This window comes from Cupressus sempervirens, chromosome 2 (assembly GCF_028749045.1).
Source record: "Cupressus sempervirens isolate cs-2001-9-10 chromosome 2, ASM2874904v1, whole genome shotgun sequence".
Taxonomy (NCBI): Eukaryota; Viridiplantae; Streptophyta; class Pinopsida; order Cupressales; family Cupressaceae; genus Cupressus; species Cupressus sempervirens.
The window spans coordinates 775,446,472-775,590,650 of NC_143119.1; the positions used below are offsets into that span (position 1 = coordinate 775,446,472).

General features: G+C 35.2%; 2 protein-coding genes across 4 annotated transcripts; both read left to right on the forward strand.

The window, feature by feature from the left end:
* Window positions 1-590: 590 nt before the first annotated feature.
* LOC149575773 (uncharacterized) lies at window positions 591-38,505 on the forward strand. 2 transcript variants are annotated; one of them, XM_089815561.1, is made up of 5 exons: window positions 591-937; window positions 21,102-21,230; window positions 33,631-35,949; window positions 36,650-37,093; window positions 37,257-38,505. In XM_089815561.1, exons 1-5 carry the CDS (start codon window positions 722-724, stop codon window positions 37,821-37,823), a joined length of 3,675 nt encoding a protein of 1,224 aa, XP_089671687.1. In that variant the 5' UTR covers window positions 591-721; the 3' UTR covers window positions 37,824-38,505. The 2 variants fall into 2 exon arrangements, with proteins under 2 accessions (XP_089671687.1, XP_089671688.1); XM_089815562.1 differs by having other exon boundaries at window positions 708-937; window positions 21,102-21,250.
* A 6,293-nt stretch (window positions 38,506-44,798) lies between these two features.
* LOC149575774 (Cox19 family protein (CHCH motif)) lies at window positions 44,799-73,795 on the forward strand. Of its 2 annotated transcripts, none has more exons than XM_089815563.1 (3): window positions 44,799-45,089; window positions 46,346-46,422; window positions 72,458-72,613. In XM_089815563.1, the coding sequence occupies exons 1-3, from the start codon at window positions 44,978-44,980 to the stop codon at window positions 72,515-72,517; spliced, it is 249 nt and encodes an 82-aa protein (XP_089671689.1). In that variant the 5' UTR covers window positions 44,799-44,977; the 3' UTR covers window positions 72,518-72,613. The 2 variants fall into 2 exon arrangements, with proteins under 2 accessions (XP_089671689.1, XP_089671690.1); XM_089815564.1 differs by lacking the exon at window positions 72,458-72,613 and adding an exon at window positions 73,427-73,795 and having other exon boundaries at window positions 44,805-45,089.
* The last annotated feature ends 70,384 nt before the right edge of the window (window positions 73,796-144,179 follow it).

Here is a 144,179-nt window from a genome sequence, read left to right on the forward strand (position 1 = left end):
GGGAAGTCACGGTGCTTCACCCCTGTGAGCATCACCTAGATCCAATGAGTGCTAAGTGTTCCATTTATTCTCATGAGAGATGGATTCATGTTGAATCACTACTCATGAAATATGGGTCATCGAGTTTGACTCAAAATCACACAGTTAAATCCTGATATTCATATCACAATTTGACTAACTGTGGAAATTATCTCCTACTTATCAATTGATGAGCTTAAGGGGCTTTCTAATGAATGGTTCATAAGGCACAACACTTGGTGAAGGTTTTGCAAATGGGGTTGCAAGCTTTGGGTTTAACTAAGGAGGAAACTCCGTAGTTAAGCGCGCTCAGGCTGGAGTAGTACTGGGATGGGTGACCTTCCGGGAAGTCCCGGTGCTTCACCCCTGTGAGCATCACCTAGATACAATAAGTGCTAAGTGTTCCATTTATTCTCATGAGAGATGGATTCATGTTGAATCACTACTCATGAAATATGGGTCATCGAGTTTGACTCAAAATCACACAGTTAAATCTTGATATTCATATCACAATTTGACTAGCTGTGGAAATTATCTCCTACTTATCAATCTTGATTTGGCTAAATCGAAAATTGTGGAAAACTCAGATTTCCACAATTCCACAAACCAAACGGAGGTGGAGGAATAAACAGTGGACCCGCGCGTGGACACTATTTCAAACCCTGAGGGGCAAGGGCTTCGGGCTTTAGGGTTTTACGGAGAGATGGAGGCAAGTACAGGACACGAATATCATGTGAGAATTATCAAAGCCGAAGCGGATGGAGTAGCCCCATCGCTACTGGTCTCTGCGCCCAAGAATGGCCCCCAATACCTGTTTAATGTGCCCGAAGGCTTTTCCAGGCTCGTCCTCGAGCACAAGATCAGGCCTTCCGCACGTCTGGCTTCCGTCTTCCTCACTTCTCTTCGTCCTCACTGCGCTGTATGTTTTTCTCTTTCCCATGCTTACTGTCTTCTACCAAGTTTCAACATTTGTACATTTGACCGAATACAAATCTCCATTGTCTGGCATTCATAGTTTATTGGTTAATTCAATTGGAAAGGTGGTATTTTTGTATCAAATTTCCACTGGGCGTACACCTAAGATTAGTAGGTTGGCTAGTTCAAGTTTATTCGAAGAACATTCCTTAACACTACCATTTTGCTGGTCCAATTCAACTTTCAAGTTTTTAAGGAGATAAGTGTGGCTCTGTAAGTTGGGGCATGCTTCACCTAGATTTGGATATCTTTGTTTTACCCAACTCGATTTCTTTGCAAATATCTAGAACATGTTATATGTCTCCCAAGCTCTATCTTCAGTGTGAAATTTTTGATGACTTGTTCCCCGTGGTCATCTAATTTCGATGAGCAGAAACTCTACAAAAACGATAATATTTTTTTTCTTACTAGAATGGAACGCAAAATCTGTGACCAACATATTCATCGGTTCTCATTTATACTGGTCTCACTAACAGCTGATTTTGGGAGCTTCTGCATGTGCCATGAATTCGGCGATGGTGATTTATTTGAAGCCAACGATTGAAATAAAAACAGGGTTTTGCCCTCCTAGAAAGGGGGCTGCTCCCTTACACAATGTTGAATATGGCGAACTCAATATACGAAAAGAAAATCGTAGATAAAAAAAATCTAAAGCCTCCACAATCCATAAGTAGACATGTTAACCCAAAAAATTGTGCACGGGTATTGAAATGCTCTTTTCTAAAATAAAAAGAACTTTTAAAAAAATCGATAGGAAAAGTTTTATATATATAAAAATTGAAATTATTTAGTAAACAAGATAAACACAAATATTTATTGTTATTAACATCCAATTCAAATATATACAATTTTGTTTCTATCTTTATATATTAGATAATAATTATAAAGTACTTAAAGATAATATTACAAGTCTCTTCAATGTGCAAATGTGGAAAAAATGTTCATAATACCATATCGGCTGCCATACCCTAAGATCTAAGGTTATGGGATTTTGGTTTAAAATTATAATGTTGCTAATTTTCAGAGATGACATAGGGACAACTACGAAAATAGTATTGGAATTTTAAATTTAATAATAAAAGTACCGCAAAGTATGTGAAAAGAGGTGTAATTTGCAATTAAAATCAAGTTTTTGACTAAACTCTCTTTGTAGTTTTTGTCCTCTTGCTCGCAAAAGTAAATTGTAAAAATGCTAACTGCAAATAAACTAAGGAGTTCAAGGGGATATTGGGGATGACTGACTTCCTATGAAGCTTTTTAGAGACAATGGACACCCACAAAAGGTAGCAAAATTTGGGATGTGTTATTGGGGGCAGGCACATTCTTTGTACTGTCCTAGATCACCTGTTTTATATTAGTTGATTTACATACAATAATCAGCACAAAACCATTGATTATACAATTTTGTTAGGGTTTTTAATAGACCTCTAGGTCCCACTTTCATTTGAAGATGTTCCTATTGTGAAATTTCAAAATGTAATACACAAAGCTATGTTCCCCCAAGTTTTCGGTACGGGGACGGCAGGGGACGGCGGGACGGGTTTCCAGGACGGCAAATTTTTTTGGCGATTTTGGAGACGAGGGGGACGGGGACGGCTATATATATAGGAAAATTTTAAAATATAGTATATACATTGAAATTTGTAAATATACATGTCATTCATATGAAACTAAGCACAAAGCATGTCATTTAAACATTATAGAACCATAACATACAACATTTGAATGCCATCTATGAAATAATATCCGATTTTAGTGTTTTACTATTTAGTATTTTAGTATCCAATTCTCAAAATGCATATCAATACAATATCAAAGAACACTGAACAATGAACATTAAGTTATTAACGATTTTCAATATCATAAGACTCATAATGATAAGCATGATAAATCATAAATCTGAAAATCAAAATCAAAATATGCCCAAAGCTATAGGCTGCCATAAAGTAATAAGTATCATATAATCAATGTATCATAATCATGTTCATGTTCAACATAAAAAGCAAAACATAGAAAATGAAGCAGACTGCTGCTCCTATTCTGCCTCCACTAATCCATGGCATCAAAATCAGAATCCTCCTCACTGTCATCCTCCACAGGAAGCGTAGTCTCATCTAATGGAACCCCAACCAGTCTTGGTGCTATGTCATCCTCATCTATCTGGGCCACATCCTCAGGCTCAACATCCCATCGCAAAGCTGGTGTCTGCCTATACTCTGGAGTTTGGCGATCGACAAGTTGAAGAGCATGATGCACTATCACTAGCTTCTCTGCTCTTTTAGAGGTAAGTCTATTCCTTTTGATAGAGTGGATATATGAATATGTGGACCAGTTCCTCTCTGCAGCTGAAGAACTAGCAACCTGTGAAAGGAGGCGACCGGCAAGTATCTTTAACTCAGGTGTATCTCTCCCATGCCAAGTCCACCATCCAATAGGATCCCTCTGTGCCAAAACAACTCTATCCAACCTTGCTTGTGGCTTACCCAAGTTTGGGCCACGAAGGTTGGTGAAGTCAAGGAACTGTGCACGAAGAGTAGAGGCATCTTGAGTTGAATACATCTTATCAATAGTTTTTGTGAAGCCATCCAAAACCTCAGGATCATCACATGGGAGGCCCCTTCCACCCAACTGTGCATACCATTTGGGATTTAGAGCAAATGCTGCCATATGAAGCGGGGTATTCATTATGTTCCACCTCTGCGTCACAATAGGCCTAATATGCTCCTCATAAAAGCCCAATGTGGGATCCTTTGCCGCAACAATTCTCTTCATCTTACCCAACATGCTGTCAATAGTCTCATAGATCTCTCCTAAACTAGGAGCATCAGTATCAGCATATCTAATGACTTCAACAATGGGTGCTATGACAGAGCAAATGTATCTGCAAGATCAAAATGCCAACAAAAAAAAAAATCAGAATTAGAATTTTAAGAATTTTAAGATTATTAGTAGGAAAATCAGCAAGCAAAAGACTAATAGTAAATTTAAAAACCAACAACTTACTTCATTGTGGACCACCAACTCTCATCAAGGATCCTTTGCCTCACTGCTTTTCCTTCAGTGGACTTAGAATGAGACCATCGTCCCCACTCTAGATTCACCACCGTCAATTGAAGGGCCTCATACACCTCAATCATCCTCTCCATCAAGATGAAATATGTGCAATACCTATAGCAACAATTAAAAATTAAAAATTTAAACTTAAACATTAATGATTAAAATTTAAAACAAAAAGCATCACATGTAAGTAAACTTATAAATAATTTTTTCAAATAACTTAAAGTTAAAACAAATTAAAAGTAAACTATAGTTATAATTGACATACCTTGTCTTGGCTGGTTTGAGGAACTCCTTCTTAGAGAAGGACCTGAATAGAGCAAGTAAAGTGTGGTGGTTGCAAATAAACATTTGCACTTCTCTAGCTTCTAACACCGCTTGCTTCACCTATTCAATCTTCCCTATGTCCTTCAATGCATTGTTCAAAGAATGAACACATCAAGGGGTCCAAAATATGTGCCTATAAGCACCATCTATCATCAAACCTGCTGGTTTGCACATAGGTGCAGAATCTGTGATAACCTGTACAACATTAGAGGGCCCAATCTCCTCTATGGCATCTCGCAAAATGGTGAACTGAAAATCTGCATCCTTCTTCTTTCCTGAACAATCTATGGCTCTCAAAAAATAAGAGCCAGTAGGGGATGTGACACTGATATTGATGAGTGGTCGATGTCTAACATTGGTCCACCCATCCATCACAATAGAGCAGCCTGTCCTAACCCAAGTGCGTCTCATATCCTCAAATAATAAAGCAACCTTTGAGTACTCTTCATCTAGGATAGTGGTTCGTAGCTTATGCTCACCGGGGGGCACAAATGAGGAATTCATGCTCATAATATCTTTCACCATTTGTTTATAATAAGTGGAACGGGCTGCATTATATGGGATACCATTAGCAACAAAGAATCTACCAATGGATGCCTCACACTTCTTCTTTGTCTGTGCATTAAACATACTTTCCACCGAGCCCTTCTCACTATTACTTATCTTTCTCTTCCCTCTAGACCCACTAGGGCTGCCGCTAGTACCAATGGCGGATGAAATATGCCTAGATGATTGTGAGGGAATGGATGGTGATGTCACTGTCAAATTTTGCCCCTCCATTTCAGCCTCTAAGTGCAATCTTTGACATTCTAATTTTTGTTCATCGGTTAGGTTAGGACAAGCTTTGACTCCTTGGCATGTAACACTTAAAAAATGTGACTTCACTCTTGTATAGTTGCCTCTAAAATCATCAAGACAAACATGACAATCCCACACCTTAGTCCCTCCCGAATTCTTTTTATCTTTTGGCCTAGGTGTGACATATTGGAGAAGAGGTTTTTTCCTATTGAAAGGACCTTTTGCAAAATTCTTCATAATGTCAGAAGGGCATTTAAACAAATCAGCTTTAGGATTGGGTTTTTGCCTAGTGTCACTACTAACAACATCGACCTCTACATTTTCTTCTTCACTACTACTACTTGTACTCCTACTGCTGCTCATTGTGTTTAAATATGCAATTGAATAGATATATGAGCTGAAACAATGAAAAAAAAAAAAAATCAGACTTTGCAAGCTACAAATTTATTAAAAAAATGATAGATGAAAGCACAAAGAGTTTTATACTTACTTGGTGGACAAAATAGAAGATCAAACCCTTGGTCAAGCTCTTGGAAGCAAAACTATTACCTCCTCTACTTGCAAAATGAAAACTTTAGCCGGCTGCAACATAAAATGAAAACCAAAGAATGGTTAAAACAATTTAAATGTGTTGAGTTATATACATTTTAGGGTTTTTGGAGGAGTGGGGCCCACTAGCCGACCAAAAAAGACACAACAAATGTTTTTTTAATTTTTATTTTTAATGTTTTGAGCTTGCAAAAAAGGGGGACGGCCGGTCGTACCCGGTACGGTCGGGGGACGGCTAGACGTCCCCTTTTCGTACCGGGGACGGCTGGTCGTCCCCCTTTTGTCCCCCCCACGTCCCCAAGTTTCGGGGACGTCCCCTGCAAAAAAAGGGAACTTGGGGACGGCTGGGGGACGTCCCATATCCGTCCCCCCGTCCCCGTCCCCGAAACGGGGGGTTTTAGGCTGGGTACGCGTCCCCGGGGAACATAGACACAAAGATAACAATGGCAATTATTCTGACCATAGAAATCTTCTTATAGACATAAAAAAGGCTTTTTTCCTCACAAATTTCATGATTATGATGCATATTAGAATTGGATAAAGATTTGAGCTTAGACACAAGGTATTTAAATTTTTAGTAAAGAATTTGATGCAACCAAAGAAAAAAGAATATTTAGAATTAAAATGCCTAGATTTCATCGAAAGGGTTAGAGCATAAAACAATCAAATCCCTCGGGACCCAATCCCATACAAATCAACAAAAGTTTTCTTTCTATTGTAAAAAGGTTGGTTACAATTGAAACAAATTTAAAACAGAGACTTTGCTTATTATGCAGGGAATCATGTGAGCCGAGACAAAAATGTTGGAGCAAAGAAGAATTGACATCAAAAAGAGAGTTGAGGAGATCCAATGAAGAATTAGAAAATAAGGCGGGTTATGGGAAAGTAAGCATGTTAGAGCCACAATTTGAAGTAATTGTTTTAACATTTATGATTGTTTGGTTCGAGTTTGTTGACATTGTTAGATCAACAGCTAATGCAAAGGAATTTGGAAATGCTCACATTGACTTGAATAATAAATAATGAATTTGGAAGATGACTTTTCAGAATTAGGCTAGGATGAATGGTCTAAACAAGAGATTGATTTTTAAATACGACAACAACATTAATTTCCAAGATTTCCACTAGGTTGCAGACAATCCAATTTTTGGGATGGATGCAAAGAGGTTTGTCTACTCGGGTAACCTACTTTTTGAAATGGGCACAATGACAACTCTTGATTCAAGTCTTGCAAACTCTGATAATATCAAAGTAGTGCAATAGAATTTGAATAATGAAATGTTTTTGCATTAAGTACACATGAGGAAGTGAGAAGTTGTAGAGATAGAGCATAGAGTACAGTTGGGTGTGACATTGGAAACTTTGTGGGGTAATATGGATTTTAAGCAAAATTGTTTGAAGAAAGAAAAAGTTATTAAGAAACCACGTGAGCAAGACTTACTAATGGATAGGTAATCAACAAGGTAAACTAAATAAACTACATTTATTGAAAGATCCAAATTATTTCCTAGATTGATTTGAGATCCCAATACTTCTTTAACGATTCAACCAAGTAGAGATTTTTTGTAGCATCCTAGTTGTGATTGCTCAAGTGCAAGTAATCTTGGCAAGGGTAGACTCTAATGTTCCTCTTTTTAAAAAGTAAATCAAGTTGAAGCCCAAAATGGCTGTAGCTGGTTTTGGACATTTTATAGTGAGGAAGAGGATTAAAATTATATTAAAGATGGCCTCACATGAAGTGAAAATATAAAATGAAGTCTTTTACTATGAAAGTTTATTCTAAATAACTCCTCTTAAATATCAATCAAAGGGTTATGACATTTTTGTTAAGATAGGTCAAGCAATTAGAAGAGAGGAATGATTAAGCATTCGATTTTTTGATTTCCACCTTTTAAATTTTTTTTTATTGGGTCGATGAGCTTCAAGATTTTTGATGCCATAAATGTGGGACCTCATCTTGGGCATGGACACATAACATCAACAACATGAACAAAAATAGTTGAGATTTGTGAGTACAAGAGCAACTAGGGCATAAAGCCCGTGAGCACACTAACCTAACAAGAGAATAGGGCATAGTTTGCAAAACAAAGTACTTGGCATGAACACTAACAAGAAATCAAGGTTCAAACCTACGAGCACATTGGATTATTAAATGGTATAAAGCTTGCGACCATAGTGTAGCAAAGATTTGAACCTAGGTGGCAACAACAACAGTGCTACCATAGATTGCATACTCAGAATTAGAGTGTAGCCGGCAAGCCCAAATATTTTGAACTTAGCAAAAACTTCTTAAAAACCTAGCAATGTGAGTACTTAAATTTTTTTTTTGATAGGTTACCTTTAATATTTTATTAAATAGAAGTAAAGATTTACAATTTTTAGGCTATTCACGCTTGGCAAAGAATTGAACATCTTGACACTAAGCCACTACAACTATTCCCCCACACCCCATATGCATTTGACAAAATGGGCACGAGTACCCAAAACAAAAAGCAACACCCTTACATTCAATGTTATCTCCTACAACAAAAAGACGACACAGTATAACCAAAACACAAACGTTGACCCCTATTCACTTGAATCACTTAGTTGCATCTTCTTTGGTGAAATTTGGGATGCCATGACCAACCCCCATCCCCTGCACCTTGCCCTTGCTTTCAAGTCCCCGAGGGTGCTTCGAGCCTGCTATGGTAGCACTATCCTTTGCCTCCACTGTCAAGTCAATCCACATACCCGCCATTGCTCCTTCCCTTGTGGTTGCCCATGCAATTTGGTGTTTCAGAGATTCCTCTAGCATCCTCATGCTCTTGCGTGGAGTCGACTTCATAAAGTCCCTTTGAACACCCTCTTTGAACCACATTGTTTCCTCCAGGAGCGAAGTCGCCTTCCTCCACCCACGCGCCGCTTTCAGAGCATGACCATGTGTTGGACTTGATTGTCACCCCCCCAATCAAACGCTAGGGGCCTTGACCCATGTCCAAGCCGACTCCCAAAACAACTTTGTCGATGATGTGGCCAATCCCCAATAGCCATTACGGGTCCATGCAAATAGCCACAACCCATCGTACTTCCTCCTTGGATTCACCCACCATTAAGGCTAATGCCACAAAAAGAGATGCGATATCTAGATTTGACCTACACCACCAAAATGTGTCGAGTTACTCCAGACGAAAAATCTCAAAGACACCAATCAAGAATTTCTTATCCTCAAACAAGAAGATGTTCTTCAACCTTCTCATTGAAATCCTCCCTTCATACAATTGCGTTTGGTTGTCCGATTCCAAAGCAAAATTAGCTTCCATCTTTAAAATGTTAACAAAGCCCTCTTCTGTCTTACACAAATCCAGTGCCCCTTTATCTCTCTTTTGAAATCTCTGGAAGCACAAACTGCGAAGGACCGATTTATGATTCCAAAACCACTGCCACGTGCAAAGAGGAAAATCTTAATAATTGCTCATTCAACTCGAGCCTGATTAGTCATCATTAAAAAGGTGGTCACTCATGGGTGGGAAAAAAAATACCACTTCCAAATTCCTAAATCATCAACTTAAAAAGGATGCCTAAGGTCTTCAAATTTTTTATATTGGCTCTCCAAAGAGCCATCCACGCCCAAATTTACCAACTTATCTACCAAGTTGTTGGCCTCCCGATAGGTATTGGAGATTTTGAAATCGTCAAATTTTTGTAGTAGCCTCTTGATTTGGCTTATGTGCTTTTCAAGATACCATGACTCTATTCTTCCTTGCTTGATTCCATTGACTATGATCTCGGAGCCTCATTCCAAATGCACTCTTTTAATACCAAGCTTAGTTCCTAAGGCGAGAGCCTCTTTGGCTGCTTCACATTCTGCCACATTATTGGTGCCATTCCTTAGACGTTTTGCCGCGAAGGCTAAGATGTTTCCCTCATGGTCCTGTGCTATGCACCCACAACTCGATGGCCCAGGGTTTCCTCTTGCTGCCCCATCAAAATTAATCTTTATCCACCCCTCCTCTGGCGGTATCCAATAGCACTCTTCTCTTTTATGAGAAGGATCAACCCTTGAAAGCCTATTAATGGGCCAAAAATACTTAAATTTCTTATCAAAATACATTTTTTATCAAAAAATGTAAATTTTTAGAAATGAGTCTAAAAACCATGAGGAAGTATCTCCTGTTAAATTTGATTGTTCAATGCACATGAATTACAAAATGGCATGATCATATGAAGTTGGATAGTGGACCTGGATTCAATAGCTAGCAACTAGCTAATAACTACAATGAATTTAAGATGATTGTATTTGAAAATCATCTTTATAAATTTTATGTATGGGCAACTTAGCTATTACGAGTGGAGAGAACAATATCACGTAAACGTACCTCTTCCAATTTCCACACATTGGCCTTGATTCTCCTCCTTGTGATCATTCTGCCAAGGACTTCAGCCAACAAGATGAAAAGGAATGGTGAAATTAGGTTTCCCTGACAAATTCCCCTTGAAGTGGTGAAGAAGCCTTGCAGACTTTCGTTGACCTTGATTCTCCTCCTTCTGATCATTCTGCCAAGTACTTACAGCCAACAAGATGAAAAGGAATGGTGAAATTAGGTTTCCCTAACAAATACCCCTTGAAGTGGTGAAGAAGCCTTGCAGACTTTCGATGTCTAGGATATCTACATGATATTCCAAAATCAGTCCTTCGATCCATTCAACCCAAGAATCTTCAAACCCAAACTTCTTCAACACCTTAATAAGAAACCCTCTATCTGCCTTGTCATAAGCTTTTCGAATATCCAGTTTCACAAATATTTTCCTCATCTAACTAGATCTGATGGAATGGATTGCCTCATGTGGTATTATGATATCATCTGCATTGATCTATTGGGTGTGAACCCACTTTGTTCTAGGGACATTAATTTATCCAAGACCTTTTTCAATTTGTTAGCTACAACTTTCTTGATGATTTAATAACTTGTGTTAGAAAAGGAAATAGGGTAGCATTCCTTAAAGGATTCAACTTTCCCTTTCTTGGGGATCAAACCAACAAGGGAGTTCTTAAAGTCTTACATCACTAAACCTTTGGATCCTGACTCCTTAACCACTTCCAATAGGTTATCTTTGAATACACCTTAAACTTCTGGTAGGAAAATGCTTGAAATCCGTTTGGGCTTGGTGCTTTGTTACCATCAAGACCAAAAACAACCTCCTTAAATTCCTTCTATTTGATTGGTTCTTGCAACATTCTACTATTACCACTGATGGTAGTGGCAGGATCACATACAAAACCTCCTCTTGAACCGCCTCTTGGGCCTTGTCATTTGCAAGCCATAAATTAGAAAAGTTATTAACAACCTCTCTGTTTGATGATCGCCATATCAATTTGTTAATATTCTCTTTGTCATCTTGATGGAAGAGATTCGGTTGAGGGATCTTTTGGCCTTTATTGAAATGTGAAAAAAACCTAGTATTTCAATCTTGTGCTTTTAGCCTTAGTTATTGATTCTCTGCTAAAATGGTCGAATGCTGGTTCTGATGCGTCCGGATGCTTGGGTGCGTTAGGATGCACAAAGATTGAAAGGTTCAATCTCCTTAACTTCCCTTTGAGGTATGAGACTATAAGTTCAACTCTAACCCCTGAAATATGCAATAATTGAGCCCTTTTCCAATTGCTTCACATTTCACATACAATGAGAAAACCTCTATTTCATAAATCATAAACAAATTCCTTCCATACCTGTAATTTGCGTCAAACAAAGACCACTCCATTATGAATTGTTGTAGGAGTCTCCAAAGGCTTTGGGGGAGGTGGAGTTAAGTCCATCGACCACCATTCCTTCTTCTCCAAAGGCTTAAAAGTGCTCTTCAACCCATTTAATTTTTTGTAGCACCATTGATTTCTTTTGTCTACCCTTCTTTAGTTGTTTCCCTTATTGAAATCCTTCAAAAAAAGGACCACCACACCTTTTTAGAGGCTCCCAAGCCCAACGAGGTGGTCGCCATGGGAGTCTTCAACCTCTCCTTCCTATGTCTTACCCAACAAAATGATCACGACGTCCGCCTCCATCGTCCCTTGCAGTAATCCTAACCACTTCATCGTCTTCCTTATATTTGCAATTATGCATTTTACTTTGTTATCTAATTATTTTATCAATAATATTTATAAACCGTCACCCGAATTATATATTACTGACTTATAACTCATGGGACCTAAAATAAGTGTCATCATTTATGTTTCTTTGATTGCAGGCTATTCGAGGGATAAAATTGTAAACAAATGTTCATGAAATAAATTATAATGCTAAAGTATTATTTATTATTTGCTTTCTAATCTTTAATCATCTAGTTTTTACTAGGTTCCCTAAATCTCCATATTTCTTTACAAGATGGATGATGGTAAAAAGATGGACAATTTATGGATACATAGGACACAGGGTCCAAATCAAGGAGATGTCAAATGTAGCCATTGCCCTAAGGAAATGAATGGGGGCAAAAGTTGATTGAAATATCACCTTGCAAAGATTTGAAGTAATGATATAACATTGCGTGATGATTGATCGTGTGTGGGAGGCTTTGGCAAGCCTTGAATCATTCGCACAAAAGAAGGCAACAAAAATGAGGACATCAAAGGTTATGAAAACCTCTATTGGGGATTTTAGTTGTACAGGGTCATGAACAGGTACAAGGGCTTTTTCTATTGGGCCACAAGTACGAGGATTGGGAAATGTGGGTTGGCATATATCAAACTTTTGGGTTCCATGTAACTCTCTTGGTGCTCAACCCGAATCGCAAGGCACTATATGGAACAAAGAGATGCATGCAAGGACAAAGATGGCAATTGTAAGATTTTGGTACTACAACTATATTCCCTTCAATGCTTTATGTAGTCCATATTGGGATCAATTGGTCATTGCAATAATTGTGTTTGGTAAGGGGTTTAAGCTCCCAACTTCCTATGATGTGAGTGGACTTTTGTTAAAGGATGAGGTCCAAATTATTCATCAACTTGTGGTCGTGGTGCTAGCTGACATAATGATGGGTTGGTGGAGGTGTATCCTCAATCCTGACTGTTATTGAGCGGACACTCTAACACCAGGATGCTCGGGTGGCAAGACCAAAATGGTACATGTGCCTTATCTTAAGAGTGAGGGCCATTCTTAGTAGAGAATGAGAAGATTAAAATGGGTCCAAATGTCGAGGCTTGCGCAATCCAAACCAGCTCCTATAACCTTGATGAGATGTTATCTAAAACCCTGATGATGGCTAAATATTTCTTTTCAGTTGAATGTTCCCAGCATTTACTTATGCAATTATATTCCTGTTTATATGAAATGGCAGTAGTATTTTGTTATCTATTTTTGAACTTGAACTGAAGGAAAACAAGATCGTAAACCATGATCCTTTCTGATGTTGAGTAAACGACAAGATCATTTTGTGCTCCAGTATGGAATAAACAAACTTGCATAATTGAAACTATCAATGCTTAGATGTAATTTTTTTTCCTTGAAACAATTACACTGATGAGATGGGCATGAAAGCCTAGGTCACACAAATGGAAAAGATAAACTTCCAAATATTTACAGATGAATGATGAGCTAATCGATAAGAATCTTATGAGAAATTGTTTCAGATGCTTATGATCTTGATTATATGTATGATGATCTTGCACAGTATATCATGTTTTTACCCTTTGACACATTGCTATACATGTATAATACACATGTGATGTTGACTTTACATACCGAGCTGTTGTATATTGTTTTGGAGATAAAGTGTATATTCTATCATGAGATGATTATTCGAATGAAATGTTATTATGATTAAGATGGGCATGAAGGCCGAGGTTACATAAATGGAAAACATGGATCTATTAACCTTTTTCAGGCGACCTGTAAATTTACAAGGATGATCTACTCATTAATGAGTGCCATATACCAGATGGTATGTATAAGTGACTTAAATTATGATCTAGAACTTGCTAGTTGAAGAATTCCAATTTTGAATACTTATCTTACTCTCAGTTATTGAACCCTGAAATTCTCTTAAATGAAGATATCAATACGGGAATCAAACTAATGTTATGGTGAGTGTCTACATGAGTATGACAAGAATATGAAAGAGAATATCCTACAACATGATCAACTCAACTGATGTTGAGATGACCACAAGTACGGTAAAGTGAACTTAGGTGAGTATGTATTTAATTTTATGATATCATGCAAGTATCTTTCTGGAAACATTGAAGTAAAAATGGACCTTGAGTTTTGATCATGATTTAGATTTTGATTCAATTTTGAAAAGAAGTGATATCACGATGCTATATATACATCTTGTATTTGAAATATTCTTTTAGTGTCTAAAATTGCAGAGATCACCAAGGATGATGAAACACAAAGGGGAATGGTACGTTATATTTCAAATTTTAAATACTCCTTTTGCTTGTTACAATTTCAAGTTTATCGAGGACGATGAAACACAAGGGGAATGCTATGTTACATCCCAATTTTTGACCTAATTTAAAATATAGCCATTGTGGTTCACATGAAGTCATTTGACAGATAAATTTGTTATAATCTCGCAAAATGGTAAGATGGTTAGTCGTTATAATTATTTATCACGAATTCATGGAATTGAATAGGTGGTTAGCCGTTTTGATTATTTATGATTAAATAACTTGTTATGGTAATATGATTTAACTGTGGAGAATTTCCTTGTAGGAAGCACGTCGAAGGGGTGGAAGCATTGTCAAAAAAGAATTAGGCACAGGAGCATCACCATCACTGAGCAAATGGGTTGAGAACCTAGCGACTTGAACATCAGGATACAATCGATGAAACCACATGAGCTATTAAATAAATAATTTAAAACATAAAATAATGTAATTAAAATAATTTAATATAATACGTACCTCAAAATATGTTAAATGATCTTTCACCTTATTATTATAATAGATATGCACACATAGATATAAAAATGAAGTGACACCATCATATTATTTTGTTATAATAAAATGATGCCGCCTCACCAATATATTTACAAGTACGTATATAAATATAAATCATCATAATTTTTGAATTATAACCTTCCAACTCTTTTTCCATCTTTTATTCTTTTCTTGTTTGAAAATCGATTGAACACTTTGTGTTTTTTATTTGACAAATATTCTTTAAGTTACGGAAGCTAAGGAGTCACGTCTTTTCCTTTTTAATAGTCACGAGTGAGAAATGGAGATATCTCTTTTATTTTTTCAGACCCCCAACTTCTATTTCCCAAGTATCTGTGTTTGACATTATTTCCAAACACTCGACTTCTATGATACAAGCATATGACTTCCATCTATCCCATAGAATGCCTAAGTTACAATCTGATATATCTCTTTTCAGCTTAGCGTTGTCAATCTCCTTTCTTATTGAATACTATATACCTTTCCGGCTGAGAAACGTGACTGAAAATCACCTTGTGGGTTTCGCTTGAGGATCGTTCAAGAAGAGAATTGAATCATTATTCTTTGACAGGGCTCCAAACCTTTACAGAAATATATCAGGTTATGTGGTCCATCAACCTCAAGCAATTTATGGATTTATTTATCAGCTACTCTTGTAAATCAAAGTTCTTAGCAGTAGGCAGTGGTAATATATCCATCATGTTTAAGAACCATTAATTGACTCACTTAAAGAGTTGTTATCCATAGTAATAAAGTATCCATGACACAGAGTCGTATTTCTTATGCCTTTGATAATCAGAACCAAATGTTATTTGCTGCAAGATTTAAAGAACATGCTCTTCTGAATCATAGAATGTGATAAGCTGGAAGTACATAATCAATCATGTTCCATGCATAGCTGTATACTTCTTATCATTTCCTACTGGTTTCCAATTTCCTTAACAGCTAAACTGTAGTTATAATCATCAGATAGAACCTCTTTAGAAAGAGTTATTGAAGATGCAATAAAATCATGATTTAATTATACAATTTGGAAATAAGAGTCAATGATATTTCTGCTAGTTTTAAAGAACATATTCTTTCAAGTCACAGTTTGTGATAAGCTGGAAACATATAATAATCTTTTACCAGTTAAGGATCAATAGAAAGAGCGGGTTGCTCTGAGATTCAAACACCTGAGACTCACCCGACTGTATAGCCAAGGAAAATGGTGAAGAGGTGAGAAAGGAATTTGCAATATCAAGAAACAGAATTAGTTATGACATACAATGCTTATCATTCTTAAAAAGAAACATTTAATAGCTCATGCATGATCGTGTTTATTGTATTCTCTTGCTGTCAAGACAAGTGGTGTGATTAGATATCAGGATGCCTAGTGGATGACAAGATGTACCATGTCTATTCCGGGTAGGGAGGGCCTTTTTCGTTAGAGATTGTGTGGGGATAAGTTGTGGTCCGAGGTTGGGTGGTTAAGCCTTTGACAATGTTTCACCTCTCTAGAAGTTGTCGGATGTGCAATAGACAAAGATAAGCTATGCATTCAAACCTTTGTTGAAAGCAATTCTTATCGTCAATATAATTGGCAACCAGTTAGATCAGTTGATCTTCTAACTGAATATGGAATACATCTATAGGATTGTTAATTTAGTTTTTCATATATAAGAATAATGATTATGAGCATATCTTCTAATTTTATGTTAATGCCACAGTTTAGCAAATCTGAAGGAAAGGAATGATACAGTGGTATCCGAAGCCCTAAATGATACAGTGGTATTTGGAACCCTAAATGATACAGTGGTATTTGATGCCCTAAATGATCCAATAGTAATTGATGCTCTAAATGATACAGTGGTATCTGAAGTCCTAAGTGATACGGTGGTATTTGATGCCCTAAATGATTGAATGGTAATCAATGCCCTAATTGATACAGTGGCATGTGATGCCCTAATTGATATAGTGTTATTTAATGGTAATCATCATTTGATTTTGATATAGCAGTATTGGATGGTAGTAGTCATTTGATAATGTTATAGTCTAAGTTGTTGGATTCGTTCCCTTTTGCTCGGATTCGGGTTCGGGTCTGCATGGGTCTGGATTCGCCCACGGGTCTGCTGTGGGTCCGAGCTGGGTCCTTAGTTTGGATTGTGGGCTCGCTCGGGTCCTTGTTGGAGCGAACCTAGACAAACCCACAACGAACCCAAGAGGACCTAGGGCTAAAACAACTTTAAAGAGTGTGTTTTTTTGTTTTTTTTCTTATGTACCTCTAAAAGGAACTTAATAAAAGATATTTCACTCATCTAATCTCTTATGTTGAGGAGGAGGAGGATGATATAGCAGCATATTGGACTAGTGGAACTAGTTTGGGTTCTAATGATGAGGATCTAGATATAGTTGCAGTTGAGGATGAAGCCATTGATCCCTCATTTTATGATGATCCATTTGACCCTTGAAGGGCATTTGATACGATGATTATTGATAAATTACTAAATATTTGTCATCTATCATGATGTTTCAAACTTTATTATTTGATGAACTAGTCTATGTTTTGCAATTTAGTAATTCAATGTATAATTTTCTTTACGATCATGAAGATCGATTAATGAGCGAGTATTTAATGTTTATCGTTGACATTTGGCATTGATCAATGATCAAGCAACAATTATTCATATTGTGAAATGACTTTGTTTGGCAACTATGCATGTTTCTCTTATATATATATATATATATAGACACTCACGAACCCACCCACGAACCCAAATGGGAAATTTTTTTTTTGCCTGAACCCATGAACTTGAACCTCAAACTTGAATCCGTCCACGAACCCGAATCAGCAACTTAGGTTATAGTGGTATTTGTGAACTAACCTAGGTGGTTGCAGAAGTATCCCTAGATTGATTTCGATCTCGAATTCCATGGTGTGTAGATTTTAATTTCCTTAGTAAATTTATTGATGGTGTTTTTTTTCTAGATATTAGTTATGAGTTTTCCGTTTAAGTAATTGTAATTGTTAAATCTCATTCACATGAACATAACTGATATAATTGTCTTCCTATGAAAATGAAGTAATAACTGTATTTCTTTGAATATGCATGTTGTTAATTAAGACCCGCTAAAACTGGATGTTACATATCATTTATGTTGTAATGTGATTCTATGTATACCAGGCTATTGTTGTATTTCATTGATCTCTGGTTTTATGCAATCCTGTGCAATCCATGTATGGCATATTAACACTTCCATATTTGGCATGTAAACACTTCCATATCTGGCATATAGATACTTCCATTTCTGACTTGTAAGCACTTACATATTTGACATATAATTTATAAACACCTTCATATTTGACGGATAAACACTTCCACACTTTCGACATAACAACGCAGTTTATGATTTCTACTTCTAGTTTTCATTGATACCGAAACTTGATATGTATTCAGAATTGTAGTGTCATGGAGAATGACATTGATATGTATTGAAGTCATTGTTATTCAGATGCTGCACTTGGTTTTAGTATGATTATATGTTAATCTGCTAAATTTTAATTGCTATGTTTTAAACTCAATACTTCGATTAATATATGATAAAATTTAGATATCTCAAATCAGTACATGTTCTGCAAATTTGGTGTATATGTGTGTGTTTTAAGAATATATTAAAAAATTATACAGTTTCAAATATTTGATAAAAGTGCCGATTTATTGACAATTCCAAGTTTTTCAATTTTTTTGGGCAGGCCAAGTTATTGCCGAGTCTGAGTTTTTCAGCCTTGGTTGAAGCAATATTCTTTTGAAGCAGGTGGTTCCATGGAATAAAAAAATGTGAAAAACTTTAGATTCTGGAATATACGTAGTTGATCTGCAATAAGCATTGGATAATCCAGTACATAAGTTATCAAAACAGATGCTATACTAATTTAATGGGAAATGAATACAAAAGTTTCAATTCCATATTTTGTTCTATGGGAAAACAGTTCCTGAAATGTAGACTAGAGTTGAGAAGAGCAAATGACAATATAATGAAGAATGCAGGTATGAGTTAAAAGTATGCAAATAGCGATTGAAATGAAGATTAACAATACTACGACCTAGAGAAACTCTAATTTTGGGAAACTTCAAAAGAGTGGACTGCATTTTCTCAGGTCACTATCTCACGAGCTGTTACAATGGTTCCTCACCTACAAATGGATCTTCTAGGAAGTTTTTTGCATGAGTAGCAATGTCTCATGCCATGCGAATTCAATACTCTCACATTTTCCAAAGTCTGCAAAGAAATTCCCTCAGTCTCATAGTTCGAACCAGCATAGGCCTTTACCATGATCTTACTATGAATCACTAAGGGGTTAAGCTATTTACTAGTTTTAACAGGAGCATTTACAAGAAAAACCAAAGAGGAAGTCAAAGCATTCTTGTAAGATAAAAGTAATCCTATGGCACATTTTAGACCCTAAAAATTTGACATGTTTTGTGCATATTATCTTCTGTGATTTGTTGAGCAAAAGTTGAACTTGTTTTGCATGCCTTGTTTTAATGAGGTAAGGTCAATCACTTTTGAGCTAGTGATATGAGGTGACTCCAATCAGAACTTCTCTTTTTAGCATTTTTTGTCAGGTCTAATCCCACTGAGCAGTTTGGCCCTTGATTTGAAATTCCCCAGTTTTTCTTCAACAATTAGTTTTTGAAAAATAATTTATGTGTGAATTTGCAAACGAGTCCTAAAAATTGTTTAGCATAAGGGAATAGCATTGACAAGAACATTAAGTGGTCATGTTTGTTGAGTTAATAAACTGAACTGGTCAAATTATGGGTTAAGAATGAACCGTGAAAACTAAAAATTATTTATATGTTATGTTGTCCACTATTTCCAACCCAAGTTTAAAATTCGAAAGATAACAACAGAAAATGTATGGCTCATTAATTAGTAGCAGGAGTGAGAAAGCAAAGGAAGAATGGTCTTGTGGTGGTTTCCTTATTATAATATTTTTAAATAATCCAGATGTTTGTTCTTTCCAATCAGTTACCAAACTTTACTATCTAGTGTCACTCTCATTTGAATGCCATCATGCATTTAAAGACTGCCAGCAGTTTTAGTGGGGTGAATAAATTTTTGAATGCCTGTACAGTAGCCATTTCTGGTCCAAACACCAAATTTTATTCAATGTCTATTATAGCCAGTGCATTAAATCTCCCAATCAATTAGACAATCATGTATTGCAGGAAGTGGTAGTTCCTTGCTCTTGTATTTGCTTGAAAACTTTCTGGGCAATGGTTTAAGTTGTTTGGATTAATGAGGAAATAGTAAAGGTTTTAGAATTAGCTAGAATGTCAAGTCCTCCAACAAAATTCTCAGTTTGGAATCCAAATGCCCTTGTAAACTGCTTAACCTAAAGCTACATAGGTTAAACATAAAAAACAAAGAAGCACAATGTGCCAAAAACATTGTAAGTGATTGTGAATTGCATTGCAGGTCAATTTTTTGCAGCTTAAAATTGCAGTTTTTTCAATAAAGAAGGTGAAACATGCTTTTGTCAATTTTCAGTTTAAAAATTGCAAATTAATCATCCAGATAGTGATAAGTTGCGAGTTTGACTGATTTTTGGCAAGTTTGTCCAATTTTTTAAATCTTTGCCAGCTGTACAATTTCTTCCTTCTCGAACTTAATAACACTAATCCTAATATAATTTTTCCATATTAATATTATTTTTTTGATAAAATCTTCATCTCATGGTTTGATGACTTCCCAAGAATGATTTTTGCCACTGCACCTAAAACAAGGAAGAAAACAGAAAGTATATCTCACAATTCATCTCATTCACTGTTGGGTGGTTTCCCTAGAAACTTACAGATAAAACTTCCTGCATATATTTCATGGAGATGTCCATTGATGTATTTTTAACATACATGTCCCAATTATACTGTTCTGTTTATTTTAATGCTGATTATGCTTGTAACATTAATATCATGATAATGTTTCATTGTCATTTTAATTTTTTCATGCTTTATGCATGGATGCTATCCATCTGTACCATACACAGCTTACAAAAAACCCGTCTTTATAGAATTTGAACCCTATCCTAATTGTTTCTTTTTTCTGCTAATATTGATATCATGGATATACAATCTGTTGCATATAGTGGGAGAATAAGAACTTGATTTATATATTTCTCGGGGTAGGCACATATTAATCTTTTGGTGGCCACTCTGTTATGCAATTTCTAGAATCACTTATTGTTGATTATGACAATTCCAGTTTATTAGTTTTATCATGTTAATCTTAATTTCACTAACTATACATTATGTACTATCACTATTTTTTCACAAATCGTAGAAAGGTGTAGCATACATTTGTTTTTTGGAAATTGGGTGCTCACCGCTTATTAAATGCTTAATAAACAAGTTTGGACTTGTTTATGGAAGTTATCTGGAATAATATTTTAAAATTGCATCTAATTTCAATCATGTAGGGTGGACTTGGTGGATTACTCTTGAGGCTTGCAGGTGATGGCCATGGCCAGTTGCAGTTGATTGGGCCAGATTGCACATCAGCATATCTTCATTCACTTCGACATATTATATATTGGCGACATCCTAAGGTTCTAGTTTCTTATTACAGGTCTTGGCTGCTCTCATTACCAATAAATATAGATATATACATATATTCGAGTTTATCTATGAATATCATGTTGATTGTTATGTAATCTCAATTTTACTAGTATTGAGCAGGTAGAATGAATTCTTTGTGAAACCTTCTCCAGATTTAGTCAGTAGCCCTTCATGATTGATCACAAAACTGTTAATCTTTCTTTAATGTTTCATTAATGATCCAATTTGCATTTCAATTAGCCCATAATCTTTATAGACTAATTAACATAGTAACACGGGGATGTGTGCCCCCCAAATGACCCTGTCTTTAAGACGAGGATGCGCTGGGGACAGGGAGAGGCTTTTCTGATGTCCCCAATGACACCACTCGTCCTCCGCTGTTCTAGTGAAGACTGGGGGACGTCCTGACGTCCCCTAAGGGGACAAGGTGATGGGATTGTGTTCCTTGACCCTTCCAAAGGACGACCGAACGTCTCCCATCCACTTGAATTTTTTTTAGTGTATTTTTAAAAATATAACTTATTTTAATGTCTCACAAGAGACGATTAGAGGCCTCCTTCACCACATTTTGGGCCTTGGCATTTTGATTATGTAGTTTGTACTTTTTTTGATATATGAACATTGAATATCACATTGATATTATGATTTTCAATGTAATCATATTTATGATGATTGATGAGATACCCTTACTTCTGAAAATTTGATATCCATGACTATTATTATTGCTGATTCAAGTATTTAAAATTTTAATACTTGTTCAATTTTCAATGTTCCACTTTCATGTTAAATGTTCAATCACAATGCCATGTTCAAATATTTAAATTTTAGAAAATTAGTAGTTTTAATATTCATCTTAATGTCTTATATTTGTTATACATCTTTTCGTAACTAAAATAAGTACCACATGTATAGTATATAGTATATACACCTCTCCCTCCCTCTCCCGTCCCCCGCTGTCAGCCCCCCATTGTCCTCAAATTGAGGCCCCTCTGAACCCACTGCTGGAAAACTTGTCCCTCCATCCCCCCATCCCTCAAGACGGTGTAATTATGCTAATAAGCAACTTAGTAAAACTTGAAATGGTCTATTAGTTTTAAAATCCAGCTCATGAAAGAAAATGTAAAATAAGTTGATATCTTTAAATGTAGCTTAGAAGGTAAGGCCTACACAGGCAGATATCTCAATTTGCTTGAGTTAGGTAGCATAGAATTCCTTGTACAAGCAGTTCTAGAGGCAAAGATGCAAACCGATTCTGTGACAAAATGTGAACACTTTATTTGAGATGCAAACATGCAAACCAGATGCTTTTTCTTTGATATCTACTGATACAATAAGATACGTGCCAACTATGCACATGCTTTAAAAGGGAAAATATTAAATATTTTGGTGATTGTTCTTATGTTCCATGGAAATGCACTTTAGTTTCCAGGGCATCTATTACTATTTCATTGCCTGTTCTTGTTCCCATAAATATCGCCTAAAGTATTAGTTATGCTTATTCTTAGTATTTGGGGAAGAGTTCCACTAGTCACCCCTTTTCTTGCATCCTTGCATCCTTGCATTTTGTCACTCTCCCTAATGGGGATCTAGTGGAAGATAGGATTGGTTTACTTTCGAACAAAAATCATGATTTCTCATCCCTTGTCCCTGTGGATGGTTTTTAAACTCAGATAATTGTGATTTTATTATATAATCGTCCACCATTTTTAGGATTAGGGTTTTATTGCTGAAAATTGCATGTGCTGCTTAAGTGTCAATTTTTTCCACTCTAATTTTGCTTTTTCCCCCAATTCAGAATACATAATTTTGTTTTTGAAAATCCGAATCTTAACACTAATTTTCCGAATTTCTCAAAAATCCTAAGCCTTAATTTTTCCTCATTAAATTGCAATTTGTTGAAGAATATTTTTTTGATTTGCCATTTTATTCTAGATATTGATTTTCGTTGCTATAGTTTCACATCATGCCTCAGTCATTTTGACAACTTCAAAGTTCATAACTATTTGAGGGTAGATTGTTCACAATTAATCGGTTGTTACTATCTGTCGCCTGATTTCTTATTACCTTTGTTTTATTTTGAATGGAATTTGCCTATGGCTTATTTACCACAATAAAAGTGCAATTTTATGAAATATTGTGTAGGAGTTACACTTGGATCTTTTCGATGATGATTATTGATGTCAAATTTGAGCTATAGTGGAAAGTTAGATACGTAAATCATATAATAAAACTCAAACTCAAACAGGACCTGTATACCCGTGTTACAACTAGATGAATTTAAATACTAATGCAATATGCAATCAAACAAAGCATCAAGTTTTTTTGGGATCTTTGCAATGTGCTCCAAGTGATGAAGGACTGCCATGTGGGTGCTCTTAGCTACAACGTTACTAAATTTGATAGCTTATAAATGCTCTATTTGATGGATCCTATGTTGTCCTTTAGGTATGCCATCATAATGAGGCTTTCGAACATGGAGGACTGTAATTAAGGATGGTATTAAGGGCTATGATTGGTTTGCATGAATATACATCCTAGCCTCTTGACAGGTTGCATAAGGAGGTGTAAGATGCTTGATCAAATGGATGAGGTTTCCTTCAAATGCTAGAAGGTTTGAGATGTGGGGATGTGGGAATAGATGGAGCAGATAAGTGGAGGGTGGAGATTGAGAGATTGAGAGAAGGGTCAATCTGTCTCCATGTTGTATGCTCACACATGTTTGAGCATGGAGTGGGACAAGTGGTTTGAGAAGCCATGTATGAAGATGGAGGGTCTAGATTTGTGTAATGTACCCACTAGCAAGGACAATAATGCCTGCAAAACCAATGTTAGAATTTATACAATAATAAAATATATTTCACTATTCTATCCTAACCCTCTTGGGTACAATAACCCTCTTGAGGATCCTTAGATCCTCGGTCACTTCTTCATCTTCTACGAAGTCCTCCCTTTAAGGTCTTTCCTAGAAGAGATAGTCTCTATCTAGGGCCCTTGACACATATGCATATGTTAACATCTGCAGAATATTCCGGCCTTATAACCATATTAAGATCACTCTCTTCCCAAAGGGACTCTCTTGATCTTAAGCTATTAACCACATTAAGATCACTCTCTTTTGAAAGGGACTTTCTTGATCTTAAGCTATTAACCATTTTAAGATCACTCTCTTCCTTAAAAAAGGACTCTCTTGATTTTAAACCGTTAACCATTAAGTCATGTGTGTTATCCATTTCGAATTACATCCGTACATATACATATGTATATGCATAAATCATCCACATGTATGATTTATTAATATAAATAAATTTATAAACATAATTAAATAAATACAGTCCATAAACATACCTTTCTTACCTTCCTCTTTGCTTGGTTCGTGTGGCTCTATCATTAGTCGGCCCTTCAATGAATTAGTCCTTCTAGATTATCTCAACTCTATAATTACAACATTTTTGAAGAGTCGCAACTATTCGTAATTATGACCCTTTCAAAGGTTCACATCCTTTCAATATCATTTCACATCCTTTCAATATCATTGATACCTTTTCAGAAAGTCACTTCCTTATTTTCTTCATATTACTTTCCTCTTCCATTTTTCCTTTTTGAACTCCTATCTTCTCCTCCCCTTTTTCTCCCTTTCTAAAATAAACTCTCCTCCCTTTTATATCTTAATTTTAAGGAGTCATGTCTATTTGTTAAATATCTCTTGACTTTTCATTAGATTTAGTTTATTTATATTATTCGATGTTATATTATTTATTACTTACTTATTTGTGTTTATTATTATTTATTATTAAATTCTATTTAGAAAGTTAACATACTTTCTACAATATTATCTCTTGTATTAATTTAATTTTTTTATTTATTCATTTTGATTTTATTAATTTTTAATTATTTAAAATATCATACTAAATACTTATTCATTGATAATATAGATTAAATAATAATTTTTCCCTATTTGTATATTTTAGTATTAGCTTTAATATAACTTTATTATCATTATTTATTTACTTACATTGTATTATCTAATTATTATTAAAATTCTATCTTAAAATAAGGATATGACAATTTGCTCCTTGATTTCAAAGTGGATGGTGGTGACCAAAGTACAAAGTCTTTTGGGCTTTTGCAGTGTAAGGTGCATTTTCTAGTTAGAAGAAAATGCTGAATTCAATTAATTGGCCTAATTAAATAAATAATCATTTTTATATAATTGATTTATATAAACAACTGAACAAGTCAAGGATACTGACCTAAATGAGGCAAATCAAGGACACCATGCTGAACAACAACATGATCAAGGAGAAGATAAAGATGCAGATAAGGAAACTGAAGCAGGTAACGGTGGAACAGGGGGGCAAAGTGTAAATGTTTCCACCAGTACACAGGAAGTATCCCCTATCAGTGTAATATTTGTAAATGTTCAAGATGGAAATACAGTTCAAATTGAGAAAGTAGAGGAAGTAAGAAGGTTGAAGGTAAAGATAAACCAAAAGATGGAGAAGATACATCTAGAGGTGAAGCAGAGACACAAAAAAGGTAACACCGCCAATGCTTCACAAGCTATCACTGCAGATACCAGTGAGAAGAATAAGAGGAAAAGAATAGAAGAAGATGATGAAGAAGATGAGGAAGATGAAGATGAGGATGAGAATCCATACTTTGAAATAGCAAGAAGGATTACAAGAAGTTGAAGCACAAGGAACAAATATAGTTTGTTAAAAATTTATCAGAAAAAGGCTGAGAAAAACAAGGCAAAGAGGAAGAAGTACAAGAAGAGAGTGATGTGGAAAACAATTGCAATACTTTCAGATTTAATTCTTGAAGTACAACTTGATGAAGAAGCATCACTATTTGATTAACTCAAAACTTTGGTTGATGCAATTACAATTTCTGATCATCACATGGAGGCAGAGATGAGGAAGAGAGCAGAGCAAAGGTTAGAGAAGGAAATGACGAAGAAATTACTGCAGAAGATTGCTATGATAAAAGTTTCATTAAATGAAATGGTCAAATATCTCAAGGAGTCACTAATTGATGCTGGAAATATTTTCAGCAAGATCTCTATTCTTAGAAATTTCACTAGAGTTGAAGATAAAGCAAGCAGAACTTGAGATAGAGTTGACTACTCTTGTTAGTCAATTGGACCCATTGACCATTTCTATGATGGAACATACTGCAAAATTAAAAGACATATCATTCAAGGAAAGAAAGCTCAAAGCAGAGGAGAATAGAATGAGGACGACTTTACTGGAATCGTAAGGATTCCAAACTCCACACATGGATATCATATAAGCTTATCTAAAGAGAGCAAAAGGGTTGGTAGGTACACCAGAGATGAGCACCATAGACAGTATGGAGGAGCTTGCATTTGATCTAAAAGCATTGAAGGAGTCATGGGAACAATTACTAGCCAGTGCTAATTGAAGATTCAAGTCTGTGTTTGACAAGCTGTAAGTTATGCATAACCTTGTATATATAAGTTTTGATTAAAAATGGGGAGAAGTGATATGTAATCAAGAAAGGGGGAGTGATATGCATAAATGGAATCATAACAAGGGGGAGTAGTGTATATATGATTAAGGGAATAAGCAGTTATATAAAGATCAAATGCAAAAGGAGTATAAATGGAAGAGCTACTGATTTAGGGGGAGTATAGGTCACTTAACATATTTTCAAAATTTTCACAAGTTTTTCTCATTAATGCCAAAGGGGGATAATGTAATAACCCCAGATGGCTCGAACTCAACACACACCTAATTCTCGTTATGATGTTTTATCCCACACTAAAAATATATCCGACTGCTCTTCATTTCCATTTTGATGACAAATGTTTGTAACAATGGAAAATATTTAAATGTCCAAAACTCAACAATGCCAGCATAGACAATATATTCCAACTTGCTCAATTATGAGCTTAACATATGATATCAGAAATAATGGTAAACATTTCCATGATCAATTAATTTTTATTCTTAGCCTAGCACAAATTGCATTTATTGTATAATTTGAACAAAATGTAACCGTGAACCTGGATATAATTCATATGTCCTATGTACTGCCAGTATGGAAATGTAGAACTCCAGGATAGGAAAAAACACAGGGGTTGGATGAATCACAGCTACCTTTCAAAGCACCCGCTACCTCTAAACTCAAACAGTAGGCTAGGGAATTCATCATGCAGGTTTGATAACAACTTTGCTGCTTCCACTTGACCCTCTAACTGACCATGATCCACTGAAAATATTGTCCCCACTGCAGTAAAATATTTGCTGTTTGTTTGGACAAATTCGCAGCCCCTATTTACCAACGCTAGGTCTTGGGAATCAAACACAAGCACTCTAATGAAATGCAGACTCCCAGAAAGGTTACTGGCAGGTCTGGGATATAAATGTGCAACCGATTTTGTATGCCACCAGCTCTATATGCAGCTACGTCTGCAATGTGTAAGGGAGGTGATTTCTTCCTAAATTGAATGTTGAATTGACAACTCCAGCAGGCTCGATTCATAACAAAATCTCCAATTCAATGCAAGTAATTTCAGTTCTCAAGCAACCAATGAATCAACAAGTCCTTAGACACAGTAAACACAGTAGGAGGAATTGCCAATTGTTTACTTCAGCACAATTGCCAATGCAAATTCAAAGCAATTCTCAGAATAATTTTCAGAACCCTTATACCTTAGCAAGGGCAATAATTTCAGAATCTCATAAAGTCATAAGGCACAAAAAGCAAATAAATATCCAAGTGTGCTTTTCCCAATGAAATGAGCTCCTATTTATAATCCTTTGTTGGCCAAAGTTTCCTAAAGAACTCCACTTCAGAAATTGTGTAAGTTTCCCAAAAGAACTTGAACATTTGAAACTTTTCAACACACTTTTTAGAAATATCTCTTAATGTCATTACTATAACAACATAAATATTATTATAATAATGCAATTTTAATATTTAATCAGTGTTACACCGACGCAGGGGTGCGAGGGGATGTCGGGACGAGTTTCGGGTGCGGGAAAAAAAGGGCCTCAATTTGCGGTAGCGGGGTGCAGAGGGGGGAGGGGTGGAGGGGGTTGCATAGTATATATATATATATATATATATATATATATATATATATATATATATATATATATATATATATATGACTGAAAATGCTAATTATGAAATGATACTTCAATGTATTATATAACATACCAAATATAGTTGAATAGAGAAAATTGAAATGTGATTCACAAACCATAAGTTCAAACTTGAAACTTCATAACCATTACAAATGACCATTTAACAAATTAACTTAGTTCAAGTTGCAAGATTCAAAATTCATTGTTCAAATATGAACAATTAGGATTAGCTTGCACAAAAAACAAATTAAAAAAGAAATGCAATAAAGATTTTTTTATAACTTTTTGGGCCATTCAGCCGGCCGCACCCCCGCGAGCACCCTAGGAGCACCCCGCATGCACCCTTGTGCACACTGCTGCACTCGAGACACACCGCGTCTCGTGTCCCACTCGAGTGCTTGATTGGTGCGATCGAGGTGTAGCGACGCTTTTTTGGCCGGTAGGGGTACTCAAGTGCGCGACGCACCTGCATTGGTTGTGTACGTGCACCGAATGCTTCGGGGCTTTGACCCGAGCGTGTGTATTTAATTAATAAATAAGAGCTCATGCAATTATTAACCTCATCCACTGTAGGTGACGACCAACTTCCAGAGCCACCCATTGCACTGCCAAAAATAACAACTGCCAAAAATAGAGTTACTAAAAATAGTAAGTCCACAACTGGGATCCCCAAATCACCCTATCAGTTTACGAGGGTCGCAATGATGAGCTAACTCCATCAATTGCACAGACTAGCCAAAAATGGGGACATTACAAGATAGTTTTACATAAGCATGTAAAGTTTCACCAACCGGTGAACAACTGTTCACAATGGGTAAACAGATATATCTAGTGGTGAGGAGATATTGATAAGGCAACCAAATGAATAGGACCGAGTGGTGAAGCGGTAAAGGCAAACAATTTTGGAGCGGTGAAGAATTGAGGGGTAAAAGTCTAGCAATGAACAATTGAACTACTGATACAAGAAAAAGTGAATATCACCTACCAGTCAATAAAGATAATAGGTAAAAGTTAACCATTTTTGAGTAATCCATACATTGGTCAAGAAGGAGGTTGATTCAATGAATTTGGTCAATATGGAAAACACATTACACTGATCAAGGAGTTGAATGAGTCAATTCATGGGGAATTGTGAACAAATTTGTTTATGAATTCAAGACAAATTTTTGTGAATGGAAATGAAGAAATATTTTACATTGTGAATGACAAATGCATAATGATATTGCCAACATAGCAAGAGATTTCATTTGCTACGAGTCAGATAAGGATGGAAAAACAATAATGGAGGAAATGAAAAACCCTAATTAGGTTTTCATCTCATAGGTAAAGAAACTTTACAAGGATATAGTCCTTATGGAAAAAAGTGTAAGAGAGAAGAGTATGAGAGAAAGAGTTGTTATGAAAAGTTGTTGAAGCTTTGAGCTTCAATGAAAGAGTAATGTGTAGAGAGGCTATAGGATTGATTAACGGTCAAGAACAAAGCATCAAGGATCTGATCAGCATAGGGGAGTGCATTATACATGCCATTTTTTGTTGTTGTATTCCTAATAGTTTCAACAAGTTTTAAATCCCTTAATTGGACAGTCTTTAACAAGACTTCATTGTAAATCCTTTAATTGGGTGAACAATGTGTAAGTGGGATTGAAATCCTTTAATAGGGTAGTTTGTAATTGGACTTAGATACTTCTAATAAGGTATCAATCACTCCTAACTAGGTGAGTCATCTAGAAAGTGACAATTGTAAGCTCCTAATTAGGCACTCTTTTCAACTGTAGTGAGAAGATTGTGGGTGTCATCCCCACCGTGGTTTTTCCCTCTGACCAATGGTTTCCATGAGACCAAATTTGGGTGTTATGTGTCTGCACGTATTGTTTATCTGTTTACAGCGCTTTTACTTAACATTTCAGTTACATGGATGATAGTATTGAAAGTTTATATTGCTGCAAGTTATAGGTTATCAGTTAAAGTTGGTGAATTGTTACAATAGTGATTAATTTTGCTGGTTCAATGTCGATTGTCTTTACTTTGAGCTCTAAATCTCTTTAGGGGAAAAAGAGTGTCATTAGGGGCTTTTACTGCCCAACCATTGATCTTATGATCTCGACCTAAATGGTTTCTCACAAAACTTCCTCACAAAAGCAGCCCAATCCTTCCCGAAGGGATGTAGGTGCGTGATACAACCTACATGTCATCAGAGGCTTGGTACGAACCCACAACTATCATAGCTAGTCAACCTATAGGCATCTTTTGCCTATCGGAGTAACATTCCTAGCTAGACATTGCCCTATTGGTTCTAGTGATTGACAAATACTACACGTAGCATAGTACCACCTTGGCCAAGGTCTTATAGGTCCAAGCATTTTACATTGTGTTGTTGTTATCACCTCTAACTTGTATATTGTGCTCTTTAGACTTAGAAGGGTCTCTGTGACCAATCCAAGACTTGCCATCCATTTCTGGCAACAACAGTCCATCAACCTAAGATTGGTACACATTGATAAGTAGATTTTTTATGGTTTCCATTGTTGACAATCAATATATAAGGAGACCCTTCCCAACTGTTTACCATTATTAACATAAAAGTATGATTGACATTTAATAGTCTTTACTATTTTCCCTTCCTAGGATAGAAATAGAACCGTCTCCAAATACAGCCACACTTACATATGTTCAAGCTCAATCTAGAATTCAAAGATGATACAACATTCTAATCGAAGACATCTGTCCTATCATATAATAATCTGGTTCTACCTGACCAAAGGATTCTTTGTTACACAAAAGATATACAGTATTTTTAAACTGTCGAGATTGTATAGCAGGTTTAATGGTTATGTATTACTCCACAGATGGCAATTCGTTGAGCAATATCGATTGTCCTCTCATAGATATGTCCACCATTAATTACAAAGAAAGGTTTAACTGATAGCAGTTTCATAAATAAGTTGTAAGTTCATATCTGTTATACAGGATCATATGAGATACACTCAATCCTAGAAGTTATTCAGATTTATATCAGGCTTGAAAGGATACTCAAATCCATATCAGAAAACATTCTCATGCAGATATACAGATTCATAAAAGAATGGAACAATTCTCAAATGATATATGGATTTGTAACAAAATCACAAATTCATAGAATTACAGATTCCAATCAGAAATACAGAATTTACCATGGTTAAAGGATTCATTATAATTATGTGCGATGTGAGTTGATATTCTTATCTTGGTCTTTCCCAGCCTTAAGGATTTGCAATCCTAAATGGTAATTACAATACTTGTCCAAGCCGTGAGGATACATACCTAAATCTTTAGGTTGTTTTTAATTTATCTTGATTTCGAATTCATAAATGTTTTGATAGGTAACAAACTTAACCTAGCCAAGGTTCAAAATTATTTCATCAAGGAGAGTAAATAACCTTAACCTAGCTGAGGGTTAACATTCTTTTTAACAAGGAGACTAAACAATTCATTTCCTTTGGATTTCAGTACCATGTCTACCCAGACCCATGCATCAGTTTATAGTTGCTGTAAAAGAAATTAGTTCAGGACATAATCCCAGTCTTGGTTCACAATGTCAGTTTAGACAAGAATGTAGTTTTCAAATTGACACATGATTGTAACAATGAGATGCAGAAGTAAACTATAATGAATATTTCTCTTCTTGCAGCAATAGAGATTCTTCCTCCTGTGGACATAATGATATTTTAATACTTAAACAGGAAAGGATTTCCTTTATTGAAAAGCTAGAATAGAAGTAGATTGTTCAGTGGAGATGAATGCAGATCACTGCATTGCTTGAAAACTGGGTACAGACTCTCTTGATAAGATTTAGAACAATGAACAGCTATACACCTAAATGGAGATGCACAATAATAAATGTCAGAAGAATTTACATCATGATATGATTCTGATGCATTGATTATAATAAAGATGGGATGAAATTACTAAATGCTTCAATCAATTCAGTTTAATACTTAATTACCGTTTTATGCAGGTAACAGTCATGCGAAGGAGTCTCAAAGAGATTGCCATTACTTCTAACTCCTATCATTAAACAATATGTCATAATGAATCTTTCTAAGATCTATTGAATTGACGAGCAAGTATTATGCAACAAGAACTCACAGCTACATTAAATATACTGTTATCTTTTCTCAACGATGGAGTCAATGAGAATGAAGAACATCAATAAGATCGACTGAGCAATATGAGAAATAAGCAGCATCGAAGATGTAACATGCCTGATGAGTATTGCTGCCAATATCCTACCCTAGACTCCCTTACGGCAGGTTGGATGATTTCTGATCAGAATAGTATGATCCAACTGTCTTTGCTCACAAGTTATCCAGCAACGATGCAGAAAAAATTTCCGTTAACCAGAAGCAAAAATGCATGAACAAAATAGAATCTCTTCCCAAATGACCCGATGACCTATATCAAGATTGATGGACAACAAAGAGAGTAACTCCTTGCTTTCGGGTGGCAAGAAGAGCTACATTGCTACCTGTTGAGATATTTCCAGTCACTGAGAATGATAAAAAATAAATTGATCAAGAGTTCATTTCTACCAATGGTAGAGTAATATGCCAAAAATAATTATATCAAGTGTATGATACCCAAAGTTGCATATATATATATATATATATTTCACACAAATTTAAATGCATATTTGCCATTAAGCTCATTGCCAAATTGCACTCCACATATTAATCATCCAACCTTTGTAAATAGATGCACATGGTCACTTAATACTTCATGACTATATGCATGTGTCTATAAGTTATAAATAATGTACTCTGAGTAAGGGTGAATTGGCAAGGTTTAGTTTGCATATGATCTTACTAGCATTATTGTAAAAATCCTTCAAACTAAAACTTTTTATATTGTCGAGATGTTCTGGGAGATTATTGCAAGTTGGGGATCATTTGCATTTATACAATTTTGGTACATTGTCGATGCCTTTATATAATTGTTCAAAAAATTGTTCTAAATACCTCCTGCATGGAAATATTTCTATTACCGGACAAAATTCCATGATAGTTACATATATCTACAGTTGTATTGAATTTGTAGGTTATAAACATGTCATGTTATTTACAATGGTTGTATTAATCTGTTCCAAGTATACTGTCTTTTAAATTCTGACAGATATATACAGTTGTATTGAGTTGTAGGTTAGAATCATCTTGTTACCAACAACGGTTGTATGAATCTGTTTCAGAATATACTGTCTTCTAAATCTGTTATGGTTCTTAAATTGTTTATGTTTTTGCAGGTCTTTTTATGTGATTGCCAGCCATTCAGACCTTTGCCTGTGTTTGATGATGATTTTGTTAGTATATGTCCAATTCTATCTAACAGTAAAATTTTGGCTTGTCCCTGGTGCAAAAACAGTGAAAGCCATTGTAAAGAAAATGAACAAGATTCATTTTCTAGAGATAACAATTTTGAGAGCAGATTTGAGTGTGCGTCTTCTGATGATATGGGTTGCTCTAACAGTAATGATGAAGCAGATGGTACTATTTCCAATAGTTTCAAAGGCTCTAAGACATCTGGATCAGAAATTGATGAGAATGTTCCTACAAGAAACATATTTCAAAATGATCATAATCAGAGTAGCAGTAAACTCCATTATAAAGGTCTTGAGACTAATGAAGGAGAGTTAGGAAATGATAATTGTATGCGTTGCAGGAAACTGAATGACAACAGAAAGAGAGATATTTTAGGTCATCTCCTTGCTCCAACTGTAGAGAAAAATTATGAATGCAAAGAAGCCTGCTCAGTTATGAGTAAAATGATGGAACCTTCTAGTGAACTATTTGATAAAAAAGATTTTGTAACATATGCTACTACTGCGATTAGCTCTATTATGGAAGGTAGTTTCTCTATGTGTAAGCGAAAAAAGGAGTCCTTGAACAATGATTCACTTTTAGGTTTGGAAGCAAGGAATAAATTTGCATCTGGAATCTCCCAGGATTTAACTCATCCTTCAATACAATCATGTAGGAAATGTTGCTATAAAAGCAGCAATAGTTTAGTGTCGGAACCACCAATAAAAGTGACCTCTGATCTTGGAGTGCAGGAACTATGCCCCATAAATGGCTTGCATAAGCACAAAAGTGAGCTAATTAGTGGTATAAACTCTTTAGTGCCTCTGATTGGCGTGCAAGATAATTTGATTGAAAAGGATTTACAGGAATGTGGATTATCCAAAGTTCAACAAAATGTATGTCTTTGTAATGAAACAATTCGTATGTTCAAACCTAGCAGTCAAGAAAGTGAATTCCATTGGAGTGTAAACAACTCAATGGAAATAGAGCTACCTAATTTGCCAGATGGTGCAATCCCTCTGTACATTAAAAGTCCAGAGCATGATGTGAGTGTGATTAGTGAAGATTCTATAGAAAAAATTCCTTTTGCTAGTGACAGTGGTGAAGATTATAAATCATCAATAGATGCCAGAGAAATTATTGGGTTTGTATGTTACATGAAGAAGCTCAGATCAGCATTTATAATTGTTAATTGTGAAACTCCAGAGAGTGCGGATAAGCTATTCCAAAACTCTCTCCTCAGTTGCATATCTTCTGAAAGTGACCAAAATGGATATTTACATTCAACTTGTGCATTCATCCATTTAACTCCTCCTAGTGTTTTGAAAACAGAAAAATACATGACATGGATGAGGGGTCTTGGAGATGATGCATTGCATATAATAGTGTGTAACGGATCTGCTGAGTATGGTTTCCGGTATTCATTTTCATCCCTGGCAAAAATGAACGTGGTCAACAAAGAAATATTTCCTCTTCCATTCAATGCTGCACCATCCAACCAAGAGATGGATACTGAGAACTTTGAGGATTTTGGGCTTGGTAGGCGAGTGAAGACTGTTAAATTGCTCACATGTCTAGCATTTCAGAGCATTCAAGGAGGGGAAGTTCAAGTGATGTTGGATGAGTCAATGTGCCCAGAAAATATGGATACAGAGCTCATACAAGAGTCTTTTGGTAAGAGTAGGGCAGACCTAGCTGAAAAAATTGAGAAGGTTGCAAAGGAATTTTTACTCCCACCACAAGATGCTGGGATGTGGTTGAGTGCAAACAAGATGGCAGCATCATCTCTCAGGGAGAAGCTTTTACTGCAGAGGAAATTAGCAGTTAAAGAAGCAACCACCCAGGGTGTTTCTGCAGTGCCTTCCAGCATCTCTATTACCAACAGTTTGAATCACTCAGGTACTGAAAACATTTGTAGTTCACTTTGTAATGGCAGACCAAAATCTGCCGAGTTTAGGCTGCTTTTCCTAGGTACAGGATGTGCCGAACCAATGAAACAGAGAGGAAGCAGTGGTATTCTTTTGGAGATGTATGGTAAAGGATATATGCTGTTAGATGCAGGTGAAGGTGTCACAGGACAAATCATCAGGGCTTTTGGAAAGCACAAAATGAGAAAGGTTATTGAAGAACTCCAGTGTGTTTGGATTTCGCATAAACACGCTGACCATGTTTTGGGGATAATTTCTATTGTTGCTGCAAGGCCTGAGGATGGGCAAGATATTTTAATCGTGGGTTCAACACAAGTTGATGAATGGCTTAAGGAGGTATGTTTTCCTTATGCAGCTCATTGTGGGCTTTGGTCTTACATGCCAACATTCCAGTCTTTTTAAACTATATTTATAGTAGCAATAAATGATTACATAGTAAATAAAGCTTTTACAAATGTATATTATTGCAAATACAAATTATCTCATGATAAATATGTTAATACTAACTTCACAAGTAGTTATATAAGTATAGGGAAATTCAAAATTGACAATTATTGCAATTTAAGCATGTCCAGTATACTTATAAGTATGAATTTTGGCTGAAGATCAATGCTTCAGATTAATATGCTACTGTATTAATATGGATTCCTCAATTTAGACCCTCTTTCAATTTTGATATTAGTAAATAAATCAAGTGTACTGTCTTTACACGCATTGAAATTCTAGCCTCTATAATTTCTATTCAGCATTCTTATGATTTGATTTCACTCTGTTTAATTTATTGGGTCTCTTTTGTGTTATGAGTTGATTAAAATATGTGAATATTGGAACATACTACATAGATATTCTGATTCTGGCATTGAATATCTGAATATGCAAGCATACATTTGTATTCTGGCACTAGACAACCTTTCTCAAAAAACTTTTAGCGTTTTGAACAGGGTGCATTTACGTGCTGCTTGAGATCATTTCGAAAATGACATTAAGTTATTTCTAAATATGCAGAGCTTGAGAAATGGTTATTTGATTTTTTCAGGTAAATTGCATCTATGAAAGATTGGGCTACTCCTTTCCTCCGTTCACATTTGTGCACTGTCAACAGTTCATGGCATCTCACCAGAGAAGCAGCATATCTAAGAGAATAGGATGTGAGGATCTTATTTCTAGATTGTTGGAGAATTTACAGTTATTTAGCATGCAATGTGTCCGGGTTGATCACTGCTTTCAGTCCTGTGGGCTTGTTTTGTCATCAATGAGTGGTTGGTCTATTGTCTACTCTGGAGATACAAGGCCATGCAAAGCACTTATTGAAGCAGGCATGGGTTGCACATTACTTATCCATGAAGCTACTTTTGAGGATAAGTTTGAATGTCATGCCAGGGCAAAGCGGCATAGTACAATTTCAGAGGCATTGGAAGTGGGTCAACAAATGGGTGCTAAACATGTTATCCTCACACATTTTAGTCAACGTTCACAAAAGGTAGTTATTTTGAGTCCATTGAGTTTTGTTGGGTGGGTGATATTTTTGGTTGTGCCATCAGAAAAAAAAAGTTCAAATAATTTGGTGCTTCATATGTAGAAAGAGATTGCTTAGTTTCTGTATTGTTTCCTTATTTTAAAATATCATTTTCATTACATTGCAGATAATGGGAATCAATTTTCCAGAAAATTTAAGTGTTTCCTTTGCTTATGATGGAATGGTTGTCTATAGCCATAATCTTCATGCACTACCTAGATTAATGCATTGTCTGGTTAGTTTATTTGATGAATATAATGGAACAATGAGCAGTCAGGATTCAAGTATAAACTTGGCAAATGAGAAGACTGATAAATTTCAGAAGCTAAGCAATGAAAGGAGGAACAATAGAATTCAGAAGCATACTTGTATTGCCATTCCTTCCACGAAATTACAATCTCTGGAACAGTGCCATATTTCTAAGCATATAGGAGGGAATGATTTGGAATCAGAAATCGCTCTAAGTCACACAGCTGTGGTCATTCCTTCCCTGAACTCACAATCTTCAGAATGGGATAGGCTTCCTAAACATATAAGATGGAATGATTCGGACTCTGAAAACAGTGATTTGGAATCTGTGATCGCTTCAAGGCATACTGCTGCAGACATTCCTTCCCTGGACTTACAATCATCAGAACAGGGCAGGCTTCCAAAACATATAAGATGGAATGATTCCGACTCTGAAGATGGTTAATAATATTATTGATGATGTGTCAATCTTCAGACTAAGCTGGAATTGAAAGGAAAAGCTATGGCTTTATAAGAATTGAGTCATCCTATGATTACTTTCCATAGATTGATGGTTTGGTGGGGACAGACCACATTACTGAAGTTTAATTGCCATCTTAGGAAGGTTTTCAGTTTTCAATTGTGTTAATTTTTGACAGTGGCATAAACTGTTTAGTGGGGGAAAGTACTTGCTTACAATTTGTAAGCTATCTCTTTACCATGGTTTCTGGGGCTGTAATGGAGGAAACTAAAACTTGAATAAATCAAAGGAGTCTATTTGGTTCACATGCTATGTAAATGCTATTAAGGAAATACTTTTTAGCTGCTTGCACGTTAGGCAGAACATCATTGTAAATGCATCACAATTTTGCTATTTTCAGGATGAAGATTTTTTTGCATAACACAGTGCAACCCTGGGAAAGTTTTTGACGAAAATCCTCCAAAGCAAGGCCTTTATAATTTGTTTCGAAAATTCAACTAGTTGAACGGTGTATGAAATGCAGTTTATGAAACAAGCTATTGTCAGGATCAGGTCGTGTTTTATCTGCATTGCAGTTCATGAAAAAAACTTGGAAACAACCGTGTACAACTTTTTTAATTTATATTTAAGATGATACTAATCAATCTTTCACATTTCTAGTCCAAAACACCTGGATTGGCCACGGTATACAAATTGCAATCTGATTAATACCATGCTCTACTCCAAGGACACTAAACAGTATTGGTGAAGACAAGGTGTGATCATTCTCTGGGAGATTTTATTTAACAAGTTTTGTGCCAAATGTAAATTTTTTTAGCTTGTATATGATGAATTGGAAGGGGTGCTGATCATGACTTATTCTGTCGATGCATTTGGGACATTTCGTTTTTGAATGTTCTTAGACACAGACTGAACTATTTATTTAAAATTTTTGGCTTGCTTTTGGAATTGCTAATTCACAGCTATACACCTGTCAAAGAGTTGCCAGTTTGCCAGTTAACTGTAAAATTTTTCTGATACAGTGTCATAATTAGTTCAAGTTTGGGCATGCTGTAAAACTGGTTTAATATCTATTGGCATTCTTAACAACCTGTTAGTTGAGCTAATGAGTAGGCGCAAGGCTTTGTGCATTCTTAAATAAAACAATTTAATTTTGGAACCGTTTAAAATTACCTTAGCTACATTTTGGCATTCTTAACAAACTGACACCTATAATTAATTAGTAAATGAGCAATCATTCTGAACTTTCTTAGCAAAATAGATCTGATACTTTTGAGAAATTAGGTAGATGTAGTGAAGTTCCACCGCTTGCTTGAGGTTTTTATTATTTGATTCAGAGATTCTGAGACTTCTAGAATTGGATTAAAAGGAGATTAAATTTGAAAAATATAAATTGTACCTTTAGCTGAAAAAGAGAAAATTGTGTCCTATTGAGCTTTACAGCCTGAGTTGTGTTGTTCTAGTGGGAGAGAACTTGGACGAAAAAGAGGTTGCAAGTTTACATCTTACACAAGGCAATGTATCTATGTTTATAACATAGTTAAGTGTCTCCTACAAAGGGTTCATGGTAGTCACATATTATATTAGAAGCTATTTTGTAGGTCCATCTCAAATCCGACATTGTAGACTAATTTTTTTTCTTTATTATTTCTTATGAATCTGAAAGGCACTAGCTCGTCTGGTTGGGAGGGGAGATCTGAGGCTGTGGGTTACCCCATGGTCCCGGGTTCAAACCTCTCTTCTGGTTGACCTGGGGGGACCATTGTACGAGCCCGCTACGCCACCCACAAAGGATTAGTCTTGCCTCAGCTCGCCTCTTTTGAGCGCTGAGCTGGGCAACGGGGATACCTCTGCGTTAACAAAAAAAAAAACATTTTCGGTACTTAAAGAACATGAATTCCTTTACATCACAATCTTTAAATACAAAATTTTATGAGATTACTCAATGCTTTATTCTTAAAATGAAAATAAAGGGACTTTTTCAAAAAATGGTAGTTTAAATAAACAAATCAAGTGATAATGAGATTTTAGTTAAAATTTTAGGAGTTATAGTAAATTAATAATAGATAAAAATTTGGATTTTATTTAGCTTTATGTGTAGGTTGATAGGATTGGATTTTAAGTCATTTTTATGTAATTCAAATTTTAATGTTAGAATTAGGTTGGACTTTTGTCATGTTCTCACATATAAAAGAAAATTGGGCCTTTGTTTTGATTTTAGTAAAATATAATATAAAATGGATTTAGGTTGATTATGTAGTGTGGAATATTCATGTCTACAATTGACATAGGTTGCAAAAAGATAATTTGGTGGGTGTTGTGATTTGGAGATGGTGATGGTTGAATGTACAATAAAAGTAGTATCCACAAACATTGATTAGAAATTTATTGTAAGAGAACTATCCCTCAATCAAATGACTAGGTAGATTAATTTTGTAACTTACGAAAATAACTTAGAACATGTAATTATTTAATATATCTGTCTATTGCAAAGTATGTATTTGTAAATGTAAGTTAATGTGTATACTTTCTTTTTGGATAATACAATAAGCAATTAGGAGCTAGATAGACCTCTAGAATCTTCAAATGGGCTCAAATAAATTGATATTTTGTTCCTTTTCATGTAATGACTTAAAAAGTGTTTGAAATGTTTATAATAGTAAGTTCAAGTGAAATTTTATGGATCTAGTTTGAATTTTAAATTTTAAAAAGGCACTAATTGACTTTTTTTATAAATTTGTATACAATATGTGTGTGAGTGTGTGGGGTTTAGATTCAATTTTTATTGTTATTTTAAATCAATAAAGAAAATTAATACAATGTATAGGAAATAAATTACAATGAAATAGGGAGGGACAATTTCACCATATTGAACGTGTGTAACATTTCTTAATATAATAACATATTCCACAAACACTAATTGTTTAGAAAATAACCTAGCTAATATTTTTTCAAAATGAAGTAAAAAATGTAAATAGTTTTCACATTAACTTTAAATGAATGGATAAATTTATAATTGTATAGTGAGATTGATGAGCCCTATCAAAGGGAGCAAATAACATTTACATACTAATGTTAAAAATTATTGTCGTTCTTGGTTTGACACAAATTATTTCTAGTAGGACTAAAAGTTCTATCATAGGTGTGTGAAGTAGGGATAGGGCCTTAGTGTTGCTCACCACATTGCAAGACTTCTAAATTGTTCCTTAGGTCTACATATTTTTAGAAGATTTTTTTCTCTCTGACTTCAAAGTTTAAAGATGAATTTCTTGGTAAATATGACGATCATAGCATGAGTTGTTATATACACTAAGGTCTAAAAGTGATTGAAGAGCTTAAAGATATTGTTTCAACTTCCTAGTAGTTATGATGATCACAAGTTATTACATGCACAAAGGTCCAAGCATGGCCATTTGAAGGCGTTGAATGATACATTCACACAAACACAGCAATAATGGATATATATGTATGTATGTCTATATATGTGTATGTGCATGTATGTGTATGTATGTACGCATGTGTATGTTTATACATATATATACATATGTGTGTGTAATAATTGGTAAATTACACATGTACTAGTGATCATTACGTCTAATTATTGAAAAAAATTATTAAAAAAATTGTTCCCATTTTATATTCCTAAGATTCCATTACAAAATTAGTTTAACAAATGAAATAATAGAAAATAATTTTGAGAAATTAGAAAGTAAAAAATATTTGCATTTTAACATTAGAAAATATGAAAAAAAAAAAACAAAACAACAATTCTCAATGATCATTATCTTATTGTAGTTTACATGATTATTTTCATCTTTTTTCAACCATATAACAAAATTATCATAAAACTATTATTGTGTTTAAAATTTGTCTTTTTACAAAAGATCTAAACACAGATATATCAAAGCATTAGACTTAAACATGAGTGATTTAGAAACAACAAAATCCGGTTTGAATAAGACTAACAATTGGAATAATAAAATTGGACATTTGAATATATGCAAAACTTCATAAAATTGTATAGTGGTGATTAAGTATGCTTTTGACTATGTGAAAGATTGAGGATTCATGAATATTTTTTAATATTTATATGATGTTTCATATGACATCATAAATTTATGATTTTTTTAAACATGGACAAATATAAACAAAGAGTTTAATCTTAAGATATACAACATTTTAGAGATTTATAAGGTCAATCTTTGTTTTTGTTAAAAAATTAAAGTCTTTGTAGGAAGTTCAAAATTCTTTAACATATTAAATCTTATTATCAATTTTATTGAAGACTTTAAGAATCATTTGAGTTTACTTCTATTTAATATTTGGTCCTTGGGTTTATAGTTGTGAAGTCATGTCCATATTTTATTGTTCTTTTATCTTATCTTTTTTATATTAAACATACACATGTTTCTCAATTTTAGTGAATTGTATCTTAATTCTTTTTGTTTCATTTTCAAAATGTTTTTCACTTTGTTTAAAAAATGATTTTGGTTAGTATTTTCATTTCTTATCAAAGATTTGCTCTCTTTCTCACTTCTATCGGCTTATTGCAATGTAACTCATTCACACTAACTTTAATCTTAAGAAATGTCACTTTTATAATTAGTTTTATTCAATTTTTTGTTTTGTTTGGCTCATGTTCTTTTAACCTTTCTTATCTTGAGGTAACCCTCTTCTCTTTGAATTTTGAGCACCTTTTAATGCATTTAAATGCACGTCTTTATTATTTTATACTTGTAAGTCATTTATATGATAGATCACTAAATGTGATGTTCGTAAATTCATCAATGTGGACCTTGAAAATCTATTAATTGTATGTTATCTACATACTCTATCTTAAATATTGAGTGAAATTGATTTGTTCAACAACAATTAAGGACTCTAGGTCTATATGACTTTTTCAAACAACATGCAATAACATCATCACGTTTATGTTTCCCATACCTACTAATGAAATAGCTTGATAAACTTTGTATAAAATGTTGAAATAGAGTTTAAATAGGCAAAATATATTTTTATTATAATTTTAACTACCGATGACATCTACTTGACCGTTTCTAATGTTTTTTCATTATCATAGGAAAGATGTATGATTTGTAAACATTTGGAAAGCTATCATGATTGTGATTCACTTACATAAAAATGAACCTCCTTTTTAATTACTTATTTCTTGATATTAGTTTTAATGTTGCTGATGTGCTCTTCCAAATGTCAAGATATCATGTAATATAATTTATATGATGGGCTTGGGTGTTAATGCCCTTAGTATATATGTTTCGACTTTAATGTCAATGGGGGAGGGTATTTAGGAGGACTTTTATGAGATTTTGGTCACTTTACACTAAGGCATACTTATGTAAGCATTATCTTCTTATAATCAATACAAAAAACTTGTTACCTATCAATTTTTTTTTAATATGATGGGCTTTGGATATCTCATTGAGGAGTAAAGAAGTAATTCCCTTTCTCGACCATTTTTGATATCTTAATCATCCTAAATCCATTTATTCGATTTCTCCACTATTTCTGCGCCCTTGCTATATATATATATATTTTTTTCATTCTTGGTTGCTTGGATTCTTTTGGCCATTCATAATTTTATTCAAAAAGGGAGGCACTCTATTATTTTCTAGCCTCCCTCCTCTTTGTAGTCCATATGGTCCAATGTTCGAAGATGCCACAATGATTCTTTCCATGTTTGACTTTCCATGAATAGAGAAAGAATAGGATAATTCGAGAATCAGAGAGAGAGAGAGAGAGAGAGAGAGAGAGAGAGAGAGAGAGAGATGATACTTTGTAATAGAGTAATTGGCATGTAACACATATGAGGAAGAAAGAGAGAGAAGAGGGCCTAGAGGGTGGGAGAAATGGGCTAGCGATATATGGTAATTAGGAGGAATAGATGGTGAGAGGGGGAGGGATATAAGAGAAAGAGGAAATAGGAGAGGGAATAGGGTAGGGATGAGATTAATATAATAATTAGGGCATAGCATAGATGGACATGGTAATGAAGGAAGGAAGAGAGGATAATACTGATAAGTGGGGGTTAAGTAGGAGAACACATGCTGAGAGGAAGGTTGGGAGAGAGGGAAAGAGAGTAATTATGGGGGTAGATATATGTATGTATATGTTTAGGAAACAAAGATGTGTGAGAGAGAGAGTAAGAGACATGATGTAAAGATATATAAGGTATTTAAGGGGAAGCAATGGCTAGAGGTGAAGGGAGATGGAAGAAAGGTAGAAGGGGAGTAGGGAGAGATAGAGGTAAATATAGAAAGAGGAAAATTTAGGCCCAAAATAGAGGGGGAGAGAGAGAGAGAAGGGGACGCCGGTAAGGCGCGAGGTAGGCATAGTGTGAAGGATGAGGGATAAACAAATGTGAGAGAGTTGTTGGGACTTTAATTTAATGATTAATAAACAAACTATGTATTATAAAAGTTGAAGACTTAATAACTCTCTAACTCTTGATTTCCTTAAAGAAGTTCCACTATGACCTTTGCTCTATTGTAAATAATTATCTAGCTTTAAGGATAAAACTTATGCTAACACTAATGCAAATGAAAACTCTAATTTCAATCCAACATGTAATTCTAATTACTTGAATAAAAAATATACATTTTGTTCATACTAATTACCATATATGTGGTGATTTTTTTAAATTAATTTTTTTCAAAGGAAAACTATTACATTAAGCATATTTTGAAGTGAGCATATAAATTATATAATTTATTATAAAATATGATATATTTACTAATTATTATTTATTCCAGTAGACTAATAACAATAATGTCTTTCATTTTTCCGTCACAAGTGCTACTAGCTTATATATATTATATATATAATAAGCTGATAGATATCCTTCTCGAGGTGCCTATTTTCATAATCTCACTCAGTTCAATAGGCGCCTCGAAAAGGATATCTCTCGGCTTATTTTATATATATAAAATATAGATAAGCTAGTATAACCTCTCCAAAAATAATCAGACGAAGTTAAAAACATATTAATGGAAGTACAGTTCATGTCCAATTTCCTGTGTTCTGGGAATAGAAATCCTATATTTTGTGTTTATCTTATCTTACTTTCTGTATTTCACTAACAAAAGTTGCAATAGAGGACAAAGACCGTGTCTGTATAAAAAATGGCATCGTCATCACCATCATCCCAATCTAAATATCAGGCGCCTCCATATCCCAGCGCTTCCAAGCTCTCAGATTCCATGTGTTACACTGCCTACTCCGCCTCTCTCAAATGTACGTTTCAATTTGTATGTTTAAATTTTGAATATTTTTCCATTCGTAATAAATCTTATTCAATTCTACATTCAATCAAGTGCAGATTATGTTGGGATGTCATTCCTCTTTTGAACATTTTATGCGCTTGTTGGGGTTTTAACTTGGGTTTTTTGAATTGTGATGCTTTTTTTCAACCAGTCTACTTAGCCACATGCACAATCAAATTCCTAAATATCAATGTCCAAAACGTTTAATATAAAAGTTCTGGCTGGATGTAGTATGTTGTGATTTCCGTATTATTTAGAGTCATAATTTAATGGTTCATTATTAGGGCAGAGCCCTACGACCTCTTAACTGATTCTGTATGCTACTACATTCAATAGCTTTTTTTTAAGGGTTTGGGATTGGTAATGGAGTTGGATTTGGAGGGAACGGGAATGTTTGGTTCTTGTCATTGATGGGAATTGAATTGATTTTCATGGATGGGTGCTTTTGTATGTATGGGCCGTTCCATGCAGTCAACATTATTATGTTATTTTATCATTGCTTAACAGAATTGGTTTTGGAGAATGTTAATGTCAGAGATCATGCTTTGCATAGGATTGACTTCATCATTTTGTTTAAGGTCATGTGTATGGAGAAGATTGGCTCCATTGTTAAGTTGGACCTTGGAGATCATATATTGAAAGATATCTAGCTTTGTAGTTTGCTCGTGATCCCTATGTTGATTTGAGTGTTGCAGAGGCATTGAGAGCTCTTTATAGGATTATAACTGGTTGGAATGGGGATGGTTTAGGGTTTTAAGATCTGAACCCAGTTTTGGGATGTTCATGGGATTCTGTTTTTTGGTGCTTGTAATCAGATATTTGGTATGGATCAGTTATCTGTGCAGGGTTTGGGAGCTCATTCGCATGACAAGGAGTTTTGGTGGTCCATTTACTGGCTAGGTGACAATTGGCCTCGAGAGCTTGGCTATAATCATCACTCTGATGATGAATGCCATTTTCTCGGTTCTTTGCTTTGTCTTCTAGGCTCAAATTTCTGGTGTTTTGCAGCTTATGCTTGTGGCTGGGATCATTTAGTGGTCAGATAGTAGATGGCTTTAACATTTCGGCCATCATTTTCTTAGATATTGACCCATTGTTGGGGTGGTTTGAGAATATCTTATTGCCAGGAGCTTTTGTTTCCTTTTTGGTGTGCCTCTTTCGTTTGTTTAGTTTTTTTAAAAATAAACATAGAAAAAAATCCTTCTAATACCTTCAGCACTAAACCAGGTTTAGATGATTCAAAATACGACAAGAGCAAGTGCCAAGACCAATTTGACACATACAAGGAGTGCAGGAAAAAAGAGGTATGCACACTTTCTCTTAAACGTGTTTTTTGAGTACCTCTATTTTGCTCAAATGTTGTCTCGGTTTGGTTTTTCTTGGAAATGATTACACTTATTAATTCATTGAATGGCTTATACATGTAGCCAAATTAGGCCTGTCAATGATTAACTATTAAATTCGCTTATCCTCTTTTACGAGTTTGCTGGTTATGAAAAGTGGTTTGGCCCATTTGCCGAGCATAACTTTTTGTTTTAAGACGTGTAACAAGTATGGCATTACTTTTTCAGCTTTTTTTATTTAGTGGATCTTTGTATTCTTCACTAGGACAAACTATCATCTATTTAGGAAGATATCTTTGTTTCTATCATTTTATTTCTTGATATATTAAGAGAAAAGTCTGTTGAGAAAGTATTTGTATTGTATCTAATTAAGCCGGGAGGCTTTCTACAGTGGCAGCAATCTTCAATGTAAACATTTTTCATTTTGAAAAAGATTTGACATTCATTTACATGTCAGAAAAATAAAATAGAAATAGACAAAATATAATTAAAATCATGAAAATTATCATTCCCTCACGCTTTTTATGTGATGATGAAAATTATGGGATTATGAAAATAGGCGCCTCGAGAAGGATATCTCTCGGCTTATTTTATATATATAAAATATATATAAGCTAGTAATACAAACATATGTAATCAAATAAAAATCATTGTTGCCCCTGCAAGGGCTTAGTTGTGGAAAAACATTTAATCGCATCAATGATCAAACTATAGATTTGAGTATCTAAATTTATTATTCTTTCCAATTATCTTATTGTTTCAGCATGCAAATATAAATTAGTTGGTGAGAAAATTGGTCAAGATCAATCACTGATAGGGCTAGGATAAAAAATCATCCGCAAGGGTGGGTGAGGATGCACTTCACTAGAAAACAACAAAACTGAAATAAGAACTGCATATTTAAAATAGTATGTAGAAAACCAGTAAGGGCTGCTCATGAGGGATAAAGTTTATGAAATCCCTTGTAAAGGAAATAAAGAATATAGGTCAAATTAATTAGATAGCAGAGATTAATATGATTTAATAGGTGGATATGATTTAATGCCAGGATCACATGAATTTAAACATAGCAATTAATTGATTCGCACACTAAAGTAATAAGAGCGTTGAATTTAAGTGACTAGGTACGCCCTTAAGGCATTTTGCACCCATCCTAGGCAAGCTTGGATTCAAGTAAGGTGAACATCGATGGAGTAATGGTATGGTCAAATTACAATGATTGCAAAGATAACACAACAAGGCATACCGTCTTCGGCGACTGGATTATCAGGAAATATTTGATTCAAATATCTTACTCATCATCGGGAGTCGAGTACTCATAAACAACAACCCCCTTTGAGATAGGATGAGAGGATATTTGCATTTAAATCACAAATAAGAGGTGTCCAAGTCATAAGCACTAAGGACATGTGATAAGCAGAAGTAAATATTGAAATTAGATCTATATTATATTGAAATGATCTTATTATGCAAAATAATTATGCTTGAGTATTATATTAGTGATTAGTCTCTTTTATTTTTATACATACTATAAGAGCGCTATGACTTGATCTTTTCCTTCAAGAATGTTATTGCATGAAAAAGAGAGATTGATATCAGATTCAGAGGAAGTCTGACACTTCTTCAAAGATAAAGGAGCTCAGAAGATTGATGTTCAGAGGGAATCTGACACATCCATCGTAAGGAGCAGATAGAGGATATGTTCAGTTGATTTTTGAAGATCTTGATCATATCATAGTCAAAGGGAGTTTTGACTTCATGTAAACTTTTGGTATCATACGTGCGATTGCGTGATTTAATGGGCCTACCCCCTGTTTACATCATGAAGAAGTGACAACTTCCAAATGATAACACTTGTATTTGTAGAGGTTATTGAAAGATGATGATCTTACATTAACTTAAATTTCTATTATGATGGATATCTTACGATGTCTATGTGGATCATGATAAATTATACTTTGCACAATGAATATATATATGGTACGCATTATGAGAATGCGTGTGCACATACCTTATAAACATTTTTTTGAGTACATGGTAAATGTAATGCAACTTGATGTTTAGGAGACCATTACTCACAATACTTGGTGAATATCTTGCATCTCAACATTCTGGAGGCCATTACTCAAAGAGTATTTGGTGAATATCATATATTGTTATTCTAATATTCTAGAGACCATTGCCTTATTGAGTACATGGTGAATATCAAGTATTGATATTCTGGAGACTATTACTCAGAGTTTTGGCGAATATCATAGGTTGATATTCTGAAGGCCAACACTCTTGATATCAATATCAAAATGGTGAATATCTTTTGATCAAAGATATCTTTAAAATTTTCCATACCTAATATTACCAATGGTGTAATACGTGTCCTGTGTTTATCCTCCTTAGCTAAAAGGGAGTGTTGATGTTTTGCTAGCTTAGGAGGATAAACCTATGAGATCAAAGAGAAATTAATATAATTACACACACACACACGTATATATACACAGCTATAATTAAGTTTGCCGATATATTAATTATATTATATTGATGATTAGACATGTCTCATTCTCGTCTCCTGGTTTATTCCTCATATAAATACAAAAGGACACTGCCATTTGGAAAACACATACCAGACATTAAGACAGTGCCTAGTACATTTGCAACAATCTCGGAAATCAACATGTACCCTACGTGTATAGGTACCCAAAGGTGCTGAGTGTTAAGTTTTCAGCCTAGAAATTGAGATAAAGAGCAATAAAAGAGCATAGACAAAACACAAAAAACTCAATACATTTATCGTGGGAAAACCCTTCCACTTGAAGGGAAAAACCCAACCACACCAAGAAAATATCCCTTTTATTGATCAAGAAATGTTCATAGTACAAGGCTTTCACTTGATTGATTTACAATATACCAAGGAATTACCTATATAGATTGCATAAGACTCTTCATCTTTCACACGAAGGTCTATTTGAGTGCCAAAAATAAGACTCTTCATATTTCTAGGTATTCATTACTTCACATTTCCATACACGTGTCTTCCTATGACATATGACCCATGTCTTTTTGCATAATATTAACATAAATGTAATCACAAATATCCCTTTCAGCTGAAAATGACCATAACGGTCATAACAAACATATTTCTATCTCATAAAATCAAAGATAAAGATCTCTATCGCAGCGACAAACTTCAATACTCCCTCTTAGCAAGAGAGAGATCTTTAGTCAAGCAATGACACATAGCTGCAACCAAAGATGATAAGTTCACATAACATATGTTATCTCAGCATAACATAATCCACCATAGTTACTTAATAAGCACATAGAATGGAGTCACACACATGACTTTCACCATGCCTACTCGTAGAGGGTAGGACATAGGCTTATTTCTCAAAACTTCTCCCAGAGAAGGACACATTTCCACCATGCCTACTTGCAGAGGGTGGAACGAGGGCTTTCACCTCAGACTTCTCCTAGAGAAGAATGCACGTCCACCATGCTTACTCGCAGAGGGTGGTCCATATTACTTACTCGTAGAGGGTGGAATGGGGGCTTCCACCTCAAACTTCTCCCAGAGAAGAATGCATTAATAACTAAGATTTTCTCATAACAGAGACTCCCTCTCAGCAGGGACAACTTTAATCTCCACAATAAGATGGTCGAGTATTGCATAAACTTGCAAAGGGTTGGACATCTCCCTCTGCCATGTAATTTCCCTCTGAAGCCAAATAGTCTCTCTCTTTCTAAATATGATCTTCCCCTTTTAATAATGTGCCACCAGTTTAGTATCAATACTGCAAACAACGTTGCATAATCTCTCACAATCCCATTGCATCCTGCCACCATGAGAGATATAAATAACTCATAACTATCAATGCTAAAAGCTATCACTATTTAAAAATCAATATTCAAGAGATATAGTCATAAATAGTTATCTCTTCGTGGTCTAATCTCAACATGCACACAAATATACACATAGAAGAAATGAGTGCTCAGCTGTCGATCATGAGTTCTCAAACTCATGAACTCAGATTGCTATGACAACCATAACAAAGGGAGTGCTTGATGCTCTCATTCACAGTAATTAAAGAAAAATCCCAATTTCTAATTTTGGCATCCTTTTCCTTTTATTGCCCACAGATAAAGGCCACCGAGCCCACATCCTAGAGTCCAAGCACTTCTCCTGATGAGTTCTGCCCCTTGACACTTGCCATCACAGCAAATCAAGATAATATAATCGACTAGAAAACTCTCCACTGGAACCTTTTAGATAAAGAAGCACTTACAACCTTCTCAAAAATAATTCCAAAAACAATGACCGGGAGAGTGGTAAAAATAACATTATACAAGGACTGATACTAATCATTATAAAACCGCTGACCAGAGAAACTAGTATGAAATGAGAAGCAAAACTGTGACAATGTGAAGGTAAGATACTTATGCAACAACCTTGGAAAACCTAATGTAGGACCATCGACTATGCACACGAAGTAAATCTGAAAGAAATAGAAACTGAGCAATGGTAAAAACACTTGCTATAACTGCATGTGTACCTGCGTGCAGCTTGAATCGTACTCACATTATTGGCACCATCACCAATGGCAAGAGTAATTTTCGAACACCAACCTTAATAAGATTGGTCATCTGTACTGTGCTTTTTGCAAGGGAGATACTCAACAACAAACAACAGATTTGCATGACATGCTTAGTTTAAGCATTGTTTTCCTGTAACTCTGAATCTAGTGCATTCATAAGGCATTTTCCACCTACCACAAGGGCAAAATTTAATCCTGATCTAGACTATCCATCAATATCTACTTCTTCAAGGCATCTCTCCGGATTCGGTTTGACAATGATAACTCTGGCAGATTCAACAGACTCACCCTGATCCTCCACTTATTTTGATTCAGAACTGACACCTCACATGATACATCAAAACGTGGAGACGACATGAAGAGTCTTCCTGCTTTATGAAGAGTCTTTTGTTGACATTCAAATTTTTTGTGTTACAAGAAAGATTTGCCTTCTTCTCAAAGGCTGTTCTTTGAAACCTTTTTTTTTACAGGGTAATCATAAAAGTTTTTTTCTAACACGGTATTACGGTGATATAATTAAGTAAAAAATGGAGGATGCAGAGGATCATTTCAGATTTAGGATCTGCCACCAGGAATAGAACGATTGAACATCAGTGACCCTAATGTTGTCGTTTCATTCAGACAGAGAACTTTATGTGTAGTGTATCCTTTTTGCATTGACGTTACTTTTCTTTGATGTCTCATGCATGAAATGATTGGTATTCTTTCAGGAAGCTTCCGTGTGTGTAAGTGATTACTTCACTTTTGTTATTGGAAGACATCGGGACTGATACAGATATTATTATTGTGTTCATTTTAATTTTTTTTTGGAGTATATCGGGAATAACATTGAAATATATTCTCGCTCAATTTAACATACAAAAAGAGTCCTGCAGGAATCGTATTCTCGTGACTGCGACCGGTGTTCCTATTGCTCATCAATCCTTCGATGATCAAATCTTTGATCTCTCTAGCTTGGACTTTGTCTCTATCTTCTTCTATGCTACATTGTTCCTGTTGATTCAGCATCAGGTGACAGGAGCTTATCTAGAAGACCATAGTTATAAATGGTTGGATTCTGTCAGAAATATTAGTCAGGCATTCAAGCGTGAGGAAATCAAATGGCTTTCATCATGTTGAAGATTTTTTTTCCTTTGTTCAAGCCTTATTCACTCAAGTTATCTTGTAACCGATGTCAAGTGGATGATTAAGCTATCTCTATTTTGCAACAGCAATTATTGTCTTGAGACAGTCTGGAGAATTTACGGCATCCTCTTCTATTTCACATGAAGTCCGCGTTGGAGGAATTAATCTTTCGTAAAACCTAGCTGCCAGCTCAGATATCTTCATAAGACTTTGCATGCTTTTCAGAATTGTCACGGTTCATGTATTAGAAGATTGAAGTGTTCAATAGGTTTGGCAATGATATGGGGCTCTTCGGATGCAAAATTTAATTATATTGTCACATAGAATAATTGTCCTACATGAGCGCAGGAGATAGGAAGCAAGTGCAACAGAAATACCTTCATGACATTGAAGACCATTAAACTGGTCGCTGATAATATAAGGATACAGGCATAAAAAGAAAAAAGAAACATCAAATCTCAAAATAAATAAATTATGAACCAATGACCAACAATAATCTTGAACTGAAGACTCCAGAATATCAAAGTAAATTTTTAGCACAACCATACATACACACACACAGATATATATATATATATATATATATATATATATGTCCAAGATTATTTTAATCGAGAGAACATCACTTAGATTGAAGTGGACATAACATCAATGAACTTCAACGATTATAGATTGTCTACAAAAGTAGAAAATCTGGAATGGATGCACAAACTAAAACAGAATTCTATTATTGTTTTTATCTAACCTGGCTCTGATACCATTTTAAGTTTTTAGCCCAGAAATAGAGATAAACAACAATAAAAGAGCATAAACAAAACACAAAAGACTCAATACATTTATCCTGGGAAAGCCCTTCCACTTGAAGGGAAAAAAACCCAGCTACACCAGCAAAATATTCCTTTTATTGATCAAGAAATGTTCATAGTACAAGGCTTTCACTTGATTGATTTACAATATACCAAGCAATCACATAAATAGATCCAATAAGACTCTTCATCTTTCACACGAAGGTCTCTTTGAGTCTTAGAAATAAGACCCTTCATATTTTCACATATTTAATACTTCACATTTCCATATGCATGCCTCTTCACATGATGTATGACATATCTTTTTGCATAATATTAACATAAATATATTCACAAATATCCCTTTCAGCTGAAGATGACTATAACGGTCATAACAAACATATTTCCCTCATAAAATCAGAGATAAAGATCTCTATCTCAGCTACAAACTTTTAACACTGAGTGCCAAAATGTAACAAAAAAGAGGATTGTAACTCTTTTGACTTATTTTTTGCATCTGAAAATCTTAAATGCCACTAAAAGCATCATTTCACCCAATACAAAGATCATTTTGCTCTCTTCATTCTCTTCTCTCATTTTCTCATTTTTTTGGGGGGCATAGTTCCCAAACTCCCACCTCCACCCCACAGGGAAACAAAATGCTTCTCCACACCCCTTCTATAATTTTTTTTTCTCACATCTAACGCCTTGTGCAGCTTATCATTGCTGCCTTTCAAACCCATTAGGTCTCCAGTCCCAAGCCTATAGTTAGTGGCATATCTTGTTATTTTAAGAAATTTGATTACATTGAGGGGGTCTGGGAATGGAATCAGAATTAAGAACTTAGACAACTAAAGTTATCACTATTGAATAGGCAAATTGAGAAAGATAAATATTAAATATTAACTATTAATTGCCTAGTGCTATTTAAAAATCTTTATCACTACAATTTTGGCTTTTGGTATTGATCAATGATGAAGTATTCATACTTGTAAATGTATTTAATTTTACAACTCTATATATTTCTTTAAAAATATCTCTCTCTCTCTCTCTCTCTCTCTCTCTCTCTCTCTACAGAAGTAATTGGTAAAATACTTGCTTGTTATTAACAGAGACCGAGAGGTCTATATATACAAAAGAATAAAGTGATATTTCCTTATGAAATGATCTCAAAGCATAGAAATATTCTATTCTATCTAAAAGAAAGCTAACAGATAACTGCAACTAACTAATATTAGAAACATTCTAATATTTACAATAGATTACAAATAGATAACCATTAACTAATAATAGAAGCTTTTCAATTATTGTAATACCCTCCCTTAATGGTTAATCTATCCACAACACTAAGCTATACTATGAATTTGACAAACTTATTAGGACCCAGAGACTTGGTTACAATGTTTGCAGTTTGATATGTGGTAGGAACATATTGTAGGTCTATTGTCTCATCTTCACATAGATCTTGTATGTAGTGACAATGAACATCCACATGCTTGGTTCGTTCATGGAAGACTAGATTTCGTGCTAACTTGATAACACCTTCGTTATCAACAAACAAAGTGGTCGGTTCTGCTAGTGACATCTGCATATCCCCAAGCATCCGACGAAGCCAGACAGCTTCACAACTTGCCTTGATTGTCCCTTTATATTCGGCCTCTGTGAAGGAGAGAGAAATTGCATGCTGCCTCTTACTGGCCCATGTGACAGCACCTAATCCCAAACTGAACACATATCCAAAAGATGACTTTATATCGTCAATAGACCCTGCCCAATCTGAATCTGTGAACCCAGTGAGTCTAGGATTAGAACTTCGAGAGTAAAGAACTCCATAATTTGAAGTGCCCTTCACATAACAAAGCACACGCTTTGCTACCATCCAATGATCAACCTTGGGAGCTGTCATTAAGTGTGAGATGTAGTTGACTGCGAAGCTAATATCATGCCTAGTAGCAGAGTGATAGATGAGGCTGCCTACTAGTTGCTTGTAGATAGTATCATCAACGGGAGGAGAATCAGACTTTGCTGATAACTTGACACCTTTCTCCATGGGTGTAGATGCAAGCTTGCAATCCTGTATATAGAATTTGTCTAATAGAGCCCTGACATATTTGGACTGAGAGATGAATATACTAGAAGATTGTTGGCAAACCTCAACACCTAGGCAATAATGCATGAGCCCAAGACCAGTCTTATCAAAAGACTGACATAATCCGTTTGATTCCCTAAATCAAAGATACTGAATTGTCAGTGATAATCAAAATCATCCACATAAATAACTAGAAGGATGATGTCACTGTCAGTAGTCTTGATGTACAAATTTGAGTCTAAAGAACTCCTCTGGAAGCCTTGATCACTGAGGTACTTATCAATTTTCATGTACCATGTCCGAGGGGCTTGCTTCAAGCCATAAAGAGCTTTCACTAATATGAGAACTTGATGTTCTTTATTGACAACCTTGAAACCAGGAGGTTGTGTCATGCAAACCTCTTAGTGGAGATCATCATTTAGGAAAGCACTCTTGATGTCCATCTGATGGACTTTCCAGCCAAACCGTGTTGCCATGGCTATGACTAATTTGATTGTGCCCATCTTTGCAATAGGAGCAAAGGTCTCTTCATAATCAACTCCCTAATGTTGAGAAAAACCCTTCGCAACTACACAAGATTTGTACTTATGCAAAGTACCATCAGATTTGTATTTGATTACATTTGCAGCCAATTGGTTTCTTCCCTGTTGGAAGATTAGAAAGAACCCAAGTGTTATTTTTTAGTAGGCTTGTTTCTACTCTGGAATTCCTTTAGCCTCAGAATATGTTTGAGGTTCAAACACACTTTGAATGTTGGCCATGAGAGCAAAGTTTATAGACTCTATAGGTTTGCTCTTTTTCTAAGCAGTTTTCCCATCAATGAGCTCGTCATCACGAAGATCAGCAAGTGTCTTAGCCCACCACTTAGGACAGAGAGGAGAATGACCAATATATATTAGAAGATATTCTATGATTAGGTTCCTCATTTGAAAAATCTAGATCAAACTCAGGTGAAGCACATACATATCGAGGTGTTCCTGCAGAAGAAGCTGGAGGTGTCTGTACAGGGATCATTGGTATAATTGGAGTTGTAGGAGCTACTGGAGCCCTCCCCTCAGGTTGACCTAATGGAAGCCTAACTTTGAAATCATGAGTCTTCATAGACTAGTCTGTTGGATTAGGAAGAGGAGAAACAAGCATAAATGGTCCTCGTTGCTCATCAAAGACTACATCATGACTATATAGGAGACGAGATGTCCTAGTGTCAATCAAGTGATAAGCTTTGTGAAGACTACTGTATCCAACAAGCATGAGTTTTTGACTTTTGGCATCCAACTTGGTGCGTGACACATTAGGGACCCAAACAAAAGCAAGGGAGCCAAAAACCTTTAGGTGACTGATTTTGGGCTTGCGACCTGACTAAGCTTCTTCCAGAGTTTTACCTTTGACTGCCACTGTGGGTGGCCGGTTCAAAAGATAAATTGCAATATTAATTGCTTTTGCCCAGAACTGCTTGGAACATGTTTGTGTTTGAGCATGGATCGAGCTATATCGATTATTGTTTTGTTTTGACGTGCAACTATATTGTTCTGTTGTGGTGTGTGGGGTGTGGTTAACTGGCGTTTGATGCCTTGAGTATCCAAGAAGCTAGAGAATTCATTAGAACAAAATTCTTTCCATTATTTGATCTAAGACTAATAATAGATTTCCCAAACTCTTTTTCAACTAAAGATTTAAACTTTTGAATACAAAAAATATATTTGATTTCTTTTTAATAAAATACATCCACATTTTTTTACTGAAATCATCAAAAAACAACAAAAAATACGTGGACCCAAGAGCAAAAAGACTGGTCATAGGGTCGCAGATATCATCATGAACAAGCTGAAGTACCCGAGAGGCTTGCCATGAATTGCCATTGGTGAAAGGTGTGTGATGTTGCTTCCTAGCCTGTCATGCATCACAAACTCCAAGTTTTTAAGTTTGAATCTCTGGCAAACTGAGGACAAGCTCTTCCTAAGCAAGTTGAGAGATGATGCACATTTAAGTGCCCATATTGTTGATGCCAAAGTATGCTAACAGACTGTCGAGCAGCCATTGCTAAGTCTCGAGAATCACCATAATTAGTAAGTCGAAAAAGACCATGGTCCTCAAGACCCACTGCAACAATAGACTGAGTCGCCCTATCAGTGATGATGCACTGATATGAATTGAAGGTGAAATCCAATTGTGGAGAATGTCTCAGCAATTGACTGACTAAGAGTAGATTTAGTTCCATCACTGGAACGTAGTACACATCGAGGAAAATGAGATTCCTCCCATTAGACTGACTCTGAAAGTTGCCTTTGTCGACAACAGTGTACTCTTCTCCGCCACCAAAAATAACATAATCTGAATAAGGTTGGTAGTCAATGGACCAGTCTTTGCAGTGGGTGAAATGACGAGAGGCACCTAAAACAATGTACCAGGTAGATGACTTCACATGATCTGCAAGTCTTTTAGCCATGAAGGCATAAATGACAAATTCTGTCTTCTTAGTGTGCTTTGCCTTGTTTGCTTTGTGTTGCGAACTTGATTGCTTAGATTGGGCAGCTAAGCATTTCCGACATACAACCTTCACGTGACCAAACTTGTGGCAATAGTTGCATTGCTTCTGAATCTAGAGTAGAGGATCTCTGTCAAGAAGATTGTTGAGACTTTCCTTTATTCTTCTGAAAGGATTTAGTAGCAAAGGCTTGCTCTAAGGAGGTAGAGGTGGAACTACTACCGAATCGTTGTTTCCACCTATCTTATTAAAGCAGAAGTGTGCAAAGATCGGTGAACTTTAGATCAACACCAGAAGACGTGATTTTTTGAGTTTCGATAAAATGCTCGTAGGACTTTGGTAAACTCCAGAGAGTGATAACCACAATGTCCTCTTCCTCCATCTTGCGACCAATAGCAAGCAACTGATCACGAATTTCTTGAATCCTATTAGCTGAACCTGGAGCAATGTTTGCTCATCCATCATAATAGAAAATAGAGTGTTCTTCAAGAAGAAAGCTCTTCTTTTGTCAGAAGTCTCATGAAGATTTTTGAGATGTGCCCATATCTCGGTAACTGTCTTGCCGGATGGAATTTGAGAGAGCTGATCATCAGCTACGAATAATTTGAGAAGCATCACTGCCTCCCGATTATTCAAATTCCATGTATCCCGATTAGTACCAGGGGCAGTCGGATGTGGTATACCACCCAGAACAATCTGATCAGTATTCCGATATTTTAAAATTGCTATTATCCCCTGCTTCCAAGTGCCATAATTTTGACCATTGAATTTTGAGTTGCTTTCGAGTAGAATATTAGTGAATGATGTGATAGCACGTTTTTCAATTAATAAGCGTGAAAATATGTGAAGGCACACTCTTCGAGGTAAACAGATAGAAGACCTAGAAAATTTGAAAAGGTACCTAGAAGAGAGCTAAAAACACCTAGAAAGAATATGTTGTCAGTTTCTGGAACCATTGGTAAAAAAATCGAGGCACAAAAGTTGAGGCACTTAGAAAAATTGGATGATAACCTAGGCGAGCTCTCAAAAAACCCACCAAGAATCTATAATCAAAAAAAAGAATTGTGCCCAAAAATTAAGGTTTTAAAGAAAACCCTAGTCAGCAACAATGGAGGCAAAAAAATGCAGAAAAATGGTGATTTCAGGTAGGAAATGACCAGATCTTTGCACAAAAAAGTTACTTGTAGAGAGGGAAAAAAACGTGATTTTGCAAACCCTATCTCCAAAAAAACCTAGCTGAAACTCAAGTTTGAATAGATGAATTTCTCAAAAAAAAAAATGGAAACCCTAGACGGGTTGTAGAGAAAATCTCAGAAATAGTGTCGAAATTTTTTTATCAAATAATTTTGCAAGAAATTATATATTTTTTTCAATTTTTTTTGAAGTATTGGCTTTGATACCTTGCTTGTTATTAACAGAGACTGAGAGGTCTATATATATTATATACAAAAGAATAAATCGATGTTTCCTTAGGAAACGATCGCAAAAAATAGAAATATTCTACTCTAGCTAAAACAAAGCTACAGAAAGTTAATAGATAACTACAACTCACTAATATGAGAAACATTCTAATATTTACAATAGACTACAAACAGATAACCATAAACTAATCATAGAAGCTTTTCTATTATCGTAATCTCTCTCTCCCCCCCCTCTCTCTCCCTCTCTCTCTCTCCCCACACACACACATCCAAACAAGGGCAAACAAAATGCCCATACCCATGTTTTTGGTTCTCGTATCGGTACCTGTGCCGAGAATTCAGTTCTGAACAGTAGATTTAAACATCAGAAAAATGAGAAGGAAAAAATAATTTCCCACACAAGTTTGAAGTTGTTTCCTTCACTGCTTAGATAAAACTCAAAGTCCTTCATTCCCCGTACGAAATTTCTACAAAAATGGTCTCTACCAAAAATGATGCTTTTCAATATGATAACTTTCCAATGTATAGGCGGCCTGACTATTGGGGTTCCCTTGTCTGTTAGCACTCCTTTATGATCAAATTCACAAATATCTGAAACATACTACTTTGTTCTTCATTCGAGTGTGTGATGCAGAGGGCCTAGGTTACCTTTTGTTTCTTTCCAAAATCTCTTCTTTCTTAACCACTTCAAGAGGCACCATCCTGTGGTCCACAGTCCCCCAAACTGTCAAGAGGCCTTGTCCTTCCTTATTAGTGTCCAGTTTTCACCTCCCAGGGACCCAAAACTTGAGAAACTGATTAATCTTTCAGAGTTCGAAACTCTCACCAAGCCTTGACCTTTCATAAAGGTTCTCTTGTGATCTAGCCCTTAGCTTTCAGGATCTTCCCAACAAACTTACCATAGAACTATGGTGGATGTCTACCATGCTTCTAATAACCCTTTGCAACCATTCTGAACCTTTGACATGGACCCAAGCCCCCTCGATAAATATTCACAAAACTGCCCTATTAGGAGACCTGATAATATTAGCTCTCCTAATTGTCCTAATCTATCACAATTCTGAAGCTTTCTGAAGTACAAACTAATGACAGATTTGGATACTCGTGTGACTCATCTTTAAAATGTCACAGATTTGTATCTGGGTTCCAATGTTGACACGGTCAACCAGAATACCCCCAATTCAGTCCTAATTTGTGTTTCTCAGACCTACTTATTGAATTCCTTCACCAGTCTACTTTGTCAATGAATTTAACTATTGGAGCATGTCTGTATATGCTTGAAGGGTCACAAACAACTCTTGCTTCACACCCACCAATCTAATTTCCTCTTCTGGAACACTAAGTGCATGCTTTTTTGGCTTGTCACATCCGTATGTCAAGCCTAGGGCATTGCCTTAAAAATCAAAGATTACTTGCCTGACTCTGCAATGTGGCACATCTTAATGTACACATTAAAATGTAACAATCCACAAAGAATTGGCCAATTTCCGCAGTAGAATGTTAGGATATCTCCATTTTTGTCCAAAACCTTAGGGTTTGTGAGGGTTTCAGAATGGTTTTACAAATCTGATTAGATCTCGCTTGTTTTTTCACCAATCTATGTCAGACCAAGTGCATTAGAGAGTTAATTCGTGGGCCTAAACCTTCATGGTAATGAATCTCCACTCCAAATCAATATACAATAAGAATTTAAGCAGAACTCAGGAAATTACTGTCTAACAACACAATGAACCAGCAACAACCTTCTTATTTCTCCAAATTTCATCAATACTTTGAATCTTCCTTATGCAAACTCGATTAGAAACCATCCCAACAAGTTGCAAATGACCTATTTAAGCCTAAGACAACATTAGACTCCTTATTACATGCCTAGGATGGTCTTTGACCATATTTGACCATCAAGGACCTGACCTTACAAACAATCAATCGGTTCAATTGGCCTTATTACGTCATTGCAACTACAGATTGGTCATTATTGGTCATTTGTTTAGGTGCCCTGCACTTATTTCAATATGTAATCAATGGGTGGTATTCTATTGTTTGCCAGGCACTCAATGGGGCACTTATTGGAGAGAATCATAGGTAAAGACCTTGATTAAGGTTTCTGTTTTCTGTTTCAGTTTTTTGCTTGCCTATCACATTGCTGTTTATCAAGCTTATTTCAATATGCAATCACTAATCAACTTGAAACTTTGATATAATGGTTGTATGTCATTTCAATTTGTGTACTTAATCTTCAAACTTAATATATGAGAGTAAACTTTAGCATTGTTCTTGTTTTGAAACTCAATTTTATTATATTTTTAAATTTTCCATAAGTTAATAAATTATTTTAATAAAATTTCTAAGTACTCCCCGCCTCCTATTTAAAAAAAATATCTGTGCCACTATTGGTACCCATCTCCCTAAGTGCCCCTGTCTCCATGCAACTGTGGAATACCTTGATCCTTTTGAAGAAGCATCTAGAAGAAGGGGCGTGAAGATCATCTAAACTTCAGCAAGTTAGGAGAAGATCTTTAACCTTAAATTAGGTTCCCAAGGAAGGAGATTCGACATTGTCAAAGACTTTTTAAACAAATTTCCAAAAATCCCTTTCCCTGCCTCATTAGCACCCAAGAGAGGGGAATCCTATGGTCAAGGGAATATTCAAAGTTGGAAAATTCCTCTTCCATGTCTAATTTGCACCCAAGCTAGAGAGAGCAATGAAAAATACAAAAAAAGTTAAGTGATGGGAAAATCCTTAAACCTCCTCAAGATGTGTACACACAAGTAGAAAAACATGGTGAATGCAAAAAATGGATAAGTGTGAAAGTTTCCCCGCTCCAAGGCCCATGAGTGCCCATGAGCACTATTTGTCCTAAGTAAAGGAATTTTCTCATCTAAACAATCCCTCACCATGGCAAAAAGTGCGTCCATGAGTGCTAATCCCTAGTTGCCAAGGATTTTAACAAAAACTGAAGAAATCCTTCCACATGCTCGATTCATGCTCAAGGGAGGGAATTTGTTGGTTGAAAGGAATCCTTCCAAGTAAGCAAAATTTATCTCCATGCCTCAAGTGCATCTAGAAGTGCAAATCCTACACATTCAAGGAAATTTACAAAATGGCAAAACCTCCTCCCTATCTCATTTAAGCTCAAGGAAGAAATTGAAAGGAATGGATGAAATTTGGCTGAGTATGGGAGCTCCTTCTCTAGATCTCAAATGTGCCCGTGGAAGAGAAGTGGCGAAAGAACGTAAAATTAATGTTCCTAAGGAGATATTTTGATGATATAGGTCATCTTGACAAGTTAGAGGATGAAAGACATCAATGTAAGAAAAATCTAGGATGAAGAAATCCAGTGTAATGACCCTTACTATAAAGGCCACTGAAACCCTCAAACTGGACTTAGGAATTTTGTCAAACAGTTGGCATGTAACCGAATAAGGCTGCAATATTACTAATTGTTGTACAACGAAACCTCAATATATGATGCCAATAATGTATGAACAACAATTTCAGATTATAACACTACCAATCTAAGAGATAGATGACAATATGAAACTCAAATATGAAGTCCAATGCAATTTTGATTTTATGACAGCAAATAGAACTGATTACAATGAGAGACTGTCACAACTATGCACTTCTAATACATCAAGCTCTTGACAATGCAATGTTATGACATGAACAATAACCCAGTTCAGATTTGGAATGCAAATGACGAAACTTTTACAACAGTTATTAATGATTGGAAATAACTATTTATGCAATGACAGTGCTGACTGTTCTAATCCATAACATGCAATATTTTGGCAATCAAAACTTCAGTTTGTGCACCAGGAATAGCTCCAATTTTGCCGGATATGAATGCTGAATTAATGCCACACGAAGACTTCACAATTTGCCCCAAACCGACTCACAAAATTGCTGTTGCTGCCCAACTGACAGGGCCGTACAAGTACGGCCTGGTACGGCTGCTAGATAAAAATATTGCAGCGTTTTTTGTCACTCCAAAAGCAATAAATCTGGGCGCCTAGGGTTGCTGAATAACCCCCTAAAATATGAGATTCATCCGTCAAACCAATTAGGAGTTATGAGCAAAAATGTGGGTCCAAACCCTGGACTGGCAGTCTGAAAATAATGCACAACTGTGTCTTCAAACCCTGTTAATCAATCCACAAATGCTAGGGCACAACTGAATCCCTTATTCCAACCAAAGTAAACCCTTATAACTAAATCTCAATGAAGTCCAAATGAGATGGCTGAATTACCAACTCCTCAAATGCAACAATTCAGGTGATCTTTCACACCCTCAAAGTCGCCAATCCAAGGGAGTGATTCGTTCTCAAAGATCAAATAATAATTTGTAGACCCCAAAAGACTACAAATTTGCTCCACAATGGAAGAAGTAGAAGAAATCTCAAATCCAAGCATGTCCAAAATGAGAGGCCCAGCCCTCTATTTATTCACTTTTCTAAGAAGTTGCTAGAACTTCTAGAAACATCCTTTATAAAATCTCATTATAATGCACTTTTTCTAGAACTTCTAGAAACATCCTTTATAAAATCTCATTATAATGCACTTTTTCTAGAACTTCTAGAAACATCCTTTATAAAATCTCATTATAATGCACTTTTTATAATAAAGTAATTTTATAAAATAAAAAGTGCAACTCAACTTAAAATTATAACATGTAGGCCCCAATAACACATAATAATAAAATATAACCTCTTAACACTTCTTCAAGAGCAAGATATGACCATTTGATCCGCAGAATTGACTCTCTCTCCACACCATTTGCCTACGAGAGTCTGGAATAGGCAAAATCCATGATCAATGTCATGTCGAACTAAAGAGGGGACATTACATCCAATCTAAAGAAGCATACAAACACATGAGAAATCTTGTTCAAGGCATTCAGATTCCAAAACTCCATTTGCAAACAATCCAATTTAAGGCATTCAAGGTTCAAGTCCTCAAAGATATAAAATCAAGTATAAATGTAGAAAGAAGAGTGTAACATTTTGAATTTCCTTTTGAAATCCAAGACCATAGTCAGACAATTACCTGTGAGAAATTATAGAATGAAAAAATCGTTGACAAGGGAGTCCAATCCATTTCGAGAAGCTGAATTTCCAAGCAAGTACATGGAAGGAAGAAAATGATCAAGGAGAGAGTTTGTGAAGAGTTAATAAAGAATAGAAGCAAGAAAATGGTCAAGGAGAGAGTTTCAAAAGAGTTAATCAAAGTTAGGACCTTGGTTAGAAAATGTAGTCAAAAAATATTGCCCATGATGAGTTACCAATTTTATATGGCAACCGGCATGCTGACAAGGTGCCCAATCATCTATATTGACCAGTCAAAGGTATTCAAGTTGATACATTTAGATTCGTTACATTTAGAGAATGGAATCATGCATAGGCAATTTTGGGTGGAAGGGCATTTAATGCCCATTGAGAATCTTGTCTCATAAATGGTTGATTTGATCTGCTCTCGTGAGTGACCTTTGTTCTCATTGGTCCATGTGGATGAACTACTTTATGAGACATAAGCTATTCTTAGCAAAACCCTAAGTAGGGTTCCATCTTGTAATCATGGTCCTTGATCTCAAGTCAATCTTGGCCATCCACTTGTGGGAGCTCTATAAAAGGCCACGCCTTCTCATTTGTAATGGATAGATAGATAGATAGCTCATAGTTAGCTCATTAGAAGTAAAGAGTTCTTTCTTCTTAGAGTAGAAGCAGGATAGGAGAAGGAGAAGAGGTTGTAAGACATGGAGAAATAAAAATTTGATTTCATGGAAGATATAGTATGTTCGTGTTCATTTCAACATGTTGCATAGTGTTCTTCCAATTTCTCAATTGTTAGATAAAGTGCTTTGATTTCAATGGAGAATGTAATGGTGTTTGATGAATTTTCATGGCTCATGCTTTTTGCATCTTATTGATTATAAGTTGCAATGTAAGATATGGATGCTTAACATTGATCATTAAATGTGCATTTTTTTTCTTATGACAGTGTACATTATGATATGAAAAATCTCTGTATTACCCTTAGAAGATTGAACCATTTCATGCAGAATTATAGTTGATCGTGGCAAATCAGAACTTGGTTAGCTTGGAATTCGTTCATTGGAGCACTATCCTTTGATGTCATTGTCATTAGGAATAGACTAGATTTCTTTCATCCTTTCCCCTTTTTACCTTCAGTAAATTTCAGTTGTGTCGTTCAAAGAAGCAGCACACAAGATTGCAATATCGGATGAAGTTCCAGCCAACATTGCAGAGAGGTGAAGAACAATTCAAATGCAAGTGTCTCATTGTTACCAACATATCACAATGACCATTGAGCTTATCCACATGTCAAGAAATGACAGAAAAGAACCTTGGAGTCTCTTGTATGATCTTTCACAACCTTATTATACATGGGATTTCGCTCAAGAGAGGATAAGGTACCTTGGTATTTTATTCTATGTTGGCGTGGTCATAAAATACCCATTAAGAAGTCCTTGAAAAGTAGGTAAGGCAAGTGTGGAATGCTTTTCATTGGGCATCTTGTTTGGGGTGAGCAACATGAAATTTAAAAGTGATAGGATTATTATGTGCTAATGAATGATCACATTAATGACCGTTATTGTCGTGGCTGTTTCTATTGTTGCCTCCATTGTCACCCACGATATTCTCAAATGCCCAAGGAGTCCAAACAATTGAAAACGAGTTTTCAATAATTTTACCACTACATACTGCAAATGATTCTGCAAATTGCTTAGCAAATTCTGGAGTAATAGTAGTGGAAGTCTCTTGGGGAAACATAGGCACTAAATGGGATGTACTAGATGGAGACTTGACTAGAGTAGGTTCTTTAACACACTTTTCCAAATCAGGCTCAATGTTCTTTTCTTGATGTTGGTCTTTTTTCTATTTTTGAATTTTCTGTTTCGAGCTACTTGATACATCCTTTTTCACAAATCTACCTCAACTATCTCTATTGTGGTTCATGCACCTATAGGATCTATAATAGTGCAAACGAAGGTTAATCACCTAGGCAAGGTTGACAATTGCACAGACATCCGCCTTGGCGCATTCGTCCTAGCTTAACTCATTACAATTTCAGGGCTTTAACATGTTTCCCAGGCAACAATGCTAAAATGTTGGGACAAAATTGTGGTTCAAAGTTATTTTTATAAATATCTTGAAATTAGCCTTCTAGAGATCTTGTATTGGTTTCCTCAGTTCGTTTATAGATCTAAATCTGGTAATCATAGCTTTTAAAAAGTGTTCTGACTGTGTACCTAAGGGCTGAGAGAAGTGAGTTGAAGTGGGGACGGAATGCAGTCCGTCACTCCAGAGTCCAAAATGACTTAATTCAACTTTTTTTCTGTTGCGACAGGAAGTTCAGTGTGATATTCATAGTGCAACAAGAACAGAGCAGTAAATGAACTGCAGAAATATTTGTCTGTCTTATACTAAAGACAACGATTGCATTCAATAGTGATTTGATTGCACCAATGAAATGATTGCTTGTATAATAAATTAACCACATTAACCGATTATCAAAGCTCTCAGAACTACAAGGAAATCAAATTATGAACTAGTCACACTTTGGAACTTAGTACACACAGCATGCAATAAATCACGCAACATACAAGTTTGAACTAATAAAAAAACAACCATCTCACGGAGTGTCCCAAGAGTGGGCCTTTCTTCTGGTTCACAAGGTGAGTCAATAGAAATCGATCACACTAATCCAATATCACAAACATCAGTCTTGATTCATTTCACTTTGTCCAGAAAAAGATACCACATTACTCTTGCATACTAACCCATAGTATATATATACTGAAATCTCATTAAAGTATAGCTAGAAAAGGTTTTCAGACTCTTATGACTTATAGCCAACAAACTGACTATCAATAGTCTTAGCTTGGCTGCAGGCCACAAGTTCAAAACATCTTGACAGTATGAAAGCAGTTTCAAAACATAATGCAGAAAGTAGGAGCTGTTCTGTAGTACATCCAACTTGTCCTTTGCTTCCCCTATCTCATGATCTTCAAGGATTGCCTTTAACATGGCCTGGTCTTGTCACAAGCCATTCAGATTGGATTAATTTCTCATCTGTTAGGCACTTTGAAGTATTTTCTCATTCTTCAAAACATATTAAATATTTCTCCATTCTCATAACAATTAAAGGGAAGAAAACTTAGGAATGGGTAATAAGATATTAAAATTAAACAAAAAGGTCATAGGATTTGGATATGTTTTTCACCCCTCAGAGAGCTGCTGGAAAGGCCTTCTTAGAAAGAGAACAACATACTTGCAGGGAGATGCTCAAATCAATGATGACCACTTGGGTTTTCATCAAGTCTCCATTAAGCCATATTTTCAGCTTTTCAATTTGACAAGAGTTTGTAGTCTGCCCTTTTGGGTTGTCAATTTACAATTCAGGGCAAAAGTATATTCAACTAGAGATAATATTATTAAAATGTTATAATGTTTCTTTAATGGTCATCTTAGTTAGTCTTTAGTTTATTTCATAGTTTCTATTTCTATCATTAGTTCACAATTGTTTCTTTTAGAAACATCGACTTTGTAAATCTTCATAAGGAGCTTTCATCATCTCTGTTTAATACAACTACAACAACATCGATTTAACATAGCAAATATTCAGTCTTAAATAACCTGTATTGATTTGCATACTTGGCAGTCTCAGCTTTTTCATAATCAATATCCTAATCAGAATGGTAAATTATAGGCATAAAATGTCATTGCTCCTGTCAACACCAAAGAGACTGAGAGCATAATTATATTAAGTTGGAATTGATTGCAACTCTCGAATTTTCTTGGTAGGCTGTTGCTCAACAGGACAGTTATTAGTATTTACAATGTTTAATTCATCATCGATTGAATTAATAACATTTACATCATGAGTAGATAATCACAACGAGCTTCCATACCAATATGCAACAATATTTGTAATGCTGAGCTTATTATTAATTGAATCAGCAACAATTGCATCAAGAGCAATATCAACTTTTGCATCAAGAGTAGATGAGCTATCATCAAAAATGGTATATGGGACTGTCGTATAGGATTTTGACAAAATGTGAGCCTCAGTTTGCCATTCAGAATGATTTCCATCCAAAATGAATATGGCTTGATTTGTTAGGTGATTCTCTGACATAACATTGTTTTGTATGATGTGGGTGTTGACCACATGATAGACAAGATGCAGATTAAAGCAATCACTGGAGTTATTATTTTGATTTCTCCTGTGACAACATGTTCGGAGTTGTTGGGTTTTAGTGCAAGTTGATTTTGATTGACATGCCCACTCGTCAATCACATGGCTGACCAACAAGTGAATGTTCAACTTGACTATTGTTTTGAATACCTTCAGACACATATTTGATATGTTTTGAATAATTTGGTGTATGAAATTTCACATCAGTATACTTTGATGATGTTTTCTGGGTTTTATTGTTCCCAGATACACACTATAGGTGGAGATTCAACAATGGGAGGACAGGACTATCAGTTACTGTATCCTTGATGGGATTTGACAGTACACTTTTTGATTTAGAACCAACGTCATTGTTTTGTGAACAGGAGGGGGATAAACACTTTTGTTAAATGACTTTCTATTTTGCAATATTGTTATCTGACAAAGGAGGGGGATTAATGCTTATCTTCGTCATGGACTTTTGTCGTCACTAGCCTTTTGAGTTGAATTGCTGGAGGAAGGAATGGTGACATCTTTCTTCTTTGCAACATTGTTATGTGACGTACGAGGGGGATTAACACTTCATTAAGTTATGAACTTTTTGTCATTACTAGCCTTTTGAGTTGAATTGCCTGAGGAAGGAACATCATTGTTAACAACATCTTGCCCCTTTGTTGAAGAATTGAGTTTTTGAGCATGTAAGCGATTTTCCCTATTGCTTTCTTGTTGCAACATCTTGTATTGAATGCAAAGCATGGTAGTGGCAGAGGTATTTGTGAGCCACAATTGGGGAATAGGTATGGAGTTAGAAAGCTAGAGAAACTCACACATATAGAGCCATTGGTGGTAGGAGTTGTGGCAGCATTTCAACTGCAAATATTGCATTGCAGTTGGCACAACATGAATGGTGCATTTTAGTGGGCTGTGAAACATAGGCCTATTTGCCTCAAATCATTTGATAAGGCAATAGGGTTGCAACTGGTAGGTATTGTCATACTTGTCATACATGAAATGAGTGATAATGCTAATCTTCCTAACGATTTGATCTCCCAAAAGCATGAGCTTGTATTTGGCAATAGGTGATATAATTAACTAGTTGTATTCTTTTTTTACTTCTCAACATATGTAACGATTTATTCACCCCATCATTAATTTGGCAATGTCAAATAGTTAATTTATGGTGTGATACACATTTTTGCAATAAGCATTAATCTAAGTCAAATATTAGCTCATTCGGAGTATCTGCAATGACCTAGATCTTGAACAAATGATTTCAAGATACCAAATTCTTCTGTCTGCAAATAAGTATTAGGAAGTGAAGGGTATTGTTGGTTTACCTGAGGATCGCTGCAAATGTAATTGCATTGTTGTTAAAGTATATATTTTCCAATGGCAGTGATATCACTCTTATTTATATTAAGAAAGAGACATGGAGAGACATGTCTCCTCATGAGACATGTCTATCCATTATTATCTTATTAATATAATAATAAATGATTATTTAATAATATAATATCTCTTTTATATATATATATATATATATATATATATATATATATATATCTGCACTTTAGTCTCATTGTTTATCCAACTGAAGCTACCAAACATCAACACTCCCTCTTAGCTAGGGAGGATAAACACATGACCATATATTACCTCAATGTAATATAAATATTTTGGGAGTAATGGCCTCCAGAATGTCAACTCATTTGACATTTGACATTCACCATGTACTTTTTGAGCAATGGCCTCCCGAATGTTGAGTTGCACGATATTCACCAAAATTGTGAGTAATGGCCTCTTGAATGTCAACTCATTTGATATTTACCAAGTACTCTGTGTAATGGCCTCCTGAACATTAATATGCATAACATTCACCATGTACTCAAAATGTTCATAAGGTATGTGCACGCACATTCTCATAATGCTTACCATATAAACATCCACCATGAAAAGTATAATCTATCATGATCTTCATAGACATCGTAAGATATCTATCATAATAGAAAACTAAGTTATCGTAAGGTCATCACCTTTCAATAACTTCTATAAATAAAAGTGATAATCATTTGCAAGTCATCACTTCGTCATGATGTACACAGGGGGTAGGCCCATTAAAATCCCATAGTCATGAGGTATGAAGCTACAATTTATTGATCACTGAAGAATCCATCTTAACATGATTTACTCCCTTTGACTCAATATGTCCGAGATCACCGAAGGTTGATTGAATCATGTCCTCTATCTACTCTCTCTCTTTCAAGGTTGCCTATAATGAAATTTCAGGCTCCTTCAAAATCTCAATCTCCCTCTTCCTTCAAAAGCATACTCAGAGGAAACAATCAAGGCAAATAAAGTTCTTATCTATATAACATAATCCTTTCAAATTTATAGTTAGAAATCAATCACCATTTTAAAGATTCCATAATGTAATCTTAATATATATATATATATATATATATATCCATCACTTATCAAATAGATTATTTTAAAAATCCTTACATACCTTCGTTGGGTATGTGGGGCTGACTGTTTGAGTATTGGCTAGGGCCCACTCTTCTTACTTTAGTCGTACTTCTTTATTGCAGGCACCTTAATAATTGTACCCATATTACACGGAATCGGTTATTGGTTTGTATCGTTGCTTCCCTTGACACAAAGTCTGACGACCCGTAGTTGATCAATCAAAGCCCGTGCTTTCAATCCATTTGAAATATGACTTGTCTTGATCACCTATAGATTATGCGATTTCTTCAAACATTGTGTAACCTTTGTTATTATTTGTAATGTTATAAAGGGAATAGTTAATAAATTTGCGTTGCCACCTTTGACGGTGTGAGACTTCCATGTATTATGCTTTGGCCATACAGGTTTCTAGAGGACTTCATCCCGATTCTCACTGTCGTAAACATGATAGAGACTTCCGGAAAATTTATTCTTGTTGATGAAATACATGTGCCAACCCCTTCTAGTGATTATGGGTGCCGTTTCAGGCCCTATGCATTTTCAAGAACCTCATGTTTTCCCATCAAATGCATTTGTTCCAATTTAATTCGACTTGGTCACCATGTTAATGTGTGTCCTCTCGACTTGGTTACTCAACATGTTGGCATGCCACCAATGTTGCCTGAATTGACTCCAATTTGGTTTAAAACCTGCATGCGATTTGGCTTAATCCCTGGGTTGTTAACTGCCCAATATAAGATTGTTTGTCGAAGAATAGTCACAAATCTGTCAGTGTCGGTAACACAAAGCCAACGTTCTCGATCCATATCCGTAGAATACTGGTAATTTTAATTTAAACATTAGCATTGCCAACTGTTAAAGTTATTATTCTTTGAATGTGGTCCACCACCATGTGACCCTGAAAGTATGTCATATTTTCTATCAATGAGTCTTATTCTTTCACATTTGCAGCCTTGCTCTGATACCATGTTGGTTTACCTGAGGATCGTTGCAAATGTAATTGCATTGTTGTTAAAGTATATGTTTTCCAATGGCAGCGATATCACTCTTATTTTTATTAAGGAAGAGACATGGAGAGACATGTCTCCTCATGAGACATGTCTATCCATTATTATCTAATTAATATAATAATAAATGATTATAGATATATATCTCTGCACTTTAGTCTCATTGTTTATCCAACTAAAGCTACCAAACATCAGCAAGTATAAGGTCTATAGAATACCAAATTGAAGGTATTGACTCAAAAATCTTTCTACAAGGAACAACTATAGGTAATAGTGGACAACCTACATGAAACTAAAATCTTCTGATTGCATCAAGTAAAGCGTAGTTTGCAGACTTGGATATGCTTTACAATGTACTTCTAAGTCTTTTTATGCACTTCTAAAGGTGCACCAACTTTAGGCATGTTATGATTTCCATACTGTCTATCGATGTTGACAACTTCAATTTTCTTTTTTCAGCAAGCTTAGCTTTCTTCCCTCATAAGGTTTTAGCAGTTTAGCATACTGGTTGGCATGAAGTGGAAATGCATGAAACTTCTTCCTAGATAAACTCTAAGATATTTGAACTTGCAGCCAAAGTAAATATCAGGTTCTAGCATCATTCCTGGTCCTGTGAACCCCCATCCCTCACCATAATTGAACATGAGTGGTGGAGACCTAACCATTATCCCTTGATCTCACAGGGAAGGATTTAGCATTTTTTTCCCTATAATATGTATCTGAAATACGGTACTTTTAATCAATGTTTTAGTTTTGTTTTTGAGCAGTTTATCTCTCATTGACAAATATTTATTTAATTGATGAAGATATTTTATCTTATACATTTCTAGCAGTTGAGGTGCCTTGTTGAATTAGACGCATTACAGACATCATACACCATTACAATCTTATGAGAACAAGTAAACCGACAAAATTACAAAAAGAATAAGCAGTCTTAATGCAAGCTGGATTTCAAGTTGTGAAGCACATCCAAGTCATCGAGAACTGGGCAAGCAGGTAACTTATTCAGTTTGAGATACATGCATTTAGACTGGCTTAAGTGTGCTGGGTTATATAGAATGAAATGAATAACTACAACAGACATTTACTTGGAGCGAGATACTATAAGGAAACTATATCTCTAAAGCGGTTCCTGCTGATGGGGTAAAAAATGGCATGCTATTGTTGAGTTGTATAAAATTGAAAACTAAGCAAAGTAATTTAGGAGAATGGTAGTTGAAATTATGGGATTGATACCTTGCAAAGGGTGACAGAAGCCTCTTTCAAATGAGATGGCCCTTATGATTTGGGCTGGCTTGTGATGATAACATAATGGATGCCAGGTCCAGCAAGAAGATCTAATTAAAAAGGATTGGGCATCAAAAAGATGGTTAGTGTCCGACAGATGGATGAGATTCATTTATTTTGTCACTCATCTTGCAGCTCTTGTGCAATTAGATCAATTTGCAATTCCTTGCTTTACCTTCTTTAAATCTAGTTGGCAACTATCACTTACTGGAAATTGGCTTTTACTTATATTCAAACTCAACAGGCAGACATAGGTTGTGTAGGTAAGTTTATATATTGCGTCCTCAACACAAAGAGTCAGATGCATTTCCTTTTCTTTTTCTTATCATTAGTGCAAAGAAAACTTAATATTATTGGCCGTATCCTGCAGGTCTAGAAGATATTATTTATGAATTGCATGAGAGAATGATTTATATTAGTATTGCAATATTTGTTGATTTTTTGGCAAAAGACTTGCAAGAATATTATATCTAATGCTTGACAAAACTCTTATTAACATTTTTTCTTTTGAACAGAGGGAGATTAGACTCGAGCAAAACAGAAATAAATCCTTCTTTAGTTGAAGACTTTTCATTCTCGTATGTGACACAGAAACAGTTTGAGCTTGCTGGAATTTCAAGTTCATCTGTGCAGATCCTGCAGCATAGGATCAGATAATGATATACATCTATAAGCATTTGTATTCTGATTAGATTTCAACAAAAAGACGTTTTAAATATTTTGTTTCATAAAAAATAAATGATGCGTCAAAAGGCCAGTCATCTAATTTCAATTAAAGTGAGGGCTTAATAACGTGTCTTTTTGCAGTGTCAAAGGTGCATTGGATTTTCAATATTTATTTGTGGTTATATGGATTTTCTATATTTATTTCTACATTTTTAAAATTGCATTACCTTCGATATTATTGTTTGTGGATTTAATTTGTGATAGTTTTCACATCAACATTTTGGATCACACTACATGAAATGTTGATAAATATGAAAGGTTGATGCCAAAAACTATCAGGCAATTGGATTAACAATATGGATTGCAAAAATTTAATATTGCTAATTGCACATTGAATGTCCCACAAAAGATGCCCTTACAATTCAAAAAAGTAAAGCAACATGTCAAAAGTTTCACTGAACAAGTTTACAAGGTTATTTTCACAAATGCTTTGCAGTTTCCTGTACACTTTTGACTAACAAATATGAGAAATCTTGCTATAAGAATTGCTTTGAAATTTCAATTTAGTATTTTTGCCCATAGAGAGTCGCAAGTTCATTTGCGATGGAAAATTCTTTAAAGAAATTTGTTGGATTGTGAACAGGGCCCATATTTTTTATGGTGACTGATACAATATGTTAGCTCCTTGTAGAGTTAAATAAACCTTTTGTTTCCTCTTTCATTTTACCCTCTCTTTTACAATTAAATTTTATTTGGGAAATAAAATATTTGATAAAAAACAGTTTAGGGAAGATATTTCTTTAATTAATTTAATAGTTAAAATAATAATTTCAGAGGGAATTAAGATAGAAAAATAATGTATTATTAATTTGTAATTAATAAAAATAGATTGGACATGATATAAATATGTTTAAATATTTAAGATAACATTAAAAAATAAATTTTGTAGCATTTAAATTCTAATTAACACTTCTTAATTGTACTAATGTATTTATTTTAAACACAATTTTTTTTTTTAACTGCGAATATTTTATTTTATTTTAGACTAAAAATAATGCGTAGTTTGTAGCATTTAAATATTAAGCAATCTTTCTTGATTAAGCAGTCGTGGAGAAAGTATTTTTTACTTTTGTATTTATTGTAGAACACAATTTTTCTATTGTTTGGTGATCCTTATGAAAGGAATGGAAACTAAAACCAAAAAGAGATGCGACCACACAATGGAGACAATGCTCAAGACTTATGCAAAAACTTGAGATGGGAAAACCATGGTGATTCATCTTGCTAGGATTTATTCTTCTAATCTAATGTCATAGTTAAAGTGTCTACAAATTTTGAAAGCATCTACCCCAAGGAATCACCAAATCCTTAGTTAAAGCAACAACCTTTTCAAATCACAATTCAATAACCTCAACACCAAGTCGACATTTCTAAAGCACCAACTCTAGGAATGTAACAATTACAAATTATCACTAATTTCATCTTCATAAGCACCATACTTTACAACAATAGAAATATATTAACAAACTCTTAGAGTTTGAACACCATCTTTAGATATTATGTGAAATGATGTACTTAACAACAAAGACTTGCAAGCAAAACGTCTTCAAATAGGATGGTGTCAATTGTCTCAATAGTATCATGCAAATTAAACTATAAATTGATGAGGTTATATCAGTGGAGATGAGATGTGTATTTAAGTTTCTTGAGAGTGTATTGTCAGAATAATCAACAAATTAAGATTGCAAATTGCCTTTGTTATACGTGATTTGAATGAATTACCAATCACAACATTGTAATGTAAACTAACTTTCTTCTTTATGATAATATTAAACCTTCAAATCTTCATATAGGGAAATATCACCTTAAAGCTCTATGATAATTACCTTAAAGCTTTATGACAATATCATATCTTTAGGTCTCAATTTTTGTCTTAATAATTCTCAGTTAATAATGCCTTCTTTAATTTGAAATAGAACTCTTAACAAATACTCATTGTATTCACAACATACAATCCTCTTTTTGTTCTCCACACATATCAAAATGAATCTATTATTTGTTGCATATTTTTCTCTACATTTAGTTACATTCCTTGCATCGTTATATAATTTCCCTAGAAATTTGGGTGGGTTAGATTATATTTGTTTAGTTTCAAGTTCCTAGGGCAGTTGCAAGCTATGTCTTTCACAACCAAAATCTTTATTACAAACTTGTATCGATAAGGATACAATGATACTTGTATCTTCTATATTTAAACAATGATAGAATCAAGGAATCTTTAGCTTAAGTGTGGATAGGTGGTAGTTGGCAATTTCCACAAACATCAATCAATTCATAGCAAATACCACTCTTATAACAAATATGTAGAAAATAGTAGAACTAGTCTAAAAAAATGAATTTGGATTATCATCAATCTAATAGTTATCATTTGTCAATTTTTTGAGAAACACATAACATTAAACTTGAATAGGCTTATTCAACACAAACTGAACTTCAAGTATTGCCCCAAATGAGACCATGCAAATTGACACTTTACACAACAAAGAACGACTTCAAAAGTGATATTCTTGCTTCTTGTATTCCATCGTTTCATTTTCCATTTGAATTAAAATCTCGGCCAATATTATCCAAATTTTAAAAGCATAATGTTTACATATATGAAACACAATTTTTTTTCAAAATTCTTTAGATTGTTGTATTCGATCCATACTAAATTTTATATCTTGATTGACATTGATGAAAATTGTCTACTAATTTTTCCCTTTGTCTTTGAGAAGAAAAAATTTAATATCATCACCTTCTGTAACAATACTCTCAATTCTAGCTGCATCAATGCAAACTTCAACACAAGTTCCAACATAACCTATCAAACATCAATCTACAAACCACAAATTGAAATATCCAAAAAACTTTGATAATCCTTGCAATAATATCAAAGCATATGCAACAACATCAAATACAAAAGATTAAAAAAGAAACATTTTGCACTTGGTCCACTTTGACACCAACACCAAATGAAAACGATAACAAATTCAACAATTAAATAACTCCCTAACTAGATGTTGGTATGTGCATATAAGTAGACCAATGAAGCTAACAGTCCAAGCTTCCATCTATGTTGAAGACAACTTTCTATTAGCATGAATGCTAATAGTATTCTTATGTGGGAGTATGTTAATAGTGTTGGAGATATGTTTTAGTAGTTGTGTGTTGCATTCATGATAGAGTTTGTCATTGATGTCAACATGTTGATTATTCTATGAAGATTGGCAGAGCTTTAGACAAAGTTTGGCTTCACACAATTTGAGGATTGAAGATCATCTTGTGCACATGTGGGATTATGTTCTAGAGTATGTCTAGATGCTATAACTAAGAGTTCATATGGAAATATGAAGACTGGACAAAGATATAAAGGATTTGGTGAAGACAACTTTCAAACGTCATTTCTGAAAAATGGGCACTGATGTTTGGATTTTATCTCCTAACAAAGATGGAATCTAGTTGAGTGAACTTAGACAGAGGTTGAAGACATGATGAAGATGATTTTGTTAAACACGCATAATCAGATTATTAGCAAGTATGAAGTTATGAAGTTTGTGAGCTGACATAGTACTTGTAATTGGACAAAGTTGCAATGTTGTATTGTAACGTAAACTGTAATATCTTAAGTTGGTCCTATATTATTATTGTAAATTGGGAAAGCATCAAGACCAACTCAATAATTCATTCTAGGACTTGGTATAAAGGAAAGCTCATTTCCTTGTAGATAGGCATCCACTAGAGATAATATGATATTGTGTATTGTGCGAGCTTGAATATGAATATCTTATGGACTAGAGCAGAGATTGGTGCAGTTAAGGCACAATAAGCTTAAAAGGAACTGTGTTAGCATGAATGCTAATGCTATGGGGAGTGTTGTAGAACATTGATATGATGTATTCATGATTGTGTTTGTCATTGATGATAACATAGCAATAAGTTTGTAAAGACTGACAGAGTAGCAAACTATGATTTTTGTATTAAGAACAATATATTACTTATTTGTTAATGCGCAATTTCCAACGCATACAATTTCCAACGCATACTATAGTATGTCTTTGTTACAAGGATAAGTGCACAAAACCTAATTTGACAGTTCACGGAAGATATGACTGATCTACAGAGAACCGTATGAAAACAAAGTATTAGGAAAGCAATTCCTATTGTGTGATTGCTCCAGTTCATACAAACGAAGTGAAAGGTTGCGCAGTTAACTAGAGACAGTATACTGGCCTTTGATGACATCAGAGAGTGTGCATGTATAGAAGTCGCATGTGTGAAAGTTTGTTTATAACTGCGAGCCGACAACATTAATTAAATGTGCATTCATTTAATTAACGTATTATAATTAAGTGGGAAGCCAACTCAAGGATTTATTATTGAGCATGGGATAAAGGAAAGATGTTTTTCGTGTTCAACATATAGAGAGCAGATAAGACTTGCGAATTATTGAGCAATAGAGCGCTGCAGAAGTAGAGTGATTTACCAATGCCTATAAGTGACCTTAAGGGTTATTGTTACTGAGTACAGAGTTCCAGATCTGATTGCATGGTTTGAAGGAGAAGAAGTTTGACGTACTGGACAGAGGAAGAAATAAAAGCTTGTTTCACATCTATTATTTTGAAAGGAATAGTACCGAGGTCAATTGGACAGTGGGTTCATTGATTTGATCCTGAAGCTATTTGAACAGTGGGTTTTGTTGTCATCCACAACTCCTAATAGGGATTCAAAGTCTCTTAACGGGGACTCTTTATACTAAATGTTGTAATAGACTCCTAACAGGGACTCTTTGTACTAAATGTTGTAATAGACTCCTAACAGGGTCCATCCTCTAACAAGGAATATTTATATTAGTACATCATCTTGTGGGCATCATTCCCACTGGGGTTTTCCCTCTGATCAAGGGTTTCCCTAGTCAACATATCTGGTGTAATTGTTTATGTGCATATTTATGGTTGTTGTTTACTTTGGTTGAATGGTTAAGTTTGTTTAAAGAGGATAAATGTTTTAATTGTTGAATAATTGCTTCCCCTACCCCCCCTCCACCCGCCCCCACCCTCTTAGTTATCTTGGTGGGCTATTGTTATTCATTTAATTAATGTATTGTAATTAAGTGGGAAGCAGCCTCAAGGATTTATTATTGAGCATGTTATAAAGGAAAGATGTTTTCCTTGTTCAACATATAGAGAGCAGATAAGACTTGCAAATTATTAAGCAACAGAGTCTTACAGGAGTAGAGTGACTTACTAGTGCGTGTAAGTGGGCTCGAGGGTTATTGTTACTGAGTATAGAGTTCCAAATCTGATTGCATGGTCTAAAGGAGAAAAGTTTGATGTACTGGACAAAGGAAGAAGTAAAAGCTCGTTTCACATTTATTATTCTGAAAGGAATAGTATTGAGGTCAATTGGACAGTGGGTTCATTGATCTGATCATGAAGCTATTTGAATAGTGGGTTTAGTTATCTTCCACAACTCCTAATAGGGTTGGAATCTCCTAACAGGGACTCTTTGTACTAGATGTTGTAATAGACTCCTAACAGGGTCTGTCCTCTAACAAGAAATATTTATATTAGTACAACATCTTGTGGGCATCATTCCCACTGGGGTTTTCCCTTTGATCAAGGGTTTCCCTAGTCAACATATCTGATGTAATTGTTTATGTGCATCTTTATGGTTGCTATTTACTTTGGTTGAATGGTTAAGTTTGTTTAAAGAGGATAAATGTTTTAATTGTTGAATAAATGATTCACCCCCACCCCCCCTCTTAGTTATCTTCGTGGACTATTGTTATTCATTTAATTAACGTATTATAATTAAGTGGGAAGCCAACTCAAGGATTTATTATTGAGCATGGTATAAAGGAAAGATGTTGTTCATGTTCAGCATATAGAGAGCAGATAAGACTTGCGAATTATTGAGTAGCAGAGTGCTACATAAGCAGAGTGACTTACCAATGCATGTAAGTGACCTTAAAGGTTATTGTTACTGAGTACACAGTTTCAGATCTGATTGCATGGTTTGAAGGAGAAAAAGTTTGATGTACTAGATAGAGGAAGAAGTAAAAGCTTGTTTCACATGTATTATTCTGAATGGAATAGTATCGAGGTCAATTGGACAGTGGATTCATTGATATGATCTTGAAGTTGTTTGAACAATGGGTTTAACTATCTTCCACAACTCTTAACAGGGTTGGAATCTCCTAATAGGAATTCAAAGTCTCCTAACAAGGGCTCTTTGTACTAAATATTGTAATAGACTCCTAATAGGGTCCATCCTCTAACAAGGAATATTTATATTAGTACATCATCTTGTGGGCATCATTCCCACTGGGGTTTTCCCTTTGATCAAGTGTTTCCCTAGTCAACATATCTGGTGTAATTGTTTATGTGCATCTTTATGGTTGCTGTTTACTTTGATTGAATGATTAAGTTTTTTTAAAGAGGATAAATGTTTTAATTGTTGAATAACTAATTCAAACCCCCCCACCCCCCTCAGTTATCTTGGTGGACTATTGTTATTCATTTAATTAACATATTATAATTAAGTGGGAAGTTGACTCAAGGATTTATTATTAAGTATGGTATAAAGGAAAAATGTTTTTCATGTTCAACATGTAGAGAGCAGATAAGACTTCCGAATTATTGAGCAATAGAGCACTACAAAAGTAGAGTGACTTACCAATGCATGTAAGTGACCTTAAGGGTTATTGTACGTGACCTTAAGGGTTAGACCTTAATGTGTGTCAATTATCTTGGTACCTACTCAATAATTCATTCTAGGACTTGGTATAAAGGAAAGGTCATTTCCTTGTAGATAGGCATCCACTACAGATAATATGATATTGTGTATTGTGCGAGCTTGAATGTGAATATCTTTTGGACTAGAGCACAGATTGGTGCAGTTAAGGCACAATAAGCTTAAAAAGGAACTATATTTGGTAAGAGAAGTTGTTGTTGGACTTTTTTTGATGTGCACTTGTATTATTTAGTGAGGATAAAATTGAAGCTGTTTGGACAGTGGGTCCATCTATCTTCCTTACAACTCCTAATAGGGTTGGAATCTCCTAATAGGGACTCATATGCACTAATTGCATTTCATTGAATCCCAATAGGGTCCATTCTTTCACAAGGAACATTTATATTAGTACATAATCTTGTGGGTACCATCCCCACCAGGGTTTTCCCTTTGATCAAAGAATTCCCTAGTTAACAAATTTGGTGTTATTGTGTATGGCTATCTTTCTATGGTTGTTGCATCTACTGTCTACATATTTTAGAATTGATAATGATATTGTGATTTGTATTAATTGCATAAGTGACTCAACCTCACCCCCTCAGTTATCTTGGTGGACTTTTCTTTCTAACAATTGGTATAAGAGCATTAGGTACTTGAAGAAAACTCTTAACAACTTAAGATCTATGACACATTTCAGGAAGGAAAGTCCAACGTTTAATAGAGTTAACTATGATAGTTGGAAGGAAAAGATGAAGACACATCTATTATGCATGGGTCTAAGTTACTGATTGATTATTGCAAGTAAAAAGGATGTAATTGAAGACAACAAGCTTGAGGGTTTCGACGAAACTCAGAAAGACAAGTTCATGTACAATATGCTTGCTAGAGAAGCATTATTATCAGCTCTTCCTGAAATTGAATTTAGTCAGGTAAAATCTTTAAGACTTGCTCATGAATTTTGGAAAGCTTTGCAAAGTACATTTGAGGTGATAAACATGCTTAGAAGGTTGGATTGCATAAATAGATATGCTTATTTCAAGATGCTAAGATGATGGAAGATTAATCTATAAAAAGTTACTTTGGTAGAATAACAGAGATTGTTACTGGAATTAAGACTTGTGGTGGAGAGAAATCAGAAGATGAAGTTGCATGTAGAATTGAAGACTTTGAGACCTTCATACAAACATACATCACAAATGATTGAACATGATATTCCTTGTACATCTGATTTTACAAGAGAGACTCTTCTTGGGAGATTATAGTCAATAGAAATGTGGATGAAACAAAGTGGAGAATTGCCTAGAATTGAAATTTCTTTAAGTACACTGAGTATCAAACCTATGTTAACAAGGAGTGCTAGTACAAGTGGAGATTTTGCTAGTAGTAGTCAAACAAGAGTGGATGAAGACAAGAAGATTGAAAAAAGACTTGCCCTACTTATGAAGAGAGAGCCTAAAGGTACAAAAATCTTTAAGTGATGGACTTGTAATGAATATAGCCATTCTTCTTCTAAATGTCCTAAGAGAGTAAGAAAGTTTAGAAAGCCCTATATATCAAGAATGGCTACAAATTGCCTTTTTTATGACGAGGAAGAATTTAATGCTAAACTAGAAGATATATTGAGTGAAAGTGACAATGAAATGGGATTTGTTGCTATTAAGGAAGAAAGCCTTGAAAAAAAGTTATAGAAGGAAAAATGTTAGTATCAAAAGTTGAAAAGAAGAAATATCTGACTGGATTATAGATAGTGGGTGTTCCCATCACATGATTGAAGATATGAATGCATTTGTTGAATTCAAAAGCTATGATTTTAGGAGTAGTTAGAGTTGGAAATAATACAAATTGTCATATAAAAGGAAATGATTTATTACACTTGATGGAAAAACTACCATTGATGATGTTTATATTGTGGATGGATTGAAACATAATCTTTTGAGTGTTGGACAACTAGTTGACAAGGGATATCCGTTGCAATTTATAAGGAAGACTTGCATTATCAAAGACAAAAATGACACATTTATTAGTATGGGTACAAGGATGAGAGGTAATGTATTTTAATTGATTCCTACTAAGATGACATGTTTAGCTACAAAGGTGGATAACAATTGGTTATAGCATAAGAGATTTTGTTTTATTGACTTTGATAACATTGTGAAGGTTGACACTACATTTGTAGTTAAAGAATTTTCTAATATTGTGAAAACTATTAAGATGGTATATACGAAATGTGTAATGGAAAAATAGAAGAAAAGTCATTTCTAAGGAAGACATTTACTACAACAAATTTGGAGATTGTGCACATAGATTTGAGTGGTCTTACAAAGACTAGAGCATTCTACGGTGAAAGATATTTAATGATTCTTGTTGATGATTTCACTAGAATAATGTGGGTCAAATTTCTTAGAGAAAAATCTAAAGATTTTGAGAAATTCAAGATATTCAAGAGTAGAGTTGAGAATGAATTTGGTTTTAAGATTAGATGTTTGAGATCTAATAGAAGAGGATAGTTTACTTCAAATGATTTTAACAATTTTTGTGTACATAATGGTATAAAGAGACAATTTTTAACTTTAAGACACTTGAACAGAATGGGATAACAACAAGGAGAAACAAAATAGTAACAAAGGTAGCAAGAGCAATGATGCTTGAAAAAAATCTATTATAAATCTTTTGGAGAGAAGCAGTAAATACATTAGTATACACTATGAATAAAGTACATTAGTATACATTGTGAATAAATATATTAGTATACACAGTGAAGATTTAACGTGGTCCACCCAATCCCTGGGCTATGTCCACCAACATAAAGTCCAATATTATTATTATCCAGTGATTACAATCCGCAATCCCTTATAACTCAATACGGCCACAAGAAGCTACAATATCACTATTGCATTATGAAATCCCTAACCCTAAGGCTCTTTTATACAAGCTTTTGTTGCTTACTAAATTAGGGTTAGAATAAGTCATTCAATAGGAAAAATAGTAGCTGATGCATTTTATAATATAAGGTCATTTTTGGCTTTAGGCTTGACCCCACCCTGTATTGTGATAGGGAGGGCACCTAGGACGCTGCTTCAGGACACTGCAGGGGTGCTGCCCCTTGACCCTGTCTTGGGGGCACTACCCCCAAACCCCCTTAGAAATAATATGGGGAGAAAACCACGCCGAATAAACCTCTGAGTCTGATTAGGCTCCACAGACAAATCAAATAAGATACTAGTAAAATATCTTATGAACTTTGGTTTGGACATACACCTATTAAATATTTTAGAATATTTGGAAGAAAATGTTACATTAAAAAAGATGATGATGTTGTAAATTTTAATTCAAGAAGTGATGAAGGTATGTTCCTTGGATATTCATTGAAAAACATATAGATTAACAGTAACAGATTTCCACAATCCATTTGTAAAGTACTGAGTTTTCTGGATTAGATTGTGTTTGTTTATTTCATCAACGTTTCGGATCACACTACATGATCCATCATCAGGATGAGAAAGTGCAGGGTAGTAAGATATAGATGTTGTTAATGGGCCCTAGGTCTACTAGTGAAGTTGAATGGCTCACAAAGAACCCACCAGGGATCAAGTCTTGTTGAGTGCAAGGCTCCGACATCATAAGGGATGAGGTTGGGATCATGTCTTGGGTGATTTTGATGTTGTGGATGCCCCTTGGTCCTTGGCTCTAAGCCAAAGAGGTTTCAGACACAAGTGTGCCAATATCGGGTTCCTAAATTATCTTCATGGTGGCCTTTGCTGGTTGGTAGCTTGCAGGATTTGTAGCTCATTAGGTTTCCTCATAGGTCTAAACCTCCATTAAAAAAAAAAAAAAAAAATAGATGTTTTAACCAAAGAACTAATGTCTATTGTTGAGAATGCTAATGTGAGAGTTGATGAAAAGTTTAGAATTCAGGAAAGGATACTTGATTATAATTTTGATGATGTGGCTAATCCAATACCTAATAGAGAGAATGTTGAGAAGTGATTTGAAAACTAAAATTTGGACGGAAGAACAGAGAGAAGAACCCAGTTCTAAACCTAGAGCATAGATCAGAGTTAAAGTAGTGACACCTAACATAAATTTGGTAAAAAATCACCCATTGGACAAATCATTAGAAGAAAAGACAAAGGAGTTATGACAAGAAATATGATACAAGAAGAACTATGTTTGATTGCTCAAGTTGAACCTAAGAATGTTGATGACGCTTGCAAAATGATTATTGGATTAAAGCTAATAAAGAAGGACTAGAGTAGATTGAGGAGAACAAAACATGGGAATTGGTTCCTAGACCTAATGATAGAATGTTGTTGGAACTAAATGGATATTTAGACACAAGATGAATGAACAAGGTGAAGTTGTAAGAAACAAAGAAAGATTGGTATGTAAAGGTTATTCTCAACAAGAAAAAATTGACTTTGAAGAAATGTTTGCACCTATTGCTAGATTAGAAGCAGTAAGAATGTTTTTGACTTATGCAACTAACAAGAACTTTAAAGTTTATCAAATGGATCTCAAATTAGCTTTTCTAAATGGAGAACTTGAAGAAGAGGTATACATTGAGGAACGATATGGTTTTCCTTTGACAGATGAAGATGATATGGTTTGTAGATTGAAAAAGGCATTGTATGGACTAAAACAAGCAACTAGAGCTTGGTATGCAAGATTGGACAAATAGTTGATGAATTTGGGAACTGTGAAAGGTAATGCTGATAGTAACTTCTATCTAAGAAAATATGATAAATGATTACTATTGTAGTATTTGTGGATGAAATTCTATTTGAAAGAAATGATGAAGCAAGGTATTTTTAGAAGAAATAATTTGAAATGAGTATGATTGATGAGATGAAGTACTTCTAGGATTGTAGATTGTACAAAAAAAATGGTATTTCTATATCACAAGATAAGTATCTTTAAGATTTATTGAAGAGATTTGGTTTGGAATGTTGTAAACATGTTGGAACACCTATGGTAACTAGATGTAAATTGTCTAGCAAAGATGATTCCCCTACTATTGAGCAAACAAAATATAGATCTATGATTGGTGGATTGCAGTATTTGACACACACTGGACCTGATATAGCTAGTGCAGTTGTAATTGTGGCAAGATTTCAAGAAGATCCTAAAGAGACACAAATTAATTTTTACATATTTGAAGAACACACTTGGTTATGGATTATGGTATGACAGATCAAATGATTTCACTCTATTTGCATACACTAATGCAGATTAGATAGGAAGTGTAAATGATAGAAATAACACCAGTGGTGGAACATATTTCTTGGGAGAAAGATTAGTTTTTTGGCTGACTAAGAAACAAGATTGTATTTCACATAGTACGGTAGAAGTAGAGTGTGTAGTGGTAGAAAAAAATTGTAATTAGATTATTTGGATGAAGCAAATGATGTAAGAAATTGGGATTGAGTTTACAGAGCTTGTTATCATACATTGTGATAACACAAGTAAAATGAGTATGTCAAAGAATCTAGTATTACATTCAAAGAGAAATCATACATCTATTAAGTATAACTTATTGAGAGAAAAAGTTGTAGAGAAGAGATCAGATTGGAGTATGTTAGCATAAAGGAGTAGATAAGAGATATATTTACAAAAGCTTTGGCGAAGGACACATTTGAGTACTTGAGAGGTATGCTTGGGGTTATGCCCCAACCTACTTTTGAGTAGGTGATGCAGAAATTGCGTCAACCTAGTGGTAATAGAGCACTATTTCTTCTATGGGAGAGTATCCATGTCTGAGCTAAGTCTTGAAGGAATCTTGATACTGGTATTTAACCTTGTCTTTGGACAATTCAGTTTATTGCAGCTCATACTTAGAGAATTGACATAATGATACCTTTGTCATTGATGTTAATGGGGAGAGTAACACATGAAAATATATTTTGATATGTATGTTTGGGGAGAGTAATTTAATGTCCCCAATTTTTGATGTAATGATTTAATTTAATTAATTAATTAACTCGTCCCAGAATTTAAAATATTAAAATAAAAGGACCTCTAATTAGTTACTTTAATTAATTTATATGGGGCCCAAGTTAATATTTGTATTTGTGGTTCTGATTGATTTAATATATCTCAGACCTATTTTTAGTTTAGTTTCTATTAGTAAGTTTTACCGTCGGCTATCATGTACACCCTCGAAAAGGTTTTCCCCGACAGGTATTTAAGCACAGCTTGTAGGTAGTTGTAGGTATACATTTTCGATTACTTTCTATGTACTATGTTGGAGTTCTCTATTGTTCGCCATTTCAGAAGTGAAAGACCTTCCCTATTTGGTTTGTCCAATTTTGGTGAGATTCAATCCTCACCCTATTCTGTCTCCTATAACACTTCGCTCGGATTTGGCAAATTGGAGCACCATCTATCTGTGAATATTAATTGAATATACCTGTGTTCAATTCTCATAATTTGGATTTCATCTTGTTCATGGCTGTATTGTTCATGATTGTATTGTAATAACACTATACGACCCATCCTGCATGACCCATCTCGTATGACCCATCCTACACGACCCATCTTGTATGACCCATCTCGTATGGCCCATCTTGTATGACCTACATATATCATACAACCTACACACATATATTGTACAACCCTTCATATCTCTATCGTAGGGCTTTATTGACATTGCTCCATACTTGGTTACTTTACCTTCATCGTATGACCATCTTGGCCTACTATACGACCCTCTAACACCATGACATTTGGTTTCCCTTACCGTACATCTAACCTCATCAATTCCATATGGTCCTTCCTAATTGCTTCTTGTAGCCACCATACAGTAGTTCTATCGCTATGTAATATCATTCCTAGCGAATAATTGATAGTTCTATGTAGGGTTGTAAATTTAAGAATGGCTTGTAGGTAGTCATAAGTATGCATTTTGGATTATTTTCTACGTGATTTGAATTCATATTGGAGTTCTCTATTGTTTACGATTTTAGAAGTGAAAGACCTTCCCTATTTGGTTTGTTCAATTTTGGCAGGATTCAACCCTCACCCTATTATGTCACCTGTAACACTTTGCTCAGATCTGGAAATTTGGAGCACCATTTATTTGTGAATATTAATTGAATATACTTGTGTTCAATTCTCATTATTTGGATTTCATCATGTTCATGGTTGTATTGTATTAATAATGTACGACCCATCTTGTACAGACCATCCTGAACAGCCCATCCCGTATGACCAATCCTGCACGACCCATCCTCTACATCCCATCCTATACAGCTTGCATAAGTTATCATACAACCTTCATAACTTACTGTACTACCTACATACATATATTGTACAACCCTTCATATCTCTATCATATAGATTCATTGTAATTTCTCTGTACTTGGTTTCTTTACCTTCACTATACAACCATCTTGGCCTATTGTACGACCCTCTAGAACCATGATATTTGGTTTCCCTTATTGTACATCTAACCTCATTTCCTAATTGCTTCCAGTAGCTATCATACAATAGTTCCATTGCCATCAGACACAAGTGTATGATCATTCCTAGTGAATAATTGATAGTTCCATGGAGGGTTGTGATAGAAGGGAATCAGGATCTTATCGTGGTATCAAAGCTGGTGATTCTACCAAATTGTTGGGAGAATAGAGAGCTTTGAATTGGATTACACCATGGCTCAGTTTCTATCCGAATAAAGGCCACATCTATTAGTCAAACACTCCAAGAATACTTTTGCGTGCCAACTGTTGGATGGTTAAGTGTAGGATGACATATACAAGGTGGTTGGTGATGTCATTTATCACAAAGACATAATCTACTTGGTACCTAAATTGAAGATGAGGGAATGGATTCTAGAGGAAGATATCAACACAAATATTGTCAAAACAACACCCAATTATCATCTTGATTAAAATTTGGGTTCTGTCAATGGTCCAAGGTTTCATCGATGGTTGTTCAACTTCCTAGAGATGCCATGGAAAATTCCTTGTAGAAGCAACCACAGTGGGTTGAATATGGAGTTTACCCTTCAGTTGTGCCTAAGTCGTGCATGATTGCAATGTTTTCGTGTGAAGTGCTTCCTCATAAAAATAATAGAATCTACATGTGTTATCAAGTTCCTTAGGATATCGATGATTAAATGAATATTATGGATCTGGACATCAATGTGTTCAATGATTGGAAAAGTAGGATCTAGACCCATCCTACATGACCCATCTTGTACGACCCATCCTATACAACCCATCTCGTATGGCCCATCTTGTATGACCTGCATAACTTATCGTACAACCTGCACACATATACTGTACAACCCTTCATATCTCTACTATAGGGCTTTATTGACATTGATCCATACTTGGTTACTTTACCTTCATCGTATGACCATCTTGGCCTACTGTACGATCCTCTAACACCATGATGTTTGGTTTCCCTTACCATACATCTAACCTCATCAATTCCATATGGTCTTTCCTAATTGCTTCTTGTAGCCACCATATAGTAGTTCTATTGCTATGTAATATCATTCCTGGCAAATAATTGATAGTTCTATGTGGGGTTGTAAATTTAAAAATGACTTGTAGGTAGTCATAAGTATGCATTTTGGATTATTTTCTATGTGGTTTGAATTCCTGTTGGGGTTCTCTATTGTTCACCATCTCAGAAGTGAAAGACCTTCCCTATTTGGTTTGTTCAATTTCAGCGGGATTCAACCCTCACCCTATTATGTCGCCTGTAACACTTTGCTCAGATCTGGAAATTTGGAGCACCATTTATTTGAGAATATTAATTGAATATACTTGTGTTCAATTCTCATTATTTGGATTTCATCATGTTCGTGGTTGTATTGTATTAATAATCTATGAACCATCCTATACGGACCATCTTGTAGAACCCATCCCGTATGACCCATCCTATACGTCCCATCCTATATGGCTTGCATAAGTTACTGTATGACCTTCATAACTTACTGTACTACCTGCATACATATATTGTACAACCCTTCATATCTCTACCATATAGATTCATTGTAATTGCTCTATAATTGGTTGCTTTACCTTCACTATACAACCATCTTGTCCTATTGTACGACCCTCTAGCACCATGACATTTGGTTTCCCTTACTATACATCTAACATCATTTCCTAATTGCTTCCAGTAGCTACCATACAGTAGTTCCATTGCCATCAGACACAAGTGTATGATCATTCCTAGTGAATAATTGATAGTTCCATGGAAGGTTGTGATAGAAGGGAATCAAGATCTTACCGTGGTATCAAAGTTGGTGATTCTACCAAATTGTTGGGAGAATAGAGAGCTTTGAGTTGGATTACACCATGGCTCAGTTTCCATCCGAATAGAGGGCACATCTATTAGTCAAACACTCCAAGAATACTTTTGTGTGCCAACTGTTGGATGGTTAAGTGGAGGATGACATATACAAGGTGGTTGGTGATGTCATTTATCACAAAGACATAATCTACTTGGTACCTAAATTGAAGATGAGGGAATGGATTCTAGAGGAAGATATCAACACAAATTTTGTCAAAACAACACCCAATGATCATCTTGATTAAAATTTGGGTTTTGTTAATGGCCCAAGGTTTCATTGATGGTTGTTCAACTTCCTAGAGATGCCATAGAAAATTCCTTGTAGAAGCAACCACAGTGGGTTGAATATGGAGTTTACCCTTCAGTTGTGCCTAAGTCGTGCATGACTGCAATGTTTCTGTGTGAAGTGCTTCCTCATAAAAATAATAGAATCTACATGTGTTGTGAAGTTCTTGAGGAGATCGATGATTACATGAAGATTATGGATTTGGACATCAATGTGTTTAATGATTGGCAAAGTTGGGATCCTGGTGGTTTTGGATATAACAACGTTTATAAAAGAGTGGCACACCAGAGCTCGAATGGCAATTTACTCATCTCAATTGAATTTGTGATCCTAAAGAAGAATGGAGTTTTCAATAGATATAACAATTTGCATCCATGCATGGTTTGGGATCCTGTAGTTTGCATATTGCTTGAGGACAAGAAATCTTTGGCCGATGAGGATTTGTAATGTACCCAATCTTTTATGTAATAATTGAATTAAATTAATTAATTAACTGGTTCAAGAATTTAAATATTATAATAAAAGGACCTTTAATAAATTACTTTAATTAATTAATATGAGGCTAATGTTAATATTTGTATTTGTGGTTCCAATTGATTTAATATATCTCGGACCTATTTTTATTTTAGTTTTCGTTGGTAAGTGTTGTTGTCGCTATCTTTGTACACCCTTGGAAAAGTTTTCGCTGATGGGTATTTAAGCATGACTTGTAGGTAGTCGTAGCTATGCAATTTGGATTATTTTATATGTACTACAAATTCTTCTTGAAGTTCTCTATTGTTCGCCATTTCAGAAGTGAAAGACCTTCCCTATTTGGTTTCTCTGGTTTCGGTGGGATTCAACCCTCACCCTATTTTGTCGCTTGTAACATTTTGCTTGGATCTGGCAAATCAGAGCACCATCTATCTATGAATATCAATAGAATATACCTATGTTCAATTCTCATTATTTGGGTTTCATCTTGTTCATGGTTGTATTATAGTAACATTGTACGACCCATCCGGCCCATCTTGTATGACCCATCCTGTACAACCCATCCTATACGACCCATCTTGTACAACCCATCTTGTACGCCCCATCCTGTATGAACCCCATCGTATGTTCCATCTTGTACGACCCATCCTACATGACCCATCCCATATGACCCATCTTGTGTGGGCTGCATAACTTATCGTATGACCCTTCTACTATATGATTTCATTGCAATTTCTCCGTACTTGGTTGCTTTACCTTCACCATACAATGATCTTGGCCTACCATACAATCCTCCAACACCATGACATTTGGTTTCCCTTACTGTACATCTAAACTCATCAATTCCATACGATCCTTCCTAATTGCTTCCTGTAGCCATTATACAGTAGTTCTATTGCTATCAGACACAACCGTACGATCATTCATAGTGAATAATTTATAGTTCTATGTAGGGTTGTGAATTTAAGCACAGTTTGTAGGTAGTCATAGGTATGCATTTTGGATTATTTTCTATGTATTGCAAATTCCTATTGGAGTTCTCTATTGTTCGCTATTTTGAACGTGAAAGACCTTCCCTATGTGGTTTGCTTAGTTTTGGTGGGATTCAACCCTCACCCTATTTTGTCACCTATAACACTTCACTTAGATCTGAAAAATCAAAGCACCATCTATTTGTGAATATTAATTGAATATACCTGTGTTTAATTCTCATTATTTGGATTTCATCATGTTCATGGTTGTATTGTAGTAATATTGAAAAACCCATCCTGTACGACCCATCCTGCACGATGCATCCCTTATAACCCATTTCGTATGACCCATCCTGAATGACCCATCCTGCATGACTTGTCTCGTACAGTCCATCTTGTATGACTTGCATACATATACTATATGACCCTTCATATCTCTACCATATAGCTTCATTGCAATTGCTCCATACTTGGTTGCTTTACCTTTACCGTACGACCATCTTGGCCTACTATACGACCCTCTAGCACCATTACATTTGGTTTCCCTTACCATATATCTAACCTCATCAATTCCATACAATCCTTCCTAATTGCTTCCTATAGCCACTGTACAATAGTTCCATTGCTATTAGACACAAGCGTATGATCATTCCTGGTGAATAATTGATAGTTTCACATAGGGTTGTGATAGAAGGGAATCATGAAATCTTACAGTGGTATCAGAGCTAGTGATTCTACCAGCCTGTTGGGAGAATGGAGAGCTTTAACTTGGATTACACTATGGCTCAGTTTCCATCCAATTGGAGGGCACATCTGTTAGTCAAATACTCCAAGAATACTTTTGCATGTCAACTATTGGATAATCAAGTATAGGTTGACAGATACAAGGTGGTTGGTGATGTCATTTACCACAAAGATAGAATCTACTTGGTACTCGAATCAAGGATGAGGGAATGGATTCTAGAGGAAGATACTGGCACAAATATTGTCAAACCAACACCCAATGATCATCTTGATTAAAATATGGGTTTTGTCAGTGGCCCTCAAAATGAGAAGGTTTCATCGATGGTTGTTCAACTTCTTAGAGATGCTATGGACAATTCCTTGAAGGAGCAACCATAGTGGGTTGAATATAGAGATTACCCTTTAGTACTTGTGCCTATGTCGTGCATGATTGCAATTTTTCTATGTGAAGTGCTTCCTCATAAAAATAACAGAATCTACATGTGTTGCGAAGTTCTTGAGAAGATTGATGATTACATGAAGATTATGGATTTGGACATCAATGTGTTTAATGATTGGCGCCCTTGGGATCCTAATGGTTTTGGATATAACAATGCTTATAATAGAGTGACACACCAGAGGCTGAATGGTAGTTTACTCACCTCAATTTAATTTGTGATCTTGAAGAAGCATGGATTTTTTAGTAGATATAACTATCTGCATCTTCACATGGTTTGGGATCTTGGAGTTTGCGTATTGCTTGAGGACAATCAATCTTTGGCCGGCGAGGATTTATAATGTGCCTAATATTTTATGTAATAATCAAATTAAATTAATTAATTAACTGGTCCTAGAATTTAAATATTATAATAAAAGGACCTTTTTAAAGTTACTTTAATTAATTAATATGGAGCCCACATTAATATTTGTATTTGTGGTTCCGATTGATTTAATAAATCTCAGACCTATTTTTATTTTAGTCTCCATTAATAAGTGTTCACATTGGCTATTTTTTACACCTTTGGAAAGGTTTTCCCTAATGGGTATTTAAGCATGACTTGTAGGTAGTCGTAGATATGCATTTTGGATTATTTTCTATGTACTATGAATTCTTGTTGGAGTTCTCTGTTGTTTTTCGTTTTGGAAGTGAAAGACCTTCCCTATTTGGTTTTTTTGGTTTTAGTGGGATTCAACCCTCACATTATTCTATCACCTATAACACTTTTCTTGGATCTTGCAAATCAGAGCACCATCTATCTGCGAATATTAATTGAATATACCTATGTTGAATTCTCATTATTTGGATTTCTTCTTATTCATGGTTGTATTGTAGTAACACTGTACAACTCATCCTATATGGCCTATCCTGCACTACCCATCCTATACGACCCATCCTATACGAACCATCCTACATGACCCATCTGATACAACCCCAATTGTACAACCCATCCTGCATGACCCATCCTGAATGACCCATCCCATATGGACCATCCTGTATGGGCTTCATAAATCATAGTATGACCTTCATAAATTTTTGTATGACTTGCATATATATACTGTACAACCCTTCATATCTCTACTGTATGGCTTCATTGCAATTGCTCCATACTTAGTTGCTTTACCTTCACCGTACAATCCTCTCGCACCACAACATTTGGTTTCCCTTACCGTACATCTAACCTCATCAATTATGTATGGTCCTTCCTAATTTCTTCCTATAGCTACCGTACAATAGTTCCATTAGTATCAGACACAAGCTTACAATCATTCCTGGTGAATAATTGATAGTTCTGTGTAGGGTTTTGAATATAAGAATGACTTGTAGGTAGTCGTAGGTATGCATTTTGGATTATTTTCTATGTACTACAACTTTCCTATTTGTTTTGTCTGATTTTGGTGGGATTCAACCCTCGCCCTATTCCATTGCCCTTAACACTTCACTCAGATCTAGAAAATCAGAGCACCATCCATCTATGAATATTAATTGAATATACCTATATTAAATTCTCATTATTTTGATTTCATCATGTTCATGGTTGTATTGTTGTAACACTATACGGTCCATCCTGTATGACCCATCCTGCATTACCCATCCCGTATGACCAATCCTGCATGACCCATCCTGTACGACCCATCCTATATGACCTACATAACTTTTCATACAACCTACATAACTTACACTATGACTTGCATACATATACTATATGACCCTTCATATCTCTACCATATGCTCCATACTTGGTTTCTTTACCTTCACTGTACGACCACCTTGGCCTACTGTATGACCCTCTAGCACCATATCAGTTGGTTTCATACATCTAACCTCATCAATTCTGTACAGTCCTTCCTAATTGCTTCATGTAGCCACCATATAGTAGTTCCATTGCTATCAGACATAAGCGTACAATCATTCTTGGAAAATAATTAATAGTTTCATGTAGGGTTGTGACAGAAGGGAATCAAAATCTTACTGTGGTATCAAAGCTGGTGATTCAACCAACCTATTGGGATAATGGAGAGCTTTGACTTGGATTACACTATGGTTCAGTTTCTATCTGATTGGGGGCACATCTATTAGTCGAATCTCCAGCGTGCCAACTACTGGATGATCAAGTGCAAGATGATAGATACAAGGTGGTTGGTGATGCCATTTACCACAAAGACATAATCTACTTGGTACCTGAATCAAAGATGAGGGAATGGATTCTGGAGGAAGATACTGGCACAAATATTGTCAAACCAACACCCAATGATCATCTTGATAAAAATTTGGGTTCTACTAGCGGCCCTCCAAATGAGAAGGTTTCATCGATGGTTGTTCAACTTCTTGGAGATGCTATGGACAATTCCTTGTAGGAGCAACTATAGTGGGCTGAATATGGAGTTTACCGTTTAGTTCTATCTAAGTCGCGCATGAATACAATTCTTTTGTGTGAAGTGCTTCCTCATAAAAATAATAGAATCTAGATATTTTGTGAAGTTCCTGAGGAGATCGATGATTACATGAAGATTATGGATCTGGACATCAATGTGTTTAATGATTGGCACCCTTGGGATCCTAGTGTTTTTGGATATAAATTTTTTTATAACAGAGTGGCACACCGGAGGCCAAATGGCAGTTTACTCATCTCAATTGAATTTGTGATCTGAAGAAGCATGGAGTTTTTAGCAGATATAACAATCTACATCCGCGCATGGTTTGGGATCCTAGAATTTGCATATTGCTTTAGAACAAGCAATCTTTGGCCAATGAGGATTTGTAATGTGCCCAATTTTTTATGTAATAATTAAATTAAATTAATTAATTAACTCGTCCTAGAATTTAAATATTATAATAAAAGAACCTTTTTAAAGTTACTTTAATTAATTAATATGGGGACAAAGTTAATATTTGTATTTGTGGTTTCGATTGATTTAATATATCTCAGACCTATTTTTATTTTAGTTTCTATTGGTAAGTGTTGCCATCGGCTATCTTTTTACACCCTCGAAAATGTTTATCCTGACGGGTATTTAGGCACAACTTGTAGGTAGTTGTAGATATGAATTTTGGATTATTTTCTATGTACTACAAATTGTTGTTGGAGTTTTTTGTTGTTTTCCATTTTGGAAGTGAAAGACCTTTCCTATTTGGTTTATATGGTTTTAGTGGGATTCAACCCTCACATTATTCCATCACCAGTAACACTTCACTCAGATCTAGAAAGTCAGAGCACCATCTATTTGTGATATTAATTGAGTATACCTGTGTTGAATTCTCATTATTTGGATTTCTTCTTGTTGATGGTTGTAATATAGTAACACTGTACAACTCATCTTGTATGACCCATCTTGCACTACCCATCCCATATGACCCATCCTGTATGACCCATCCTGCACAACCCATTTGGTATAACCCCAATTGTACAACCTATTCTGTATGACCCATCCTACACAACCCATCCCATATGGCCTTGTAGACGCTAAAAAATGGTTCACATCTATGGTTTCATCACTTCATCATACTAATTTGTCCCATTTTATCATTCAACTAATTCTGATCTTTTGGCCAACTTGATCATATCTCAATAGTGTCTGTTATCATTTGTATCCTCTTTCACATCATTTAAAATCAACTCAAAATCATTTAATATCAACTCAAAACCATTTCATATCAAATCAAAACCATTTCAAATCAACTCAAAATCACCCGAAATTAGTCATAATCATCCCAAATCATATCAAATATCAAAAATCAATCATCATCTATCCAATCCTAGGCATTATTGTGGCTTTCAATGCCTTGGAAACCTATCAACCTATCAATCTTATCAATCTAACGTTAGTATTGTCGTGGCTCTTAGTGCTAGGTCAAACTATCATTCATGTCATCCAATATTTGACATTGTTGAGGCTTTCAATGTCAGATCATTGCATTATCAACCATTTTAATAATATTGACAATGTCCATCGATGTTATTATGATCAAACCTTTTCAATCAATTTCAATCCTGTAGTATTTACAATGTCAATTAAATGTTACATATCAATCAATTCATGTCATGTGTCCTTGGCATGTTATCAATTTCAATCAATCAATCTGACCATGGCTTTGGTCTACTTTTCATCATCTTATTTGATATCCATTATCACCACATTCTCATTAAAGGATACTGTTGCATTTATTTAATCAATTTTGACCAATCATTTACTAATTTCCTCTATAGGATTAAATAAACCATAATTTAATCCTATTCTTCTTACTAAGTATTCTTCATAATTATCATCCTCAATTAATTAATTTTATTAATTAATTGGTTCATCATTCGCAAACCATGGAAATTCTTAATTTCCTAAGTCACATTTTCATCCATCAATTCCATTTTTTACTAATTTCTATTTTGTGGAATAAAGAATTTTTAATTCAAATATTCCATAGAATATTGACATCATCATGACACTTGGGTACACCACCTCATGGATTCTCCTTTGACACTTGGCTAAGATATGACATAATCCAATATTCTTATTCCCTTACGCATGTCCATATTTGGATTATTTGTCATGGATTCTTGGCTTTAAGTGGGCTTGAGGTGTCTTATGACGTGTCATAGATTCTATTCCACATTTAGTCAAGTTTGACTTCCATGCATCATAGAATCCTACACTTGGCATCTTTTGTCATATGCGTCATGGATTCTCAAAGGAATCTCTTTCCACATCGCATATCCAAGGTGAAAAATCCAATGCTCTCACCTTGAGTGTTGATTATAAAATGAGCACTCTTTCTCTCATTTCCGGTCCTTAGCTTTTCTCATCTTTTACACTCTTGCTCTCAGATTCAAATCACAACTTTTAGTATTCTCATAGCATTGCCATTATCTTAGGCTTTTTCTTCAACTTTGTGTGCACTATAGGAAATTTTGGAGCTACATCATTTGGAGAAGAAAGGACATGGGAGCTACAAACGAAAGAGGGAGTTTTAACTTTGTTTGCTTTCTTTATTATTTTGGCTTTCATGGTAGACTAGTGGGTGCTAACATATGTTGATTGAGCTTGTGATTTCTCATAGTATGTTATGCATTTAGCCCATTTTCTAGGTCCTACATTTGGTGAACCTGACGTGAAATTGCTTATCTAACTTGGGTTTTCTTGTTTTGTGCTTGTAGGTGCAAGAAAGGAGCTCACTTGGAAGGGTATAAAGGCTATCTACACTTCCATATCATAGCTAGATTAATTAGGGGGTCCAGTAATACACTTGTATGCTCTTTTTTCATGCATTTTGTTAGCTTGCTGTCCTAAGGTGCACTCTGCTCTGTCAGGGCGCACTTGGGACCCCTAGGAGCAGTTTTAGGAGCATAAAAGTCACCAAACCCCCTTTCTATTATTTTTGACTTCCCAACTAAATCTAGAACTTACCAACTACATCATTGACATAGTCTACACTATTTGGGCACACTTGGGGATATAGGTTTCAAAATTTGTAGTTTCTAGGTCTTATTCAGACACCATTTCCCCACAGTTTGCACTTGACCTCCCAATTGCATCCTAAAACTACCAGCTATGCCCAAATGGGCCCCAACTACATCATGGAAATAGTTAGCACTGTCTAGGTGCACTTGGGGGTTTTTTGAGCCATTTTGGCCTTCTGGGGTGCAATCTACTCTGTTAGAGCACACCTGGTTCACAAAAAATACACACATCAATCAGAATCTACGTGTAAGGTTTCCATTTGCTTCTAGAACATATATTAGATGATTTTGTGTTACTAATGGTATACTTGTAGCATGTGGCAATCATGGGATGAAGACATGATCATAACAAACTACTAATGCTTGCTTTGCAGGACGTTGTTGAAGACCATTATGTGTTTGTCAAAACCATGTGTGTGGATTTCCTAGATTAGATAACACTTCATTTGGTGCTTAAAATGAACTTTTTCTTTTCTTCCTGGTGTGTCTACAATGTTTAAATCCCTATGATTTACATTGGACGTATCCTCTCCCCTCACCATTCATGGATCTTGGGTGTAAGAGAAATCTGTGTAACTTCTTTAGGAGGCCTGCCTTGGACCAAGATACTCGATATTGGGTATGCCAAGGGATGACCTCAAAGGGGTAATAGGCCAAAAGCCAAGTCAACGTTCTAGTCACTATATAAAATTTGATTATAGTGAAAGCTGTGTCGGTAGTATTGTTGCGTGATAGCTCTCCTCTAGTACCCTTATGGTGTGTCAAACATTGGTTCTTGGGTCTAGGAGACCTTTTGTGGAAGTTTATCATTCACTTGCCAAATGGAATGCCCTTACTAAAAATTGTGTTTTCATGGCCAAAATCCTTTCTATCCATTGGCTCAAGGGGTCACCCATGCCTGTGAAGACATACTACTTTATCGCGGTCCTTAGTAGAGGCAATAGTCCCTTGGGAAGTCATGCCCCTTGGGAAGCGGATCTTGGTAGCCCCGAGAAGTGAGTGTGCTATAAGGGGGAGCTTGTGGTGCCAAGATCCTTGGTTGTCCACTCTGGATAAGTGTGGCTAAACTTTGGTTCAAGTAGGAATTTAGTGGATACGGTTCTAAAAGCCTAGGTTGTGGTGTGCTTGTTCACTTTTAACAACATCTATTCTTGTCTTAATGTGTCTTACGTGTGTGTGAAACATTAGTCAAGATAATAAACAACATTCAAATTTACACCTTGAACCTTTTCAAAACATTACACATTGTCAAAAAAATATAACCTTTTTCATATCTTTGCAAACTTTGGTTCAACACATTCAAACCTTAGAAAACATGGCAACTTGTGATCCTAAATGTGCTTGGCAAAACGTAGATTTCATTCTTGCATAAAATCCATTTACATTTACCTTAGTCTAGGCCTTATAATTGCATCATATAGACTTCATATTTCACCTTTTAGTCCTCATTTAGTATTCATTATCTTTCATATTGCATCCATTTGGGTTTAGTTTACCTCCCTTAGTTTTTGGATTCTAATCTCAAAACTTGCATGTTGCACTGTCCATCTTGCATCTTGGCATACCCAACCCTCATCTTTCCCAATTTAACCATAATTATCATTTTGAACCTCCATTTTGGTCTTAGCATTTTCCTCTACTGTTTAGCTCTTTGTGATATCAATTTGGAAAACATAACACCCAAAATTGCCTTAGTTTCAGCCTAGTTTACCAATTGCGTCTTGAAACTACCAACTACACCCAAACTGGCCCCAACTATGTCATGGACATATTTGGTACTTTCTAAGTGCACTTGGTGGTCTAAGGACCCATTTTGGGGTTCCGAATAACATTTTGAGGCTTTTACAGTGTCCTTAGGTACCTAGTTAGCTCCCCTTACATTAGCTTGCCCAGATCTGCATTCTGCATCACCTATTCTTCATTACCTTCACTTCAGAAATCATTCCTTTAGTAATAAACTCTATTATACATCTCCCAACCCATAATGACATCAACCCTAGCATCTTAGCTTCCTGGCATATCAATTTGGTAACCATACCTTTTAGAATCAACATACATTCAACCCAGCTTAGCAACTACGCCCAAAAACTACCAACTATGCCTAAACTGGCCCCAACTACATCATAGGCATAGTTGGTACTATTAGAGTGCACTTTTCACTATCAAGGCACACTTGGACACCTGCATGACCATTTTAGGCCTCCAAACTACACTTTAGAGCCCTAAAATTGCATCTAGGAGCTTTTGTACCTCCCCATTCTGTACTTGACCCAAAACCACATCTTGCACCCAAAATCCCATTTTGCATCATAAGAATTGTCCATATTGCATATCCAATCAAAATAATCACCATTCCTAGTCTCCTAACCATCAATTTGAACCCCAAAACCTTTGAACTTAGTCAAAAATCTGAAGAAAGTATGAGTCTTAGAGTATCTCCTAGTGTTGACGGATAATGGATCTTGACTAGTCCTTTTATCTTTTCTTGTCATTTTCAGCCAACCTAACACACGTAACTTCCACCCTAACACATCAAACATACAAAAAGGTATTGTACACCTCAGTGATGACTCCAACACTAATTATGGCATCACTGATGAAGAAATGGCTAGGGCATGTCAAGACAAATTTTTTTGCAAGAACTTTAAACTTTTGGCAGCCCAAGAAATTATCAAATTCAACCCAAATGTGGAAGGACCTAAGTCCAAACATGAAACCAACATGACCACTAAAAACATACAACCCATGATCAATTTGGACTTAGATAAGGGAAAACAACCTTTGGAGTTTTCAAACACAATAATGGCACCTATACGGTCCCATCAAGAACCAACAATTGAAATCCTCCAAAGTATGTTTGAACACATAAAAATTAATCCCTTATTTGATGAACCACAACTAATGAAGGGAAACAAGACTCTCCCTAAATATCCCAAGAGGGCATTAAGACTTGATTTTAGTCACATGATGCAACGACAAGACACACCTAAAGGGACTTGTGCTCTAGGGATGCCAGACATACCTCCATTGGAGATGAATCAACAAAGTTCACCTTTGCTCCTAACTCTACCAAGTGTCATGACATCTAATATTATGGAGCCTCCCACAAGTAAACCATGTGACACATCAACTACAATAGACCCTATTGACATACAAAGGAAAAGTCTTATTGACATTACACCTATTCCCAAAAGGAATGCACCTCATTGTCAAATCAACATGATGTCCCAAGGAGAAACCTCTAACACACAAACATGTCAAAGAAACAATACCAACATGATGGTCAATTCAAAAGGACTTAGTCAACTCCCACAAAAAACATCAACTGACAATAGTCCTAGGACCTAATGTTGGCAACATACATTCAACATATCAACAACAACATCAACCACAACAACAACAACCTCAAGTGGTGCAAACATCCAACATCCCTAATACACGGTCCAACATAAACCCACTTGACTTCCATGGAATGCATCAACAACAATTCCAACAACAACAAGCCATGTTTACTGAACAACAAGAGCAACTCAAGCAACAGTTGGAATATCAAAGATGAATTGAGCAAGAAATTGCATACCAACAACATTTATTGCAACAACAACATGTGTCATAACAACCCCAACAATGACCTCTACAACAATAAGCATGTACATGGTCTCACATACAACCAACAAAGGTATGCCAATAGCAATTACCACACATGGCACAAAAACAACACATGGTACAACAATCGCAACCAATCTTTTAACAAGTGCCACATCAAATACCACAACAAGTACCCCAATAATAGGGACCCTTCTATCTTTGAGGTACCAACATACCTCCACCACCTAGAAAAACTTCACTAGAATCATCAGATACAAAAAATTTAGAGACGAGTAGACATAGTTCTTGGCACAAGAAACGATCTACTCATAGACACAAAAGAATTGAAGGAAAAACTATCACACAAAATCCCAATAAAGAGCTATTACAATAATTCAAACAACTTTTCAAACAAGTCAAGGCATTGGGATTCCAAAAGAAACAGGCTCTATATATAGAAAGGGACTTACATCCTAATCCATTAGATAAAAGTCTATATATGCCTCCATTTGATAAAAGTCTATATATGCCTCCATTCCCAAAACACTTTGAGGCTCCAAGGTTTGAAAAATATTGAGGAAAAGGAAACCTTGTTGATCCTATTTTAAAAGATCCTTTCGGTAATCATGACAAATATAAGCCTTCCAATTCAAACTCAAACTCACAAGCTAATGTGAATTATACACACATGGGATATGACTACACTGTCAACTATTTCAATGAGTAAGATTCCCGCATATCCACATTCACTTTAAAGGTTGAAGACCCTCGCTATGTTGTCACTACACACCGTACCAAGATCACCCTACCTAGAGCCCCATCTAGATCTAATACTTCTACTAGACCTACACCCTCTAGTAGACCTACTGCTCCTACTTCATTTGATTATAGCCTTGTTGAATAGCTTGGCAAGACCCCTGCACAAATATCCATCTTGGACCTACTGCATGCATCTCCCCAACACTAGAAGATCTTGGAGCAAGCCCTTAAAGAGTCAATAGTCCCACATAACATGGATGTTGCCCAATTCCAAGCCATGGTTGGGAATCTATCCGCCTCATAGCATATCACCTTTTCCCCTCAGGATATTCCTAAGGACAAATCTAACCACAATGATCCCCTTCATCTCAAAGTCTTCATCCATAATGCCAAAGTCAGACATGTCTTAATAGATGGAGGAGTAGGATTGAATATCTGTACACTTAAAGTGGTCAAAGGTTTGGGTTATTCTGAAAATGATGTGGATCCCTCTCAAAGGATCATAATCAAAGCCTATGATGATGGCGAATGCTTCTCTATAGGTGTCATCACATTACTTGCCAGAGTTGGCCCAGCTACTGAAGACACATTGTTCCATGTCCTAGATATCAAAATGAACTGCAACATGATATTGGGATGCCCTTGGCTTCATACTATGAAAGCAGTCCCTTCTACATATCATAAATGTTTGAAGTTTTCCTATGACAACATGGAGGTTACCATCCCCGACGATCCAGATCCTTTTCAATTTTGTGCCAATCTAAGAGATGTTACTACATACCAAATCCTAACAAATAATGAAGCACAACCCAATGATTCCTCTAAGTATGTGGATGCTGATATACTCCTCAGTAAGGCCAAGGAAAAGATGAAGATTGAAGACAATGGGTGTGGAGAGTACCTTATGTCTCAAGCATCCCATATTAGGGAGTCACCAGTTTCTCCCCTATCTTATGGTGAATCACAACTATTGCAAGACCAACACTTTGAGATTGGTACACAAAATGCCACTTCTATCAATAAGGATACATCTGTATGTATTGAGAAAGCAAAAGCAAACCAAGAACCCACTTTGATATCTCCTAGCCAATACAAACTTGGGTTTACTATCATGTAGAAATAAGGCTATGATGGCTATAGTAGTCTTGGATCTTAGAAACAAGGAATCATTGAACCTATCACTACAAAAAGATGACCTCCTAGTTTGGGGCTTGGATTTAAGCCATTACAAATAGGTCCTTCTAGTACTACGGTACCTATGTGTAAGACTATGGATGTTTTGAATGATGAAAAGGCATCTAAGGATGTCCCAACTAAAACCAAAAATCCTCTAGCTTATGAGCATAATCCCAATGATAAAACAAAATCTAATGCACATATCCATACCTTTCACCAAAGCCCATTCAACACTGATGATGACATACCCTCAAGTTATCCTAAACTATTGGATTGGGACCAATGTGGACCACCAATTTTTGATTGATTCGACAATGAGGACACTCTTATAATAGACTTTGAAATCTATGAAGGCATTATGATTGAAAATCATAAAAATACAATTTTTTCTAAAGAGAACACATTGGCATACTTTGGGGAGCCAACACCACCTTCTAGTTACAAAGAAAAAAGAGAAAAAAATAACAAGCATAGGTGTCTTGGTGAAAACTAAAAGGCGCCATTAGACAATGAAAAATCAAAAGCTAAGCAGCTTCCAAGGATACAAGATGAAAAATATGATGCCATGAATATCAGTGTTCCAGTGTTCAACATGCAACAAAGTCTTTTGGAGCTCTTTCAATCAGCATTCATGTGGAAGATCATTGGTCTCAATCCTCCCAACCCTCCTTTATATCCAGTTGTTTATCCCCAAATCCAGCTACCTAATTTTCCCAGCACCCAAGATCAAATCTTTATCCCATAAGCCTTTGTGCATTTCATCATCAATGACATCCCACATGACATATCTGTTGACCCAATTATCCTTAGATGCCTTGATTCACAAGAGGCAGACACTGTCTTACATACGGTACATGATGGTATATCTCGAGGTCTTTCCAGTGGTTTGATTTTAGCTACAGACTTGGCACAAATCCTGCATAGTTATGGTCAGTCATGGATCCCGAGATTATCAGCTAGTAGAAGCAACACCAAATATCTTATCAGTATTCATCATCAATATTCTTGATTCCATCTAAAAGTCCTAAAAAAATATCAAAAAAATAGCAAAATGTCCTGAAAAAACAAAGAAAAAAGTGAAAAAAGTCATGAAAAAATGGATGCCTTGATGAAAACCTAGCAAACAGGCATCTTGACACAAAAAATTGAGTCAAGAGAAAAACTCTATCCAAAAGTGAAAACCTGACAAATAGGCACTTTGGGCAAGTACCATGGTGAAAACTTGGCAAATAGGCACCATGTGTAATCAGTTATTGCTCCTCCATCTATTAGGATTCCATCTAGTTTTTCCCCCTTTGTCATTCCCTGATCATACCTATCATCTTGCAAGACATCCTTGGCTCCTTCACCATGGCTCATGAACTGGTTGATATCCATTGTTATCTTACTTAAAGCATCACCAGTATGTACAGAATCTATCATTGGCCTTTGTACACAGTTTGCATCTTGTCTGGGGGAATATCACCTACGCAGTGCATGAGTTTGCATTTGAACTGGAAGCATATCCCTAAGCACTTTTTATCCATTGGAATTATCAAATAATGAATTGGAGCTAACACTTGTATATGCTTTTACGATCCTAAAAAAATCCTAAAAATTCAAATATGATCTTGAAAAAATCATAAAAATTCAAATGTCTTGAAAAAATCTATAAAAACCATAAAATGTCTTGAAAAAAGCACTAAAAATCACATAATGTCCTTAAAAAATCACTAAAAATCATATAATGTCCTAAAAAAAGCACTAAAAATCATAAAATGATCCTGAAAAAATCCCTAAAAATCATAAAATGATCTTGAATAAACCCTAAAAATCGTAATATGTCCTAAAAAATCCAGTCACACAAAAACATCAAATATCCCCAAAAAACCCTAAAAATCACAAAACCCATCAAAAATTTGCAAATAAACCTTGTCAATATTCACCGTACATAACCATCCCTTTTGTGTACACACTTGCACTTTGTAGACTGAAACTCAAAGCATTTCACTTTCAAGACAGTCACACTATTTGAACAACGTGAACCGACAATCAATCCAACATATCACTACGAACCTCTCAACTGAATCCACAAATACAACTATCACATCATCAACATGTCAAACACTACCTACACACCTTCAAACAATAAAAAATAAAGTAATAATGGACAAGAATAGCTATTGGCTCATGTTGTTTAGTGAGTGATTTATTTTTGGCTTTGTTTTTCTTTGATCATATTCCTATGCCACTCGATGATATAAACTGATCTATGAGAGTGGTTGGGATGGTTCATGGTCATCTTTTTCTATTTCTATCTGTTACAATGTACCTTTGAGAGTCTAGGCCATGTGCATATGCCTCAGGAAGGACAAGGTCATTCTCTGTTTGCATCGTGCTTATTTATGCAAAAGGCTTGCACTTGTACTTTGGCCCTTTATGCCATGATGTGTTGCATTCCATTTTCCATATCAAAATAAAGCTCCATTTGACATATAGTGTAGTTCACAAAAGAAAAAAGTATTTCTATCATACTAACATATCCTCATCTCATCTTTATTCTTCATCTCATTCTCCATCACCATGATCATGTCTTTCGATTCACCAAATCATCTTCATCTTGCATTCATGCATTCTTACATCATCCTACACTGTCAATCAACTTTTTGTGGCTTTCCACCTGGTAAAACCTTAGTATGAAATTTGTCTCAATATATTTGACAAAATTTGACCATTTTTTATGATTTCACTCATGTTAGGACATCTTTCCATCATTTTTGGCATGCACGCACAGTTTCAGGTCATTCTGAGTCCAATCGGGCTGATTCTGGCCCCCAGAGCCTTCTAGGGCACAATCTACACTTTCAGAACATAGTTGGCCTTCCCAAGTGCATCCAGGATGCACTTGGTACTATCATGACACAATTGGGCTTACGAAGTGTGCATTGGACGCACTCGGATGAGTTTTGGGTGCACTTGGGGACCTAGGATGCCCAAAATTGCTCCTAGAGCCCCTATGTTGCACTCCGGAGGCCATACCTTTTGCATTTCAACTCCAATTTATGAACCATTAGTTGTGTTGGACTCATATATTTTTCATGAAAAAAATGAGCTATAATTTTCATTATTGGGTCACTGTATTGAGTTGTCATTCTTACAACTACTCTTAGGCTCCTGCTTGACCCCCGTCATGTTGATTTTCGCCCCCAGAGCCTTCTAGGGCACATTTTGCACTTTTGAAGTTCACTTGGGCTTCCCAAGTATGTCATGGGCACACTTGGTACTGTCATGGCACACTTGGGATTACCAAGTGTGCATTAGATGCACTTGGATGAGTTTTGGGTGCACTTGGGGCAATAGGATGCCCAAAACTGCTCCTGGAGCCCCTATGTTGCACTCTGGAGCCCATTAATTTTGCATTTTAACTCAGATTTGCAATCTGTCAATTGTGTTGGATTTGTATATTCATTATGGAAAAAATGGACTATAAATTTCATCATTTTGTGTCTTTCTTGAGTGGTAATCCATGCAATTACTCTCGGGCTCTTGATTGACCCTGTTTCGCACTCTAGACTTCGTAACTTTCACATTTTAGCTCTAATTTGTGATCTGTCAATTGATATGGTTTTGTCTTTTCATTGTTGAAAAATTGACTTATAATATGCTTATCTTAGTCAATTTCTCAAGGGGACACCCATATATATCATCATACTGGGGCATGGGGTGGCTTTCTCATCAGTTATTCTTTGACACAACGCTCTAAATCATATTGTATCAAAGAGGGGCAAAATGTAGACACTCAAAAATGGTTCACATCTATGGTTTCATCACTTATTCATACTAATTTTTCCCATTTTATTATTCAACTAATTATCTTCTTTTGGCCAACTTGATCATATCTCAACAGTGTCTATTATCATTTGTATCCTCTTTCACATCATTTCAAATCAACTCAAAATCATTTCATATCAACTCAAAATAATTTCATATCAACTCAAATCCATTTCAAGTTAACTTGAAATCACCCAAAATCAGTCATAATCATCCCAAATCATATCAAATATCAAAAATCAATTATCATCTATCCAATCCTAGGCATTGTTGTGGCTTTCAGTGCCTTGGAAACCTATCAACCTATCAATCTTATCAATCTAACCTTAGTATTGTCGTGTCTCTCAGTGCTAGGTCAAACTATCATTCATTATTAAATTAAAGAATAAATTTGACAACTGAGTGTCAATACAGTTAACCATTTTTCCACTAAACAATGCCGAACAAAGAGTAAGTGCTGAGTAATATGAAGTGCCAAGCTATATCAAGTGCCGAGTAATAGTAGGTGCCAAGTGTAACAAGTGCCGAGTGTAACAAGTGCTAAGTGTCAGCAAGTGCCGAGTAACAGTAGGTGCCGAGTGATACAGTTTTGTTTAGGTGCCGAGCTATCCAGGAAATAGCATGTGCCAAGCATAACAATGCTTCAGGAGCCGAGTAACACAGAATATTAGCATAAAAGTTTGAAATTGCACAAACTATGATGCAAACAGTTTTTGCAGCCAACATAAAGAAAATCACGAAGGATTTAATGATGAGATCGAATCTTTTATTTTTCCTATGCAATCTACATGCAGCCAATAAGAAAAATGATAAAGGCATGCAACCAATCAGTAAAAGACAAGTATTGAGCGGGAAATTGAGATTCAATATGGATCGTAGATCCATATCTAACCCTAAGTCTTTGAAGTCTTTATAAGGAAGAAAAAATTTCATTGTAAAATAATATGTGTGGACATACAAGGGTGCATAAGGAAAATCTACTTTCAGAAATGAGGGTTATCAGATCACAAAAGGATCAAGATCAGAGAAAGCGGAAAAGGTGCCTGCATTCAGCAATCAATGATTGTAATCTATCAGGTTCTTTATACCTAATACTTTCTAGCAATTGTATTAGAAAGTAAATCCTATGGTGATAGGTTAGCCTAACAACCATTTCATAGATCCTTTAATTAGGTGATTAAAATCCTTTAACAGGGTGACACTTCATGTTAAGTGTTTGTAAAGCCTTTAACCAGGTCACTATTGACACAGTGTAAAGCCTTTAACAGGGCAGGCCTTCAGAAGTGGTTGAACAATATTGCTGCAGTAATTTTTGTGGGTATCATCCCCACCCCAGTTTTACCTTCTTATTCCTGGAGGGTTTCTGGGTTACCAAATTCCAGTGTTGTGAGTTGTTGATGCATGTGTTTAGTTTCATATTTGTTTGATGTATTTACATGCATGCAATTTACTTGCAGTTAAAATTTTTATTGGCTAAAGTGTGATACTTATGATTCACCCCCCCTCTCATAAGTACTCTTTCCATATTTGAATATTTCAACAATTGGTATCAGAGCTTATCCAGGTTCGAAAAAGATCTAAAGATGGAAGCTTTCAAACTTGGAAAGATCATTGAAAATCAGGTGACAGATGTGCAACTTGCTTTGCATAGCCTGAAAGAATTTAGAAACAAGTTGAGAAATTCATTAAAAGAAAGGAAGGATCTAGCCATAGCTGAAAATGAGATAAACTACAAAGATATTGACACCACCAACATATTTTCCAATGGAGACACTAAAGAGTTTGATGCAACACTGATGGAGAAAAATAAAGCTCAAACAAAGGAGAAAAGATCTCTCAAGATGGAACATGAATCAAAGGCCATAATGATATGTGAAATTACTGAACAAAAGAAAAGAGTAGTTGATGATAAGGTCATGATGGAAAATGAAAAAAGAAATCTTGCAAATAGACTTGAAGAAAAATGTACTGAATTGACAAGGATCTCAAACATGTAGATGGATACACTTGCCCAAATGATGAATCTTCATCATGAACTCAATATGAAAGATATTGAGATCTCTACTTTGAAGATGCAAAATGAAAAAATGCAGAATGAATTGAATAGAGAAAGAGAGGTGGCAAAAAATCTCAACAAGTCAAGTGAAGCCATCAAATATTTTGAGCAATTACTGAAATCCCCAAAATCAACCCATGATACATCAGGACTTGGATACAACAACACTGAAGTTGGAGAATCATCAAAGAGTGAAGAACAAAGAAGTGATAAAGGTAAAGATGTTAAGCCTACATGTCATTTCTGTGGAAAGAAAGGACATACATCTAATGTATGTAGAAGCAAGAATTCCCATCAACATGATAAACCTAAAAGCATAAACCATTTTCATAGATGCAAGAAGCAAGGTCATCAAGCATATGAATGCAGAACTAAAACTACTAAGACATCAAGATTTGATGGACATTGTTATAATTGCAAAAAGTATGGACATAGAGCTTTTGAATGTAGATCAAAGCCTATGTGGACAGTAAATCAACCAGAAAAGACATCAAACCATGAATTTTGGGATTGCAACACCAGGTACAGTTGTCACTATTGTCAAGAATATGGACATATACGATAGAACTGCATAAGAACACATTTTAGAGGGAACTAAAAAAGATGGTTGAGTCAAAATACATGTTTCAGTTGCTTAAAAATTGGTCATGTCAGTAGGAATTGTCCAACAAGGTCAAAGGCATCAAGTTCTGAGTTCAGCAATGGAAAGGCAAAGATAGATGTTGGACATATCAGAAGTGAAATGAATAAGACATGGAAGAAGAAAGATGAGTATAGCACATCAAGTGCAGAGATCACTTCACCTAATAGGTCAAGTGATCACATTTCATCAAATTAAGCAAGAATAAGTGTGTGGGATTGATAAATCAAGTTACATCGTAAATCAGTCCCAAGACATAGAAGAACTGCAAAGAAGAAATCAGCATAAGCAAAGATGCTAAGTCAGAATTGAGAACTTTGCAAGATCTGTTAAAGTTTTCTTCAGGTGCCGAGTTGCTAACAACGACCGAGTTGATAGATGATGCCGAGTTGTGAAATATCAATAGGAGCCGAGAAAAATGAAACACAATAGGTGCCGAGTAGACAGTTGGCAGCACACTAAGCATTAATTACTCTATTTGAAGGGTACATAAATTCAATTTTCAATCATTTTTCCCACCATTCAAACGAGAAGAAAAGCTGAGAAGAGCGGAGAAGATCAAGGTCAGCTCAGAAGCCATTTGTGAAGATTTCAACAATGATTCAGGACAACTTTCATTGATTTGAGGTATTCTACTTAAGTGCCGAGCTACGTAGAATTTCTAAGCTTGTTTAAATCATAAAACCTAGTTTGGAAAACAATGGCATCTGGGTTAGGAACCACTAAGGGTAGAGAGAGTCATGAGATACAACTGATCAACAATGAAGTTAAACAACCTGAATTTAAGCCCATTCCAAAAGTAGCATACAAAAATGATCTCACAAGTGCATTATCAGTTATTTTGGATAAAGTTGTTATGGTCCAAGATGTTCGCAGATGTTATAACTACAAAATTGGAGCCATAGGAGATTTAGAAATCTATAATGCATATGACAAACTATGTGAGAACAAAAGATTGAAAGATGAGTTCTCAATAATAGAAAGAAAAGGATTAACCAAAACCCTAGAATTTCCTATTGTTTTCAAAACTGAATGGGTATAGATAGTTTTGAGCAAACTAAATGATGGAGCTTTTTGGTTAGATTCAGGGCTAGTAAAATTCACCAAGAAAACTGTTCATAGGGTTACTGGTATTCCAACCCTAGATTGGCCAAAGACCTTGCGAAGTGACAAAAGAGAAGTAATAGAGAAAAACACAGGTGCAAAATGGAACAATAGAGGAATGACTATCAACACATTCATAGATCCCCTACTAGATTTTGCTATGAGAATCATTTCACACAAATTCTATCAATCAAGTAGGTTAAATAGTGTACCTTGTATAGCAGTTGATGTTGCATACAAGATAATAAAAAAGGATCACACTTATGATCTAGCAGAGCTCATGTTTCAACAGATTAATGAAAATTTGGGAGCTATAAGGAAGAGCAAGGGAGCTCAGTGCAAATTTGGATAAGTTTTGATGTGCATGTTTTTCTATCTGATGAAAGAATTCCCTTCTGTGGGTAAGGTAAGATGGAGTTCAGATAAAACAATTATTGAACAAATCAATGGATACATTGAACAGATGGGTGAAAATTTTGATGCCCAAATGACTAGTTACTTTGAGGACTTCAAAAAGTCCATGAAACAAAGAATGAGGATTCCAGTCTCATTGACTGAGAAATATGAAAAGGACATTTGTTTTCTTGTAGATATAGATTATACTTACATACAAGTAGTTATACCTAGAGTAAGATGGCTTAGGCCACTAGGTTATGAACTTGATATTGATCAAGCTTCTGCAGTGATAATAGCCCTACTTGTAGAAGAAGCTGATAAAAATGCAAAAACTTTTGGAACCTATGATGTTGTCAAATCAAGGGTGATAACAGATTTGAAGACTGCTTCTGCAGTAAAGAAGAAAGAAAAAATGGTGAGATAAATCAAGAGAAAATTTGGCATTGAAGAAGAAGGAACAACAGAAGAGGAAGGAGAAGACATTGAAGAAGAAGGTGATAAACCTCAAGGTTTGACTCAAGGGTTAGGAGAAGATAATGAGGAAAGTGCTGAGGAAGAAGAAGCCGAGGAAGCACCAGTTTAAAGAAAAGCCACAACTCCTCCTGCTCCTTAATCCAAGGGGAAGAAAGTAGCTGCTCCTGCACCGAAGAGACCTACCACAAGGGCTACAACACAAAAATCCCAAGAGAAGGAAAAAGGAAAGAAGAAAAACTCAAAGAAGACTGATGCCGAGTCTAAGAAAAGAAAATTTATTCCCCAGCCTGAAACAGATGAGGAGAAGATAGAGTCAGAGGACAACAGTCAATTTCAAGTGGTAAGACACAAACCCTAGAGTGCTGTTGATAAATTATGTTCAAAAATTAGGAATGATGATTTGAAAGGTTTAAAGAACCTAAATTTTTCTAAGCTCACCAAAGAAGAGAAAAATAAATTAGAGGAATCTGTGTATGCTATGATGGCTGAATATAAGCACACACCTCTAGAATTAGATGAATCTATGCCAAAAGAACTGTATAAAATTGTAGAGGATAAATGGCATTTTTTTTTACAAATGGAAAAGGAGATAAGGGAGTCAACATTAGCTAGATTGTTGATTGATTTAACTAAAGATCAAGTAACAAATGTAGTAAAAAGGCATAATAATAGATTCACTCCCAAGCATATATCACTTAGTATATTATAGAATAAAATTGAAGAGGTAGTTACAAAATCCACAAGATTGTGGAAAATGGTTTACAAGAAAATAGAAGATGTGTATAATGAAGAATATAAGGCAGAGGCAAGTGCCAAGACAAGGGAAAAGAAGGTGTCAGGAACCAAAGAAAAAGAGAAGGAACAAGTGGAGAAGAAGAGTAAAGAAGAAAAGGAAGAAAAGGCACATACACAGGAGAAAGAGGAAGAGAAAGATACAGCTAAGCCACAAGATCAAAGTATGCAAGACACACAGGTATCTCCTCCTAGTCCTCCTCATGCCACCATCACACCTACAAATATTATAAAAATAAAATATGTTATAGACACTGCAAATCCAAACATCAATCCATTAACTGCAGAGGATTTAGAAATCCTTGACCAATCATCACTAGTAGCAAAATTAAGTTCAAATCTTGTTTTGGTCAGTGTTGATGAATTACAGAATCCAGAAGTTAAAACAAAGATAGTCAAGGTAAAAGCACAAGTGCCACCTTTGACCATACAAACTACTGGTATTCTATTTATTCCATCACCACCTCCACCAAGTGTAGTCACATATACACTTCAAATGCCGAGTACAACAATAGGGGAAATAAAAGAAACATCTGAACAACCAACAAGTTCAACCCCACCTAGCGATCATAAAAGGGATACTCAAGCTAAAGAAAAAGATGAGACAAAGAAGAAGGAGGAGACTGCAATACAAACACTGGTTGCATTACCAAAATCTAGTACTCCAACACAGACTCTTCAACAGCCGAGCACAGATGGGTTATAACTACAAATCAGGACACCAGGCTTGAGCTCATAAAAGACAGTCAGGAAACTTCACTATGGAGTTCCTGAGCTTGATGAAGAAATAAAGATCCCATATTATGAATCTAACACTCTTACTGAAGAAAAGATCAATGAAATTCAAAGTGCATTGGACAGAAGGAGACAAGAAGCACTAAGAAAAGAACACAAGCCTAAGCTTACCTTGAATGAAATAAAAGACATATTCACAGAAGCCTTCTACTTATAGTCTCCAATGAGTTAAGACCAATTATAGAGCAACTATCTGATATAGTTGATCAGGTGACTAGTGAAGACCAAGAAACAAACGCTAGATTGCTCGAATGGTCAGAAAGGAAGTTCCAAGGCAAGGTAAATAGTAAAATATTCGGTGATATAGCACTGTCACAAGAAGAACTGGTAAAGAAAGTTATAACAGTTAAAATTGTACTAGGAAACATCTTTTCCCTGTACAAAAAGTTGTGTGATTTTTCCACATTCACATAGGACACTAGCCAGAAAATACTGAGCTTGGAGAACAATCTGAAGATTTATAGCATGCAACTCCCCACCAATCCAGCTCAGAGTGAGAAGCATTTTGTCCAATCATTTCACACACAAAGAGAGTTTGCTGTCTTAGTAGCAGAGGAGGCAACCACAAAAGCTAAATTGATGCAAATTCAATCATCAATAACTCCTCATTTGGAACTACTTCACAAGGAGCAGATAAACGCAGAGACAATCCTCAAGAAAGACCCCAATCTTTCTTCATCTGATGGACTTGTACACCTAGCAGCAGAGATTGCCATCCAACATAAGACATTGGATGTCACACTAGCAAATTGGGATGCAGCTCTGAAGGTACTCCTTGAAGTAAATAGTACATTTTTGGCCAAGTATGGCATTTCTTTGTAAGACCCTTGACATAAGTGTCAAAAAGGTGGAGAATAAGTATGGGGGAGTTAAGTACAGGAATGAAATGATAAGTATGATAAAAGTAAGTATGAAGGATTAACTAATAAGGAGTCTCAAGGATCTTAGTTAAGTGTTTTTGCCACTCATGTAAAAGGGGGAGATTGTTAGCTTAAAGAATAAATTTGACAACTGAGTGTCAATACACTTAACTATTTTTCCACTAAACAATGCCGAACAAAGAGTAAGTGCTGAGTAATATGAAGTGCCGAGCTATATCAAGTGTCGAGTAATAGTAGGTGCCAAGTGTAACAAGTGCCGAGTGTAACAAGTGCCGAGTGTCAGCAAGTGCCGAGTGTCAACAAGTGTCGCGTAACAGTAGGTGTCGAGTGATACAATTTTGTTTAGGTGCCAAGCTATCCAAGAAACAACATGTGCCAAGCATCAGCAATGCTTCAAGAGCCGAGTAACACAGAATATCAGCATAAAAGTTTGAAATTGCACAAACTTTGATGCAAACAGTTTTTGCAGCCAACATAAAGAAAATCACGAAGGATTTAATGATGAGATCGAATCTTTTATTTTTCCTATGCAATCTACATGTAGCCAATAGGAAAAATGATAAAGGCATGCAACCAATCAGTAAAAGACAAGTATTGAGTGAGAAATTGAAATTCAATATGGATCGTAAATCCATATCTAACCCTAAGTCTTTGAAGTCTTTATAAGGAAGATGAAATTTCATTGTAAAATAATATGTGTGGACATACAAGGGTGCATAAGGAAAATCTACTTTCAGAAATGAGGGTTATCAGATCACAAAAGGATCAAGATCAGAGAAAGCGAAAAAGGTGCTTGCATTCAGCAATCAAGGATTGTAATCTATCAGGTTCTTTATACCTAATACTTTCTAGCAATTGTATTAGAATGTAAATCCTATGGTGATAGGTTAGCCTAATAGCTATTTTGTAGATCCTTTAATTAGGTGATTAAAATCCTTTAACAGGGTGACACTTCATGTTAAGTGTTTGTAAAGCCTTTAACCAGGTCACTATTGACACAGTGTAAAGCCTTTAACAGGGCAAACCATCAGAAGTGGTTGAACAATATTTCTGTAGTAATTTTTGTGGGTATCATCCCCACCCCAGTTTTACCTTCTTATTCTTGGAGGGTTTTTGGGTCACCAAATTCCAGTGTTGTGAGTTGTTGATGCATGTGTTTAGTTTCATATTTGTTTGATGTATTTACATGCATACAATTTACTTGCAGTTAAAAGTTTTATTGGCTAAAGTGTGATACTTATGATTCACCCCCCCCTCTCATAAGTACTCTTTCCATATTTGAATATTCCAACATTCATGTCATCCAATCTTTGACATTGTTGAGGCTTTCAATGTTGGATTATGGCATTATCAACCATTTTAATAATACTGACAATGTTCTTCGATGTTATTATGATCAAACCTTTTCAATCAATTTTGATCTTGTAGCATTTACAATGAGGGTTAAATGTTAAATATCAATCAATTCATGTCATGTGTCCTTGGCATGTTATCAATTTCAATCAATCAATCTGACCATGGCTTTGGTCTACTTGTCATCATCTTATTCGATAGCCATTATCATCACATTCTCATCAAAGGATACTGTTGCATTTATTTAATCAATTTTGGCCAATCATTTACTAATTTCCTCTATAGGATTAAATAACCCATAATTTAATCCTATTCTTCTTACTAATTATTCTTCATAATTATCATCCTCAATTAATTAATTTTATTAATTAATTGGTTCATCATTCACAAACCATGGAAATTCTTCATTTCCTAAGTTACATTTTCATCCATTAATTCCATTTTTTATTAATTTCTATTTTGTGGAATAAAGAATTTTTAATTCAAATATTCCATAGAATATTGACACCATCATGACACTTGGGTATGCTACCTCATGGATACTCATTTGACACTTGGCTAAGATATGACATAATCCAATATTCTTATTCCCTTACGCATGTCCATATTTGGCTTATTTGTCATGGATTCTTGGCTTTAAGTGGGCGTGAGGTGTCTTATGATGTGTCATAGATTCTCTTCCACATTTTGTCAAGTTTGACTTCCATGCGTCATAGAATCCTACACTTGGAATCTTTTTTCATATGGGTCATGGAGTCTCAAAGGAATCTCTTGCCACATTGCATATCCAAGGTGACAAATCCAATGATCTCACTTTGAGTGTTGATTATAAAATGAGCACTCTTTCGCTCATTTTTGGTCCTTAGATTTTCTCATCTTTTGCACTCTTGCTCTTAGATTCAAATCACAACTTCTAGTATTTTCATAGCATTACCATTATCTTAGGCTTTTTCTTCAACTTTGTGTGCACTATAGGCAATTTTGGAGCTATATCATTTGGAGAAGAAAGAAGGACATGGGAGCTACAAATGAAAGAGGGAGTTTTAACTTTGTTTTCTTTCTTTATTAGTTTGGCTTTCATGGTAGACTAGTGGGTGCTAATGTATGTTGATTGAGTTTGTGAGTTCTCATAGTATGTTATGCATTTAGCTCATTTTCTAGGTTCTACAAGCCCATCCTATATAGGCTTTATAACTCATAGTATGACCTGCATAAATTTTTGTACAACCTGTATACATATATTGTATGACCTTTCATATCTCTACCATATAGCTTCATTGCAATTTCTCCATGCTTGGTTGCTTTATCTTCATCGTACGATCCTCTAGCACCATAATATTTGGTTTCCCTTATTGTACATCTAAACTCATCAATTTTGTATGGTCATTCCTAATTTCTTTGTATAGACACCGTACAATAGTTCCATTGCTATCAGACACAAGTGTATGATCATTCTTAGTGAATAATTGAAAATTTTGTGTAGGGTTGTGAATTTAAGTACGACTTGTAGGTAGTCATAGGTATGGATTTTGGATTATTTTCTATGTACTAAAAATTCTTGTTGGAGTTCTTATTTGTTCACCATTTTGAAAGTGAAAGAACTTCCCTATTTGGTTTGTCTTGTTTTGGTGGGATCTAACCCTTGCCCTATTCCATCGCCTATAACACTTCGCTCAGATCTGGAAAATTGGAGCACCATCTATCTGTGAATATTAATTGAATATACCTATGCCTAATTCTCATTATTTGGATTTCATCACGTTCATGGTTGTATTTTTGTAACACTATACGGTCCATGTTGTATGACCCATCCTGCACGACCCATCCTGTATGGCCCATCCTGCACGACCCATCCTGTATGGCCCATCCTATACAACCTGTATAACTTATCATACAACCTACATAACTTATAGTACAACCTACATACATATACCATATGACCCTTCATATCTCTACCATATGACTTCATTGCAATTGCTCCATACTTGGTTGCTATACCTTCACTATACGACCATCTTGGCCTACACTAAAACCCTCTAGCATCATAGAATTTGGTTTCATACATCTAACCTCATCAATTTCATACACTCCTTCCTAATTGCTTCATGTAGCCACCATACAGTGGTTCCATTGCTATTAGATACGAGCATATGACCACTCTTGGTGAAATAAGTAATAGTTCTATGTAGGGTTGTGACAGAAGGGAATTAGAATCTTACTATGGTATTAGAGCTAGTAATTCAGCCAGTCTATTGGGAGAATGGAGAGCTTTGACTTGGATTACACCATGGCTCAATTTCTATCTAATTAGAGGGCACATCTGTTAGTCGAATACTCCATCGTGCCATTTGTTGGATGGTCAAGTGCAAGATGAAAAATACAAGGTGGTTGGCGATGTCATTTACCACAAAGACATAATCTACTTGGTACCTAAATTGAAGATGAGGGAATGGATTCTAGAGGAAGATATTGGCACAAATATTATCAAACCAACACCCAATGATCATCTTGATAAAAATTTGGGTTCTGCTAGTGGCCCTCCAAATGAGAAGGTTTCATCGATGGTTGTTCAACTTCTTGGAGATGCTATGGATGATTCCTTGTAGGAGCAACCATAGTGGGTTGAATATGGAGTTTACCCTTTAGTTCTGTCTAAATCGTGCATGACTACAATTTTTTCGTGTGAAGTGCTTCCTCATAAAAATAATAGAATCTACATGTGTTCGGAAGTTCCTGAGGAGATTGATGATTACATGAAGATTATGGATCTGGACATCAATGTGTTTAATGATTGGTGCCCTTGGGATCCTAGTGGTTTTAGATATAATAATGTTTATAACAGAGTGGCACACCAGAGCCCAAATGGCAGTTTACTCATCTCAATTGAATTTGTGATCTTGAAGAAGCATGGAGTTTTCAACAGATACAACAATCTATATTTGCGCATGGTTTGGGATCCTGGAGTTTGCATATTGCTTGAGGACTAGCAATCTTTGGCCAACGAGGATTTGCAACGTCCCCAATTTTTTATATAATAATTAAATTAAATTAATTAATTAATTAACTAGTCCTAGAATTTAAATATTCTAATAATAGGATCTTTAATTAGTTAATTTAATTAATTAATATGGGCCCAAGTTAATATTTGTATTTGTGGTTCCAATTGATTTAATGTATCTTAGACCTATTTTTATTTTAGTTTCCATTGGTAAGTGTTGCTGTCAGTTATCTTTGTACACCTTTAGAAAGGTTTTCCATGACAGGTATTTAAGCACAACTTGTAGGTAGTTGTAGGTATGCATTTTGAATTATTTTCTATGTACTATGAATTCCTATTGGAGTTATTTTTTGTTCATGATTTTGGAAGTGAAATACCTTCCCTATTTAGTTTTTTCAATTTTAGTGGGATTCAACCCTCATCCTATTTTGTCACCTGTAACACTTCGTGTAGATCTGGAAAATTAGATCACCACCTACCTACGAATATTAATTGAATATATCTATGTTTAATTCTTATTATTTGTATTTCATCATGTTCATGGTTGTATTGTAGTAACACTATATGACACATCTTGTATGACCTATCCTGCACAACCCATCTTGTACGACCCATCCTGTATGACCCATCCTGCATGACCCATCTTGTACGGCCCCAACTGTATGACCCATATTGTATGACCCATCCTATATGGCCCATCCTGTATGGCCCATCATGTATGACCTTCATAACTTACCATACATCCTACATAAATTCTTGTATGACCTATATACATATACCGTATGACCCTTCATATCTCTTCCATACAACTTTATTGCAATTGCTTTGTACTTGGTTTCTATACCTTCACCGTATGACCATCTTGGCCTATCATAGAACCATCTAGCACCACAAAATTTGGTTTACCTTACTGTATATCTAACCTCATCAATTCCATACGATCTTTCCTAATTATTTCGTATAGCCACCACACAATAGCTCCATTGCTATCATACTCAAGCATATGATCATTCCTGAAGAATAATTGATAGTTCTATGTAGGGTTGTGATAGAAGGGAATTAGAATCTTATAAATAACACATGAAAGATTATTCTTTGGTGGGAGATGTTCATGAGGAAGAGATTCATCTTGATTAATTAAGATTTGAAAATATGTTGATGTATGAGGGATATTAACACCTTCCTTGCACATGATGGTTACAATACAAATGATATTCATGGACAACATGAATCAGGGAGCAGTTGAGATAATTTGGTATTCATGGAATTTAGATGTTTTTCATCAATGCCAAAGGGGGAGATTGTTAGCATGAATGCCGATAGTATTCCTATAGGGGAGTATCCTAGAAGTGTTGGGAGACATGTTTTAGTGGTTTTGTGTTGCATTCATGAGATAGTTTTTTCATTTATGACAACATATTGATTATTCTGTGAAGATTGACAAAGTGACAAACAAAGTTTGGCTTCACATAGTTCAGGGATTGAAGATTAGCTTATACACACATGGGATTATGTTTTAGAGTATGTCTAGATGTTGCAACTAATAGCACATACATAAATATGAAGGCTAGACATGGTTATGAAGGATTTGGTGAAGTTAGCTTTCAAACAAGATTTCTGGAAAGCGAGTACGGATGCTTGGATTTTATTTCCTAAAAGAAATGGAATCTAGTTGAGAAAACTTAAACTTTGGTTCAAGAAATGTTGAAGATTCTTTTTTTAAACACACATAATCAAATGATCAACAAGTATGAAGTTATGAAGACTGTGAGCTGATAGATTACTTGTAATTGTGAAAAAAGATGTAAGGTTGTTTTGTAAGGTGTATTGTTGATGGGGACACAACCCAACAACCAGAATAGACACAATAGAAAGGGGAAATTATATTAACTGAGAAAATAAGCTGGTACAAATAGTGCGGAGAAAATAAACTCAAAACATGCCCTGCGGCTTACAATAGCATAAATCTGGAGAATATTTCTCCTTTTAGCACCTCCTCTCAAGCTCCAATCCGAACTGCCTTTTACAATGCCAGAAATCTCCTTAAATAGACTCCGGAGGGTTAAGGACTAGGAGTACATTCTAGAAAGTGCTAGTAGGCATCCACCGACAAAATAGAAGGTTCCGGAAGCTGCGTTAGAAGTCGGTGCAATTCTAGAAGAATCCAGAAACGGTAGCCGAACTTCCGGGAGGCATAACTTTTGAACCGTAACTCCGATTGACGAACCGTTTACATTTTCGGAAAGCTCTCGAAGCGCTCTATAGCCCTATGGACAAGCTTCGCTCGTCCCCCATTTTTTGACCCTTTTCAAGGTCATTTAATGCCCCAAATCTGACTCTAAAGCATTCTTAGGGGGTCTCCAAAACCCGAAAAACTGCAATAACTTTCAAACCGTGGGGCCTTTTGACCTGATTCTTTTTCTGGAATGCTCCAAATCTTGATTACATTCATCTGGCCAAGTCACACCTTCTAGGTCACCAAAATGATGGTCAAATTGCATGCTCCTATTTTTTTGGGATTTTTAAATGCACTGATAGTTGAACTATGAGAGTTGGGACCTTTATTTGAGCCAAATGGGTATCCAAAAATGTAAAGACATAAAATAGAAACTAAGTCTAAGTACATTTTTTTGGGTGACACAGGATTGCCCTTATACCTCTGGATGCTCCTGCATCAATTGTAATATCTTAAGTTGGTCCTATATTATTATTATAAATTGGTAAAACCTCAAGGCCGAATCAATAATTTATTCTAGGACTTGATATAAAGGAAAGGTCATTTCCTTGTGGATAGGAATCCAATGCATATAATATGATATTGTATATTGTGTGAGCTTGAATGTGAATATCTTTGGGATCAAAGAAGAGGTTTGTGCAGTTAAGGCACAATGAGCTTACAAGGAATTGTATTTGGAAAAAGATGTAGTGCCTCTCCCATTTGACTTCTATGAGTCATCTTGATGGATGCAACCTATTTGATCTTTTTTTGTGATGGATCATGATTGTGACCATGAGTGGTCTATGCCGTAGAGGTGATTTGATGTATGTTTTTGTATCAGTTGCTTTGATTATTTCTCTTGGCTGATTTATAAGATTATTATGTGATTTATAGTTCACTAAGGTTCGTGCTAGTGGTTACCAGGATCAATGTGGTATCATGAGGTTGTTCCATGATTACCTTGAGATGTGTGCAGAGATTGCACTATGTACTATTACTTGCTACCTTGGACTAGGTTCCGGTAGCAATGGTTAGTCATGTTCATGACCTTGTTCACTTATGTATTTTAAGTGCCTTTTCATGTTGTGTTAACAAAAATTATTAAATGCTTAAGTAATTAGAAATGGATTGTCCATTTGAATTATTTGGTTATGTGTTGCAGACATTTACCTTGTTATATTTTGATCTAAGAGATATTTGTTACTTATGTTATGTTTTACACTTGAGAGGACTTGAGGGTTAGATGTTATACTTTGATTTCAGTATCATAGATTTTAGACTGCTATGTTGTTCATTTGATCATATTTGCATGATGATGCCATTTTGAGATGATAGTGTGTTTTATGATGATATCTGGTTATCTGGTATTTGGACATATCACTGATTATGTTATGTGATAGATTTAATGCTATGGTTATTTATTTCATTCTTGCATTGTTATGTTTTATGCGAATGTGAGTGATGTAAATAGATTATTTTAATATAATTAAATAAATGGTTAAATTAGGTGATTTAATGCATTTATTGCTTTGGCTATGTTATTATATGCAATTGCACTTGATCGTGTTGTTTATTGTGCAGGATTTATATCCCTGGCAGTGGCACATGGAGTTAGTGATTCAACTATTCATTATGTGATTGGACCAGTGAGTGTCCCTGTGCATTTAGAGTTTCGCATTATCACGAAAGTTATTAAGGAGATTTCTTTGTTTTTGGGTTTTCGAGCTTTTTAATTGATTTATTTTAATTTTTTGCAGCTTTGACATAGATGAATTCCTATTTATAGGAATAGCTTGATTTCATTTGGGTCGATTCGGGGTTTAACTAGGTTGGCTAGTTATTTTCCCTAATCGATTATTCACTTGAAAAGTGAATAAATATCCAAAAAGGAATTTAATTCCTCACTTCTCACTTTTGAATTAGAAATTTGGAGAGTAAAACCCAAAATTCTCTTCATGAGGATTTATTGTTTTGTTCGTTGTGGGAGCTACAGGCATGGGATCGTCGTGAGGTTGAGCTCATTGGATCCAGCATGGGGAAACCTTGGATTGCTGTAATTTTAGCTACTTCTGCAAGCTATTTATTTTATGGTTCAGATTCTCATTTTTCACTTTTGGCTGTGAGGTAGGGCTTTCCTGTTTTATTGTTTTGGCTCCATTTCTACTTCTATTTTTGGTAGTTATTTGTTTGGAGGCTGAGAACTAGTGTTCCCCTCCATTTCTATATGCTAGTTCTACCCGGTTGGGCAGGTATGAACATTTCCTTATTTTTTGAGATGAAGGTTTGGGGTTTTGCACTGTTATGCTGGCTATTTTTGCATACAATGTTCGAACTTGTTTGTTTTTTTGGATTTTTGGGGTTTTTGTACCCAAAGGCCAAATGGGTTTTTATTTTGAAGTTTTTCTAAATTTTGTGGTTTTTACCTCATTTTGCATGCTGCCCTGTTTCCTTAGGTTTTCTTGGCACAATGTGGGTCGTGGACCTAGATGATCCACTTGGATATCAGTTAGGCCACTATTGCACTTTTATGTTGCATTGGGATGCATGTCACATCTGTACTCCCGATGTTGTGTTTGGTTGAGTGATTTTTATACCTGATGTTATGGTTTCTTTTGGACCCTTGTTATTGTTTCATGGACACTAGGATTCATGTAGAATCCATGCTCTCATATTGAGGCCGGTTGAGTGAGTTCATGATGTTTGGTCTTGCTACATCATTGGGATTTGTGTAGAATCCATACTCTCAGATTGAGGCTAGTTGAGTGATTTCATGATGTATGGATTTATTGGCTTGAGATTTGTGTAGAATCCATCCTCTTGAGTTGCTTTTGGTTGGGTTTTATATTTTTCATTGTGTTCTCATCTTGTCCTTGTGTTTTGATCTTCGTGATGGTGGTGTGCCACATACAAGTATGTGTGTACATTTGTCGGGCGACTTGCAAGGCCTGATCTTCCGTGGTACTTCCAGAAGTTATGATCATTGGGGTTGGGATGGGTGTATGCATGCCCATAGGCACTTGTTGTAGGATGAGCATGGGTAGGGTAGGGTAGCATATGGAGGGGGCTTCTATCTTCGTAGCCCAGTGTACATTTCTCAAGGGTTGGCATGCAAAAGCTTTGTAATCAAGTGATAACTAAATAAAATATGTGAGTGTTAATACAACTTAAAGATAATAACAAGGATTCAAGATGTGCTCGTTCCATTGGGAAGTGAAGAGCTGCCAGTACCAGCTTGGGCTTGCTGATGCCAAGTGACTCTCCATGATGTTAGCCCCTACTTAGTAGCCTATTGAGTGTCTGACCAGGACATGTACTCCTTGCATTGTCTTATGTTCTTGGTTACATCCATCATACTGTTTGGCATGAGTGTTAGCCATGGATGTTATTTTATGTGTTTGTGGTTGGATCATTATCTCCATCAGCATGGAAGGTGTGGACCTGTGGGTACCACGTGGTTGGGAGGTGTAGCTACCTATACCACTGCTAGGGATCGGTGTACAGAGACAGTCTTTTGTTCTAGTGTGACTGTTGCTGAATGTTTTCACTCGGTACTTTAGGTTTCAGAGTATGCTTTCTTGTGATTTATGCTTTCATTGGAATGCTTGGATATCATGTTTAGATGATGTTAGTTTATTTGAAGCATTCCATATTATGATGTTTAGCATATGAATAGATGATGTGAATTGTTGTATTGGATCATCTATTACTTATTGGTTTAGCATGTTAGATTTCTTTATTACGAGGTTCATCATGTGATAGGTGATGTTATCTACTTGAAGGATTATCTTATGCTTTACTACTAGCATGTTAGATTTCCTTATGCTTATATTATGGAATGTTTAGTAGTGACGTCCCTATTACGATAGCACCGACAATCTGATTAGTGGCTCAAGATGTTACGTGTGGGGGATGGCTAGGATCCATGATGGTCTTACAATGCTATTGATGGTTGGGAGGAACCATGTACTTAGTCTGGTTGTTTAGTTATTGTGATGTTATTTCTGTACATTGTGATGTTACTTTTGTTCAATATGTTCTTTACTGCTTTGGTTTAGATGGTTAGATGTTCCTCTTTCTTGTTGTTTATGCTCTCGAGTGTTCATTCCTCGATTTACATGGATCTAGTACTCCCCGGTGTGGAGGTTTTCATGTTTTTATGCTTTTAAGTCTTGTTCTATTGTCGCATTGATGTGTTTTCTCACCTGGAAAGGTAGTTCCTCACACGAGAATGCAAGTCCTCATGCAGTGTAGAAAATCCTCACGCAAAGCCATGCACTTTCTCGCACGAAATTTGAGACCAGTGCACTTTCTCATGCAAGAAATAGGAGGCAGTTAGGCTTGGCTGAGGAAGGTTTGAAAGTTAGTTTTGGACACCTTATTGGATTCCACACTTTTCTAGTTTAGAATAGTCTTTCTAAGGGGTTTAAAATATATCGTTTAAGTATAAGTTGATGTATATTTAATTCCTTATACCTAAGTATAAGTTGATGTATATTTAATTCCTTATACTTAAGATATATTTTAATATATGCGATGAATCTTTTGAGATAGGTTTCAGATCTCTTTGAGATAAGATAAAGATTCCAAGAAATTTTAGGGCTTCAGAAATTCAGACTTAGCCAAATTTTAGGGCTTCAAGATTTCAGGCTTAGCCATATTTCAAGATTATGCATTTTTCCCATCTTGGTGTTTTGTTAATGAGTGGTTGTTTCTTTGAACCCTCATCATGTGCATGGTCATTGTTGGATTTTGTTTGCGTGTGTCAGTTTGGTAGTGGAGTTCAAAGATTCGTTGGTTGCTGGGATTGTTGTGAAGTCTTCCGTTGTGATTGTTGTAATCCTTGTATGATGTCATGTGCATTCATACTTGAAAATAATAATATTCTAGCTTGTATTTCATCCTTGTTTCCAAGGATCTCCAGGCAGGGCATTACAAAAGAAGTTGTTAATACATACACTTCTATTATTCAGTAAGGATAGTGCTAAAGTTGTTTAGACAATGGGTCCATCTATCTTCCTTGCAACTCCTAATAGGGTTGGCACAACTCCTAACAAGGATTCAAAGTCTCCTAACATGGACTCATATGTATTGATTGTATTTTATTTACTCCCAATAGTGTCCATCCTTTCACAAGAAACATTTATATTATTACATCACCTTGTGGGTACCATCCCCATCGAGATTTTCCCTTTGATCAAGGGTTTCCCTAGTTAACAAATTTGACATTCTTGTGTATGGTTATATTTCTATGGTTGTTGCATCTACTATTTACATGTTTTAGAATCAATAAGGATATTGAGAATTGTTTTAATTTCATAACTGACTCACACCCCCTCCCTCACTCTCATTTATCTTGGTGGATTTTACTTTCTAACACTTTCATCTTTCTAAAAATAATTATGTTTACCTTTTACCTCTCTAAGATTGTAGACATTGTCTTTGCTTCTTTTTCTTTTGGAAATCATCCTTCCTATTTAACCTCTCTAATTTCACACCTATGTGCATTAAAAATTACAAAATTCACATTATCACAAATTTGATTGGCACTTAGTAAATTTACTTTGACCTCTAAAACTACAAAACAATATGTAATTTTAGAATATCATTAATTCTTAAGGAACCTTTTCCACAATTTTTTACTAACAATCTATCACCAAACTTTACTGAACCACCACTCGAAATAGTAAAGATAGTAAACTTACTTCTATCACTTGTCATGTGATTCAAGTAACTATTGTCTATTATCCAATGATCTTTCTTCTTTTCATTCAATGTAGTGTGAACAATCATAGATTTCTTTTCTCTCTTCCTAGATATTTTCTTAACTCTATTTAAGAATCCTCTCTTAGCCTTTTCTTTTTTGCAAAACATATATAACAATTCTTTGCAATATAATTTACATTTGGACAATAAATAAAACATCCTGAAATCTTTCAAGGAATCAAAAGAATTTTGACTAACAAAATTGGCTTTCCTTCTTAACGTAGCTCTACAACCAATTGCTCTTATGGCCAAAATTAATTACTAAAATTACAATCACCATAAATAGGATAAAAACTTGTCTGTTGTTATTCTTCTTATAAGAAGATGCAACAAATCCTTTTTATATGTTTAAATTTTAACAAATCCAACATTATTGTCGCATTTACTAAAAAAATTACTAGAATTTTAGCCTTTGTCAAAACCCAAACCAGATTTACCATTGTATAATCTTTCATTTGGCTAACATTTCATGTAAAAACTTAGAACTCTTCTCAAACTTAACCTTTTTTATCAGGCACAATCTTGAATTATTTGAGCTCATTTCTTAAACTCAACACTTCATTTTATAACTTTAAACAATTGTTAGATTTTAATTTCACAATTGAGTACCTCTTCTCGTCTTTTTCTTCTTCAATTCCAATATTTAAACTAGTGATCATTTGGATCCATTATTAAAGTTCCTTCTCTAAGACTTCACTATAATACAATGTTGACATCTTTTGCCAAGAGTTCTTTTTTAATCTCCAAATTTCTTCTAAGGCACTATACAATAAGAAAAGGGACAAGGGATATGATGATACTCCCTTTCTTTCCCTAATGCACAATTAAAAAGAAGATGACACAATAGGTTCCAATAGGACTCAAGCACTAAACAAGTGCAATGATACTTCATTGTTTGTGGTGAAGAATGAAGGGATTTTGGGGAAATTAATCTAATGATGCAATATAAATTACTAAAATAAGCTAAATTGAGATGTTTTAAGAAAATACAAACTATCCTAGGGTTTTTTCTTGTTTCAATTTTAGACTTCTTGGAAAAACTTGTACTTGCTAATTCAAGTCTTGACAGTTGCATTACATGTACCTACACACAATAAATAACGGATTGTTTTTGGAAAGATGAGATTTCCTTAGTCAAACCCCTCTCTAGAATGAACCTTGAAATAAAAGAAATGAAAGCATGTTGCCATATAATATAAGATAGATTTGAAAAATAGAATGTATCATACCTTGATAATACAAATGCTTCTTTAGATTTCATCATGTTGATGTAATAACTTTGAATTAACATAAAAAACCAAAAAGAAATCATGAAATACAAAACCTTATGTAATAGATTTTGTAGTTTTCTACAATGCTTGATTAATAAGTACAAAAATGAGGTAGATCCTAGTATATCTCTTTCCTTGATAGAACACTCCTTTACTTGGACTTCAATGAGGGAAATAAGATTGATCCATAGAGAAGACCACCTTGAATGATTGAGAAGAAATCTAGATCCTAAATGCTTGAATGCTTACATTGGTTTTTTGAGCTCAAATGCTTGCTCTTGATGATAATGAAATCTTTCTTAATATGAAGGATGGATTGATAATGGATACTTGATAATAGATGCAAAAATGATGAGATATAGAGTGTTTATATACCTCTCACAACATCTCAAGGGCTAAAACACAAGCAAGTTTCCCATAGACATGAATATCCCACTAAACCTCCAAGATGGGATCCCAAATCCCAATCAAGACCTAATGTTGGAGGAACAAAAAGTGTTGGTAATTTGTTCCTCTACACACAATTATCTAGGAATTATGTTTCATTTGATCAAAGCTCAGATTAGAATTATAGTTCCGAAACAATCAAGGGATGTTAGATTACAAAGTACACCCAATTTTGATGCAGGAGCATCTTGGGTGTAAGAGAAATATTGCATTACCCAAAATATTCCTTTATGTTTTTTGAACAAGGGTTGTCTCAGTTGGAAGGGGTAATCTCAAATATTTGTTAGGGAGGTTAGTCTACTAGCATTGTAATTCTCTAGTGATTCCATCTTGTAGGTTTCTCTCAGTATTAAAGAAATATATTTTACTCTTGTGGTAGTTTGTATGTTATCATGAAATAATGACATAATCCTCTAGGATATTCTTCGAGCATTTAGCTACACAAAGGGAATCTATCCCATAGAGAAAGGTATCATCCACAAACTACTGGATCACCTCCGGAGGGGAGTGGTGGTCAACTTGATGCCTTTTATTTGACTCTTCTCTGTCATAGCTAGGAAGTTTCTTCCAAGAACCTCTACCACAATAATAAACAAGTAGGGGGAAAGGTGGTCCCCTTGTATCAATCTCCTCATGGTCCTAAATAAATTCCATGGGGTACCATTCAGGAGAACAACAAATTGAGTAGAATTGAAAACCTCCTTAATCATGAGATAAATCTCACCCCAAAGCCCAACCTTTCTAGAATATCAAGATAAAATCACGTCTTACTTTGTCACAAGCTTTGGAAATGTCAAATTTCATAGCCGTACCTAGGTTCTTACTCATCTCCATTGAATGCATGACTTCATGGGAGGTAATAGCTGCATCTAATATTTTTTGACTCAAGACAAAACCATTCTAAGATGGACTAGTAAATTTTTCCAATAGGGGTTTCAGTATGTTCACCAGAATCTTAGATATAATTTTGTACACTATGTTGCAGAGGGTGATGGGCCTAAAATCCTGCATCCCAGTGGGATCAACTTTCAATACTAGGGAAATGTAAGTCTGGTTTAGTTCCTTGAGGAATTTCCCTCTATTTATATAATCCCTCGCAACATGGGTGAGGTCATATTTGATGATTTCTCAAAACTTCTAAAAGAAAGGAGGGAAACCGTTAGACCCTGGTGTCTTGTAAACTCTTATAGAAAAAATAGCCACTTTCACATCTTTGATTTCAACAATTTCTAAGGGAAGTGCATGACATACCATTAACACTTGGAGCATGTACCTCAACCTAAAGCTAAGTTTCAATCTAAACCTAAAGTTCAACTGAAGCCTAAACCTACCCTTAAGCATGCTAGAGACCTTACTAATATATTTGATGATTCTAAAACTATTTGTGCTCTTGGTGGTCCTCTATACATTGCTGCTAGGGTTGATAAGTATCCTTCTTATTATTGTCTTGTTGATCCTACTTCCATGGTTAATTTCATCACCAGGCAATATTTTTTTCCAAATAATTGCACCATGAATTTTATGATTCAATTGATACTTGGATTTATACTTTTAATGGTTTCTTGTATCCACCTCATAGTTCCATTTCCTTGTTTGTTGAACTTTTTGGTAAAGTGGTGGCTACTACTTTTTTTGTCATTCCTACTCCTGATCAATTCCAAGTTTGGTTTGGTTTGGTTTGGTTAACTTCCATGAACATCATTGCTTCTCTTATTCATAAGTGCATCAAATTCCCTCATAATAGTGAGAATAAGATGTTTAATCATAGTCTTTATTATCATTCTGAGCCTAAGAATTATGATGCACTTGACTTATTTTGGCCTTCTATTGTTACTGTTAGAATATTTAGAATAACTCAGCTGGACGGGGGGTGTGAATCAATTATCCTTAGGTCTAGATGTATACAATCAAATTTTAACAACTCTAGATAACTTAATCAAACTCTTGAACAACATATCAAATGAAATTGTTCATCACCATTCAACTTATTCATTTCATTTTTCTCTTTGTTCAATATGCGTTGACTAGCAGAATAATATCATAGTTAATAATAAACTTGAAACTTAAAAATACGTAGCATGAACCCATAAAAAAAATCCACACAAATGTTTGACACCATATTTTAACATGGAAATCCAATTTGGAAAAAAACACCAAGTAACATGCTACCACTTTTGACTCTTTTGAAGTGAGCTTTCTTAGGAGACTACCCTGTTAAAGGTTACAAAACACATTGTTACATGTGACCCTGTTAAATGATTTAACCCTATTAGGAGTGGCCTTGTCAAAGTACTTAAGAACATTCCCTTAGATTATTACCTTATTAAAGGATTTACAAATGACTGTTAGGTCACCCTTAATCAAAAGGATTTTACTATAGCCACAGTGATTAGAAAGGAATAGATAGGTTTGATCTAATAACATACAACAAAATTTGCAAATTCAAATATCCATTCAGCTCAATTCTAGTTCATTGAATGGACTCCATCTTTCTCAACAACTCAGATCTTCTTAGTAGCTCTTCAAGCAATCTTCCACATCAAAAACTTCACACTTCTCCTTTGAAAATATGTTCTCCACTTGTCTCCACAAATTTCAGTCTAATAACCACATAAAACATCTCACATGTCTCCTTAAATAGGTACCTTAGATCTTTTTTCACTTGAATAGAACTGTAGATCTTAGGGGTATGATTAGATTCAACATATTCAATGAATCTAGCCTCTTTTTTTCTTCTTCTTCCTTCTTGAAACTTCTACTAATCATTTCCTTGCATTCAATAATCTAGCTCATCAATCCTTATCATCAACTTGTTTTTAATATTTCAACTATGTCGACCAAAAATCTTGATTCTTTCTCAAACTATTAGTCTATTGTCCCTCGATCATAGCTATGTTTTGTTGCTCGGTCATCATTGGATCAATAGGTCATCACTAAATTTTCTTTCTCATCTTACACTATGCAACTTGGTTGTTACTATCACTCAGCCAAAACTGATTCTTGGTCAACATTATTCTACTTGCAGTGCTTAAGTTCCTTAATCTTGTGCTTTAGATACTCAGTTGTTTGAATTTATTCTTTTGATTTTCAAGTGATCTTTCTTTTTTGCTTATTGCGATGAATAAACAACACATTATCTTGTCAAGTACTAAGTTATCTCATGATCTCTTCTTTTCAAATCCTCTTCATCAATCAAATTATATGACACTCTATACTACTAGTAAATGTCTTTCCATTAAGCTTTGATATCAATGACAATAGAATAATTGTTCCACTATTGTAGTTCCAACAATCTCTCTCATCAGCATTGATGGCAACACCTTCTAAGTTACCATACAATCCAAAAAGTAACGTCCACCTCAAGTGCTTCAGTGCTCAACTCCCTCTATGTTTAAGTAGGTGGATCTTCATTAATATCCTTAGTTTCATTATGATTCTCATCCATCAACTCAGACATGTTTACTCTTGATATCAACTTCATGTGGATCACTCCCTCTTCCTTCAATCATCATATTACTCATTCATGGTGACCATATCCTTCTCATATCTTTCTCTCCCTCTTTGAAAACAATGCCAAAGATATTTTTGTCACTATCATAGGTTCAATGTCAGACATCTCTATTTTCATGCAAATATATTTTGTTTATGATCTCTCGTAGTACTTCCTCTGTAATCAAGTAACAAATTCTATTTTAGTTCTTCTCACTACATCACATCACTCCACGCTTTTAAACATATCCTAAAGTGTGATCTCATGCATCAATATGTAAGATATTCTAATAACAACATTTGATGCAATGCTATATCTCTTTTTAGTTTATTTTAGATGGGGGAATGACCCCTAACTTTCCTTTTAAGTAGATATGTGCTTCTTTAGGTAATTCCTTAGTGAATATGTCAGCTCTGTGCTCCTTTGTGTTCAAATATTCAGGTCTCACTTCTTTATCTTGCACTAACTCTCTCAAGTAATGATACTTGATCTTGATATGCTTTGTCTTTATATGCATCACATGATTCTTTGAAATTTTTATAGCACTTGTATTGTCACAATAGATCACTATAGGTTCAGTACTCTCTTTGATATACTTTGATTGTGTAATGTATATTCCTCATTTCTTTTGATAGTCTTGTAAACCAACAAATAATTTAATCTCTCCAAACATTGACATCTCAAAGTTTCTTCATTTAATTTGTAGAAGTTTTACACAATGAATCTTGTCCTCCAAATATAATATTATCAAACAAAAATTAGACAACATTACCTTTTTCTTATATTATAGATTGATGTTATCATTAGTTCTTGCAAAACTAATCTTTACCAAGTAATTATATAACCTTTCATACCATACTCTAGGGGTTTGTTTCAAACCATACAAAGCTTTGTGAAACTTTCATACCATGTTTCTCTTTCTAGGCTTAAGAAATCCTTTAGGTTGTTCAAAGTTGACTCCTTCTTCTAATAAACCATTTAGAAATCTAGACTTCACATCCATTTGATAAACTTTGAAACCTTTGTAAGAATCATAGGCAAGAAAAGTTCTTACACCTTCAAATCTTACAACTGGAGAAAAAGTTTCACCATAGTCAATTCCTTCTTGTGCATATCCATTACAAACTAATATTTTCTTATTCCTTGTGACTTCACCCTTTTCATTCAAATTGTTTCTAAATACCCACTTTGTTCCAATCACATTCTTGTTATTTGGTCTAGGTACTAGTGTCAATTTGTTGTTCTTTTCAATTTGATTAATTTCCTAATTCATGAATCTTATCTAGTCTTCATTCTCAAGTGCATCCTTAATTTTTCTGGGATCAAAGTCACACAAAAAACATGTATCTTTCTTCAATTTGTTTCTTGTCATAACTCCTAAATCTTTATCTCCAATTATTTGATTTGGAGTATGATGTCTTCTCACATAATTTTCTAGCACAAGTTCAGATCCTCTTACTTCTTATGGTAGTTCAATTGGTTCAACATTCTCAATCTCTACATGCTCCTCTTATTATATCATAGGTTCATCCATTTGATTGTTGACAGTCTCTATGTGTTTCTTAGCTTCAATAGTTTGATGCTCGGTAGGTTGTTGTCTCTTGACAAAAATGCTTTGTTCAGACTTGGAAGTGTCCTCAATCCACATCACTTCAACTGGTTTCTCAAGTTTGGGAATGGTAGTAGGTTCTCCTTCATAGAAATATACAAAATTTATGTAATCTTTAGTTTCTTTATTGCATTCCTCTTCATTCTTTTTTACAAATTCATCAACTCTAACATTTTCACTTTCCACAATCTTGCTAGTGTTAGAATTCAAAAACTTATATGCCTTACTCTTTTTGGAATATTCTAGGGATATGCCTTCATCACTTTATGCATCAAGTTTTCCTTTCCTAGTATCTTTTAGAATATAACATTTTCTTCAAAAAACTTTGAAGTAATTCACATTAGGTGCATGACAATACCAAAGTTCAAAAGGTTTTTTATCTATACCTTTCTTGACTTGTACTCGATTCAAGGTATAAACAACAATACTTACAACTTCTCTCTAGAATTTTTGTGAGACATTATTTTCCATCATTAGTGTTCTTTCATAATCCATGATAGATCTATTCCTTCTTTCAGCTATACCATTCTATGGTGGAGTTCTAGGTGCAGACATTTTCCTTATGATACATCTATCATTGTAAAATATATTGAATTCTTTAGATATGAATTATCCTCCTTTATCAAATCTCAAGCATTTCAAAATCTTACATGTTTCATTCTCAACCCTAGCCATATACCACTAAAACATTTGAAAATTATCAATTCTTTCTTTAAGAAAAATCATAATCATCATCCTAGACTAGTCATCAACAAATAAGATAAAGTATTTATCAACATACTAGCTATGCACTTCAATAGGACCAAATAAATCAATATGAACTAATTTCAAAATATCATCAAAAGAATAAGCTTTTCTCTTGAAACTAGACGGTTTCATTTTTCCCAATTGATAGATTTTGCACATCACCTTGTCAGGTTACCTCAGCTTTGGTAATCCTCTTACTCGCTTTTTCTTACCAATTGCAATAAGATTATCAAATTTCTCATGACACGAACACCTATGATATGCATCTTCAAATTGTGCAAACAAACATTTTTCATTAGATAGGTCTAGATAGAACAAGTTACATCTAGTTTTCTCTCAACTTCCACCTAGTTTACTGATAGCTTTATAACTCTTTGCTTTCCTATTCCAAAACTCAACTCTATAACTAGAATTTATAAACTATGCCACATTCAACAAGCTGTAATTAAGGCCTTCAACCCAATATGCATTGTCACATCTAATCTTATCATTCACTATAATTGATCATTTACCTTTCACATAACATGGTGCATCATTTCCAAACTTGACACTACTTCCTATATAATGTACCAACTTATCAAACTTACTTGTACCACTAGTCATGTTATGTGAAAATACACTATGAATTATCCATCTACCATTCTTTCTTATATGTGAGACTAAAGCAATTTTCTCATACATCATTAGATTCATCTTTCATAGCAACATAGATAACTTCATCATCATTTTCATCAGTATCACTATTAGTAGTTTCTTTAGCAATGTAACATGATTTCTTACCTTTTTCCTTGTAGTATCTATTTCCTCTACTATCTTTGTTGTCTCTCCTTCCTCAGTATTTATTGTCCTTCCTTTCATTTGTTTCTTCTTTGTCAAGACAACTTGTTGCAATGTGACTGGCCTTGTTACATGTAAAATGAAAAAATTGGGAGTTTACCTTTATGTTTGTCCTTTCTAAGTAGCCTTTTAGCCAATAATGCCTCAAGTTCATCTTCTAATTAACTATCACTGTTCACATGCTTTCTTTTCTTCTTTCCTCTAGATTCATCAAGAGTCAATTTTTTTTTGAAAGAATTTTCAAAATTAGGTGTATAGTTATCTAAATTAGCCAACTCAAAATGTGTGAGTATACCGACGAGACTATCCAATATCATATCATTACCAAGTGTACATCTAAGTTCTTGTATAGCGAAAAATCTAATAACATATATAGGAAGTAAAGTTTGCAATACCTTGCTGATTATTGTTTCCTCAGATATGATACCACCAATACTCCTGATAGCATTAACCACTTCTTTGATTCTCCCAACATATTGTGCCACATTTTCACTTTCCTTCATCTTCATGTCATCAAAATTTCCTCTTAAGATTTCTTCTTTGGCTCTCATCACATTTGTGTCTCCTCCATATATCAATTCCAACTTTTTTTCCATATCTTCTCTACACTTGCACAATCTTTCACTTCATCAACTTCATAATAGATCATGGAAGATGCGAGTTCAATCATCATTTGGTTATGCTCTTGCTTCTCTTTTATTTTCTCAATTGTCATAGTTATAGGAACTTAAATGTACTCATTCTCTAGATAGTAAAGTATAGAGTCTCCAATACTAGATAGATGTAACTTCATCAACCTTTTCCATGTTGAGAAGTTCTCCTTGCTAAACTTGGGTACCTCTCTCTTATACATCTTGATCTTTAGGTTTAATGCCTTCAGACTTTCACACAAGCACTGATGCTCTGATACCAATTGTTAGAATATTTAGAATAACTAAGAGGGGGAGGGGTCAATTAGTTATCCTCAGGTCCAGATGTATAAAATTTTAACAACTTTAGATAACTTAATCAAACTCTTAAACAAGATATCAAATGAAAATTTTCATCACCATTCAACATATTCATTCTATTTTTCTCTATATTCAATATGTGCCGACTAGTAGAATAATATCATAGTTACCAATAAACTTCAAACTTAAAAATAATTAGCATAAAAACATAAAAAAAATCCACACAAATGTTTGACACCATATTTTAACATGGAAACCCAATTTTAGAAAAATCACCAAGTAACATGCTACCATTTTTCACTCTTCTAAAGTGAGCTTTGTTAAAAGCCTAAGATATTAAAGGTTACAATACAATTTGTTAGTTGTGACCTTATTAAAGGATTTAATCACCCTATTAGGAGTTTTCTTGTCAAAGGAATTTAGAACATTCCCTTAGAAAGTCACCTTGTTAAAGGATTTACAAATGACTGTTAGGTCAAACTTAAGCAAAAGGATTTTACTACTGCCATAATGATTAGACAATAACAACTAGGTTTGTTTTGATAACATACAACTCACTTTTCACATTTAGATCTCTATTCAACTCAATTTTGGTTCATTGACTAGACTCCATCTTTCTCAACAACTGAGATCTTCTTGGAAGGTCTTCAAGCAATCTCCCACATCACAAACTTCACAATTCTCCTTTGCAAGTTTGTTCTCCACTTGTCTCCATAACTTCTAGTCCAACAACCACATCAAACATCTCATATGCCTCCTTAAATAGGTAGCTTAGATCTTTTGTCATTTAAACATAAGCATAGATCTTAGGGTTATGATTAGAATCAAAAGATTCAATAAATCTAGCCATCTTCTATTCTTCTTATTCCTTCTTGAAACTTCTAAAAATATTGCTTCAAATCTTAGCCTCTAATTTCTCAACCAATCCTTTCCTTGCATTAAATAATCTATCTCATCAATCCTTATCGTTAACATGTTTTGATTATTTTTAAATTTCAACCATGTCGACCACAAATCTTGATTCTTTCTCAAACTTTTAATTTGTTGTCCCTTGATCATAACTATGTTTTGCTGCTTGGTCATCATAAGATCATGAGCTCATCACTAAATTGTCTTATTTAGCTTACACTATGTAACATGGTCATTAAAGTCACTCGACATTTTCTGTCGCTCGACCAATACTGATACTTGGTCAACATTATTATGCTTGGCAATGGTTATTTTCCTTAATGTTCTATTTCAGATACTCAATTATTTTAATTAAATCCTTTTTTAAAACTAATCTTTCTTTCTTTCTTATTGTAATGAATAAACAACACATTATCTTGTGCAGTACTAACTTATCAACAAGTGCACATTGTAATTTCATTACACTTTCACATCTCAACTCAACCTTTTACTAGGTCATCTCATGATCTCTTCTTTTCAAATTCTCTTCATCAATTAAATGATATGATACTCTAAATTGCTAATAAATGTCTTTCAAGTAAGGTTTGACATCAATGGCAACATAAAAAATGTTCTACACTTGTAGTTCCAACATCACAACACTTAAGGGGTCTTTATTCAAGCTCAACTATTGCTCCTACCATTTTGGATGTTACTCCTCTTACGAGTCATCAATTTTCCCTAGATGCCATTGACCAAGATTGGGGAGGCGATAAATGTGCTTGAGTGGTTACTCTAGTATAATATCATTGTCTACTTGCCTATTGTGATATGTTTCCCATATATTGTGCTTGCTATATATTTTTAAAATTTTTCTAAATGACCCTTGTTTCTCCATTGGTTTGAGGTGATAATCAATCAATCATGTCATTCTTCTATTTATATCATCACTTCATCTATATTTTGTTACATGCTAATGTTTGTAAATGTATGCCTAAAATGTGAACACACTTCTATGAATCATTATATTCAAGATTACTCAAGAATGAGGTCTCAAATGGAAATTCATAGCTCTCTAGTCATGGAGTGCAAGGGTTTTGTAGTGGAGGCCCTCAGTTTGACCTAGTTCATGCCCATGCAAGTACACCATGAAATGAGAGATCAAAGATCCAAAATGCGTGCAAATGGAGATGAAAACTAATCTATATGATAACAATGCAAGAACAATGCAAAATCTAATCTATGAAAGCAAGATCTAATCTTATGAAAGCAAATATGACTCTAAACTAACATGAAAATGCAATGATAAAAGCCCATGATGAAAGCCATGGGTGCAAGAGAGAATGAGACAAGAAGATAGAAGTTCTCCACAAAAATCTTTAGCATTCAAAAACTCCTTCAAAAATTGCTCTCCAAACCTGCAGCATAACAATAACATCATCTGTGTCTAAAATGAGGAGAGGGCTCTCCCTTATAAAGGAAATTATGGAGGTGAGAGGCTTCTCACAACCAATATGGGATAACAGAGTTTTATCCATGTGAGATGAAATTCCACTAATGAGAAAAGAGGAGTGGTTGAGAAGAAAGTGAAAAGATAAGTCCCACTTAGAAATATGTGCATTTAAGTGTAGAAATTAAATAAAAGAATTTATTTTATTTCCCCTTTCATCAACAAGAGATATTTAAGTGAGATTTTTATTTAATTAAAAGGGAGAAAGTTCTTTTAATTAAATAGGAGATATTTAATTAAATTAAAAGAGGGGTTTTTCTCTTAATTAATTAAATGCGGATGAATTATTTAATTAAAAGAGAGGTTTCCTTTTAATTAAATGGAGGCTTATTTTATTTAATTAAAAGAGGAGATTTTCTTTTAATTAAATAAGACTTAGGATAAAATGATCAACCTTAGAAATAAAATAATTGAATTTGATCAAGGAAATTGATTTGAATTGATTTAATAAAATATTGCAAACCATTGATTCAAGAAATTTGATAAATTGATAAATTGAATAATGGGGGCCCATAGTCTAGGTGACTATTTTAGGGTGTATACATTTGCCCCTCTTTGACTAATGTGTGATCGATTTGGGAACACATGTAGTCAAAGAAAGAAATTGAATCAAAGATTGAAGTTAATAATTATTGCCCCCTCATGATCGAAATCGAAATGAGATAGAGGAGAGACAACAAATTGATAAATTTGATCAAATCGAACAAAAGATAAGGTTCTTGATGTAAGATGAAAGATATAAGAATCATTGAACCAAGGTAGATCATCAAGCATGAAATATTATGCCCCAAAGGTGATTTTAGAAGAAAAGAAGTGGGCGATAAAGAAAATGGAAGATAGGAATTTGAAAGATATGGAAAGAAAATAGAAAGAAGAAAAGAAAATACCCCAAAATCAATCAACTATTTAAGATAGAAATTTTGATTGAGATCATGAAAGAAGATAAGGAAATGAAGATCAAAACATGACCACAGTTGATTAAAAGTCCACAATAAAGATGAAGGGAGAACCCTCTCAAACTCATAATGCAGCCTAAAAATGCAAACTAACATGAAGTCTAATAATGCAAGCTACATGAAAATGCAATGGTGTACTTGCAAAAGAGCAACTATAACATAGGATTTTGTGTTCATCATTCATTAGAGAATGTAAAGAAATTATTTTCATCATTGGGCCATTATTAACGGACATCCAAAAAAAAATTTAAAATAAAATAAAATAAAATAAAATAAAATAAAAAAATCACACAATCATCACTAGTCACAAGTGCAACTATGAAGATACCTTTCTCATTTAATTAAATAATTACATTTAATTAATCAAGATAGGCATATTTATTTAATTTAAGGATTGGTTCCGAAGTTGACGATACGAAGACCAATTGCTAAGCTTTTAAGGACTATCTCTAGAATAGAGCTTAATCCCAAGGAATCCAGGTAGAGCACCTAGATACCTAAGATTGAAAGCATTTAGAAGATTATCTCCAGAATGAAGCTTAACCTTCAAGGATCCAGATAGAACACCTAGATACCTAAGATTGAAAGCATTTAGAAGATTATCTCCATAATGGAGCTTAACCTTCAAGGATCTAGATAGAACACCTAAATACTTGAGATTGAAAGCATTTAGAAGATTATCTCCAGAATGGAGCTTAACCTTCAAGGATCTAGATAGAACACCTAGATACCTGAGATTGAAAGCATTTAGAAGATTATCTTCAGAATGGAGCTTAACCTTCAAGGATCCAGATAGAACACCTAGATACCTGAGATTGAAAGCATTTAGAAGATTATCTCTAGAACAGAGCTTAACCTTCAAGGATCCAGATAGAACACCTAGATACCTGAGATTGAAAGAATTTAGAAGATTATCTCCAGAACAGAGCTTAACCTTCAAGGATCCAAATAGAACACCTAGATACCTGAGATTGCTAAAAGATAACAAAGTCTAATCATGAGTCGTAGGATCATCCCCAGAATGAGGCTTGATCCTCAGGAGTCAAGGTTTAGACTGTCCCAATACCTGTCCATCGAACTCTGAGAGGAGCTATTATAAGGTTGATCAATTGATGAAAAAAATAAGATAGATAGCAAAGATGCTAGATAGAAGGGAACAAGATGCCCCGAGTGATGAGATGTCCCAGACATAAGATGGGAACAAGATGCCCTGAGCAATAAGTATTCAATGATGTAATCATCTTGCCCCCTCGGGAGCAAAATTGAAAGATGACACACTAGAAATATGATGTGAAGCAGTATATCAATTTTGAGATTCAACAGAATGTAGAAGAAATCAGAACGATCTAAAGAAAAGATGAGGAGATCAGAATGATTAGAAGAAATTGAAGAGATTAGAACGATCTAAAGAAATGTGGAAGTTGATCCAAAGTGATTTTGAGGTCCAAAAGTCCAAGTTTGATTTGAAAAGATTCCAAGAATCGCAAAGTATCAAAAGAATTTGGATTGCCCAAAATTCTAAAATGCACTTTTGAGCCACTTAAGTGTGTCATATTTCAAATTCGATCCTAAAAAAAATGGGTTCTAAGTAGCCAAAGTAGCCAAAAGAGTGATTAATCGATCATTTGTGCAGTTGTGAAGAACATGATACTTTGAAGAGATCAACAATCCCTCATCAGAGAAGGTGAAAGTAGATTTGCAATTGAATCGCATGCTTATACAAGTGAAGTATGCAATGCGAGACTATGTTAAATGCAACCCTAGGTCTGGTTATGAAGCCTCAATATTTAATCATCACCAAATATAGAACAAAGCTCGTAGGTGATACAATTCCCATTGACATTGCAATCATGGAAATATGAATATAACATACCTTATTGGTTTGTTAGGATTAAATGTAAGCATTCGAGGCACAAGAAGCCAGAATGACCAGAACATTTTTCCCTTTTAATGTAGCAAGTTAACATAAGCATCAAAGTATAAATGCTAGGATGACCAGAATGTTGCTTGCATGATAGGCACACCAAACACACGGGAGATCCCTCTTATGCTAAGCATTTAGTATTCATTCTGTCCGCAACAACCCTTGCATTTGTAACCTAAGATAGAAGTGTGCTAGATATCTCGCAGTGACTCGTACGTTCACTTAGCAGGACGAGTATTAGTATTTACTATAGCATGAAGAGTTCACTCGAACAAACAAGGAGAAGCACAAAAGTTATTGATGTATTCTTATAAAAGGAGTCGAGGTACACACGGCCATCCAATACGAGATGGAGGCTCTTATAGTGGACACCTCTTTTATAGGAGTAGATCAACTTATTAGAACTAAAATGCAAACAACAAGCAAAGAAAAAGATCATGCCTCCAGTCATTACTTCTTTAGTTGAAGATGACATCATTGAGTTGCTCGAGGAGATATGATAAAGAAAAACAAAGAAAATGCTCAGCATATCCAAACAAGTATATCAGTTTTGAGTTCAACATTTTGGGATTGATGTCAAGTGCTAATGTCTAGAATACATTCGAAAGAAATCTCTTTAGTAGGGTGACAACAGTAGGCAGACATAGTCAGAACGATTGGCGACTGATGTCAAAGAGGAATCTTCACGATGAAGAACCTAAAGAGGACTGGGCGATAGTAGACAGACATAGCCAGAACGATCGATGACTAACGCAATAGAGATCTTCCATAAATGAAGCTGGAGACGTGACCTAAGTAACAGTAAGCAGACACAGCTGAAACAACTGGTGATTTTTGCGAAAGAGATTCTATGAGGAGAATCTCTAAAAGCGTGACACTAGTGATAATAGGTAGACGTAGTTTGAAACAACTGGTGACCGTCACGAAAGAGATTTTATGAGGAGAACCTTGAAAAGAGTGACACTAGTGACAGTAGGCAGATGCAGTTGAAACAACTGGTGACTGTCACGAAAGAGATTCTATGAGGAGAACCTTGAAAAGAGTGACACTAAGGGGGGATGCCCCCGAGCTGGGACAAGACTCAATCCATGGATACATGAGTAGGAAAAGCAGGAAAGCAAAAGCGTGAAAGTGACTATATAGAATAGCCAGAAGATGCACTGCAAGATGGAGCATTGGGAACAAGAGGCGCCTGTTTACCAGGTTTTCACCTTCTTGGAAAGATTTTCTTTTTTTGCTACCATGATGCCTATTTCCAGGTTTTCGCCAATGGCACTTTTCTATTTTTCAATTTTTTTTGTATTTTTCTCTTTTTTTAATTTTTTTGTATTTTTTGAGATCTTTCAATTTTTTTTGGTGTTACCAAGGCACCTATTTGCTAGGTTTTCACTAGGGTAACAATTTTTTTTAGGACTTTTTATGATTTTTAGGATTTTTTAAAGATTACTAGCTCTCAAGAAGGATCACCTTGATTTTGTTCCAGTGTCTAGCAAGGTGTAGGATGAGATGTAGTAACAAGCTGGTGGATAAGTGGAGATGGATAGGCAAGGAGTATGAAGCAGTGAATGTTACCCTCAAGGAAAGCCTTCACAAGATTACCCAAGCTAGGGAAAAAGATATAACAATAAGCTCATGGTGTAACGAAGGGTATTATGTAAGTAATCCACAAAAATGACCATGTCAAGAGATTGCTAAGAATTGAGTTTTCTTCTTTCTTTCGTTGATCAAGACCAAAGGGTTAACTGAATAGGATAGAAAAGTTTGTTATGGAGGTTATGAGTGAATGACTTCAGGAATGAGGACATTTGAAGGATAAGCAAGATCATGATAGGATGTCATGGATGGAAGAATTATGCATGATGCTTGTTTACTAGGTTTTCATCATGGTACTTGTCCAAGGTGCCACAAGAAGTGGTTTTCACCATAGGACGGATTTATTTTTCTTTACTTTTGCTACCAAGGTGCCACAAGAAGTGGTTTTCACCAAGGCACTTTTTCATTTTTTTTTTCTTTTTGATTTTTTTAGATTTTTAGAGTTTTTGGAAAGAATTCAAACCTTTCTCAAATGAGATAGAACTCCTATAAGAAAGATAAGTTATGATAAGCCAAGGCCATATCAAGGTACACTCAAAGATGTTGATAAGGTAATGGAGGGAGATAGGAAAATGAGAGGTAGATGGAGGATAAGGTTGTTGGTTTTGGAAGACTGAAACAAGCAAGGATGGCAAGTAGGCATAAGATTTAGAGGATCTCATGAGGGTGGATGAGATATTAGGCAAGATCAACATTGACACACACCTTGAAGGGTAGTGGAATGATGGAGGAAATATGGATGAAATAGATTGAGGCTTAGATATATGAGGTAGAAAAGCCATTTTGGAGAGGGGTGGAGTAGAAGGTTTTGAAACCTTTTTAGGAAGATGTTGGGAAGAAGGTGGAGAGAAAGCCTTTGGAAGCTTGAATGTCAACTTTGATTTGTTTTCAATATTCAAGTCCTTCAAAAGAGACTTGGGAATCCATATAGCTTTTGATTTTTCATTAGATGCTTTGGAATGCATTTCTTCAAGAACAGATTTAAGAACCCACATTGTTTTTGGTTGAGCTCTTTGAATAGTGGACCTTTGTGGTCTCATTTTTCTTTTTTCCTTCTTGACGTTCACATGTCGATTAGAGGAGACATTGTGA

What these genes read in the sequence shown, in the direction of transcription:
- LOC149575773 (XM_089815561.1), top strand. Translation starts at nt 722, where the DNA reads ATGGAGGCAAGTACAGGACACGAATATCATGTGAGAATTATCAAAGCC. An exon ending in TTGATGAATGGCTTAAGGAG is followed by an intron (nt 35,950 to 36,649) that starts GTATGTTTTCCT and finishes TGATTTTTTCAG; the next exon opens with GTAAATTGCATCTATGAAAG. An exon ending in TTAGTCAACGTTCACAAAAG is followed by an intron (nt 37,094 to 37,256) that starts GTAGTTATTTTG and finishes ATTACATTGCAG; the next exon opens with ATAATGGGAATCAATTTTCC.
- LOC149575774 (XM_089815563.1), top strand. Translation starts at nt 44,978, where the DNA reads ATGGCATCGTCATCACCATCATCCCAATCTAAATATCAGGCGCCTCCA. An exon ending in CTACTCCGCCTCTCTCAAAT is followed by an intron (nt 45,090 to 46,345) that starts GTACGTTTCAAT and finishes GCACTAAACCAG; the next exon opens with GTTTAGATGATTCAAAATAC. An exon ending in AGGAGTGCAGGAAAAAAGAG is followed by an intron (nt 46,423 to 72,457) that starts GTATGCACACTT and finishes CATTTCTAGCAG; the next exon opens with TTGAGGTGCCTTGTTGAATT.